General features: G+C 44.5%; 5 protein-coding genes and 2 long non-coding RNA genes across 9 annotated transcripts; 4 read left to right on the top strand and 3 right to left on the bottom strand.

The window, feature by feature from the left end:
- Positions 1-4,332: 4,332 nt before the first annotated feature.
- LOC308335444 lies at positions 4,333-23,888 on the bottom strand. Its single transcript, XR_013966013.1, has 3 exons — positions 23,214-23,888; positions 5,979-6,073; positions 4,333-4,461 (listed from the first exon to the last, which is right to left on the bottom strand). It is a non-coding gene; the product is annotated as an uncharacterized lncRNA (long non-coding RNA).
- Positions 23,889-40,090: 16,202 nt separating this feature from the next.
- Positions 40,091-43,520, bottom strand: nop10 (NOP10 ribonucleoprotein homolog (yeast)). The gene is made up of 2 exons (XM_080792187.1): positions 43,312-43,520; positions 40,091-41,136 (listed from the first exon to the last, which is right to left on the bottom strand). The coding sequence occupies exons 1-2, from the start codon at positions 43,363-43,365 to the stop codon at positions 40,996-40,998; spliced, it is 195 nt and encodes a 64-aa protein (XP_080648313.1). The 5' UTR covers positions 43,366-43,520; the 3' UTR covers positions 40,091-40,995.
- A 2,929-nt stretch (positions 43,521-46,449) lies between these two features.
- lpcat4 (lysophosphatidylcholine acyltransferase 4) lies at positions 46,450-81,874 on the bottom strand (the record flags this gene model as incomplete). Its single annotated transcript, XM_080792468.1, has 13 exons — positions 46,450-47,050; positions 48,062-48,197; positions 50,371-50,463; positions 51,696-51,852; positions 53,533-53,658; positions 57,096-57,178; positions 60,778-60,832; positions 61,878-61,912; positions 62,925-62,983; positions 64,974-65,034; positions 66,386-66,498; positions 78,715-79,108; positions 81,791-81,874. 13 exons carry the CDS (start codon positions 81,872-81,874, stop codon positions 46,866-46,868), a joined length of 1,581 nt encoding a protein of 526 aa, XP_080648594.1. The 3' UTR covers positions 46,450-46,865.
- A 5,393-nt stretch (positions 81,875-87,267) lies between these two features.
- LOC308335666 (tubulin beta-4B chain-like) lies at positions 87,268-88,599 on the top strand (the record flags this gene model as incomplete). The annotated part of the gene is made up of 1 exon (XM_080792783.1): positions 87,268-88,599. The coding sequence occupies one exon, from the start codon at positions 87,268-87,270 to the stop codon at positions 88,597-88,599; it is 1,332 nt and encodes a 443-aa protein (XP_080648909.1).
- Positions 88,600-93,786: 5,187 nt separating this feature from the next.
- LOC308335907 (GTPase IMAP family member 8-like) lies at positions 93,787-96,190 on the top strand (the record flags this gene model as incomplete). The annotated part of the gene is made up of 3 exons (XM_080793129.1): positions 93,787-93,817; positions 94,383-95,084; positions 95,625-96,190. Coding segments are annotated over 3 exons (1,299 nt in total), but the record flags the coding sequence as incomplete, so codon positions are not given.
- A 2-nt stretch (positions 96,191-96,192) lies between these two features.
- LOC308335649 lies at positions 96,193-97,638 on the top strand. The gene is made up of 3 exons (XR_013966066.1): positions 96,193-96,320; positions 96,840-96,958; positions 97,480-97,638. It is a non-coding gene; the product is annotated as an uncharacterized lncRNA (long non-coding RNA).
- A 359-nt stretch (positions 97,639-97,997) lies between these two features.
- LOC308335632 (uncharacterized protein) lies at positions 97,998-103,312 on the top strand. 3 transcript variants are annotated; one of them, XM_080792732.1, is made up of 8 exons: positions 97,998-98,125; positions 98,523-98,590; positions 98,696-98,756; positions 99,146-99,213; positions 99,319-99,379; positions 99,886-99,953; positions 100,194-100,329; positions 102,968-103,312. In XM_080792732.1, the coding sequence occupies exons 1-8, from the start codon at positions 98,026-98,028 to the stop codon at positions 103,114-103,116; spliced, it is 711 nt and encodes a 236-aa protein (XP_080648858.1). In that variant the 5' UTR covers positions 97,998-98,025; the 3' UTR covers positions 103,117-103,312. The 3 variants fall into 3 exon arrangements, with proteins under 3 accessions (XP_080648858.1, XP_080648860.1, XP_080648859.1); XM_080792734.1 differs by lacking the exons at positions 98,523-98,590; positions 98,696-98,756; XM_080792733.1 differs by lacking the exons at positions 99,146-99,213; positions 99,319-99,379.
- Positions 103,313-120,537: the final 17,225 nt, after the last annotated feature.

Here is a 120,537-nt window from a genome sequence, read left to right as displayed (position 1 = left end):
GAGTAGAAATTTATTTAGCTTTTTTTTTAAAAATCATAATCATTAGTGAGGACCAATTCTATGAAGATATACAGTAGCTTGAAAAGTGGTCCTTTAAGAAATACTCTCAAGATAAATAGTCTGAAGATGACATTGATATTCACATTTATAAAAACATTATTATTATTATTATAATGATTAAGAGGTAGGATTCAGTGAAATGGGCGATGTGTGTTTTTTTTAAAGCCTCTTATCTGAGCCAGACACGTTCTTATCAGTGACGATGGACTGGACTTCCTCCGACATCACAGCTACTACAGCTCTTAACTCGGAGAGATTCCACAAATGCAACCAAATGGACCCGGAGGAGAGATACAAAAGAATGGATAAATGAGCAGTGTACATAAATTTTTACAGTGTACCGACACTTCTAATGCCCCTGCAACTATACACATCGTACTACGAAAAATACATTTTATTATTAATGATTCTATACAAGTCGTACCACTAATAAATGTAATAATAATATATTTTAGTATTAATGATAATATACAAATTGTAGCCTATATGACTAATAATACATTTTACTATTAAAGGAGATTTTCGGACCAGAAGGCTTTCTTACCTTTATTTGTAAGAGGCCCAGGTGTTATTTTGTGCAAAAGCGCATTATTGGCTATTTCCCCTATATGGCCTTCAATGGGGCGCTGGGTTTTAGTGCTAATTCGCTTATTTCCATCGCTCGAAAATATCAAATTTATTTTGTATATATCCTCTCTTCATAATGTAAATAGTATCCCAAGCTGCACACTTTACTACTTCTTTCGATGGAAATAATCGAATTAGCCCAAAAACCCAACCCCCATTGAGGGCTTTTATTAGGGGAAATAGCCAATAATGCACTTTTGCACAAAATAACACCTGGACCTCTTTGGTGGGGACGTAACTACTACAAATAAAGGTAAGAAAGCATTCTAGTCCCAAGTTCTCCTTTAACATTTTCAGTTAAAGCAAGTTTCAAACTGCACAGGAGTACATGTACTGTGTATGTATATGTACATATGTGACCAAATTTGACTGAGGGACTGCCATTGGATTTTTTTTTCTTTTCGGGAATCATAGCTTCAAATTGACATATTGGTTGTTCAGTTTGACCCACCAGTTTTGGAGATATGGCTTATAGAGTAATGTCTCGCAGAGAAACAGCGAGTTGAGAAAACGGGCTTGAAAAGGTTCACTTCTGTGGTCGCATTTATTTCATATTTACATGTCAATTTCAGCTCTGACACTTATTTCAGACATGCTCTAGTATGTGAAGAGTCTGCCTGTGCTATTAACTAATACAAAATTCAAATAAATGTTTTCTCCTCTGGAAAAACCAAGCTGGAATTTGCGCGATGGCAGGCTCTCATTCAAATATGGTCACATATGTGTGTACTGTATGTATAATATATTATTATTATTATTAACAACATAACAGCCCTGTTCTGGTGTTCAGTAGAACAGAATCATGGCCTAGCGGAAAGTACAGATAAACATAATTAATATGAAAGCATTAACAGAGATCAAAGTCCTCTATAGCCATTAAGAACGGATATAAAAGTGTGTGACAGAGCCGATGTGTGTGTGTGTGTGTGTGTGTGTGTGTGTGTGTGTGTGTGTGTCTGTGTGTGTGCGCGTGCGTGTGTGTGTGCGCGTGTGTTTGTTTTATGATGATACTATCTTGAATGCTGCAGCGAACAGGAGAGCAAAGTGTCTCAGATTAGTGTTTCCCAAACGTTTTCATGTCAAGGACCCCCAAAAATGATACTCATCAGCCTGAGGACGGACCCCCTATTTGAAAATATATCCCAGGGACCCCCCATAACATGAGAGAAGATTTCTACGGCTCTAGCAGTGGTTTTCAACCATTTTAATTTCAAGGACCCCCCAGGACCCCTCAAGGACCAGTTGAAAAACGTAACATACTGTATAGGCCCCTAACATTTTAACCGAGGCATCAAACAATGCCAGTACGATTTGTTTCCCCGGTTTTCCCCAATGCAATCTTACAGGAAGCAGTACTGCGCAGGCCAACCAAGGGTTGACAGGACCACATTTTTATTTAACCCATTCTGACCTGAGATCAGATTCATATGAGGTTTCCACTGGACACACACTGGTCTGATTACCGGTAACCCATTCTGACCTGAGATCAGATTCTAAAAATGTCAGTCGCTCTTCGATTTTTCAAAAATAGCAGACCTACAAGCTCGTAGCGCGCCACTCGGTGGCGCGCTATGAGCTTGTAGATCTGATGTTTTTCAATAGCTAAAGCATAACATGATGCTAACATCAAAATGGGTTCCCGTTCAGAATGGGTTAAGCCTGATTTAAGCGGTTATCAAAATGCGGAACATCGTATACGTTGCTCCAGGCGTCAATGGGTTCTCTTTTATCAGGTCTCACGCTGAGCTGGATGGATCAGAGGAGACCTCCCGTTCTCCTGACATCGGTCTCGTATAACACAGCCAGGAAAACAGTAGAGTTACCACTAAGCTCGTGAGTCACGATGTAATTGTTGTGGTGTTTCTTCTGTATACGAACCGAACTGTGTTATAGTAGCTTATGTTTCTTCTTACTATTACTAAACACGTCTCTAGTCTGTACCAGCTGGCACATGTTTCCCCCGACATTCCTACACATCATTGTTATTATAACAGCCTTTAACTGCAATCAGCTGACACCTACAAATAAAAGATAAAGGTTTACATTCTTAACCCATTCTGATACGGGAACCCATTTTGGTGTTTGGCATTATGTCATGCTTTAGCTATTGAAAAATAGCAGATCTACAAGCTCATAGCGCGCCACCGAGTGGCGCGCTACGAGCTTGTAGGTCTGCTATTTTTGAAAAATCGAAGAGTGACTGACATTTTTTTTAATCTGATCTCAGGTCAGAATGGGTTAAACAGACCCAGTATATGTCCAGTGGAAACCTCGTATGAATCTGATCTCAGGTCAGAATGGGTTAAAGGTGAAAACCTTTTTTTTACCCTCTCCAAAACGAGGAAGGCCTTTTTATGCTTTAAGTACAGTCTGTGGTGTGTGGTTTACAAACCACTTATTTCCGCTGGCATGTGGTGATCATGTGACCGTCCCCTAACGAAGTCACCAAGTCAACAGTTGACACAATGACTACCCGGACAAGAAGTCTGGACAGTTAGTTCAATGTACACCCTGTCGACAGAGCACTGTTAGTCCAACACAGAGCTGGACTGGGACAAGAAGTCTGGACAGTTAGTTCAATGTACACCCTGTCGACCGAACACTGTTAGTCCAACACAGAGCTGGACTGGGACAAGAAGTCTGGACAGTTAGTTCAATGTACACCCTGTCGACCGAACACTGTTAGTCCAACACAGAGCTGGACTGGACAGTTAGTTCAATGTACACCCTGTCGACCGAACACTGTTAGTCCAACACAGAGCTGGACTGGACAGTTAGTTCAATGTACACCCTGTCGACCGAACACTGTTAGTCCAACACAGAGCTGGACTGGACAGTTAGTTCAATGTACACCCTGTCGACAGAACACTGTTAGTCCAACACAGAGCTGGACTGGGACAAACATTCATCGGCCCGGTCATTTTCGCGTGAATTTGGCCCCAGACCAACACCACCCACCACAACCAGCGCGCAGATAGCAGAAACTCTACCGCCCCGCTCTGCCGAGGCACACACAAGCCCTAATAATACCACCACTTTCACGGGACATCTTTGTACTGCGTATTCGTAAAATGAACATCCCTTCTCCGCCTCCAACTGGGCAGCTCCTTATCCGCCACATAGTTTGCTTCATTTCCTTTATTTGCTATACGGATTGCTTTCCCACCTGCGCCGAATCGAAATCACGTGCGATTCAAGAAGCGAAAGCCCCGTTTTCGTCTGGAGTAGAATGCGGTTATTTGATGTGCATTAGGATTCCAACCAGGGGCGTCATGTTTCAATAATGATCGTGAGTGCTCAAAGTGAGGGCAACAGAACAAAAGCCATCTTATTAGCATTTGAATGCCCACGTTGGGCGGCCCAACAACTCTTGCCCAAGCGCCCCCGTAAAGGTGTGTGACCACGTGACATTTTGAGCAGGGGGAGGCGAAATTCAGTCTTCATAATACGTGGGACGGTGGGTGCATATTGGCTTATTATTTTAACCGTGGGTGTTTCAGCTACCAGGCACCCCCGGAGTCTCCGCCACTGATTCCAATGAGCCTTCACGCCTGACAAACGAAGCGCACTTTCGGACAATGTGAAGCAGGATTCGTTTTTAATCGCAGTAAAGCTTTCTGGTGTGAAGGTCACCTAAGAGCGTACCTTGTAGGCCTTCCTCTTGTCCCCGATGCTCTCCGCCTCCTCGTGCTCCTTGGCGCCCTGCGTCAGGTTGGTGTAGTTGGCCAGACGGTTCAGCAAGGACGACACCTTGGGGCGAGTGTCCATCTCCTCCTGCAGGGAGAGAGAGAGAGAGAGAGAGAGGGGATGTGATGCCACTGTGTGCAGCCCATTAAATCTACAGTTGATTTAGTCGACTAAAAATGTATTTTGGCGGGCCTCGATGCCATCAATATCCCTCTAAAGACCCAGCGTTGCTTTATAGCAACAATTTTATTTGAATTAATTACTTAATTTTTCTGTTATTTTTTCACCTAAACGTCATCAGTGATGTTCATTGCAATGCCATTGGTCATGATATTTGCATATAAACACCCCCCACAGAGGCTGACATTCACACAAATTAAAAATGTCTGGACTCTGTGCAATTTTGAACAATTTTGAACCTATGACTTTTGACCTTTAACCCTAATAAAAGTAAGTAAAATAATTGTAATATATGTTTTTTTTGTGATCATTAGAATGTCTAGAACATGTTTTATTCATTATTGTGAAAGATATCCCACAAAATGTAAATTATTAATTTATTATATTATTATATAAATTATTATATAATGTGCATACAATTTTCATCAAACTTTTTATTTATTTATTTATTTTTTACATATTCTTTTAACCTAATTCCTAGTAGTACAAAGTAGTAAGTAGTAAGGTTGAAATCTCTTTTTTGCAAGTAGAAATTAATCCGGGTCTTAGAGGGATAATGGCTGATTTTAAACTTACACAGATTTTGATTTGACACTTTTTACACGCAACGCGTTGCTATTTTCAGCACACAACCGAGTGTAAAATGACTTATAGTGGATCTCTCTTGTCCACTAGTCCCTTTCCTATAGCATGTTATGTAGACAGCACTAGAATTACATTGTATATAGCCATAGCACGCCATAGTACATATGTATAGCATAGTAGTATAGATGTATAGTTTATAGTATAGTATAGTTTCATTATATAGATATTCCACTGTTACTTTCTTAGCTTACGCATGTTTCATGATAAATGCTTTTATGTGATGTATTCCCATGCTTTTTTGTTCTTGCTTAATGTAAGTCGCTCTGGATTAAGAGCGTCTGCTAAATGCCTAAATTGTAAATTGTAAATTGATTCCTAACATTTGAGTCTAGTTTTTATTTCTGGACGAAATTGTCAGTATATTTAGTCTTATAGTTTTAGTCATCGTAGCTTAACCCATTCTGACCTGAGATCAGATTCATACGAGGTTTCCACTGGACACACACTGGTCTGATTAACCCATTCTGACCTGAGATCAGATTCTAAAAATGTCAGTCGTTCTTCGATTTTTCTAAAATAGCAGACCTACAAGCTCATAGCGCGCCACTCGGTGGCGCGCTATGAGCTTGTAGATCTGCTATTTTTCAATAGCTAAAGCATAACATGATGCTATAACACCAAAATGGGTTCCCGGTCAGAATGGGTTAAGTTTTAATTTAGTTTCCATTTCGTTTTCCTCAGTGAAAAAAGGGAGTCGACGGACATTGTTCGGCACACTGCTGGGAATCATTGATCAATGGATCTATTGATCGATTGATTTACAGTGAACTCTGTATCACCTCGAATAAGGCCAGGTTTCTGTCATAGAAGTCATCGTCGTCCACCCCGTGGGAGTTGTTGATGTACACACTGGACATTTTGGAGTTCCCATCACCTGGGGGGACAGAGAGACAAAGAGAGACAGAGAGAGAGAGAGATAGAGAGAGAGAGAGAGAGAGACAGAGAGAGAGAGAGAGAGAGACAGAGACAGAGAGAGAGAGAGAGAGAGAATATATAAGAAATTCCAGAATTCCGAAGTATGACAGAAAGGGAAAGATTACCAGTCCTTCTGGGGGAACAGAAAGAATGTGCAGTTTTGGCTGCAAAATATGTAAATTCCTGTCACAAGAAAAGGGACAACCAGTAGGACACACATACAGTATGCCATGTTTTATTTTCTGCACCACCTGCTTTATTTTATATTATTTTTATTGCGGGACGACAAGGTGAAACAGTCAAATTAAAACACAGGAACAATAAATCAGCAACAAGAGAAAAAAGCAAAACATTGAAATGCAGAATATGTCAAGTAAAACATCTCATAAGACAAAATGCTTACGTATAAGACAAGTTCTTAAAACCGTCGACAGACTGCATTTCAAAGACGAACAGTGAGAGAACAGTTTTCTCGGCCTGGTGGAGACAACTAAACATACTCTCTCCCCGTGCCTTAGGCCTGGTGGAGACAACTAAACATACTCTCTCCCCGTGCCTTCGGCCTGGTGGAGACAACTAAACATACTCTCTCCCCATGCCTTCGGCCTGGTGGAGACAACAAAACATACTCTCTCCCCGTGCCTTCGGCCTGGTGGAGACAACTAAACATACTCTCTCCCCATGCCTTCTGCCTGGTGGAGACAACAAAACATACTCTCTCCCCATGCCTTCTGCCTAACTGGTGGAGACAACAAAACATACTCTCTCCCCGTGCCTTCGGCCTGGTGGAGACAACAAAACATATTCTCTCCCCATGCCTTCTGCCTGGTGGAGACAACTAAACATACTCTCTCCCCATGCCTTCGGCCTGGTGGAGACAACAAAACATACTCTCTCTCCATGCCTTCGGCCTGGTGGAGACAACTAAACATACTCTCTCCCCATGCCTTCGGCCTGGTGGAGACAACTAAACATACTCTCTCCCTCTTGCCTTCTGCCTGGTGGAGACAACTAAACATACTCTCTCTCCATGCCTTCGGCCTGGTGGAGACAACTAAACATACTCTCTCTCCATGCCTTCGGCCTGGTGGAGACAACAACTATTAACCACATACCTACATTACTATTACTAGTATGTAGGTATGTAAGTATGTAAGACAGACATTATATTGACTGTCGTGAACAAGTTGTGTCCATCAGTCGACTTTGAGGCTTACGTATGTAATTGTATTTTCTTTCCAGGTTTGTGTGTTATGTCAAATGTGTGTATATTTGTCGCATATACAAGACAGATTTCAGTGCAAACTGACAATAAAGTACTATATCATATCATATCATAAGTGGGGTGAGTACAAATTAACCCATTTAGGCCTGACGTCAAAATAAATAAAAAAAAGTCCTATGTTTCTGCATCAGTGGTGCTCAATATTTCATGTCGAGGACCCCAAAAATGATATGTAATCGGCCACCGACCCCCATCTGAAAATATGTTATTCCAGGAACCCCTCAGAAGCGTTAAAAACGTTAAAACCGTTATACCATATATATTCAAAGATTTGTGCCGCATTTTCACGATTTTTCTAAAATAGCAGACCTATACGAGCTTGTAGATCTGCTATTTTTAAATAGCCTAAAGTATAACATAATGCTATAACACCAAAAGGGGTTCCCGGCCCGCCCCAAAATGGGGTTAAATGCTGAACTCATCAAGATCCTGAAGAATGAAAACAGAGAGAGATTTACCACGACATGCAGGAGGACTGCAAGTCTGCTTTATTTATATCAGTGTAAAAATCAGTTTCACCACAGACTGAGAAAAAAACACCAACAACATGCACACACACACACACACACACACACACACACACACACACACAGACACAGACACAGACACAGACACAGACACAGACACAGACACACACACACACACACACACACACACACACACACACACACACACACACACACGCGCACACACACACACACACACACACACACACATTGACCTCCGTGTCCCAGCTTGAGTCAGCATTGAGTGTCTTCATCACCAGAGCCTGAGTCAGCAAATATCACTTCCTCTACTCTGCTCTTTGGTACATGCGCTCACACACGCACACACACACACACACACACACACACCCAGACGCAAGCTAGCATACTTGACATTTTGCAGAAGCTAAAAGCACCACACTTGTCATTTTGATCTCACACACTAGCCGCTGACGTGGGATTTCACATTTCACATGCAACACACGCACACACACACACACACACACACACACACACACACACACACACACACACACACACACACAATGCAGTAGCGAGTCAGTAGCCACCCCATCACCACACCCAAACTGTACACAGATTCCATGTCTTTGAGATGTTTACATGTCTGTTGTTGTTTTTAGACTGAAGTGGTTTTCAACCCCTTTCACATCAAGGTCCATTATTTATTTATTCAGCATTTGAGCCACGGAACCACCGCATATTTAGACTCTCGGGAGCAAAATCTTAGAACATTCTGTTGCCGTTGGATACAATTTTGTCCACGATTCCATTAGGGATGCAAACTAACGATTATTTTCATAATCAATTCATATCTGCCGATTATTTAAACGATTCATCGGATTATGACACTTATTTAGCTGCTGATTAGGCTGCTATTCAAATAAAAGACAAACTAAATGAAAATAATTAAAGCAAGTCATGGTGTCTTTTTAGGCTTATTCTGACTGCGTACATTTGATTAAAGAATAGCTACACATGTGTCGGTCTAGAAGGAACAGTACTCTTCTGAACTCAAATACAGTAGGTCATTTAAAAATAAATATTGTTCTCGTTCTTGATATTATAATCGTTATGTGTCATATTTTGCTTTGCAGTCGCTACTGTGCAACTATCATCAGATTGTAAGGGAAGAGAGATGGCTCACTTCTCTTTTACTTCACTTACACTTAACACTGGAACAACTATGGTTAAGTGCATGGAAATCACCTATGATAAATTGCAAAAAAAAAATAGTGATTAGTTGCCGGTTCGATTAATAGATTACTAAATTAGTTGACAACTAATTGAATAATCAATTCGATTACGATGAATCGATGCAGCCCTAGATTCCATGCTGTATTGATGTTGGTATACCATTAGGAGAGAGAACAGGCAAAACTTAAAAATAAGAATTATTTGACATGCTAGTATGATGCTAAATGTGTAGATCTACACCTCCTAACCATCTGTCCACTGTACCAAGACATCAGAGACACACATACTTCCCACAGATTACAACCAGAGATTTTGAAAACATGACAAAAAAAAACTCCCATAATCTGCTGGTCTGAAGTACGACAAATATGTGCAGCAAGATTCGTGAGTTGCTGTGATAGGAGAAGGATATCAAATGGAACACAACCACCCAAAAAGACTAATCATTGTGTGTATTCCTGCACTATATACCTGCATCGAGTGATCTATTTGGTACATAGAAATTGATCTATTGAAGGTTCTGACTCTCACATGTACAATACATAATTTTTTGTTTTGATTGTATGATTGTTGCATTGTGCTTTGGCAATGTAAACGTATGTTTTCTCATGTCAATAAAGCCCTGAATTGAATTGAATTGAAAAACAATTGTGTAGACTTCTTGTAAATTAAGTATTGCAGATGTTTAACATTTCATTTTACACTCTCAAGAGTTACAGAGTGTGTGTGTGTGTGTGTGTGTGTGTGTGTGTGAGGGAAAAGGGACCAGAATGGAAACAAGACCGCAAGGTCTTTCTTCGTTGTAATCCTTATGGAAAAACAAACACCCCACCCCACTACCATCACACACACACACACACACACACACACACAAACACACACACACACACAAACAGTCTTACCTCACGCACACACACACACACACACACACACACAGACAGTATGTGGCGCACCCAACCAGTTGATCAGGTCGGTCAGCAAACAGACACTGAGTGACTAGTTGTGTCTTTCTGGCCAGATATCAGGACAGACAGACAGGCTGTCTGCCTCTCTCTCTCTCTCTCTCTCTCTGAACCCAGACAACTCTTCTATACAGTCTTCAACACGCGACAGCGAGTGTTGTAAACGAACACGTCTCGATACGAGAATGATGTTGTCGTCATCCGTTTCGTCAGCTCCTTTCACACACATAACTAACTGTGTGCCACTGGAGGGTCCCGCCCAACATTCCCTGCCGACAGGTGCCGGGCCCAGCCCCGTGCAGTCAGTTGACTGATATCAGCCTCCCTGCCCTGCCCTGCCCTCCCTTCCTCCTTTCACCCGACTGTGCGACTGGGCGACTGTGGCTCAGGAGGTAGAGCAGGTCGTCCAATGATCCATGGGGTCGGCGGTTCGAATCTCGGCTCCTCCTCCTGTCTACATGTCGAAGTGCAACAAACCATGTACAACCCAGATTCGGCACAAACAAGGGACTAAATTATTTCGCTCCTATGCCACCAAAATGTGGAACGCCCTACCAACAGTCATTAAGACATGTGAATCCCTTGACTCCTTTAAAACCGCTCTCAAAGGGCACCTACGGATGGCTGCAAATCGAAACTGGCCTCTGTAAAATCTGAATCCCCCCCCTCCTTTTCCCCTCACTGTATATGTATCCTTTCCCTTTTTGCTTCCTACATGATGAATTCCTGTTCTATTCCTTAACTACATAGAAGTGTCTATTTGTACGTCTCTAAATGTTTTGATGAATTGAACAATGTGGACCCTGTTGTAAACAAGTGTAATGCTTAATTGGGTCGTCCACTCACAGTTAACAGTCTTTGTATTGAGTGTGTGCTTGAAATGTACTGTAATTCTGCAAACTGCTAATAAATATTTCAATCAATCAATCAATCCTTGAGCAAGACACTGAACCCCTAATTGCTCCTGATGTGCAGGTTGGTACCTTGCATGGCTTCCGCCGCCATCGGTGTGTGAATGTAATGCACAATCTATGTAAAGCGCCTTGGATAAAGGCGCTATATAAATGCACCATTTACCATTTTACAAACACACACAGACAGACAGACTGCTTGCGGTCGGGGTCGGGTGAGGCTATGAGGAGGCCTGGCGTTCCCAGCGCGTGCAGCAGACCGATACGATGATGGGCTCCATAAGTAAAAACCTACTGGGAATCATGGCTTGATTTTCACTGGAATGCGCTAGTATAGTTTAACAGTGGATGCTAGTCGGACACACCTGTTCCCTCTCACTGTGACTCAGCTGTCTGTCTAGGACTCACGCTCCACCGCGCACAGGAGGCCACAGCTGCACACCGCTCGCTCGCTCGCTCGCTCTGTGTGTGTGTGTGTGTGTGTGTGTGTGTGTGTGTGTGTGTGTGTGTGTGCGCCTGCGTGCATGTGCGTTTGCGCGTGTGTGTGTGCATCAGAACATTCACTGGAGTGGAACACTGGACTCTGGAGTCAAATGTATGTCTGTGTGAGGACGCATCTTTGAGTGTGTGTGTGTGTGTGTGTGTGTGTGTGTGTGTGTGTGTGTGTGTGTGTGTGTGTGTGTGTGTGTGTGTGTGTGTGTGTGTGAGGAGTAGGACTGAGGACACATGTGTTTGTGTGTGTGTGTGTGTGTGTGTGTGTGTGTGTGTGTGTGTGTGTGAGGAGTAGGACTGAGGACGCATGTGTTTGTGTGAGCCTGTCAAATTCACTCGCCGCTTATCGGACACAAGGAGGCTTCACAAACATAATGGCCTCTGAACGAGTCTGACCTTTTCTGAAAATAACACTCCTCCTCCTGTCTCGTGCTTTCTGTCCTCCTTTACACACAACGGGTGCATTTAACGTTGTTCCAACAACACTGAGGAGTTGACTGTAGGGCCAGGGTCTCTAAGGCTGTAGGGCCAGGGTCTCTAGGGCCAGGGTCTCTAAGGCTGTAGGGCCAGGGTCTCTAGGGCCAGGGTCTCTAAGGCTGTAGGGCCAGGGTCTCTAGGGCCAGGGTCTCTAAGGCTGTAGGGCCAGGGTCTCTAGGGCCAGGGTCTCTAAGGCTGTAGGGCCAGGGTCTCTGTAGGGCCAGGGTCTCTAAGGCTGTAGGGCCAGGGTCTCTAAGGCTGTAAAGGGCCAGGGTCTCTAAGGCTGTAGGGCCAGGGTCTCTAAGGCTGTAGGGCCAGGGTCTCTAGGGCCAGGGTCTCTAGGGCCAGGGTCTCTAAGACTGTAGGGCCAGGGTCTCTAAGGCTGTAGGGCCAGGGTCTCTAAGGCTGTAGGGCCAGGGTCTCTAAGGCTGTAGGGCCAGGGTCTCTAGGGCCAGGGTCTCTAGGGCCAGGGTCTCTAAGACTGTAGGGCCAGGGTCTCTAAGGCTGTAGGGCCAGGGTCTCTAAGGCTGTAGGGCCAGGGTCTCTGTAGGGCCAGGGTCTCTATGGGCTGTGGGGAGTCTCCACACTCATACACAGACACGTGTCTACGGGGAGTTCAATGACCCATTCATTCATTGTCCAGTTGAGGTGCCCTCCGATAAAACTACAACACACAAACACATTTCTGTGTTTTTATTAAAACTACAACATGACGTCACTGAGCCGCGGTGGTCACCCACCGCTCACACAAACACATCTAAAACTACAATATGACGTCACTGAGCCGTGGTGGTCACCACCGCTCACACAACAACACATCTCTGTGTATTTACTAAAACTACAACATGACATCACTGAGCCAAGGTGGTCACCACCGCTCACACAAACACATCTAAAACTACAACATGACATCACTGAGCCGCGGCGGTCACCACCGCTCACACAAACACATCTCTGTGTTTTTACTAAAACTACAACATGACATCACTGAGCCGCGGCGGTCACCACCGCTCACACAAACACATCTCTGTGTTTTTACTAAAACTACAACATGACATCACTGAGCCGCGGTGGTCTCCACCGCTCACACAAACACATCTAAAACTACAACATGACGTCACTGAGCCGCGGCGGTCACCACCACCGCTCACACAAACACATCTAAAACTACAACATGACGTCACTGAGCCGCGGCGGTCACCCACCGCTCACACAAACACATCTAAAACTACAACATGACGTCACTGAGCCGCGGCGGTCACCACCACCGCTCACACAAACACATCTAAAACTACAATATGACGTCACTGAGCCGCGGCGGTCACCACCACCGCTCACACAAAATGTGCATTTCGTGCAAAACTAATGCTTAATTGGAATGGATTGGAGGAATCAAACTCAATTATTTTCCAACAAAAGGCAGAGAGATTGTCCTCTCTCTCTCAGTGTGGAAGTGTTTAGATTATAGATACGTGAGGTGCACGTCTTTCTCTGTTTGTATAATATGCACTCCTCTCTCTCTCTCTCTCTCCCTCTGTGTGCAAATAATCCTGGCATGATTCGTAGTCCAATCAAAACCCCGAATAGGATTACCCCCAGGGATGGGATGGGATGGATGACTTCTATTTATGGAAGCTTATTACCCAACCCGGCATTAGGTATCCTAACTGCTATGCAATTACTTAACTGGATCAGCTCAGCTAATGCTGTTATATCTCTGCCAGGCCACTGTTGAGCCCCCTGTGAGTGAGGGAGTGAGTCAGCACGCTGATTCTGACGTCCCACATACTGGAGGGAGACATTCTGCCATGCATGGGTGGTGGTTTTAACATCCCATATACTGAAGGAGGCGCCATTCTGCCTGGGTGGTGATTTCTTTGGCCAGTTGTGGGTGCGGGTTCACTGCATGGGGGTGGGTGTGTGTGTGTGTGTGTGTGTGTGGTGTGTGGTGTGTGGTGTGTGGTGTGTGTGTGTGTGTGTGTGTGTGTGTGTGTGTGCCCCGCAGTGATTGACAGGCTGTGACTTAAGAGGGACACAGGTGTTAGGTCTTAGGAAACGTTCATTCGTGGAGACGTGTGGAGAATATTCTCGGTTTCCAGTGTATCTCTCAGCCAGATAAAGAGAGAAGGAGTTTGGCAGAATCCTCTCCTCTCCTCCCAACTCCTCCTCTCTCTCTCTCTCTCTCTCTCTCTCTGTTGCTTCCCATTTGACCTGTTTATGTCACAAGTGCATAAATAGTCCTATAAGACATTGTTTAATGTGTGTCATTGAGGTATACGTCTGGAGACAACGTATACGTGAGACGCGTTGTGTGGAACTACTGGATACATATCGACTATCAAACGGGCGACCGGAGGAGGAGGTAGAGACAGAGTCAGAGCCATCTAATATTAGAGACTTACGACATTGAGGGGGCAGAAACCAAGCACAGTTCGTGCAGCCTGAACTGAGCCATGAAGCTGGAGTTGGAAATACATTGTTTTCCAACGAGGGCGGCGCAGCTAAGAGCTATTCTAGGCATGTGTGCAACACGACGACTGTTTTAACCCATTCTGACCTGAGATCAGATTCATACGAGGTTTCCACTGGGACACACACTGGTCTGATGAACCCATTCTGACCTGAGATCAGATTCTAAAAATGTCAGTCGTTCTTCGATTTTTCAAAAAATAGCAGACCTACAAGCTCGTAGCGCGCCACTCGGTGGCGCGCTATGAGCTTGTAGATCTGCTGTTTTTCAATAGCTAAAGCATAACATGATGCTAAACACCAAAATGGGTTCCCGGTCAGAATGGGTTAAAGTATTCTACAGTAACAACTAAAGTCTCTTTAATGTTTATGTTGTACTATTACTACAAAACCTTGAGTGTAATGCAGGGGTGGGACACTTTATCTTATATAATATCTATATATATAAATACGACATCGTGATAAATTTTGATATGGCGGAAAAGATATCATGATGTAATATTTTGCCGTATCGCCCACCCCTACCTCATATCACTTTATTAAAGAAAAACACATTATTTGAAGACTTTTCATCGTGCCCCTAAAAGTATGTGTGCTACTAGATATTTAAATGTAGGAGCACACGTGCTACTTGGAAAAATGCTACTATAGTTCCACACTCACTCCAGAGGGCCACTATAGTTCCACACTCACTCCAGAGGGCCACTATAGTTCCACACTCACTCCAGAGGGCCGCTATAGTTCCACACTCACTCCAGAGGGCCGCTATAGTTCCACACTCACTCCAGAGGACCACTATAGTTCCACACTCACTCCAGAGGGCCACGATAGTTCCACACTCACTCCAGAGGACCACTATAGTTCCACACTCACTCCAGAGGGCCACTATAGTTCCACACTCACTCCAGAGGACCACTATAGTTCCACACTCACTCCAGAGGGCCACGATAGTTCCACACTCACTCCAGAGGACCACTATAGTTCCACACTCACTCCAGAGGACCACGATAGTTCCACACTCACTCCAGAGGGCCACTATAGTTCCACACTCACTCCAGAGGACCACTATAGTTCCACACTCACTCCAGAGGGCCACTATAGTTCCACACTCACTCCAGAGGGCCACTATAGTTCCACACTCACTCCAGAGGGTCACTATAGTTCCACACTCACTCCAGAGGGCCACTATAGTTCCACACTCACTCCAGAGGACCACTATAGTTCCACACTCACTCCAGAGGACCACTATATTTCCACACTCACTCCAGAGGGCCACTATAGTTCCACACTCACTCCAGAGGGCCACTATAGTTCCACACTCACTCCAGAGGGCCACTATAGTTCCACACTCACTCCAGAGGACCACTATAGTTCCACACTCACTCCAGAGGGCCACTATAGTTCCACACTCACTCCAGAGGGCCACTATAGTTCCACACTCACTCCAGAGGACCACTATAGTTCCACACTCACTCCAGAGGGCCACTATAGTTCCACACTCACTCCAGAGGGCCACTATAGTTCCACACTCACTCCAGAGGGCCACTATAGTTCCACACTCACTCCAGAGGGCCACTATAGTTCCACACTCACTCCAGAGGGCCACTATAGTTCCACACTCACTCCAGAGGGCCACTATAGTTCCACACTCACTCCAGAGGGCCACTATAGTTCCACACTCACTCCAGAGGGCCACTATAGTTCCACACTCACTCCAGAGGGCCACTATAGTTCCACACTCACTCCAGAGGGCCACTATAGTTCCACACTCACTCCAGAGGGCCACTATAGTTCCACACTCACTCCAGAGGACCACTATAGTTCCACACTCACTCCAGAGGACCACTATAGTTCCACACTCACTCCAGAGGGCCACTATAGTTCCACACTCGCTCCAGAGGGTCACTATAGTTCCACACTCGCTCCAGAGGGCCACTATAGTTCCACACTCGCTCCAGAGGACCACTATAGTTCCACACTCATTCCAGAGGACCACTATATATTTCCACACTCACTCCAGAGGGCCACTATATATTTCCACACTCACTCCAGAGAGCCACTATAGTTCCACACTCACTCCAGAGAGCCACTATAGTTCCACACTCACTCCAGAGGGGCCACTATAGTTCCACACTCACTCCAGAGGACCACTATAGTTCCACACTCACTCCAGAGGGGCCACTATAGTTCCACACTCACTCCAGAGGGGCCACTATAGTTCCACACTCACTCCAGAGAGCCACTATAGTTCCACACTCACTCCAGAGAGCCACTATAGTTCCACACTCACTCCAGAGAGCCACTATAGTTCCACACTCACTCCAGAGGGGCCACTATAGTTCCACACTCACTCCAGAGGGCCACTATAGTTCAACACTCACTCCAGAGGGCCACTATAGTTCCACACTCACTCCAGAGGGCCACTATAGTTCCACACTCACTCCAGAGGACCACTATAGTTCCACACTCACTCCAGAGGGCCACTATAGTTCCACACTCACTCCAGAGGGCCACTATAGTTCCACACTCACTCCAGAGGGCCACTATAGTTCCACACTCACTCCAGAGGGCCACTATAGTTCCACACTCACTCCAGAGGGCCACTATATATTTCCACACTCGCTCCAGAGGGCCACTATATATTTCCACACTCACTCCAGAGGGCCACGATAGTTCCACACTCACTCCAGAGGGTCACTATAGTTCCACACTCGCTCCAGAGGGTCACTATAGTTCCACACTCACTCCAGAGGGCCACTATAGTTCCACACTCACTCCAGAGGACCACTATAGTTCCACACTCATTCCAGAGGGCCACTATAGTTCCACACTCACTCCAGAGGGTCACTATAGTTCCACACTCACTCCAGAGGGCCACTATAGTTCCACACTCACTCCAGAGGGCCACTATAGTTCCACACTCACTCCAGAGGGCCACTATAGTTCCACACTCACTCCAGAGGGCCACTATAGTTCCACACTCACTCCAGAGGGCCACTATAGTTCCACACTCACTCCAGAGGGTCACTATAGTTCCACACTCACTCCAGAGGGCCACTATAGTTCCACACTCACTCCAGAGGGCCACTATAGTTCCACACTCACTCCAGAGGGCCACTATAGTTCCACACTCGCTCCAGAGGGCCACTATATAGTTCCACACTCACTCCAGAGGGCCACTATAGTTCCACACTCACTCCAGAGGGCCACTATAGTTCAACACTCACTCCAGAGGGCCACTATAGTTCAACACTCACTCCAGAGGGCCACTATATATTTCCACACTCGCTCCAGAGGGCCACTATATATTTCCACACTCACTCCAGAGGGCCACGATAGTTCCACACTCACTCCAGAGGGTCACTATAGTTCCACACTCGCTCCAGAGGGTCACTATAGTTCCACACTCACTCCAGAGGGCCACTATAGTTCCACACTCGCTCCAGAGGGTCACTATAGTTCCACACTCACTCCAGAGGACCACTATAGTTCCACATTCACTCCAGAGGGTCACTATATTTCCACACTCACTCCAGAGGGCCACTATATTTCCACACTCACTCCAGAGGGCCACTATAGTTCCACACTCACTCCAGAGGGCCACTATAGTTCCACACTCACTCCAGAGGGCCACTATAGTTCAACACTCACTCCAGAGGGCCACTATATATTTCCACACTCGCTCCAGAGGGCCACTATATATTTCCACACTCACTCCAGAGGGCCACGATAGTTCCACACTCACTCCAGAGGGTCACTATAGTTCCACACTCGCTCCAGAGGGTCACTATAGTTCCACACTCACTCCAGAGGGCCACTATAGTTCCACACTCACTCCAGAGGGCCACTATAGTTCCACACTCACTCCAGAGGACCACTATAGTTCCACACTCACTCCAGAGGGCCACTATAGTTCCACACTCACTCCAGAGGGCCACTATAGTTCCACACTCATTCCAGAGGACCACTATAGTTCCACACTCACTCCAACGGGCCACTATATATTTCCACACTCACTCCAGAGGGCCACTATATAGTTCCAGTCACTCCAGAGGGCCACTATAGTTCCACAGTCACTCCAGAGGGCCACTATAGTTCCACACTCACTCCAGAGGGCCACTATAGTTCCACACTCACTCCAGAGGACCACTATAGTTCCACATTGCATTATACTGTCGGGCAGAAACATTTCATCTCCGTATTTTAACATTTTTCATCAATTAATTCCTATACTTCGTCATTCTATGTCACACCAAAGTATAGCAAACATAGAAGATCTACAAGCTCAAATGTTGCGTGAATGCTAGAGAAACCGTGTGAGTCAAAATGTCTCCCTTCTTGGGGAATGTTGTATTCACTCAACTTGGCCAGCCTGATCCGATGTCACACGTATAAGCTGGCGTGAGCACACGCCCGTGGGAACCTATTGTAACTCCCTTTTCCTCGTGAGCACATGTAGGTGGGTTAAGTAAGACCGAGCAAACAGACAAGCCATAACTGTCTTACATGCACTCAGCATGCCTGGCTGAACAATGCTTCCACACACACTTGAATGTGGGAATTCATGTATGTGCACGTTTTACAGGTAGAGCGTGTGTGTGGGTGTGTGTGGGTGTGTGTGTGTGTGTGTGTGTGTCTTTGTGTTCATGTAAGCAATGGACAACAAAGGAAAATAAGCTTTTGAGCTTTTAGCATGCATTAATGTATAATCCGTTATCATCCTTTCACCACATGTCATGAACCCTAGCGACCTTTTTCGACGGGCGAACGTTCTGTGAAGATATAGCTGATCTACAAGCCCACAACATAAACCTCTCACAACAACAACAGAAGGCACTGCTCTGAAGGAAGTCAAGGGACTTCAAGTATACCTGATGGTGGTCTCATGGGTCAACTCACCTCAACTCAACGGAGCAAAGATCTATTCTAACCCATTCTGACCTGAGATCAGATTCTAAAAAATGTCTGTTTGAAAAATGACAGTTTTCTGAAAAAGCTATGTTTCGAACTTTCGATGTCAGTCGATCTTCGATTTTTTTCAAAAATAGCAGACCTACAAGCTCGTAGCGCGCCACTCGGTGGCGCGCTATGAGCTTGTAGATCTGCTATTTTTCAATAGCTAAAGCATAACATGATGCTAACACCAAAAGGGCCCGTGAACAGTGAACGGCAGAGTAACTGATGTTTAGTCTGCCTCAAACGTTACTCTTTTACCTGCTTTTTACTAAACACTATAACATTACAAAGATGCCCAGAATGAACCTCTGTAAACCTGTGTAGTTTATGGCTGCTCCAACAGTAGTGGGTTGATATAAAAATAGAAATAAAAACGGAATGTCAAAATATCCACCGTGGTGGCTGAGACCAGAGCCATTGAATAATGGTTGAGACGAAGCAGTGAAAGGTCCTGAAAGATACATAACGTCAGTCTTATACCCAATACCCAATCTTTCTGTTTTATGAACACAAGGCTGCCGTACTTTATACCTGTTACAAAACCATATGTCTAGGGGTAAAAGGTAATGTAAGATAGGTAGGAGAAACGGAAACCAAGGCCTTAAGGCAAGTATTTATTCAGTAGGATAGTGAATAAATATAATAATTAACAATAGTACAAAATAAATGGCTCTTCAACTTCAAATTAATACAAACGGAACACAAAACAAAACTAAAGTTATTCCTTTCCGAAGGGAAAACTTATCTAAACAAACAAAGGTTCAACTTCACAAATTAAAGAACAAAACGAAAACAGTTGGCGACAGTAGTACGACGGATGGGGGGAAAGACCTTAGAAGTGTTTCCCCAGCGCTGGGCTGGGCATGAATGGGCTATGTAGTGAGAGAGCCGCGGCCGCTAGCTCGCTCACGTGACCGTCAGCCAATCAGGGAGGTTGATCAGACCTCCATGATCATGGCCAACAGGGTTACCCCTGACACACAGCTGATGACAATCAGTCTGTCTGAAGACCCATTAGTATACTCTGCATGGGAGGAGAGTTAGTCTAATACAGGTTCATAACAACTGCTGCACAGATATAGATTATTTTAGAGTTTGTTGTTCATGACATTTGCTGACCACCCAGAATTGTTCAAATAAGAGACATTGACATTGACTTGAAATCTTTGGTGCATTTTATTGTTCCACTTGTCCAGAAGCCATGGTTCTGACAACATGGAAAGACAGAAAAAGTGTAGATCAGACAATTTGCAATCACTTTAGCTCAAAACCCAAATGCAGTCAATTTAGCTCAAAACATTAAAGTATAAGTATATCCACTCATGATTCAGAGCATAGCATAATAAGTATAACACATAATAATATAGACAAGCTGCTTACATTTGGTCATGGACGCATGGTCTGGAGTGGAGAGCTGTGTGAGTAGAGTGACTGTGTGTGGGGTGAGTGTGTGTTTGTAGTGGAGCACACCTGGGCTGACGGTGGCAATCAGCCCAGATGGCAGATGGCAGACACCTGTGAGTGATGGGGGGGTGCAGTGATGGTGTGTGTGGAAGGGGAGTGTCCACCAGGGGCTGCCATTTAGGTTGCCTTTGGAAATTCTCAACATAGATATATATATATATTAGAAGACATCTAGGCCTAAGATAATCCACGTACATATATATATACTATAACAATATACCACCATATAAATATATATATACTATTAGCAATAAACATATATATATATTTATAATCCAAAATAACACTCATAAATCATAACACTCATAATTAATCATAACCACACACGACCATAGTCGTGACAATACCTCATACTTTAAATGCTTAGTATGAGTTGGTTTAGGGAAGGGAAAAAAGAGGATGGGACCAAATATCACGCCCTGGGGGACCCCCCCGGCCGGTAGACCAGTAAGACGCGCAAACGCGGGAAGCGAACGCAGCTCGTACATATTTGGGGTTTTTTTAAGATTTATATAAGGAGTCCCCAAAGCAGCTCCATATATGGGCACAAGTTGGACCACGCCATCACCATGTCTTGTCACCATGACTCAGCCATAACCATATAAGGAGTCCCCAAAGCAGCTCCATATATGGGCACAAAAGTGTGACACACAGACAGACAGACATGAACTGCTAGGTCTCATAGTAAGTGCTCACTGCGTTCGCAAATTATAGTATAGTATAGTCAGTGTGTTAAGTGGTTGTACCTGAACATACTTATGCTCACTAATGTCATCGTATTCGATTATCAAATGAAATCAATCAATCAATCAATCAATCAATCAGGGTGCCGCTGGCCTAGCGGTCACGGCATCAGGCTCTAATGCAGTCTGACAGTCAGCGAGTCACGAGGCCTGAATCTCCTCCCGTCTCTCTCTCTCTCTCTCTCTCTCCCTGTTTTTCCGGTGTCTCTCTACCGTGTACCATCAATAAAGGCAGAAAAGATATATCGAAATATGTGCTCCGTCACCCATGCCTCCATACATGGCCGTCAGTCCGTCACGCCTCGTGACGCGTCACTCCTCGCCGTCTTCAAATATGAAGATCAAGACACTGACCTCAACAAACCCTGGAGAAGCCACACATGGAGAAGACACAGGCCCGAATATTAAGGCCCGGCCACACAGGCATCGATGGAGAGGACGTCCCACACCGTACTAAAGAAAGATGCTGGCGCCCAGGCGGTGGCGTAACCGTCTGGGCACCATGACTGGTAATCCAGTCGCAGTGTGGCCGCGGGTTCGACTCCCGAGCCCGACACGGCCTTTACTGCATGTCTTCCCCCCCCCCCCCCCCATCTCTCTCCCGTTTCCTGTCAGCCTACTGTCTGTCCCTTCAAAAAAACCAATAAAAGGCGTAAGCCGCAAAAACATATCAGAAAGCACAAAGGAGCTGGCCAGAAGTATGGAGAACCGAGACGACTGGAGACGCCGACGAAGGGCTCGTCTTATGACATTTAGTCGACTAAAACTAGAATAAACACTAAAACATTCCGGGTGACTAAAAACTATAAATTAACCCATTTTGACCGGAGATCAGATTCTTTAAAAAAAATATTTTAAATCCCGACAGTTTTCATGTCAGTCGTCGTTCTTCGATTTTTCCAAAAATAGCAGACCTGCTATTTTTCCAATAGCTAAACCATAACATGATGCTTAAACACCAAAAAGGGGTTCGCGGCCCAGAATGGGTTAACCCATTCTGACCGGGCACCCATTTTGGTGTTGGCATCATGTTATGCTTTAGCTATTGAAAAACAGCAGATCTACAAGCTCGTATCGCGCCACCGAGTGGCGCGATACGAGCTTGTAGGTCTGCTATTTTTGAAAAATTCGAAGAACGACTGACATTTTTAGAATCTGATCTCAGGTCAGAATGGGTTAATCAGACCAGTGTGTGTCCCGTGGAAACCTCGTATGAATCTGATCTCAGGTCAGAATGGGTTAAAACTATTCAAGAGACTTAGGGCCGATTCATACTCCTATTTTACCGTTCTGTTTCGGCGCTGTAGTGCCCAAATGATTTCGCCTCGTCAGAAATTTTCAGCAGCACCGAAGAGACGACTTTAGGACGGTACCCCCCCCCCCCCCCCCCCCGAACCTCAAATGACGTCACATTGTAGGCTCTACAGAGCCAAATGACGTCACATTGTAGGCTCTACAGCGCCGAACCGACTTTTATTCGGCTCTAAAATAGGAGTATGAATCGGCCCTAATAATGACTAAAAAACTAAATCACAATCTGATGCCAAAAACAACAACAACACTGCAATCAATCAATCAATCAATCAAATCAATCAATCAACACACACATATTCATCCAGGTGTGTGACGTATTAACGTACCTTGCTCCGTGCCGTCGGCCCCGCCCCCCGCCGGCCGAGCCGCCCTCGCTCAGCGGCTCGCTGCGGTTCACGCTGTCCCGCGAGCCGAAGCGCACGCGGTTCCCCGAGCCGCGCAGGCTGATGTCGGGAGACGAGGGGAGGTCCTCCGCCTTGGTGGGCGTCACCGTGAAGCGCACCGACGCCATGATGGATGGCGGCCGCGTGGCGCGGGGTCCGGCCCGCTCACTGGGAAGAGGAGGGGGTGTGTGTGGAGGAGGGAGGGGAGGGAGGGAGGGAGGGGAGGGGGCGCTGCTACTAGGCTACGCTGTACTGGCGGGCAGACTCCCCTGTGGTGGTGTTGGTGGGTGGCGTTGGCGGTGAGACGGTAGCCACGACTGCTACGACTACGACGACTGAAACTTCCTCCTTGTAGACGCCTGTCACGGACGTCCCCATCGAGCCGAACGGGTGGCCGCGGCGTTCTTCTTCTGCCTCTGGCTGGCATGTGGCTGGAAACCCGATATCTCTCTCTCTGTCTCTGTCTGTCTGTGTGTGCGTGTGTGTGTGGGTGTGTGTGCGTGTGTGTGCGTGTGTGTGTGTCACACACACACACTTGTACTGTTAGTTAGTTGTAAGTGTCAAATATGTTCCTCTGGGAACGTGCGCTCCGAAGCGTGCCGTTTCTGTTTTATTTTAACTGGACGGCCTGGAAGTTCAAAGAGCCTCCTCTCCTCTCCTCTCCTCTCTCTCCTCCTCCTCTCCTCTCCTCTCCTCTCCTCTCCTCTCCTCTCCTCTCCTCTCATCAATGTGTGTAGTCAGTGTAAGCTGTGACGTTCACGAGGGAACCCGTTGACGGTTTAAAAATAAAATCAACGAACAGTGACGTCTTGTATATGCTGATGTGATTACGAAGAACGCATTTAAAAAAGTGTGTGTGTGTGTGTACCGCTATAGCGACTCTGATCTGCCCTTGTGTGTGTGTGTGTGTGTGTGAACTCGTGAACCCCGGGTGCCCTGAACCCTGAATCGTCCACTAGTAGTATTAATCCCAATCAGGGCCCTGATAAAATCAATTTTATAATTCGGTTAAGTAGTTTTTAACCGGGCTACTTATTTCTTTCTGTGCTTGACGTTGTGTTGTGTTGTGTTGTTTGTGTTCTCCACTCTCTCTCTCTGTTAAATGTTGATACGGATTTATACGCGACTGGGGCTGCTTCGTTAGTGCTTCGTCTAGTGTTGTAAGTCCCCTTTCTCTTCCTCTTCTCTTCTTCTTCGGGTGAACAGGCCGGAGGAGGAGGAGGATGAGGAGGAGGTGACGATAAATAAACCCAGTATCTTCTTCTATCTGCCGTGATGAGGACGACCCGGTCAGTCGTGTGTGAGGATGATGCGATGATAACAACGGGAGTTCAGTGAGTGTAAGGAGGTCAGGAGAGGGGCAGAGGGAGGGGGGGGAGGGGGGGGGAGAGGGGAGGGGAGGGGGGAGGGGGAGGAGGAAGGACAGACAGACAGATAGAAAGGAACAAAGAGAAAACAGGATTCAGAACAATGTTCATGTAGTGCTTTTTCACCAGCCTTTTTTGATCAGATTTTTTTCTTTCTACATGATCTTGTTTAACCCATTCTGAACGGAACCCATGTTGGTGTTTAGCATCACGTTATTAGCTATGAAAAATAGCAGATCTACAAGCTCATAGCGCGCCACCGAGTGGCGCGCTACGAGCTTGTAGGTCTGCTATTTTTGAAAAATCGAAGAACGACTGACATTTTTTAGAATCTGATCTCGGGTCAGAATGGGTTCATCAGACCAGTGTGTGTCCAGTGGAAACCTCGCATGAATCTGATGCTCAGGTCAGAATGGGGTTAATACTTTTCATTAGAAAAATGCAGCAATGTGGAAAAACGGATTCCTTATTTACTTGTGTCCTTATATATGAGATTGCTGAAATCTCAAAAAGGTTGGGCATAATTAATAAGCTTCGGCCTCAGCCCTTTCCTTTTCGGTCAACTGTATCATGTTGTCAAACCCTGTTTTTATTGTATGTAATAATTTTGGATAAACCATGACCGAGACAGATAAACTATCTTATCTATGTTGATCTCATATTATGTTTGTTTAGATGACTAAAGTGCTTTGGCATAAATTTACAATTTAGGCATTTAGCAGACGCTCTTGATCCAGAGCGACTTACATTTAAGCAAAAACAAAAAGCATGTCATACATCACATTATATAAAAAGTAGTTATCATGATCATCTATGAACTAAGAACGTACAGTGGAGTATCTATGTTAACTATACATACTATACTAGGATGCACCGAAAGGAAATTCTTGGCCGAAACCGAATACCGAATATAGGAAACAGTTGGGCGAAAACCGAATACCGAATATCCGAATATGATTAATATTATACATCTTTTTTCCTACCATTGCTGTCATGGCCGTACCTTAAGCTACCTGATTTATGGCAAAATAAATGGTTATGGCAAAACGTAACTTAAATAATAATCACTATTATGGGTCCATAAAACATGTATTCAGCTCTTCTGAATGCATTAATTGCATACACTATTCGGTGATATATTTCTGCCTATTGGGGCCGAAACCGAATGGCCGAGAAATGCATTTTTTGCCATTTTCTGTCCGAACATTTTCTGCGGCTGAATATTCGGGGCATCACTAGTTAAAATAGTATGTTTATACAGAGTAAGTACAGAATAAATTATCTCTCAATCACCGGGTAATGACTGTGACACAGTCCTGTAGCTGAAAGGTCAGAAGGTCAGTCCTTGCAACCACAATGTTTCAGCCAGACAGGTCTAGTCCAGGATGTCACTTACGCACTATATACTTTGTTGTGCAACAAATAGCAAAGATTGTTGACCTACAAGCTTGTAGATGTTTGGAAAATTTGAAAGTGGTTATCACTTAACATACCTACACCCGCACAGTATCATTGGTATGAAGTGTAACTGAATATCGCTGTTTTAGTATCCCCACTTAACCCATTAACCTGAGTTTGATCTACAAATGTTATGTTATGTTATGGTTATGGCAAAACTTAACTTAAATAATAATCACTATTATTATTATGTCCATAAAACATTTATTCAGCTCATTTGATGCATTAATGCATACACTATTTCGGTGATATATTTTCTGCCTATTTGGGCCGAAACTGAATGGGCCGAAAATGCATATTCTGTGAATATTCAGTGCATCACTATACTATACTATATTATATATTATACAATATACATGTGTACTATAAAGTGCTATGACTACATAAAATGCAATTCTAGTGCCGTCTACGTAACGAGCTATAAGTCTGTCTAAAATACTATCCAAGTCTACATGAAATGATATCTAAGAGGCTATAGGCTAGGGCAAGTGCTACATGGGCCATGGTGGAGTCTGAAGAGGTGGGTTTTCATAACCCCAGTGTGTACAGTACAGTACAGTACGGTAAGAGGTCACAATGCCTGTATGGGAAAAAGATTAAAGGAGCAACTATTTAAATTTAGCTCACATGGAGAGAGAGAGAGAGAGAGAGAGAGAGAGGGGGGAAACAAACTAAGTCAACAAATTCACCATGCACCATTCTTTAGAAAATAGCCGAATCTACAAGCTCACAACGCGTCGCGCTGCGACGCGTTGTGAGCTTGTAGATTGGCTATTTTCAGCATGCAACCGCAGGTGTAGAATGACATCTTGTCCACTATAGAGCACCGTAGTCCCTCCCCCTTTCAGAACAACGAGTGGCCCAGGAAATGAAACCCCAATGCATTCTCCCATCGGCACTTCTTATTTAATGTATTTAAAGACGGTTACGCCGCGGACAAAGCCAACTCGGATCGTGACAAATCATGACAATGAACACAATGTTTTGGGGCCGATCAAATAATTTATAAGACGAAAAACAAAACAAATAGTGTTGTGTCTCCTGACTTTCTTTTCTTCTTTCTAATGATTTGATCGGCCCCAAAACATTGTGTTCATTGTCATGATTTGTCACGATCCGAGTTGTCTTTGTCCGCGGCGTAACAGTCTTTAAATAAATACTTTAAGAAATGCCTAGGAGGAAAATGAACGGCGATTTCTTTTCCGGGTCTCTCGAGGGGGGCGGGACTGCGACGCTCTATTGCCAATACATTTAGTCTTAGTTTTAGTCACCGTAGTTTTAATTTAGTTTCCGCCGACCGACGGTGATTAAAAGAAAAAGGTAGTCGACGAAACATTCTTCGTCACAGTACGTTATTACAGTATGTTAGTCTACGAAATAAACTGTTAAACGTTACAGTCATTCTTCGTCACAGTACAGTATGTTATAGTCTACGAAATAAACTCTGTTAAACGTTACAGTCATTTTATATAATCTATGGATAATAGGTGAAGGTAAACCAATAACCTGGGAGGGGGGTCATGGAAAAGTCAACTGACCAGAGAGGGACACTGACCCCCCCCCCTCCGTGAGAAACCACGGCTGGATGGTTGAGTTGTGGCTTTTGTGTGTGTGTGTGTGTGTGTGTGTGTGTGTGTGTGTGTGTGTGTGGTGTGTGTGTGACTGTGTGTGTGTGTGTGTGTGTGTGTGTGGTGTGTGTGTGTGTGTGTGTGTGTGTGTGTGTGTGGTTGGTTGGTTCATAATTTAATTATTATATGAGAGCGGTTCCAACTGGTTGGGCCAGTGGCAGTGCTCTCTGCCATCCTCTCTCTCTCTCTCTCTCTCTCTCCCCGTGCGGAGACTAGACGCACTTCCTTGTATGTTAATTCTGCCCTGCTGACTGACACGCACGTGCACACGCAGTCGCCCACACACACACACACACACACACACACACGCATGCACGCACGCACACGCACGTTCTGGGCTGACTGACTGTATGAAAAGTAGGAGTAGGAGGTCAGGTTCAGGTTTCGCAAGACAAAGAGAGAGAGAGAGAGAGAGCTGAGACAGAGAGAGAGAGAGAGAGAGAGAGAGAGCTGAGACAGAGAGAGAGAGAGAGAGAGAGCTGAGACAGAGAGAGAGAGAGAGAGAGAAAGAGAGAGAGAGAGAGAGAGAGAGAGAGAGAGAGAGAGAGAGAGAGAGAGAGAGAGAGAGAGAGAGAGAGAGAGAGAGAGAGAGAGAGACAGAGAGAGAGAGAGAGAGAGAGAGAGAGAGGGCTGCCTGTCATGATTACAACATTTAAGTTGACTCACAGATCATAATTGTGAGTTAGCGTTTTGACGTTTTGAACATGTGAAACTCATGATGGATAAAAAACTGAATTTCTGTTTGCCTTTTAGGCTTCGTGGTCAACAATCACACAGGGCAGATATGACCCCAAAAATAAATACATATTTAACAATGTTATACTACTTTAAAAGAAAAAGCTGATCTACAAGCTAACAACGAGGGATGTCCCGCTCACGTTTCAAGACTCCCGATCCGATTTGATTTTGAGTATACCTGCCGACGGACATGACGACACCGAACTTTCCCGATCTGATATTTATATTTTTATATATATATTATTTTGTAACCCATTTTTCACCCCTGTGTCAATCTAATGTGATCCTGGGCTCTACACACCCTCCTCCAACCTAGTCCCCATATATGGGGGACAAGGGGAGACCAACCTAGTCCCCATATATGGGGGACAAGGGGAGAGCAACGGACTTGAACTCATGCTTCCTTCATGCCTGAGTGTCCAAGTTGCTCCTTTACACCTGACAGGGGGGAGTTTCCCTGGTTGGACGTATAACGCGTGGAAGGAACACGTTATTCCAACCAGTTCCTTTCCATTTATATTTTTATAGAACACATCACAACAGTACAATATCCCAAATCACAGACAGTATCCAGTCTAGTATCATGATATGGATATAATATTGATACTACAGGGATGTCCCGAATCCGATCACATGTTTTATTCTTTATTTACCCAGGGAAGTAGCCGAGCTCATTTTCAGCAACGCCCTGCACATAGAAACAGACAGCCACACACACAGACAGCCACACACACCGTGAGGTCCGGGGAATCGAACCGGCAACAAGAGCGCTCCTCCTAACCCTTTAGGCCACCGCTGCCCCCGATCCGATCACATGATCACGTGATCAGAACCGGGACAACCCAGAGCCTTAGAGTATAGACAGAGTTACGCAAACTCCGTTCACTTCATGAGGCTTCAGTCCAACAATGGAGGCTCTCCTACATACACTTCTATTGAGAATGGGAGACAACCAACAGGGACAAAGGCCTGGACTGGAAGTATAGGCAGAAATGCATTGGACTCAGCAGGGCAACAGCCCAGCTTCAATGATCTTAAATCCCTTTATTTTAGATTGTTTTGTAGTAATAGCACAACATAAACATTACAGAGACTTTAGTTGTTACTGTACAATACTTTAAAACAGTTGTGATGTTGCACACATGCCTAAAATAGCTCTTATTTGCGCCGCCCGCCCCTCGTTGTAAACAATGTATTTCCAACTCCAGCTTGTCTCAGTTCAGGCTGCATGAACAGTGCTCAAGCGCTCTGTTTCTGCCCCCTCAATGTCGTAACTCTTCTATATTACATGGCTCTGGGACAACCCTACTTGCAACACATCACTTTGAGACACGTTATCGTAAGCTGTATACGACGTATACGTTGTAGATCTGCTATTGCTGCTATTTTGGAGGGAAAATGTGCCATGAATGAACATGTTTCAACGATTACGAATCATGACTATGCAAAACAATTATTTGCGATCATGTCAAATAATCGTTGCAATTAAGACGATTACGTAATGATGGGTGACAGACAGGCCTAGAGCTGTGCAGCTAATGCAATGTTTCACGTCCAACTCCAACGTCACCATTTGTTGTGTCTTGTTGCCACAAGCTTCCACGTCTCAGTCTGTGTGCGACTGTGCGTGTGTGACTGTGCGTGTGTGCGTGCGTGCGTGCGTGCGTGTGTGGGTGCGTGCGTGCGTGTGTGGGTGCGTGCGTGGGTGCGTGCGTGCGTGTGTGGGTGCGTGCGTGCGTGTGTGGGTGGGTGCGTGGGTGCGTGCGTGCGTGCGTGCGTGGAGTAGTTCCTACGGACAACGCCTGGTCATCCATTTCTCCTTTTTATGCAAATATAAAAAGACACCAGCGTTGGGCTCAGAGCAGAGAGTCTGGGAGGCTAGTGTCTGTTTACTGAACCATCTGACAGCTGCTTCAAAGGCTCACTGACTATATAGTTCACTAGTTTTAAAACCAGTGGTCCGGGGACCACCACAGTGGTCCTTTAGGCCGGGGGTTCCAGGTGGTCCCCAGGTAAATGATGATGGAGAGTTGGTAAACCAAATGGACCCATATTATTATTAGATCTGTAACTATTAGATCTTTAACACTTAGATCTTTTAACCATTTGTTGAGAGCGTAAAATGAAACCAGATGCCGGCCGGGTTCCATTTGGTTTCATTTGACACGCTCAAGAGTAGAATTATTGTTAAACTGCATTAGGCTATGCTAGGTCGATCAACGTTTTGCCTGTTGTCTCTCCCATGGCACCAACGTCATCATAGTAAGGGCATTTTATCAGGTATTTGACCAATCTGGGAACTAAATCGTTACCAAGAAATGTCTTCACCAATGTGTTCCTAAATGTGTCTAATAACAAAAGTTTGAAATTCAACTCCTGTGGGAAATTGAGTTAATAGCATAATATGTGACCATACCCATAACATCCTATATAAAAAAGTCCAAATGTCATCATTCTTTCAGTAGCATGTGACATGTGAAACTAGGGGGTTTTCATGATTCTGAATCCATTCCAAACATTAGTGTTGCACAAAAAACACTCCTTGGGAGGAAAACGGCCATAGCCGTCATCACAAACGTGATGAGGTCAGCACATTTGGTCAAGTGGATATGGCCTAATTTAGCCCAAGGAGTGTTTTTTGTGCAAAACTAATGCTTGGAATGGATTCAGAATCATGAAAACACCCTAGTTTCATATGTCACATGCTACCTTTTGGCCTTATATAGGATGTTATGGGTATGGTCACATATTATGCTAATAACTCAATTTCCCACAGGAGTTGAATTTCAAACTTTTAGTACATGTTATTAGACACCTTTAGAAACACATTGGTGAAGACATTTCTTGGTAACGATTTAGTTCCCAGATTACTATCAATACAGCATGGAATTGTGGACAGAATCTTGTCCAACGATAACAAAATTCTTTAGTTTAGGGTCAGCGATTCTAAATGCCATCAAATGGTGGTCCGTGCCGTGGCTCCTCAAATGCTGGAAAATAAATGGGCTCCGATATGAAATAAGGTTGAAAACCACTGGTCTATAGTTCTGCAACCTCTTGAAAATGATCATTATTTATGATGATGCATTTTCCTGACGCTCTCAAGGAGACAGTATAGCAAGCAGCCATGCATGCGGTGTCAAAGCTATCCCAAATGGCCTGGAGTTGTGCCTGAATAAAATGTTATTTTAAGAGTACCTTTCTGTGTGGAGTTTGCATGTTCTCCCCGTGTCCCCTATAGGGTAGGTACCCTCACAAAAACATGCAGTAATCCTGGTCTCTAAACTGCCTCCCCCTGGCCAGCCGAGGCGCCTGATGGAGGGGAAAGGAACTGGTTGGAATAACGTGTTCCTTCCACGCGCTATACGTCCAACCAGGGAAACTCCCCCCTGTCAGGTGTAAAGGAGCAACTTGGACACTCAGGCATGAAGGAAGCATGAGTTCAAGTCCGTTGCTCTCCCCTTGTCCCCCATATATGGGGACTAGGTTGCTCTCCCCTTGTCCCCCATATATGGGGACTAGGTTGGTCTCCCCATGTCCCCCATATATGGGGACTAGGTTGCTCTCCCCTTGTCCCCCATATATGGGGACTAGGTTGGTGGAGGGTGTGTAGAGCCCAGGATCACATTAGATGATTGACACGGGGGTGAAAAATGGGTTACAAAATCGTGGGATAAAAAATACATTTTAAAAATAAGAGTACGTTAACGCATTTAGGCCTGACGTCGACATTTAAAAAATGTCTTCTAAATCCTGACGGTTTTCTGAAAAACCTCATGTTTCCGTATCAGTGGTGCTCAATATTTCATGTCAAGGACCCCAAAAAATATATGTAATATATGCCTCTGCGCGCCCATCTGAAAATATGTTGTTCCGGGGAAGATTTGAGTTAAAATGTTCACTCTGTAATAATATATATATTCAAAGATTTTCACGATTTGTCAGAAATAGCAGACCTACAAGCACTCGGTGCCGCGCTATGAGCTTGTAGATCTGCTGTTTCTCAATAGCTAAAGTATAACATAATGCTTTAAAACACCAAAAGGTGGTTCCCCTTCCCGACACAGAATGGGTTAATACAACAACTGGCACATCTGCAGTGCTTGGAGGTTGCTATCCTGTCTTACTACTAATATTGCTGCTATATTCTGTGATTTTTCTTTTGTTGATTTCCTTTTTTTTTTTTTATTGTTTAAATGTTTACAATTATTACCGTTACAAAGTCTGACTCCGAGAATCGACTTTATTGTCATGTGACTGTCACAAGTTTACAGGTGTAAAGAAGTGGGTCATGTACAATGTTGTGGCATTGAAGTGTCATTTTATTTCTGCCTCTTGGCCACTTCAAAAAGAGACGCAGTCTCGACGTGTTTTTACTGGTTAATTAAATAAAGGTAAAATAAAGTGTGTACATGCATAGTCTTCAGAATATTAGTGTGCTATGCAGGTGTGTACGTACCTGTACATGTTCTTCAGAATATTAGCGTCATGTGCCAGGTGTGTGTACATAATTAATTAAACGTGCCACCGTGAGGTGAAATGACAAAAGCCCACAGCCGTGCATTCAGCGTTCTTAACCCATTCTGGACAGGAGAACCCCTTTTGGTGTTTTAACTAAAGCATTATGTTATACTTTAGCTATTGAAAAATAGCAGATCTACAAGCTCATAGCGCGCCACCGAGTGGCGCGCTATGAGCTTGTAGGTCTGCAATTTTTTTTAAATCGTGAAAATGTTGTGCCTCAAATCTTTGAATATATATATTCTTGTCAGTTTTTAACTCAAATCTTTCGGCGGCATATTACATATGATTTTTGGTGTCCTCGACATGAAATATTGAGAACCACTGATATAGAAACATGAGGTTTTTCAGAAGAAAAAAAAAATTAAAAATACTTTTTTTTAAATCTGATCTCAGGTCAGAATGGGCTAATTAGGCCAGTGTGTGTCCAGTGGAAACCTCGTATAAATCTGATCTCAGGTCAGAATGGGTTAAGGCGCAGACAGTTGGGTTCACTAGGGCATGTTTGTGCCGCGAGGCGCCGATGAACCGCGAATGAACCATGAATGAATGAACCGGAAAACAAAACCGCTTTTACTCACACAACCATGTACCAATAAAACTAAAACGTCTTTTACTCACACAACCAATGTACCAATAAAACTACAACGTCTTTTACTCACACAACCAATGTACCAATAAAACTAAAACGTCTTTTACTCACACAACCATGTACCAATAAAACTAAAACGTCTTTTACTCACACAACCATGTACCAATAAAACTAAAACGTCTTTTACTCACACAACCAATGTACCAATACAACTAAAACGTCTTTTACTCACACAACCAATGTACCAATAAAACTAAAACCGCTTTTACTCACACAACCAATGTACCAATAAAACTACAACGTCTTTTACTCACACAACCATGTACCAATAAAACTAAAACGTCTTTTACTCACACAACCAATGTACCAATAAAACTAAAACGTCTTTTACTCACACAACCAATGTACCAATAAAACTACAACGTCTTTTACTCACACAACCAATGTACCAATAAAACTAAAACGTCTTTTACTCACACAACCATGTACCAATAAAACTAAAACGTCTTTTACTCACACAACCATGTACCAATAAAACTAAAACGTCTTTTACTCACACAACCATGTACCAATAAAACTAAAACGTCTTTTACTCACACAACCAATGTACCAATAAAACTAAAACGTCTTTTACTCACACAACCAATGTACCAATAAAACTAAAACCGCTTTTACTCACACAACCATGTACCAATAAAACTAAAACCTCGACTGAATCTGGTTCTCCCGACATGTATACTCTTCCATTGAGAAAGTTAGATTTTCAAGTACAAGAAAATAGGAAAAATGGACAAACACCTTTTTTTGAGGGGCGCTAGTCCCTCCTATATTCAGCTAGCCTGGGCACCATTTCATTTAGGGTATATGATCCTGTCAGGAGTGGATGATATGGTTACGTCATGTTGTAGTATTGTTTTGTAGGCGACAGGCAGGAACAACAGGCGGCAAATTCCTTTTCCCTCAAACCGACTTTTCTCAATAAAAGCTACAGGCTACGAGAGCTTTTATTGGTGTTTAGCATCATGTTATGCTTTAGCTACTGAAAAATAGCAGATCTACAAGCTCATAGCGCGCCACCGAGTGGCGCGCTACGAGCTTGTAGGTCTGCTATTTTTGAAAAATCGAAGAGCGACTGACATTTTTTTAAATCTGATCTCAGGTCAGAATGGGTTCATCAGAACAGTGTGTGTCCGGTGGAAACCTCGTATGAATCTGATCTCAGGTCAGAATGGGTTAAAGCACAGAGCTACCATCATAAGAGGAAGAAGAAGGACTGCACTGGTCTCGCTCACTGTGAGCGCCACAACAATATACTAACTGACTGCTACTACACTGGAGGAGGGGAGTCCCCACAGGGGCGTGCACACACAGACGTCAAAGGGGGCTCCAGTCCCCTGCCCTTTTACCCCGTCTGTAAAACAACTGCCCTTTCACTGCAGTCTGTAAAACAACTGTTCTTTCACGCGTCTGTAAAACAACTGCCCTTTCACCCGTCTGTAAAACAACTGCCCCTTTCACTGCAGTCTGTAAAACAACTGCCCTTTCACCCGTCTGTAAAACAACTGCCCTTTCACCCCGTCTGTAAAACAACTGCCCTTTAACCCGTCTGTAAAACATCAGCCCTTTTACCCGTCTGGAAAAACAACTGCCCTTTCACCCCGTCTGTAAAACAACTGCCCTTTCACAGGTCTGTAAAACATCTGCCCTTTCACTGCAGTCTGTAAAACAACTGCCCTTTCACTGCAGTCTGTAAAACAACTGCCCTTTCACCCCGTCTGTAAAACAACTGCCCTTTCACCCGTCTGTAAAACAACTGCCCTTTCACTGCAGTCTGTAAAACAACTGCCCTTTCACCCGTCTGTAAAACAACGGCCCTTTCCAGACCACGAATGTAGCATTTACTACATAGTGAAAGAAATGCAAAATGCCACTCCTTTCTCCTTCCATGTCATGCCGGAAGGCAGCGTTCAGGAGAATTGAAGTCTCCTGAACTTGAACACAGTAATTTGTTTAGAAATCCATGTCGTAGACCTACACACACCGCAAAAAATAGCTGATCTACAAGCTCTCAGCACGTCGCAGCCCGACGCGTTGTGAGCTTGTAGATCTGCTATTTCCGCCCCAAAAGTGCCCTCTTATGGAATTTCAGCCCCTGCCCCTCTAACACAACACTCTGCACGTGCCTGAGTCCCCAGAAACAGGGGGTTCCCTTCACTTCTATGGCAAAAATATCACATTTATAAGCTCACAGCGCCTGATTATAATAATATTATATATATATATATATATATATATATATATATATATATATATATATTCGGGTGTAAGATAAGCTATAAATTCATCATATCTGTGAATCATTGAATGTCTGTCTCTTGTTGAGAGGAATGGCAAGGAGATGGCAAGGAGGCAATGCGGCAGGCGTGCGTGTTTGTGTACGCACGCAGCAGCTCCCTACTACAACTAACCACACCAAACCAGTTCCTTCCACACGCGCGCGCGCACACACACACACACACACACACACACACACACACACACACACACACACAACACACGATAATAATAAGCCACATATGTATCCGAATGGATCCATTTCCTTAAAAACAATCGCACGTTTGAATTGGCGTGCCCTTTTCACAGTAACTAACAACAACTATAGTACAGTATGTCGTCAACAGGTACGCCCCACCCCGGTCCGGCCGGGTACAGTAAGTAAGACCGGGTACAGTGGTACACACAGACCGGGTACACAGAGTACAGTTCGTTCTGCCTGGCCACATGATAAGAGGATATATTGATGTCCAGCGAATCCGCGTTAGTCATCGAGTCAGCCTACAGGCAGCAGCTATAGGCTGCTGCCTGGTAACTTTGTATACTTTATTTATTGGCGTGGGTTACATTGTTGCCAATAATAATACTCGCGGGATTACATTATAGTTACTTAGTTACAGACAGTAGCCATCGTCGCATTACATGTTGCTACCATACACGGTTTTGGGGGGGCTGGCCGGGGTCCCACTCAGACAGAGACAGTCCCTCCTCCTATTAAACTAATTGCCGTGATCAAAAGAAACATCGCATTTTTATATACATCTCTCCTCGACATAAATGAAGTGAGTTGACTGTATGTGACTGTGTGATTATGTTTTGAGGGGTTGCTGCTTATTGCAGTGTTTTCGCTACATTGTTGCAGTGTCTGCGATGCTTTATTATGGTAGCACATTGCTGCATCTTTGCGTCAGTCATCAAAGCGTTGTTGTTGCAACGATGCAGATATGGGGTTGGGGGGGGGGGGGTGTAGTCTACATCAACAGATCTATACACAGTGTGGGATGTTTTTATTTGTCTCCTGATGAATTGAAAATGGTGGACCCTGTTGTAAACAAAGTGATATCATGGACGGTGTCGCCCACAGACACACACACAGTTACAGTATTTTGTATTGACTGTCTTGTTTGTGCCTTTCGGGGTTTTGAAATGTTCCCATTCGGCATACTAGTGACATAAAATGAATGTTTAATTAATCAATGCGTCCAGTCAGTCTGTCGGCCTGTCTGTCTGTAGCTACTAAGTAGGCTAGACATGCTGTGTCTTCTCCTACAATAATATTATGTGACATGTTCCCATTCATAGCGACAGTCACACATACACACACACACACACACACAAAGCCCAGAGCAGCAGCATTACATATAGCCTACCTTGGGGACGGGTGGAGAGGAGGGTTCGAATCCTCGTTCAACAATAAGCTTCCATGTGAGAAGAGAAGAGACGAGACGCGGTGAGGTGAGGTGGTCCGCGACAGGGCAGGCAGGCAGGGGGTCCTCTCTCTCTCTCTCTCTCTCTGCGCCTGCTGTGGTCGTCCGTCGGCACTTTGTTCAACAACAGACAGAGACTACAGACTACTAGGGTCCAGCGCGGAGAACGGTTACGGTGCGTGTTGTGTGTGAGTTGTCCTGTTGGGCTTGCCGTCGCTCGCAGTGTGGTTGCCAGGTTTTTCTTTGGGGTGGGTGGGACTCTGAGGGGTGAGAGAGAAACAAGCAACCGTGTCTATGAAAAAGACAAGCCCCAAAGTGTAGGTGTATATATAGGCCCCCTATAGGGTCACTATACCGCTGGTTCTCAAGGTGGGGTCCGGCCGGGACCCCCGGGGGTCCCTGAGGGAGTTCCAGGGGGTCCGCCACAGCTAAATGAGATAGTTATAGCTATAGGAACCAAATAATGGACCCTTACGGGTCTGTAAACTAAACTCTGAGAGTGTACAAACTAAGGGAACTTTACACACCCCCTTTAGGGTCCATTTGTACAGTTACATAAAAATAGATTTTACAATATAGCCTACATTGGCACAAAATATGGTCTGCCCTGAATATAAGATTACGTGTTTTTTTTCCCAATGGAAAATATATCGTAAAAAAACTGCGTCGTATTATAATCGGGGACTATTTCAACTTTGTCGATGGCGAGGGCCTGATATATTTCCACACTCAGTCCAGAGGGCCACAGTGCATATTAATGTCGTAGCAAAAATAGCCAATCTACAAGCTCAAGTCAAAACGCGTCGCTAATGAGCTTGTAGATCGGATATTTTTGAATTGAAAACCTGAATAATCTTTTGCTATTTTTGAATTGGAATCCTGAAAAGTAACCTTTTTGTTGAATTTCAAAAGCATTTTAGTTATAGTTCTGTTAACTTTATGAACTGTTAACATAACTACATTGGACACAAAAAGACAATAACATTGTAATACTAGTCATTAAGTATATACTAGTCATTTAATACTAGTCATTAAGTACTAGTCATTTAATACTAGTCATTAAGTACTATAGTCATTTAATACTATAGTCATGAAGTAATTAAAGCGGGTTTGGAATCCTAACCGCTGAAAACAATCAGTATTCTGATATTAACGTCAGGGCCACCGCATTAGGTGAATGTGGGGGCCGCATGTGGCCCCCAGGGCCACCATTTGCCCACCCCTGATATAGACTAATTTGACATTCAATGTTCTTTTTCCCCATAATTTTGCAGTCTTGTTCTTAAATATGAAGTGGTCTTAAATATTCGGTACAATAGAATACTGGTACATTAATGTGGGGGTCCTTGACATGGAAATGTATGAGAATGCCAGGGTTTAAATTAAAACCATTGGTTCCAAAAGTGGGGTCCGGGGACCCCCAGGGGTCCTTGAGGGAATTCCAGGCCCCCAGCTAAATAATAGTTCGGAACCAAATGGACCCAACTCTCTGAGTGTACAAATGGAACCAAATGGATCCGTTTTGGTTCCATTTGTACCATTAATAAATTAATTGATTTTACAACATAATTAAATTGGGGTCCCAGAGATAGAAAGATAGATTAAATGGAGGTCCGTAGACTAATGCATGTCACACTGGGGGGGCCTTGAAATAAAACGGGTTAAGAATCACTAACTTCTCTCATAGGGGGTCCCTGCCTGGCATATCTTTTAAAATGGTGGTCCACGGACTAAAGAAAATTAAATTTGGGGGTCTTTGACATGAAAAAGTTTGGGAACCACTGGTTTAAACAACATGATTAGGAAACAAGCCCAGAAAATGAACCAATACAATTTAGAAACAAATAAAACACTCCCAGCAAATATCTATTATTACATCAAGCTACTTTACAGAGAAACGAGCCCAAAGTCACTTATAAGAAGCGGACATGGCAACACTGGTCGCTCGACCGCTTGTGCCGTTCGAGTTCGCGCGTGCGCAGTGACGATGAAGCCAGCAAGGGTTCGACGGTGACGTCACGGGCAAGAGGATGTTCATCTATGGACCGGGGTCACGAGCCTACGTCATAATTGTGACGTCGCCGTCTAATCCTTGCCTTTGTTAATTTAGGGCTATATTGTTTATATCAGACTAGTACTCCACAATATAACATTTTTAAATTATATATATAAAATCAACTTACATATGATTCAGGACTATTTTGATGTATTTGATGCATTACCATGTTTTGTTCTTTAGCATCTGCTAAATTCCTAAATTGGTAAATTGCAACTCGATATTAAAATGAATATATATATTATATAAAGTAAACAATGACCAACTTTGTATTTTACATGCCAGTAAGAAGCTTTTTCATTTGTAATATTTATTTATAAACAAAAAAAAAATGGGGAAGAATCATCACAAACTGCACTTGTTAAAGTCAATCAAGTTTGCGCTGTGTGTGTGTGTGTGTGTGTGAACACACTCACAGACAATGAAAAACTACAATCATTCATAATATTCACATGTTATGCAAGCAACCACATCTGAAGGGAAAAAAATAAAAACTAAACAAAAAGCCTCCTCCTATAGCACAAAAGAAATAAAATGTCACCTCAACCTCACCAGCAAATTACATGAAAACAAAAGGGAGCCACACAAAGTCGCCCCATCATATATCTGGCATCATGAAAATCTGAGCCTGCATCCGTGTTGCCTCATAGCTTTTTAACCACTTTAACCATTATTTTAAACTTCAGCAGATATACAAGCACACGAGTTACAGGTGTAGATCTGCTATTTTTTTTTATCTTATGAAAATGGGGCACAGAGCTTTGAATATTGAATATTCTTTCCCAGCGAACTTTAAAAAAAACTTGCTTCTGTAGGGGGGTCCCTGGAACAACACATTTCCATATGGGGGGGGGGGGGGGGTCGGCGGCCAAATACATATTTTTGAGAACCACTGCCATATTTATCCTTCGGACATTTACAGGTCTGCAACGAATTTTTTACGCTCTCAAGAGTTAAACTATTGTTACGTAGCTGCATTAGGCTACTTAACTTACAAGAAGACTACAACAATTAGAGCATGAAAAATGATTGACATTTTGATCAACGTTTTCTTTTTATCTCTCCCTATGGCACCACATCAATACAGCATGGGGCAAAAATCATATCCAAACCACGACAACATATTATTTCGTTTGGGGTCTGCTGCTTGGGTCGAGGCGAAATCTCATGAAAATGGTGGTGCGACGAGGCTCAAATGCCGAACAAAATAACAGGCCTTAATGACAAGACAATGAAAAGGGTTTAAAACCACCGGCCTAATTAAATGCATATCAAACTATCAAAGTGGAGGTCCTAGGAAATTAAGAAGGTGTTTGTGAGAATGACAGCTGACAGCTCCATCCATCCATCCCTCCCTCCCTCCAGGACGGAGGAAGGCTGCGTCCATCCCTCCATCTCTCTCTATCACGGGTCGAGGCTGCCTCCATCCCTCCATCCTTCCATCTTCCTCCAGGACGGAGGAAGGCTGCGTCCATCCCTCCATCTCTCTCTATCACGGGTCGAGGCTGCCTCCATCCCTCCATCCTTCCATCTTCCTCCAGGACGGGTCGAGGCTGTCTCCATCCCTCCAACCATCCCTCCCTCCATCCCTCCATCAGGCTCTTCTACAGGATGGGTCGAGGCTGCTGGGTGATCAGCAGGTTGAAGCGTTTCTTCAGGGTGACTCTGTGGCGGGAGAACTTGTCGTCTGGAGAGAAGCGGGCCGGGTGGGCCGAGCTGGTGGGCAGGCCCGAAGGGTCCACTTTCTGTTGGGGGGAGGGGGGTCGGAGAGAGGGGGGAAGGTTTTTTTTTTTTTTTTTTACAATTTTATTTATACATTTTCAGGTTTAAAGACAAGACATACTTTACAAACAATCACATCACATAGTACAAACCCTTCCCACCCCCCCATTCAAAGGAAATAAAGAAAAAAGAATACACTTAGCACAGAAACAAAAACAAAACGTACACAAATGAAAATAATATTATACAAATAGATCACAGTTAAGAGTTTTTTTTTAGAAAATAAAAAATGAAATAAAACATTTATGTGCATACATACTTAGTTCAGCCTGTTAATGATAGGTGAGAAAACACATTCTGTCAAATACTTTCGTGGAGAGGGGGGCTAAGTTAAAATAATTTATATGGTGTTCAAATGGTGGCTGAAACTACCTCGCTCAGTTTAATAGCAGGTTAGCTCCAATTTATTTGAAGCACTTGAAAACTCCACAACATGCCCTATTCTTGAGGTGGGAAAATAGTGACCGAAAATAGCAGATCTACAATCTCCACAAGGCGTGGGGCCGTGAGTTTGTAGATCGGCTATTTAAAATAAAAATAAATTGTGTGAGAATTGTAGACAGAACAGAAGGTTGTCCCAACTCAGGTTACTAACAAACACATTTTAATAATCACAATATCATAGTGTAAGTTGTTCAGCGTGACAGGTTATCCGACCATTGTGTAATGTGAATTAACATAGATCAACTTTATTTACCATTTTGAACGAATGATCATAATGTAATAAAAAAGTTGAATTCACGTTCAAATGATTTCTGCAACCATTATGTGGTTGTTACTTTGGATGGATATGCCAAATGAATCCGATGAAGCATTTCTATTGTGCATCAAAAAATGGGAATAAATGCACGTACTGGTCATTAATGTTTGAAATAATCAGTTGATTTATTTAGAATTAATTAGAATTGATTGAAATTTGGACTCGTGTTATGATCTTAGCCATGGTTCACATGACACCTCAGTCATGTTTCAGGGCTAAGTTTGAGGGGAATTTTTTTTTAATAAAATTAAAAACCTTTGTGTCGAACCTTAACGAGGCTATTTTACTGTAAGTGTAAACCACCTAAATCTGACATGAAGTCACATTAAGTTGTGATGATCTAGACTAGAGCAGTGGTTTTCACACAGCATTGAATTGTGGACATATTTAATCTTAGCCAACGATAACAACGTAATAAGTATTCTTCAGTTTTGGACCTGCGAGGCTAAATGTCATCAGATGGTGGTTCCGTGGGTCAAATGGGTCTGAGAGGCTAAATATCAGATGGTGGTCCGTGGGGTCAAATGGGTCTGAGAAGCTAAATATCAGATGGTGGTCCGTGGGGTCAAATGGGTCTGAGAGGCTAAATATCAGATGGTGGTCCGTGGGGTCAAATGGGTCTGAGAAGCTAAATGTCGTCAGATGGTGGTCCGTGGGTCAAATGGGTCTGAGAGGCTAAATATCAGATGGTGGTCCGTGGGGTCAAATGGGTCTGAGAGGCTAAATATCAGATGGTGGTCCGTGGGGTCAAATGGGTCTGAGAAGCTAAATATCAGATGGTGGTCCGTGGGGTCAAATGGGTCTGAGAAGCTAAATATCAGATGGTGGTCCGTGGGTCAAATGCAGAATAAATAATAAAAAATAATCAACAACAAAAAACCTTGATATGAAAATGGTTTGAAAGCAGTGGTTCCCAAAGTGGGGTCCGGGGACCCCTAGGGGTCCTTGAGGGAGTTCCAGGGGGGTCCCCAGCTAAATGGTAGTTTGGAACCAAATGGACTTGTATGGGTCTGTAACTCCGAGTGTACCATTTTGCACACTCTCAGAGTTAAACGAACATTGTTTTTACAATATAAATTGGGGGTCCCAGAGATTTAAAAAAAATATCGTTAAATGGGGGTCCGTAGACTATTAATGCATGTCAAACTGGGGGTCCTTGAAAATAAACGGCTTGAGAATCACTGCTAGCCTAGAGCCATTAAAAATAATCTTCTCACAGGGGTCCCTGCTGGCATCATCTCTTCAAATGGGGGGTCCGCGGGGATAATTAGTGTCAATTCGGGGGTCCTTGACATGAAAACCCCACTGTTCTAGAGTCACATTAAAGTGTTTTAGTGCACAGAAAAATAAGCCCATGGTGTGAATAAAGTAAACATACCTTCAGCGTGTAGATTCTCACACCGTCTTCGTTGTCGTAAAACTGCAGGAACATCTTGGACGAATACTTTCTGTCGCGTTAGCTTTAGAAAAGAACGAAGTTGTTTTCGTCAACAAAAAGGTTTAGATTAGAGAGAATAAAACGTGGAGTATTGATTTTCTCGCTTGGTTTCCACGTGGAGAACTTTTCCTTGCTGCAATGCTGCTCGCTCTGTGGAAATGTGGAGCGGATATCCGGTAGTAGAAGTTCCGTACCGCTCAGCACCCTGGGAAATGGCGTTTCCATCGGTTCGATTGATTGATTGAAGTGCCGTATGTATTAACAGTTTGCTCTGCAGAATTACAGTACATTTCAAGCACAACTCAATACAAAAAGAAAAAACAACTGTTAACTGTGAGTGGACGTCCCAATAAAGAACTACACTTGTTTACAAGAGGGTCCACCTTGTTCAATTCATCATAATATCTAGAAACATACAAATATACACTGCTATATAGTATTAACAGTTTGCAGAATTACAGTACATTTCAAGCACAACTCAATAAAAAAAAACCCTGTTAACTGTGAGTGGACGACCCAATAAAGCACTACACTTGTTTACAAGAGGGTCCACCTTAATTGTTCAATTCATCATAACATTTAGAGACATACAAATATACACTTCTATATAGCCAAAAAAACAGGAAAGCATTCATCATAAAGGCGGTAAAATGGGAGAAGAAAATATATACAGTCATGTTGTTCATCCCATAGATAGAGGTTCTCAACCAGTGGTCCGGGGACCACCAGTGGTCCGGGGACCACCAGTGGTCCTTGAGGCGGTTCCAGGTGGTCCCCAGCTAAATGATAAGAGTTGGGTTAACCAACAATCCTTAAAGATCTTTATCTCTTGAGTGTAAAATGAAACCAAATGGACCCTAAATAAATTATTTTATGCATTACTTACTTTGGAGAAATCTATACACACAAGTAGAGAATGTAGAATAATTGTTATTTTGATCAACTAAAGCAAAGCAAAGTTACTATGTTTATACCCAGGGTAACTGGACTAAGCTCAAGAACTTGTTTACAGCCAGGCCCTGCTCATAGAACATTTCATGGTAGGGGTTCAATGCCTTGCTCAAGGGCACTTCAGCGGTGGTAATTTTATCGTGCCGGTATATTTGGAGTGACAGAATAGCACATAATTTGCAACTCTAGATATTATTATAATGGAATGAATCTAGAGTTGCAATTCCCTCCATTGACTCCCCATTCATCCAATGTTGCTTCTGCAATCTGCTTGTATTAAACAACATTAAACTCAGCTGTAGGGCAAGCTTAAATTATCCTCTTTCAATCTGCCAAGTGTTTGTTTCATTTAAAAAAAATCCACCGTACACATGTTATGTTATGAGCTACTTTCTGTCAAGAAAATCTCTGCATGTGATTCTTTTTCTAAGTGTTGGAGTTTGGAAGCACTCGCCAAAGTCACTGAACGGCCCTGCATGCGTACCACCTGTTTCACATTAATAAAAAACGAGTGCTTCCAGACCAAAACCTGCAGAGTTTTTGTTCACAGAAAGTGGCTCATAAAATGTCTACAGTGGATTTGTATTGAACAAAAACTCGGCAGATTGAAAGAGGATAATTCAAGCTGCAATGTTGTTGAGTTTAACGTTGTTTAATACAAGCAGATCGCAAAAGCAAATTGGATGAATGGGGAAGTCAATGGAGGGTATTGTAACTCCAGATTCATCCCATTATTAAAAGAAATCCAGAGTTGCAAATTTGCAGCTATGAATAGCAAAGTCACAACACAAACTAAACGTTGACCCAATATTCATGTGCTTTAAAGCTTAAGCTATAACCTTTGTCCAAAGTACCGGTATGTGTATATATTCCGTTTTGACGTTGATATTTGTCTAATTTTGCTTGCATGCAACTGTTCACGGGAAGCTTGTAGAACAAATATTTTCACCAATCCTTTACACATGTAAAATGTGACAAAAACTAAGTAAAGAAGAGTGGTGTATACAGCAAAAAAATAAAAATAAAATAATAATAAGACAAACGGAAATAGCATTTCACAATTTATTATATTATTATACATATGCAATGTTAAATAATTCCATCAAAATACCACAATCCCTTTCAAAGCACAAAGGCTGGACATAAAAACAGAAGGAACCGAATACAAATATAAAAATAAAATACATTTCATGGCTTTCGCGACACACAGTAAAATCTTCCAACGCTAAATAATATCCATTTGTATAACTCTGGGAGTGTGCAAATGTTAATCAAATGGAACCTTGCCAGAGTTTAAATTAAAACACTCAGGATTAGAGTTTCTCTTTTTTTCCCATGGGCTTCACAGTAGGCTACCAGCAAACATGATCTGCATACACACACACACACACACACACACACAGTAAAAACTCTCTCTTTCTCCACACAAACACACACACACAAACTATCCTTTCTCTGCACACACACACACACACACACACACACACACACAACATAGTAAACGATCCTTTCTCAGCAATTTAAAAAAGGAAGAATATGGTGATTTGATGAAGACACATTTTCTCTCGCCCACAATCAATCACTCATTCACTCACTCACTCACATACTGTACGTCCTTCATCACCAAAGATGAAATATTGAAATACTCTCAGATTGGTCTGAGAGTATACATACCAGCAGCATGAAAAGGAAGCAGGGAATGTGTTTGTAAGATCAATACATAAACAACAAGATGAACATTATATTCAATTCTATACACCCGACGACGGCTCAGGAGGACAGAGCAATGGAACTTAGATTGAAAACCTTCAATTAAGACACTACGCGTACTGTAGTGTAGACTAGTCTAGTGTAGAGTGTAGACTACACTACGCTTACTGTAGTGTAGACTAGAGTTTGTACGTTGTTTTCTTTCCAGTAGTCTGGGTGATTAATTCATGAAATGATGCTCACGTCAGCGCAGTTTTAAAATTAGATTGCTCGTTCGCTCGGCCTCTCGCCCACGCACACACACACGTACAGTGTACGTACCGTACATTCCCCTGTTGACCAGAGAGACCCTGAAAAACCTGTGCAAAACAGAATATGCGAATATAACGACTTTCTGTGCTCGCATTCTGATGGCCCAGGTCGAAGATTAAAAAATAAATATTGCACAAGCAGATGCACACAAGTACAGAACAGGTGGTATTTATGGCTTTTGGGCTTCACTTGTTCCCATGTAGTAATCCTGTCTGAGGGTTCTGAAAACCACCGTAAAAAACTGCCCCGGTATTGGCGGCGTCCTCAATTCAACATCCAATCAATTAAACCAAACGGAAGACAAATCCGATAATCTCGTCCGGCTTTCTTATTGGGTGAGAAGGTTCCGGCAATCGACTTTCTTATTGGACAAACTAGCTTCCAAACAGATCTTATTGGACAAGTAAGGTTCCAACAGATCACTTTCCCCAAATTGGACGAGAAGGCTCCTTGTTATTGGACGACAAGTTTCTGACAGTCCACCTTCTTATTGGACAATGGATGAGAGAGGGGCTCCATCATCAGTCTGCTTTCTTATTGGCCGAGGGGATTCCGTTGCCGTTCTGCATGGCTACGTTGTTGTTCACCGTCTTCCCATTGGCTAAGGCCATGTATGACATCGGAGAGCCCGCCTCCTCGGGCTGCAGGTATTCGTTTACCACTCTCTGATAGGTGGGATGGGTGGTCAGTACTCTGAGCAGATCCTCTGTGGAAAAGAGGTTCTTTTTTTTAGGAGTTTTCAAACAGTAAAATGTTTATCACACAATGGGCTCCATGCACACAGAATAACTCTTCCTACTTCCCTAATTCCATTTGTACACTCTCAGAGAGAGACACACACACACACACACACACACACACACACGAGTGTTTCCAGTGAGCCAACATGCACATTAGCAGCAACACTGACTCTGTTTGACCAGAATGGAACAGAGCCTTCATTAGTATCATTAACACTGACTCTGTTTGACCAGAATGGAACAGAGCCTTCATTAGCGTCATTAACACTGACTCTGTTTGACCAGAATGGAACAGAGCCTTCATTAGTATCATTAACACTGACTCTGTTTGACCAGAATGGAACAACAGAGCCTTCATTAGTATCATTAACACTGACTCTGTTTGACCAGAATGGAACAGAGCCTTCATTAGCATCATTAACACTGACTCTGTTTAACCAGAATGGAACAACAGAGCCTTCATTAGTATCATTAACACTGACTCTGTTTGACCAGAATGGAACAGAGCCTTCATTAGTATCATTAACACTGACTCTGTTTGACCAGAATGGAACAACAGAGCCTTCATTAGTATTGTCGGTAACACCTGTGAAGGAAGTAGGGAAGGTCCGTGGAGGCTGTGCGCGTAGACTGAGCCTATTATTATTTATTATTATTATTAACTACACAGAATAATTTGTAGAGCAGCCAAACGTGAGCCAGAAAAGAACACAGAAGACTGTGGTCACTGTGCAGCAACGATCAGGAACAGGCAACTCCACTCAGTTCTTATTTAACTGTCAGGGGTTTGATTTATTAGATATTCTGACTTTCAATTGTATATACATTTAGTTTTGACTGTATTGTTCCACTTTATGCTTTGGCAATGTAAAACGTTTTCTCATGCCAATAAAGCCCTTTGAATTGAATTGAAATTAAATTGATATACCGATTACGGACTGACTTATGACACACACCAAAGAAGAATAGAGACTTACGCTCTGTAAGCTGGCCATTACTGGAGGCCTCGGTGTGAAGCTGAGAGGTCTCGTACTGAGGAACGCCCAACAGTGCCCCCATGAGGCCAGACAGCTCCACTGCATCCAGGCTGCCTCTGCCCTCCTTGTCAAACAGCTGGAAGGGAAGGAGAAGAAAGATGATGCCTTCTGGGCTAGTGTTGATTTAGTCGACTAAAACTAAGACGAAAAATGTTCGTCGACTACTTTTTTCCACTGACGAAAACTAAATGAATGAAATGAAAACTAAGCTATGATGACTAAAACCAGGACTAAATATACTGACAATTTCGTCAACAAATAAAAGCTACACTAGACAAGAGATCCAGTATTTTACAGTCATTTTACAATTAGTTGGATGCTGAAAATAGCCGATCTACAAGGTCACAACGTGTCGCAGTGCGACACGTTGTGACCTTGTAGATCGGCTATTTTCAGCAAGTGTAAAAACAGTAATTACGACGGCATCAAGGCCCGCCAAAACACATTTTAGTCGACTAAATCAACTGTAGATTTACTAAAACTAGACTAAGACTAAAACATTCCAGGGGACTAAAATGTGACTATAACGAATGAAAACTATTCAAAAGAGACTACGACTAAAACTAAAATAACTTTTTGCTGCCAAAAACAACACTGCTTCTGGCCCAAAAGGACACACCTTGCCTTTGAAACAGGAGACATCTGACATCTCTTATTGTTGATTTGTTGTTATCCCCTTTTCAGTGTAGGATTCTTCACCCATAAAACACTTTACCATTCTTCAGTAAATGTATATATTTATTTTTAAGACAGTCTAATAATTGCTTCCATGTAAATCTTTGGACTTCCATGTGTCCTCTATTGATTTATATCAGTGGTTTTCACCCAGTGGTCATTGAGGGGGTTTGTGATGAATTGAACAATTAAGGTGGACCCTCTTGTAAACAAGTGTAGTGCTTTATTGGGTCGTCCACTCACAGTTAACGGTCTTGGTATCGAGTTTGTGCTGTAATTCTGCAAACTGTTAATAAATATTTCAATCAATCAATCAATCCAGGTGGTCCCCAGCTAAATGATGGGTAACCAAATGGACCCTTGGATATTTAACTCTTGAGAGCATAAAACGTTTCGATTTACACTCTCAAGAGTTCAATTATGGTTAAACATCTGCATCAGTTAATTTACAATTGACGTCGATATTTAAAAAATGTCTTCTAAATCCTGACAGTTTTCTGAAATACCTCATGTTTCTGCATCAGTGCATGGTGCTCAATATTTCATGTCAAGGACCCCAACAGCTATATGAAATTGCCCGCCGACCCTCATCTGAAAATATGTTGTTCCAGGGATCTCCCAGAAGCAAAGATTTGAGCCACTCGGTGGCACGCTATGAGCTTGTAGATCTGCTATTTTTCAATAGCTAAAGTATAACGTAATGCTTAAAACACTAAAAGGGGTACCCGCCCAGAATGGGTTGAATGAATGAATAAATAAATAAATAATGGACCTTGATATGAAACGGGTTTAAAACCACTGCCCTACGTGATCATTGCGAACGCAGTGATTGCGAACGCAGTGAGCACTTACTATGAGACCTAGCAGATCATGTCTGTGCGTGTGTCCGTGTGTCCCCCCTTTGTGCCCATATATGGAGCTGAGTGATTTGTTTGTGATTTATGCAACACACTCCATATTTGGACGTATAGCTGCTTTGGGGACTCCTTATATGGTTATGGCAAAGTTAAAAACTTAACTTAAAAATAACTTAAATATATACCAAATATGTACGAGCTGCGTTCGCTTCCCGCGTTTGCGCGTCTTACTGGTACTACAGTGTCACACAAAAATATCAAAAGCATCAGATCCACAAGCTATATTTTATATATTATATATATTTTAAAAAGTATCATGTGAAATATATAGCTGCTCTGATGAAGGCTCACAGCCCAAACATGTTTCTCTCCCTCTCCCTCTTTCCTGTCCGTCTTCACTGTAACTATCAATAAAAAAGGCACAAAAGCCAATAACAAATCTTATTATTATTATTTTTTTTTTTAAATGAACAAAGACAAATAAATAAAATCATCATCTACTCGCCACCGCCTGACATCAGCCAGTGCCATGCGGTGGAATCATGTACACAGCCGACGTTACCGTGACAACCTCCAGACAGCGAAGGGTGTGTCCGTCCCACGCCTCTCCGCACATCAGTGAGTCACTCTTAACAGGTGCCAGGAGGAGCGTGGACCGTTTGGGTGTCGAAACCAAACAGCAGCAGCAGGAAGGAGGAAGAGGAAGGAAGTACTTACGGCGAAGGCGGTGTGAAGCGTCGAGCTGAAACTGACACAACCAGATATGGGCGCGACGCTGGAGTAGACCTGCCGCAGATCCACCGAGTCATCCTAAAACAAACACGTCACACACACACACACACACACACACACACACACACACACACACACACACACACACACACACACACACACACACACACACACACCAGAGGCACGGATTAAAGCTAAAAGAATGCCGTTAGACCAAAATCCTATTATGTGACTCGTGGAATGGTGTGAAAGGGGCGCCGTTACCTAAACAATCAACTATAAATAAATGCACCAAGTCTCTGTATACGTGCGTCTGGAATCCCCGTGACTCGAGAACCGTTCGTCCCCACAGACTTCAAATTAGACACGCGCGTAGGGCATGGATGGATGGGTCTCCAACTTCTATCGTTACCGACTCAAATTTTGATTTATTTTTGTAATATTGTTCCCGTTGTTCTACGTACGGCGTGCCAACCGGGTGAAGAAATTACAAACCTGAGGCTTCAACCTTTGCATTTATGAAATGTCCGAGACCATTTTATGTATATGGAAAATGCTTCTAAACATAAAAGTTTGACCACTTAGAGTCTTAGAATGACCACTAGCTCATGCCGGAGCACGTGGCTGGTTCTGGGAACAGATTTTGCGTAAATATGGTTTAAACAAGTTCAAATAATGTGTATTACTGTCTAGCCTGAAAACCCTAATAATTGAAGAATGTGTATTAATTTTTATAAGCTTATATATCACTCAATCAAATGAGCTCACCACCTGCTATGGGTCTCATCCCTATTAACGAGGGCGACTGTGATTGGTCAGTGTGGATCTATGTGTGTGTACTGTATATACAGTAGCTATGTGGCTACCTATAATCAGCAGATGCCTGAAGGAGGTCTTGGACCGAAACGTACCAATAAAACCAATAAAGTTCGTATTGCCAGTGCAGACGGCGTGCGGGTCTTTGTGCACTTTTTCTGAATAGCCTGAAAACCCTAAAAATGCCTTTATTGATATTGTAGCATTGTATTGGTCCCATACTAACATACAGTATGTGGATGCACTCAAGAAATAGATGCAGGAGCGCAAAGCACCAACGAGCTGGCCGGAGGTACGGAGAACCGCGATGACTGGAGGCGACAATGGAGGGCTCGTCTGAGGAGTAGGAGTAGAGGGTACAAAGAGTGGTGCCTGCCTGCCTGTCTGTCTGTCTGCCTGTCTGTCTGCCTGCCTGCCTGCCGGTCTGCCTGCCTGTCTGTCTGCCTGCCCGCCTGCCTGTCTGCCTGTCTGCCTGCCTGCCCTACAGTATATACCTTAGAGTAGAGGGCACACAGACTGATGGCCGTCTGTCCGTCTGCCAGTCCCAGAATAGAAGCCAGTTCCTGGGTGCTGGCCTTCCACCCCTGGGATGCAGACCTGCACCAGTCAGCTAGTCTGTACAGCACGGCCTCCACCTCGGACGCCCCCAACCTGGCACACAGAGAGAGAGAGAGAGAGAGAGAGAGAGAGAGAGAGGGACAGAAAAGCGAAAGCATTTATTAATGATTAATGCAGTGGATTTCAACCCATTTCATATCAAAGGCCCATCATTTAACCTGCATTTGATTTGAGCCACAGAACCACCGTTTGACGACATTCAGCCTTGCACAACAAAAACATTTTTGTCCACATGCAGTTCCATGCTGTTACTGTATATGTGTTGATGTTGGTACCATTAGGAGAGAGAACGGGCAAACACGTACTGCTCAAAATAACAATTATTCTACGTGGAACTTGAATCCACGAGAAGAATACGTACAAAAAATACAAACATTAAAGACAGAAAGAAAGTCTTAAAGTCACCAAGACATTAACCACTGTAATAGGCTAACCCTCAATCCCAGATAGCTGATCTATGTCTACAGCTGATAACGTGTAGTGCAGTGTACGTTTGGATTGGCCATTTATTTGTGCTGGAGAGTGGTTTGGTGTGTGGGTCTCCTTTAGGGATGCCACCGATTAATTAATTAATTCTCCGAAATCGAGGCTGCATGATATATATCGAACGTGTACCTTCATCAGAGTGGAGAATATAAGTATAAATCAAGTTGAGCAAAAAGCCACACTTCTCTGCCCCTCTCTCTAACAGACACAGCAAGCTGTGCCCTAGTTTTATTCTTTCCTGCTTTTAACGGTGTTCTTGTACTGCTTTTAATCTGTACGGAGACCTTGAGTGCCCTGAAAGGCGCCTTATAAATAAAATGTATTATTATTATTATTACAATTAACGATCGCTTGTCAAGTGCCTGCCAGACAGACAATCGGGTGTAGAGTAGAGTGTAGACTAGTGAACTGAACATGTTCTCTTTATATCAAGTACTTCATACCAGCCCCTTATGAAACTACTTCTCCCCAAATCCAAATGGATTTCATTTTCCATCCTGAATGGCAGTAACTATAGCATACAATGAGAACTGAGAAGATCTCCACAAAGGTTTACTCATCAAAACTGATTATAAAATTGTATAACCGTCAAAGCATGCACTCAACATATAATGGTTATGTGACCATGGCATGTGCATAATATAAAATCTTAAACGTTTTCTGATATTGATTAGGGGGAATACTGGACTACTCGCCCCGGTGCTTGCACGTTTTTCCTCCCGGAATTTTCACCAGTGAGGGGGATAACTTTGTAATATGCTATTGGCTGTTTGTATTATTTTTGGAAAAATATAAAAAGATACTCCTGTGGAAAGGCTATATTATTTTACTTATATTGACCCTATAAACAATTTAGTATTATTTAGTATATGTAAGGTTTTGCCCACTCAAATGGTACCTCGTCAGATAATCCCTACATATCCTACAACAACTTCTGTGAACAGACTTAAATTATAAATAACAGACTTAAATTATATTTGTACTTAGGCTGTCTGCTCTCATGAAAGTTTATAGTTAGAGAAATTAAAAGTCCAGCCGTCTGCTGTCCAGCCTCTCCCACCAACCCCTCACTGGGGAAAATTCTGGGAGGAAAACAGAAACGGGGCGAGTAGTCATGTTACCATTAGGGGTGGGGGGGGTTCATTTAATCGATTATTAATCGGCAGAGCTATCGAATAATTCGATTTGGCTGATGGTCACTTTCTGGCATCCCTATAGTGTCCTTACCCAGCCTTGTGGAGCAGACCCAGGGCCTTCCTGGCGGGAGGGTCCAGGGGCAGCGAGAGACCTCCCAGTTTACACACAGGAATACGCCCTTCCATCACATAGTCGGTGGCTGGGATCCCCAGGGCCCTGTGGAGAGCAGCACGGAAGAACAGCAGTGGTTTTCAACCCTTTTCACCTGAGCACCTTTTGATGACGTTTAGCCTCTTAAGGCTCATACATAGTCTGGATTTCCGGTGGTGGCTGGTGGGGTGACCACCGAACTACAACATGACGTCACTGAGGTGACCACCGAACTACAACATGGCGTCACTGAGGTGACCACCGAACTACAACATGACGTCACTGAGGTGACCACCGAACTACAACATGACGTCACTGAGGTGACCACCGAACTACAACATGACGTCACTGAGGTGACCACCGAACTACAACATGACGTCACTGAGGTGACCACCGAACTACAACATGACGTCACTGAGGTGACCACCGAACTACAACATGGCGTCACTGAGGTGACCACCGAACTACAACATGGCGTCACTGAGGTGACCACCGAACTACAACATGACGTCACTGAGGTGACCACCGAACTACAACATGACGTCACAAGAGCAAACCACCGCCACCGCTCCAGCCCTTCTCTCTGTTTTTACTCACCACCGCTCAACGTTATTTCAGCTCCGGTGGTCAGCTCACCACCGGAGCGGTGGTCACCTCACCACCGGAGCGGTGGTCACCTCACCACCGGAAATCCAGACTATGAATAGGCCTTTAGAATATTTAGTTTTTGTTAGATAAGATTTCTGTCCCCAATTCCATGCTGTGTTGATGTTGGTATTACCCATAGACTGTAAAAAATATGGACAAAGCGTTCCGCGGGTCTAACGTGAACGTAAAATGAAGCCTGTCAGTCCTTGCAATGGAAGTCGCCATCTTTCTAGATCCGTTTTGGCCCAGCTGGCCATTGGCTGGCCCAGACAACGAGGCGGGACTTCCCCCTTCTTCTTCGTTGGTTTTTATTTTGACTCGAGTGGGTGGGGGATCCCGTTCATAGACTGTAACGGTAGCCACGCCCCTCAGAACATGCGCGACTTTATGGTCATTTTTCTAATAAATGGGACCATAATTTTCCAAAAAGAATATTATGACATTAGAAATGAGACTTTAAACTAGTGACTGGAAGCAAAAAGTATTCATGACCATGTTTATTAAGGTAATACAGTCTAGGTGAAGTTGGGCCAAAATACATGGACTTCTATGGGGCTATGGGTTTTTTTGAGCCCAATGACAGCGCCACAACAGGCCATTATATGAACTTTCATTTCCTTAGTGGCTTCACAAAATATCCGTCTGACTGCCCCCCTGGTATTACCCCATTTAGGCCTGAGGTCGATTTTTTTTTTTAAATCTTCTAAATCCTGACAGTTTTCTGAAATACCTCTTGTTTCTATGTCAGTGGTGCTCAATATTTCATGTCAAGGACCCCAGAATTATGTGTAATTGGCCACCGACCCCAATTTGAAAAGATGTTGTTCCAGGGACACCCCCCAGAAGCAAAGATTTGAGTTGAAATGTTCGCTAGTCTGAAATAATATATTCAAAGATTTGCGCCATATTTTCATGATTTAAAAATAAACAGCAGACCTACAAGCTATGAACTTGTAGATCTGCTATTTATCAATAGCTAAAGTATAACATAATGCTTAAAACACCAAAAGGGAAAACTGCCTCCCCCTGGCCAGCCGGGGCGCCTGATGGAGGGGAAAGGAACTGGTTGGAATAACGTGTTCCTTCCATGCGCTACGTCCAATTTGCGCTTTGCGCAAAAATCGTGCAGCAATAGTTTGAACACAGATGGTGAAAGTAAGTATACTCTCCTTGCCATAGTAGCTTTTTTCTGCACAATAAAAAAACAATACAAAAATAAAGTAATAATGTGAAAGTAAGTAGGTCAGAAGACAGAGGCGTATTGTCGGTATTGGCCATTGTGTGGTTTCACAACAATAGGCTGTGTTTGTTCAGCTATTTTTGGACAGCCATGAATCACAGAGTGATTTATCCGTGAGACGTGACGCAATCTGGAGGATGTTCCATTTTTCAACTTTATCTTCATATAATTGGTCTTTTCCTCTCTCTCTCTCTCTCTCTCTCTCTCATTAGCAGGCAACAGTGCAGCACTATCTCTCTCTGTTCCTGGCACAACAGCGCCCCTACTGTCTCTGAAGTTATAGAGGTAGAAATACCTCATGACCCAAGAGTCTGGTTATTGGGTGACGTCACATTGATTAATACAAATTTTTACAAAACATACTTCGTGTTGCTCGCCAGTACTGCTGCAAAAAAAAATCATCCTCGTTAATTGGAAATCTGTAAAATCTCCTTCTCAGAAACACTGGCTGAATGAGCTTGTGTCATATACTGTACCCCTGAAAAAATTCTTTACAACGTGAGAAGAAGGCCTGCTACCTTTGAAAAAATATGGGGCAGGTTCTTCGAGGTGTTCCCTTCGATATCTCCTTCTGGTTGATTTTGTTTTATCTATATTGTTATTTTCATATATTATTTTTGAGTTGATGCTATCAAGAGGTGCTGTGCACAATAGAGTGAGAGAGCCGTGTAGTTTTCCTTTCTAGGGTTGGGCTGGGGGGTGGGTGTGGGGGGGGTTTGTTTTTACTGTTTTTTGTCTCTTCTTTTTTGAGTTTGTCTTGTCTTGTTTAAAAAAAAAAATAATAATCTTGATTCTGTAATTGTTGTAAATGTCTGCATTTCCAATAAATAAATCTTAAAAAAAAAAACAACAGCGCCCCTACTGGTACTAATAGTCATACTGGTGCTCATGGCCACATACATACAGTAGGAGGACACATAGGTGAACAACACATAGGTGAACAGTACACGGACATTGCTGTTCCTTGGAGTGGTTGCACCACTCAAAAATCGTGAAAATGTGTGTGAATCTTCGAAAATATATACATTTCTTATAGCAATCATTTTATACTCAAATCTTGGCTTCTGGGGGCCCTGGTACTTTGAGATGGTGGTGGGGGGGGGGGGGGGGGTCGTTGACATGAAAAGGTTTGAGCACCACTGATAGAGCAACAACATACGTTTTTCAGAAAACTGTAAGGATTTAGAAGAGGATTTTAGAAGCGGCCTCAGGTCTTCTTTTTGAAGAACAATGGATTCTATCTCAGCGTGCTAAACTACATTTCCAGGAAGAAGAAAGGCTGTATAGTTTCAATTATCTTGGAATTCCCACTGAACAATTTATTTCCGTGTTGGGCAGCAGGTTCCAGAACCGCTCACGGCCCAGCCCACCTCTGAGATGCAGAGAGAGTGCATGGACGGAAAGAGGAGAGGATGAGCAAGCTAACTGTATCTGTTCTGTACATGTCTGTATTGTCTATTGTGCACCGTCACATTTGTGTAACTGCGCTGTACTGTATGTAATGTTTTCCCCCTCTAAAATGAGATGCTGCAACTCAAGGGGATATCCTTTCAATACAATTCTGAGCAAATTATGAGCAATCAATGGTCAACTAAAAGGTGATGACGGTCCTTACTTGGCCATGAGTTTCTGGACGTTGTCTGCATACAGGCTGGGGTCATCCTTCTCCTCCTGGGAGGGCGTGTAGACCGGCAGGAACTGGGAGCACAAAAACACAACACAATTCATTAAAAGCTCCACCAGAGAGCTCCAGACGTCCCTCTCCTCTAGAGCAACATTAGTGACTTCCTCCTGGGGGGGATTCCGAGGCGTTCCAAGGCCAGTGAGTCGATGTGTTTCCTCCAACTGATCCTTGGTCTGCCCCCTGGGGGTCTCCTCCCAGTGGGACGTGCGTCGAGGACCTCCCTAGGGAGACGCCCGAGAGGCATCCTAACCAGATGCCCCGAACCACCTAAGCTGGCTCCTTTCCAGGCGAACAAGCAGCGACTCTACTCAGAGACTTAACGCCCTATCTCTAAGGGAGATGCCAGCCAACCGTCTCATTTCGGCCGCTTGTATTTGCAACCTTATTCTTTCGGCCATGACCCATACTTCATGACCAATGACCATAGGTGAGAGTAGGAACACTTCATGACCATATATGTGAGAGTAGGAACACTTCATGACCATATAGGTGAGAGTAGGAACACTTCATGACCATATATGTGAGAGTAGGAACACTTTATGACCATCCTTGGTTGAATAATTATAAAACCCACAGACATACAAATGTTCAAATATAGCAGATCTACAAGTTTACGATGTGCAGCGTTGTGAGCTTAAGTTGTTATATGTATCAGCCATTACTTTTGTACTCTTTCATAACGACGAAGAAGGACGTTAATTTATGGAGAAAAAAAATCAGCAAACGTTTAAATTAGGGAGATATGATTTTTGCCCAACCACAACGACAACATGGGATGATGTCACCGACTTATTGGAATTGTGAGCCTTCCATGTTCTCTCAAAAAAGGAATGTTCAGAAATAGAGAGAAAGGTTACAGCACACTACTGTAAACAGCATTCCAGAAGGTCACTTTACAGCACACTGACTGTAAACAACATCAGCATTCCAGACGGACACGTGCAGAAGCATTTCTACAGAGTAAGAAATCATGTAAAACAAGCAAGACCACCATTTAAAAGAAAATCTCTCTCTCTCTCTCTCTCTCATTAGCAGGCAACAGTCTGTCAGCACTGTCTGTCTCTCTCTCTCTCTCCGTTTCTGCATGGCACAACAGCGCCCCTACTGGTACTCATTATATGATGCTCATAGTCACATGGGTGAACACATGGTTGTATGACCAGCAAAAACCATACTCTCCAACTTATTCCTGGCACCACTGGGCTGCCGTGATGTTTTGAACTTTTGCTAACATTTTGCTTTCCATAAATAAACCAGCTGTTGAGGATGCTAATCATCTGTGCAGCGTTCAACCTTTATTTAACCAGTAAAAACCACATTGAGACTGAAGTCTCTTTTACACAGTGTGAACTGGCCAAGACAAGAGGAGAAATAAGTGACACCGCTCTGCCAGTAACAATAAATACAGGACAAACATACAGAACCCTGCACTACCGAAGAAGATCAAAGGGAGAACAGGAACATCTAGTAGCGCAACCAATAAAATACTAATAAATAAATACTAAGCAACAAAATTTGCTAGTAAACTAAAAAGCAAGAGAACCAAATGGACCCTTATAGATCTTTAAAAAAAAATAATAATAATTTATTTTTGACAATAGAAACGCTGGCACCTGGTCTGCGTTTCTATTGTAATGTACTGGCATGGATTGTGTTAATAACTCTGAGAGCGTAATATGAAAACAATGATTTAATTTTACACTCTCAATAGTTAAATGGTTACACGTGCATTACAAGTCTATACACAATTAGAGAATGTAGAAGAACAATGTATTGTCCTTATGGTGCCACATCAATACAGCATGGAACTGTGGACAAGATCCGTAGTCTTTGTGTCAGACAACACAACAACGCCGCATGGCGTAGTGTAACCAACCACTCACATCATTGCAGGAAGCCACAGTTCTCAATATTAAAGTCAACATCGGTCCAAAAACATCACATGGAAATCCAGGTAACAATTAATGCCAGTCATTTCTGAGTGCTTGTTTTTGCTTGAAAGGCCCATGTGTGCCAGTCAGTGTGTGTGTGTGTGTGTGTGTGTGTGTGTGTGTGTGTGTGTGTGTGTGTGTGTGTGAGAGAGAGAGAGAGAGAGAGTGAGTGACAGACACAGAGACGGAGGGAAAGAGAGACAGACACAGAGACACAGAGAGAGAGAGAGAGAGAGAGGGAGGGATGAATGCACAATGAGTCACTTTTTTTTTTTTTTTTGTTATATATTTTTTTATCCCACGATTTTGTAACCCATTTTTTACCCCTGTGTCAATCATCTACTGTGATCCTGGGCTCTACACACCCTCCACCAACCTGGGGAGAGCAACGGACTTGAACTCATGCTTCCTTCATGCCTGAGTGTCCAAGTTGCTCCTTTACACCACCTGACAGGGGGGAGTTTCCCTGGTTGGACGTAGCGCGTGGAAGGAACACGTTATTCCAACCAGTTCCTTTCCCCTCCATCAGGCGCCCCGGCTGGCCAGGGGGAGGCAGTATAGAGACCAGTTCCTTTCCCCTCCATCAGGCGCCCCGGCTGGCCAGGGGGAGGCAGTTTAGAGACCAGGATTACAATGAGTCACTTTCAACGGATAACACTAAAGTAAAAGAGTTGTACCATAATTGCTCATAGTTCATGTTTACAAACCCATCCATGCACAACGTCGTCTTTACAGATATTACAGATGTGAGAATGTTGGCTGGTTGAAGAGCAAGCGAGCTGCGGCATTTTGGATCAGTTGGAGAGGCTTATATAAGTGCACAGAAAGGAGGGATGGAGTAATACAACAGTCAAGTTTTGACAATGACGTCTGACTGATGTCTGGATGAGGAGCTATTTAGATAGGGAGGCGGCCTTTTTTCCGACAGCATTCTAGCCGACAGGGCAACGGTCCGCTCCGCAGCGGGGGGACATTCGCTGCGATGCGAAAAAGCGATGGTCCGACATGCGCTGCTCCCGTGCTTGCGGTTAGGGTTAGGTTAGGATTGAGGTTTCGGATCAATATGCTGTCGGAAAAAAGACCTGCAACCATTTAGATAAAGTCATGAAGATTGTTGCGTGAATCTGCTCTCATCTCCCTCCCACCCACCCACCCCCCCCACCCCACCCGCGCAATGCTCCGACACCCCATCAGAGGGCGTAGCGCCTCACACTTTAACTTCTGATACATTTGACTACAATTTAATGTAGATATTATATTCCATACCCAACCTTTATTTGCCCTGGGTGTGTGAGGCTGTGATAAGGAGACTGAGCAGGTGATAATAATAAGTGATTAGTCAGCACAATGTTGAAAAGCATGTGTTGTTTTCGTCGACTAAAACAAAGACGAAAGACGTTTGCTCCATGGAAGGACAGAAACATGCGCAGTGGGCTTTATGCAGCCGACACTTCCTCCTTCAGCTTCCTGGGTCTCAACTGAGCATGTTTCTTTCCTTCCATGCAGGAGCACCATGTGAGCAACATGGCGGCGCCCTTTACGGTCTTCGCGTCCCGTCCTCTTTAGACAGTCCTTGGTTAATATAAGGAAGTGTGGCTGTGGGCTACAGACAGACTGACAAGACATATTTCGGTGCTTTTATAGATAGATTATTATTATTATTATTATCATAATCGTCTTACCTCGACGGTGATGTTGGTGTAGAGCTGTGCAGAAGTGTACCACAACGTCTCCAACCTGAGAGACACAATGGAAACTAAATGAAAACTAAGACTAAATATACTGACGTCAAATAAAAACTAGACTAAAATGCTAGGACTATAGTGTTTCTTTTACACTATAGTATATTTTACAATTGGTTGCATGCTGAGAATAGCCGATCTACAAGCTCACAACGCGTCACACTGCGAGTGACAAAGTCAATATGACGGCATCAAGGCCCGCCAAAATACATTTTAGTCGACTAAATCAACTGTAGATTTAGTAGTCAACTAAAATCTTATGACGTTTAGTCGACTAAAACTAGACTAACACTACATACATTCCAGGTGACTAAAATGTGACTAAAACTAAAAATCAAAGATTTCTGCCAAAAACCACCACTGGTTGCAGAGTGATGACATTTTGCATAGGGATTGATTGATTTATGTATTAACAGTATGCAGAATTACAGTATATTTCAAGCACAAACTCAATACAAAGACTTAACTGTGAGTGGACGACCCAATTAAAGGACCACTTCTCAACCTATCTTCATATAATAGGTCCTCACTAATAATCATGAAAAAAATGGCGCATTTCTTTTCTACGCGGTCCATGTCTCATAGGAGGGGCTGTGGGCAGTTCAGAAACCTGTCTTCCAGTGACATCATCGATGGGGAATACAAGCCAATAGAAACGGCAGGCTTTCTAGTTCTGAAAAGTTGCAATGCGAAAATGGAAGCCATATCGTTCTCACGATAATGAAAATCTTGTTTAAAAACAAAATCTGCCTAATGATGATGTCACTGGAAGACGGTTTCTGAACTGCCCACAGCCCTCCTATATGAGACACAGACTGAGTAGGAAAAAAATCGTGGCATTTTTTCATGATTATTAGTGAGGACCTGTTATAATGGATATAGGTTGAAAAGTGGTGAAGTGGTCCTTTAAGCATTACACTTGTTTACAAGAGAGGGTCCACCATACTGATGACATTTTGTATATTGGTGCTTATATGTTATATTATATGTTATTATATGTTATATTGGTGCTTTTATGTGGCCAAGGGAGAAGGACTCACCAAGTGGTTCCCTTGTAAGTCCAACGGACGCTATCCTGGAAGAGGGTGATGATGACAAAACAAAAGACCATTAATCTAATTAACTTATGAATGCAATAAAACAGGGGAACTTTGTTCACAAAGCTTCCTTTGACACTCACTTCCTTACACTCCCTGAACAAACATGGGGTTAAGTATGAAAATTGATAGCTTGGACAAACAGTGCCAAAGGTCAGCAAATACAGTATAGCCACAAAAGACGTTAATTATAGGGGGGACTGAAATGAGGAGATTAATACAATAATATTTGACCAATTTTATTATTATTTTTTTTTTTTCAACCAAGGTTCACGTTTTAGGTTGTTATTATTAGAAACTAAAAGATGAGTGTTATTTATTTTTTCTCCTCCATTTGCTGCTTTCTTTCGTTTTAGGGATTTTAGCTGTTTTTGACAGGGGGCATTCGAGCATGGGGCTAAATATCAGGGCTGTTTAACCCATTCTGACCGGGCACCCATTTTGGTGTTTAGCATCATGTTATGCTTTAGCTATTGAAAAATAGCAGATCTACAAGCTCATAGCGCGCCACCGAGTGGCGCGCTACGAGCTTGTAGGTCTGCTATTTTAGAAAAATCGACAGAACGACTGACATTTTTAGAATCTGATCTCAGGTCAGAATGGGTTAATCAGACCAGTGTGTGTCCAGTGGAAACCTCGTATGAATCTGATCTCAGGTCAGAATGGGTTAAAAGGCCAACCAATATTTCTCCAGAGCTTGCCATATTCGCGCCCGCCTCTCTAGGCCAGAAAGCATGCTAGGCTGCATGTTGAGCTACACGATATAAGCACGATTTAAAAAAGCTAAATGTATGTGGGCGTAGTATAAGAATACTAGTATAAAATATGTATTTTCTGTTTATCATTGATATTATAAGAAGCTCTGTCCCGTCCAAATAAACCAGTAAAGTCAAAGTATGAAGAAGCATTTCGTTAGTGATCAATAAGCTCGCGCACGCACGCACGCACGCACGCACGCACGCACGCACTCACACGCACACAGACACTCACCAGTTTATTAGGGTAGTGCAGAAGAACAGGCTGGACTGGAACGCCGGCTAGGAAGGCTCCTTTGGAGGACAAGGAGAAAAGAATGTGACGACATTCAGACAGGAGGAGGTGAGACGTCACAGTCGCTTTGCCTCCGGGGCTATTTTACACAAAATGAACCACATGGCAAACCTTTAGGTTTGGTTGAGAGAGATAACAACAGACAGGTTAATGACAGTTGTCTCATAGTGTGATGATAATAGCAGCACCTGGCACTTATTCCCAGAGACAGAGACAGAGGTGGGAGGTCAGGAATGGGACACGCAAGAGAAACGCACAGCTCGAAAGGAGAGACGAGAGGAAATACATCAAATCGTCATGAAGTCAGACACACCCGTCTAGTGGAGAAGCTACAGCGCATGCCTGTCATTTCTTAGAGATTCAGACCAGCAGCAGCAGCAGAGCCTGACTCATGTGTATCAAGTCGTATACTGTAGGTACAGTATAACCATACAGTAGATGAGCCTGACTCATGTGTGTACTGTAGGTATAACCATAGATGCGTTTCATCTCAGGCGCCATAGTTGCTGCGAGAGTGAGGGTCTAGCCAACACTAACTCGGAGATTCCTGGATCGCTGCCCTCCGCAATTTCCTATCAAAGATCAGGTTCTAGAGCTCTGCAGTGTTTGTCAGCCAAGCTGTCGCACAGCAGCACGTCTACATTGGTAGTGGTACGCTTCTTTCCCCTCCTGGCTTTGCCCTGGGTTGGCTCCCATATAGGGTCAATGTCTACTCACTCTGTGTCTCAGAGGAGGCCTGTGGACAGTCCAGAAACCTGTCTACTCACTCTGTGTCTCAGAGGAGGGCTGTGGACAGTCCAGAAACCCGTCTACTCACTCTGTGTCTCGGAGGAGGGCTGTGGACAGTCCAGAAACCCGTCTACTCACTCTGTGTCTCAGAGGAGGGCTGTGGACAGTTCAGAAACCCGTCTACTCACTCTGTGTCTCAGAGGAGGGCTGTGGACAGTCCAGAAACCTGTCTACTCACTCTGTGTCTCAGAGGAGGAGGGCTGTGGACAGTCCAGAAACCTGTCTACTCGCTCTGTGTCTCAGAGGAGGGCTGTGGACAGTCCAGAAACCCGTCTACTCACTCTGTGTCTCAGAGGAGGCTGTGGACAGTCCAGAAACCTGTCTACTCACTCTGTGTCTCAGAGGAGGGCTGTGGACAGTTCAGAAACTTGTCTACTCACTCTGTGTCTCAGAGGAGGGCTGTGGACAGTCCAGAAACCCGTCTACTCACTCTGTGTCTCAGAGGAGGGCTGTGGACAGTTCAGAACCACTGACATCATTAATGGGGAATCCAAGCTTCTAGAAACTGGAAAGTTAGCATGCTATAATGGAGGCTATTGTTCTCACGTAAAAACACAAAAAGGCTCCTAACTGTGATTGAAAATTAATTAAAAGTTTGTTATTACTTTGATTTGCATTTGCGTTGTAACTCTGTTTCAATAAACTATGCTCTATAATATGCTCTATCAATTATTAATTGCTGATAAGAATGTCCTTGATTATTATTTCAAATTTTGTACAATGAATTGAATGAACATTGCACAGTTCTGCATTACCAATACCTATAAACAAGTCGATATAACCGTTCACTTTCGCAAAGGCTACATGTTATCTGCCAGGACGTACGTGGCTATCTGCCAGGACCTGTCTGAGTTAGGTTGCCATGTCACGCATCAACACCAAGGGGCATGACCATCGGTTTACACCCGAGCGCACAGATTAAAGCTAAATAAGATCTGGCGACTGATAATGTGTGTATGGCCGAGTCCTGACGGGTGATGTTAACACATTGATGTTTTGTTTCAGGTGAAGGAGTCACACTGAATGGTTTGACCATTAACATTTAATGGAAAATGCTTGTGAAAATATTGCTAGTTTGACCACTACAAATGCTTAAAATATAATAATGATCTTGTAGAAGACACTGAAATCGCCTGTGGTGACTGAGAACTTTGTGTGTGTGTGTGTGTGTGTGTGTGTGTGTGTGTGTGTCTAACTCACCTGGCTTGAATTTAATCAAACTTCTCCCGTTGGTAGTGGTGCCCTCAGGAAACATCAACATCTGCACACAAACAACAGATGGATTGATAAGACAAAGTCAGAGAGAGAGAGAGAGAGAGAGAGAGAGAGAGAGAGAGAGCAGGTGACTCATGTAAATAGAGATATCTCGCAAGATTAGCATGAGAGATGATAGTTGGATACACAAACAGGGTACAAGTGATGCTAAGAGAAACAGCTGCTTGTGCCCTTTCTGCCTGCCCTGCATCGTCTAAGTAAACGAAATCAGTTCCGATTGTATTTGCAGCAGAGTGCGTCAGAAAGAATGTCATCATAGCTTACTTTTCATTTAGTTAACTTTCCGTCAGTGGAAAAAATGGTAGTCGACGAACATCTTTCGTCTTAGTTTTAGTCGACGAGAGTGGGCACCCTGACCTTCCGATTCCCACACATCTGTTCCACCTACTGATCCACGGCTGCCAGATCTAATCAGGCAGTTATAACCCTACATAAGTCGTTGACCAACAAATCTCTTTGCCAAAAAATAGCCAATCTACACACTGCGACGAGTCGTGAGCTTGTAAATCAGCTATTCTTTTTTGCAGAGAACAAGGATACTATAGAGCGCCGCAGTCCCGCCCCCTTTCAGAAAAGCGAGTGGCCCAGGAAGTGGAAGCCCCATGCATTCTGCCATCGGCACTTTTAATATAATTTATTTAAAGACGGTTACGCCGCGGACAAAGCCAATTCGGATCGTGACGAATCATGACAATGAACACAATATTTTGGGCCGATCAAATAATTTATAAGACGAAAAATAAAACAAATAGTGTTGTCTCCTGACTTTCTTTTCTTCTTTCTAATGATTTGATCGTCCCAAAATATTGTGTTCATTGTCATGATTCGTCACGATCCGAATTGGCTTTGTCCGCGGCGTAACAGTCTTTAAATAAATTATATTAAAAGTGCCGATGGCAGAATGCATGGGGCTTTCACTTCCTGGGCCACTCGCTTTTCTGAAAGGGGGCGGGGACTGCGGCGCTCTATAGGGTTAATGTTGTTTGGTTTTGCGGTTGCCCCATTCAAGAGGAGTTGAACTCAATCATTTGACAGTTGTCCCACAAACCACTGATGATATAGACTCAGAGAGAGACAGCGCCGTATCCTACCTGGGGCCAGTAGGACCAGGACCTCCATATCCTACCTGGGGCCAGTAGGACCAGGACCTCCATATCCTACCTGGGGCCAGTAGGACCAGGACCTCCATATCCTACCTGGGGCCAGTAGGAGCAGGACCTCCATATCCTACCTGGGGCCCAGTAGGACCAGGACCTCCATATCCTACCTGGGGCCAGTAGGACCAGGACCTCCATATCCTACCTGGGGCCAGTAGGACCAGGACCACCATATCCTACCTGGGGCCAGTAGCCGTTGGAGGTCAGCCTCTCCTTGATCTGCGTCACGGCCCTCTTTCTGGACTCTGGGTCTTTCCTGCTCACAATGACCGCCTGGTTGTACTCCAGGAGAGCTGCAGAAAACAGGCACACACACACACACACACACACACACACACACACAGCTGTTTTTCTGTCTTACACAAGCGGAGCAGCATTGTCTGAACTGCTGACACGCTGTCACAGGCATCTAAACATATGTTTTCGCTCCTAAAATGTTAATATAAAACGGTATGTGTATGTAAAAAAAAAAGGGAGAGATTTCCAACTTTACAAGTAATTAAAATCGCGCAATTAAAAACAATATAAGATGTTTACAATGTATTAGTTTGTGCTTAATCAAACAGTGATTTACTGGCCTTGTTATGAAAGCCACTTGTGAGATGATTTTGGAGCGCATGCGGTGATGCGGCTTATGATATTATAAAAAAAAAGGCATAAATGGATGCCTTTATTTCCAAGTGACAATGACAAGCATACAGCTTGCCTATTTGTAGTAAGTACTAGCAGGCTATAGGCGTAAGGGGCTTAATCCTTCACCATTTAAATAAGTGCTTAGACAGGTTTTGACAGTTTTGACAGTTCAGATAAAAGCGAGATCATTTTCGGGGCTCGGGAGGACGGGACCGCGCGGCGTGCGTCGCCAACACATACGAGCACACATGCAAGCGGCAAGCCTTCATGCATATGTTTATGATTCGTTCATCAATGATCAAATCAGAAATCACTACATAAACGTTGATTATGACTGCCTTGACGACATGATAGCCTCTCTCATGCTGCATGAGAGAGCTAGGCTATCATGTCGGCAGTCACCTACAGGACTTTAATATCACAGCAGTGCGCAGTCTTCGCCGTGCACTGCGCACGAATGGGTAAAAATAATATAGGCCAGCCTACAAACTAATTCCATTCATGGCGATGCGATGTCGATGTGTCATGTATATGCGTGCAGGGGCGCAATAGCCTAGGGGACGCGGGGGACGCGTCCCCTGCCAGCGTCACATTGGTCCCCCCCAAATGAGTTTGGGCCTGGTACGAGACTATAGGTACAGCTGTTGCTTCTTTCGAAAAATATAACGCAACATAGGAACCCCGCTAGTGTTTTTGGTCTTCGTCTGACAGTTTCTGTAGCAGAAAGACCTCGTTTCTGTAGCAGAAAGACCTCTTTTCTGGAGGGGGGGGGGGACAGTCGGTTTGGGGGGGTTCCCGACGGCTGCGCGTAGCTTCCACCTCTGACAGAGGGGAAGCGAGTAAGCGACGCCGTCAGAAACCCCCTCACTCAGGAAGGCCCCCTCACTCAGATCTCAGACGGACCAAATTGCGACAATAACATACAGCCTATGTAAAGAGGAATATAAACAAGACCTTGGCGCAAAACTTCATATTTACCCTGCTCTAATACAACAAAAGTGTGTTCTTACATCCTCCATTTCACATCAGCACTCGTGAGTAAATTTAATTGCCATTATGAAAGTTTTCAGTGACGTTGGACCCACAGGTTGCATTGTCGTCAATAATTAATCTGTCTTTAAAACGTTCTAATGTTAATATAGCATATTGGCATTGTCTGTTGGTGGTCTGGTGGTATGTTATATGGACCATGTAACAACATGGTCAACAGCACTGTTTGCAAATGTAGCTACATTTGTTGGCCACAAAGACAATTTAGACAAAACATGCTGCTGCCTGCTAATGGAGCTTGTATAGATATAGGCTAATTATTTTTCGGGGAAATTGCAGATAGTTTAGCAGACTGAATAATAATAATAACTGTGCCAAAGCAGTTTTGTATGTGCATTGAGTCACTGGAACAACCTCTCTGTAGTCCGACCCTAACCATAACCCCACGTTTTGGTGGTTAGACCCCCCCATCCCCCCCTCCCCTAGGGTGGTGGGGGGGACGGATTTTTCGGCGGCGCCGCGAAGCTGCGCCGCTCTATATCCCCCCCTAGCGTTCGGTCAGTGTTGCGCCTCTGTATGCGTGCATGCGTGGACATGCAAGGCAAGCGAGGTGAGAGGGAAACAGACAGGGTAGGCCTACAACTTTATTTAATTCATGCAGGTGTTCGTTCTTTGCGTGTGCGTCTGTGTGTCTGTGTGTGTGTGTGTGTGTGTGTGTGTGTGTGTGTGTCAAGAGTGTGGGCAGCAAGGCACGGGAGAAACGTATTTTTTCCTGTAACCCTGGTTACCAAACTTACCAGCCGTCGTATTGCAATTGTTCATGTCGCAAAAACGAGGGCGAGGCTTGATTTCATAGGGCGTGCCAGATAGATTTCAGCCGTCACATTTATTAACGTCAGGACGAAATTAAGGAAGGATCAGCTGTTTGCGACCACTGCGACGTGGGTGTACTACGAAACCTGCACTCGAATCTGTGGCAGATTTTACACTCGATTGATAAATGAGGGCCCAAGTGTGCCTGCATAACAACAACACAAACACAAACACGGGAAAATTCACATATGTGAGATCGCAGTTCCATGTTCTTGTACATGGTTTTAGGTTATGCATACATTGAAATTGCACGCACGCGCACACACACACACACACACACACACACACACTCTTAGAATAAATACCAAAAACAGAAACATGCACAGAAGACTCAATACCATAGACGTGGGTAGAAGACACTAATTGTAAACAAAAAGGAACTATATTGTTTAGCGTTGATTACAATGAGGTGGAATGATCATCCACACACAGAGAGACATCCAGGCAACACAGTGAGGGAACATACAGTATGGCACACACACACAAAACACGCCACATTTAATGAAAAGCAGACCCAACGCTATGTCAGAATGCCACGAGGGAGAGACGTTATGTAAGCGGGGTTATTTTACTGTAGTGAGATACAGAAGCTGAGCAGACACAAGCAGTGTGTTTTACAGTAGTGAGACACAGAAGCTGAGCAGACACAAGCAGTGTGTTTTACAGTAGTGAGACACAGAAGCTGAGCAGACACAAGCAGTGTGTTTTACAGTAGTGAGACACAGAAGCTGAGCAGACACAAGCAGTGTGCTTTACAGTAGTGAGACACAGAAGCTGAGCAGACACAAGCAGTGTGCTTTACAGTAGTGAGACACAGAAGCTGAGCAGACACAAGCAGTGTGTTTTACAGTAGTGAGACACAGAAGCTGAGCAGACACAAGCAGTGTTTTACAGTAGTGAGACACAGAAGCTGAGCAGACACAAGCAGTGTTTTACAGTAGTGAGACACAGAAGCTGAGCAGACACAAGCAGTGTGTTTTACAGTAGTGAGACACAGAAGCTGAGCAGACACAAGCAGTGTTTTACAGTAGTGAGACACAGAAGCTGAGCAGACACAAGCAGTGTGTTTTACAGTAGTGAGACACAGAAGCTGAGCAGACACAAGCAGTGTTTTACAGTAGTGAGACACAGAAGCTGAGCAGACACAAGCAGTGTGTTTTACAGTAGTGAGACACAGAAGCTGAGCAGACACAAGCAGTGTTTTACAGTAGTGAGACACAGAAGCTGAGCAGACACAAGCAGTGTGCTTTACAGTAGTGAGACACAGAAGCTGAGCAGACAATGTGTGGTCAGCACAACGACTGCCAGAATGAGATTATTTTGATTTGACCATCAAAGATTGAGTGACCAGTAGCTATGTGGTCGACTATGAGTGACCAGTAGTGACCAGTAGCCATGTGGTCGACCAGTAGTGACCAGTAGCTATGTGGTCGACCAGTAGTGACCAGTAGTGACCAGTAGCCATGTGGTCGACCGCCAGCCCTTCAATCTCAGACTCATCAGTCCCAATCTTCCCAAAAACCTCCACATCCACATCCAATCTGCCCGGTGCCTGCCATGGATGGGGGGGGGGGGGCGCACACTGAGCTTGTAGATTTAACCCCAACCCTTTTATATTAAAACTGTTAAATTGAGACATTAAAACATACTGCACATATCAAACTGTGTGTGTGTGTTTCCCCCCAAAAGGAAATGCTATGTTTGTATATTGGAAGTTTGTTTATAGCATTCTGACCAGAAGCAGATAAAACATCCACAGAGAGAGTGGATCAAATGCACAGTTAACGGCCAAAATAATGGCCTAACATTTACCCCCATGTCCCCCAACACATTTACCCCCATGTCCCCCCAACACATTTACCCCCATGTCCCCCCAACACATTTACCCCCATGTCCCCCAACACATTTACCCCCATGTCCCCCAACACATTTACCCCCATGTCCCCCAACACATTTACCCCCATGTCCCCCAACACATTTACCCCCATGTCCCCCCAACACATTTACCCCCATGTCCCCCAACACATTTACCCCCATGTCCCCCAACACATTTACCCCCATGTCCCCCCAACACATTTACCCCCATGTCCCCCAACACATTTACCCCCATGTCCCCCAACACATTTACCCCCATGTCCCCCAACACATTTACCCCCATGTCCCCCAACACATTTACCCCCATGTCCCCCAACACATTTACCCCCATGTCCACCAACACATTTACCCCCATGTCCCCCAACACATTTACCCCCATGTCCCCCCCAACACATTTACCCCCATGTCCCCCCAACACATTTACCCCCATGTCCCCCAACACATTTACCCCCATGTCCCCCAACACATTTACCCCCATGTCCACCAACACATTTACCCCCATGTCCCCCAACACATTTACCCCCATGTCCCCCAACACATTTACCCCCATGTCCACCAACACATTTACCCCCATGTCCCCCAACACATTTACCCCCATGTCCCCCAACACATTTACCCCCATGTCCCCCAACACATTTACCCCCATGTCCCCCAACACATTTACCCCCATGTCCCCCAACACATTTACCCCCATGTCCCCCAACACATTTACCCCCATGTCCCCCAACACATTTACCCCCATGTCCACCAACACATTTACCCCCATGTCCCCCCCAACACATTTACCCCCATGTCCCCCCCAACACATTTACCCCCATGTCCCCCAACACATTTACCCCCATGTCCCCCAACACATTTACCCCCATGTCCCCCAACACATTTACCCCCATGTCCCCCAACACATTTACCCCCATGTCCCCCCCCAACACATTTACCCCCATGTCCCCCCAACACATTTACCCCCATGTCCCCCAACACATTTACCCCCATGTCCCCCAACACATTTACCCCCATGTCCCCCCAACACATTTACCCCCATGTCCCCCAACACATTTACCCCCATGTCCCCCCAACACATTTACCCCCATGTCCCCCAACACATTTACCCCCATGTCCCCCAACACATTTACCCCCATGTCCCCCAACACATTTACCCCCATGTCCCCCCAACACATTTACCCCCATGTCCCCCAACACATTTACCCCCATGTCCCCCAACACATTTACCCCCATGTCCCCCCAACACATTTACCCCCATGTCCCCCAACACATTTACCCCCATGTCCCCCAACACATTTACCCCCATGTCCCCCCAACACATTTACCCCCATGTCCCCCAACACATTTACCCCCATGTCCCCCAACACATTTACCCCCATGTCCCCCAACACATTTACCCCCATGTCCCCCAACACATTTACCCCCATGTCCCCCAACACATTTACCCCCATGTCCCCCAACACATTTACCCCCATGTCCCCCAACACATTTACCCCCATGTCCCCCAACACATTTACCCCCATGTCCCCCAACACATTTACCCCCATGTCCCCCAACACATTTACCCCCATGTCCCCCAACACATTTACCCCCATGTCCCCCAACACATTTACCCCCATGTCCCCCCAACACATTTACCCCCATGTCCCCCAACACATTTACCCCCATGTCCCCCCAACACATTTACCCCCATGTCCCCCAACACATTTACCCCCATGTCCCCCCAACACATTTACCCCCATGTCCCCCAACACATTTACCCCCATGTCCCCCAACACATTTACCCCCATGTCCCCCAACACATTTACCCCCATGTCCCCCCAACACATTTACCCCCATGTCCCCCAACACATTTACCCCCATGTCCCCCAACACATTTACCCCCATGTCCCCCCAACACATTTACCCCCATGTCCCCCAACACATTTACCCCCATGTCCCCCAACACATTTACCCCCATGTCCCCCCAACACATTTACCCCCATGTCCCCCAACACATTTACCCCCATGTCCCCCAACACATTTACCCCCATGTCCCCCCAACACATTTACCCCCATGTCCCCCCAACACATTTACCCCCATGTCCCCCCAACACATTTACCCCCATGTCCCCCAACACATTTACCCCCATGTCCCCCCAACACATTTACCCCCATGTCCCCCAACACATTTACCCCCATGTCCCCCCAACACATTTACCCCCATGTCCCCCCAACACATTTACCCCCATGTCCCCCCAACACATTTACCCCCATGTCCCCCCAACACATTTACCCCCATGTCCCCCCAACACATTTACCCCCATGTCCCCCCAACACATTTACCCCCATGTCCCCCAACACATTTACCCCCATGTCCCCCCAACACATTTACCCCCATGTCCCCCCAACACATTTACCCCCATGTCCCCCAACACATTTACCCCCATGTCCCCCCAACACATTTACCCCCATGTCCCCCAACACATTTACCCTCATGTCCCCCCAACACATTTACCCCCATGTCCCCCCAACACATTTACCCCCATGTCCCCCAACACATTTACCCCCATGTCCCCCCAACACATTTACCCCATGTCCCCCCAACACATTTACCCCCATGTCCCCCCAACACATTTACCCCCATGTCCCCCACACATTTACCCTCATGTCCCCCAACACATTTACCCCCATGTCCCCCCAACACATTTACCCTCATGTCCCCCCAACACATTTACCCCCATGTCCCCCCCAACACATTTACCCTCATGTCCCCCCCAACACATTTACCCCCATGTCCCCCCAACACATTTACCCCCATGTCACCCCCATGTCCCCCCCAACACATTTACCCCATGTCCCCCCAACACATTACCCCCATGTCCCCCAACACATTTACCCCATGTCCCCCAACACATTTACCCCCATGTCCCCCAACACATTTACCCCCATGTCCCCCCCAACACATTTACCCCTCATGTCCCCCCAACACATTTACCCCCATGTCCCCCAACACATTTACCCCCATGTCCCCCCAACACATTTACCCCATGTCCCCCAACACATTTACCCCCATGTCCCCCAACACATTTACCCTCATGTCCCCCCAACACATTTACCCCCATGTCCCCCAACACATTTACCCTCATGTCCCCCCAACACATTTACCCCATGTCCCCCCAACACATTTACCCCCATGTCCCCCAACACATTTACCCTCATGTCCCCCCAACACATTTACCCCCATGTCCCCCAACACATTTACCCTCATGTCCCCCCAACACATTTACCCCCATGTCCCCCAACACATTTACCCTCATGTCCCCCCAACACATTTACCCCCATGTCCCCCAACACATTTACCCCCATGTCCCCCAACACATTTACCCCCATGTCCCCCAACACATTTACCCCCATGTCCCCCAACCATTTACCCCCATGTCCCCCAACACATTTACCCCCATGTCCCCCAACACATTTTACCCCCATGTCCCCCCAACACATTTACCCCCATGTCCCCCAAACACATTTACCCCATGTCCCCCAACACATTTACCCCCATGTCCCCCAACACATTTACCCCCATGTCCCCCCAACACATTTACCCCCATGTCCCCCAACACATTTACCCCATGCCCCCAACACATTTTACCCCCATTGTCCCCCCAACACATTTACCCCCATGTCCCCCCCAACACATTTACCCCCATGTCCCCCAACACATTTACCCCCATGTCCCCCAACACATTTACCCCATGTCCCCCAACACATTACCCCCATGTCCCCCAACACATTTACCCCCATGTCCCCCCAACACATTTACCCCCATGTCCCCCAACACATTTACCCCATGTCCCCCCCAACACATTTACCCCCATGTCCCCCCAACACATTTACCCCCATGTCCCCCCCAACACATTTACCCCCATGTCCCCCCAACACATTTACCCCCATGTCCCCCAACACATTTACCCCCATGTCCCCCCAACACATTTACCCCCATGTCCCCCAACACATTTACCCCCATGTCCCCCCCAACACATTTACCCCCATGTCCCCCAACACAATTTACCCCCATGTCCCCCCCAAACACATTTACCCCCATGCCCCCCAACACATTTACCCCCATGTCCCCCCCAACACATTTACCCCCATGTCCCCCCCAACACATTTACCCCCATGTCCCCCAACACATTTACCCCCATGTCCCCCAACACATTTACCCCCATGTCCCCCCAACACATTTACCCCCATGTCCCCCAACACATTTACCCCCATGTCCCCCCAACACATTTACCCCCATGTCCCCCCAACACATTTACCCCCATGTCCCCCCAACACATTTACCCCCATGTCCCCCCAACACATTTACCCCCATGTCCCCCCAACACATTACCCCCCATGTCCCCCAACACATTTACCCCCATGTCCCACCCAACACATTTACCCCCATGTCCCCCAACACATTTACCCCCATGTCCACCAACACATTTACCCCCATGTCCCCCCCAACACATTTACCCCCATGTCCACCAACACATTTACCCTCATGTCCCCCCCCCCAACACAAACCTACATCATTTACCCCCATGTCCCCCCCCAACACATTTACCCCATGTCCCCCCCAACACATTTACCCCCATGTCCCCCAACACATTTACCCCCATGTCCCCCAACACATTTACCCCCATGTCCACCAACACATTTACCCCCCATGTCATCATATGATCAAGAAACTGCATCAGCTCAACATCCCCCCACTTCTCTTACACTGGACTCACAGCTTCCTGAGCAATAGACCACAAACAGTTAAAGTAGGTACATCATTTTCATCAACTGCCATCACCAACACAGGGGCCCCTCAAGGCTGTGTCCTCAGCCCCTTCCTCTACACTCTGTACACAAATGACTGTATTAGCCCCCTCACCCACTAACATCACATACTTTAAATACTCTGATGACACTGCCATTCTCGGACTGCTCCATGACAATAACTCTATTACGGTCTATCAGAATACCATTTCTCATTTCACACAGTGGTGCACTGACAACTATCTAGAGTTGAATGTGGTCAAAACAAAAGAACTGGTCATTGAAACAACAACCCACACTGGACTTAACCCACTCCTCATTAATGGTAAAACAATAGAACAGGTAGACAGTTTCACATATCTTGGACTCACACTGGACAATAGACTCAGGTTTGATCAACACATTACATCTATCCAGTCACGCTTTCAGCAAAGACTCCATGTAATCCGAAAACTAAGATCATTATCTGTTGCTCCTCATCTTCTGCTATTATTGTACAAAAGCATTATTCAACCTGTTCTGTTGTACTGTTCTGCATGTTTCTACACCATACTGTCCATGCCTAACAGGAACAAACTTTTCAGTATCACCCGTATTGCTTCCAAAATCATCGGACTTCCTACACCCACACTTTCTGATATGAACAATAACGCCATCACACGACTAGCACTCTCGATATCAAATGACACTGACCACCCTCTGTATCGTTTCTTTAACCTCATGCCATCTGGACAAAGATACAGAACCTTGCCATGGAAAAAGGTCCGTTTTAGTAGGAGTTTTGTCCCCTCAGCCATCGCGGCATTAAACAAACTGCCCCGCCGATAGGATGGTTCTGTACACAGCTTGTGGGGACCTCATGTTTTGTTTTTTTTGTACTGTCTTGGTGTTATGTGCTCTGTGTTGTTTTGATGTGGGTGTTGAACTGTTGAACAGATTGTGAAGACAAATATCCTTCGGGACAATAAAGATTATTATTATTATGTCCCCCCCAACACATTTACCCCCATGTCCCCCCCCCAACACAAACCTACATCATTTACCCCCATGTCCCCCCCAACACATTTACCCCCATGTCCCCCAACACATTTACCCCCATGTCCACCAACACATTTACCCCCATGTCCCCCCCCAACACATTTACCCCCATGTCCCCCAACACATTTACCCCCATGTCCACCAACACATTTACCCCCATGTCCACCAACACATTTACCCCCATGTCCACCAACACATTTACCCCCATGTCCCCCCCCCCAACACATTTACCCCCATGTCCCCCCCAACACATTTACCCCCATGTCCACCAACACATTTACCCCCATGTCCCCCCCCCCCCAACACATTTACCCCCATGTCCACCAACACATTTACCCTCATGTCCCCCCCAACACAAACCTACATCATTTACCCCCATGTCCCCCAACACAAACCCTGGTGCCTCTTTCTAACCTCCTCCTCGTCACCTAACTGGAAGGACTGTAACTCTGTGAGACAGAGAAGGAGGTCAAATGCTCCTCTCCTCGTGCAGGGAGTCAAACCAAGAGGAGAGGAGAGGAAGAGTGTCGTCACAACATATTTTACGAACAGGAAGAGACACGAAGGGGACCAAAAGGGAGAACGAACGCGAGAAGGAGGGCAAATTAAAATCACTACATAGTGTACAAACTGTACATGCTAAAAAAAAAAGGGTCAACTTTTACATTGTCGATTCCGTGACCCTAAACCGAACATGAAAATAGTTGGGTGAATAAACGTAATAAGTTTATTGACCCAACTAGGGATACATATTACGTATGTATCCCTCAACTAATGGCCCAACATCTGACACAACAAGGAGGTCATTTGCAGCGGTGTGTATGTAGGGTTATTGCGGAGGGGGCAGTAGTGGCTCAGGGAGGGGTGTAAGAGTGGCCGGATGGGAACCCTGAGGTTCCCGGTCCGATCCCTGTGGGATCCCCCAGAGTTACTGTCGAGAGGTCCTAAGTGGAGCAACACTCTGAACCTCCTAAGTGCTCTCGATGAGCAGGTAGCGTGGTTTCCGCCGCACGTCGGTGTGTGAACGGGTGAATCACTGACTGACTGACTGCACCCTTATCAACGCACGCCCAGAGAGCGAATGTGCAAGACCTGGGACCCCACCCGAAGAACACACAAAACCCACCCCACACAGCGACACACACACTCTGGCCCCTTTTCCACCGGTTGGGAACCGGTTCAGTTCTTTTTTGGTTCTTATCCCATTCTGAACTGAGATCAGATTCATACGAGGTTTCCACTGGACACACACTGGTCTGATTAACCCATTCTGACCTGAGATCAGATTTAAAAAATGTCAGTCGTTCTTCGATTTTTCAAAAATAGCAGACCTACAAGCTCGTAGCGCGCCACTCGGTGGCGCGCTATGAGCTTGTAGATCTGCTATTTTTCAATAGCTAAAGCATAACATGATGCTATAACACCAAAATGGATTCCCGTTCAGAATGGGTTAAAGTCCATGAGCCAGCTATAGAGCTCCAAAATTGGAACGTTAATTATGAATTTGAATGTGCAAAACCATACATATATTAAATTATTATCACCATGAAACTTCCCCAGATTACTTAGGCCTACACAAAGATTTATTGTATTAAAAATCTAAAAAATAATTATATGCAAATTAGGCATTATATAGGAAAATTTAAATATGAAAAAGCTACTACTGTGGAAGGGTTATCATATATATTTAGTTTATATTGATCCTATAGGCCTATAAACAATTTAATATATAGGTATGGTTTTTCCCACTCAATTCAAAATTAACTTTCCAATTTTGGACGTCTGGCTAGTCTGGCTGGACTAAAAACTGGTCCTGAACTGAACCGAACCGGTTCCCAACCGGTGGAGAAAGGGTCTCAGTGATGTCAATAGGTTTTCAATGGAATGGGTCCCGTCAGGACCCAGGGGTGGTCTTAAAGATGGGTCCCTTTTGGGGACTGGAACTCTGAGAGTGTACGAATGGATTTGGATTCCATGTGTACAACTCTGACAGTTAAACGTTTACGATATAAAATCGGGGTCCCCAGAGGTAGAAATGCAGTTGAGCCATTTAGAACCAACTTAAGTTCGATTCTACAAATGTCTTCTAAATAATGACAGTTTTCAGAAGAAACCCATGTTTCTACAGTATGTCAGTTGGTGCTCAACCTTTTTCATGTCAAGGACCCTCGGAATTATCTGTATTTGGTCGCTGACCCCCATCTGAAAGTGGCGCGCTACGAGCTTGTAGGTCTGCTATTTTTGAAAAATCGAAGAACGACAAAAACATAGGTTAAAACAAAAGAAAAACAACAACAACAGCGTCTCACCTCCGATGGCGGGTATGGCGGTGTTCTCGGAGCGCGACACCACGGTGGCGAGGCGCGCGGGGCAGAGCACCAGCATGTCCAGGAAGCCGCTGTGGGGCGCCACGGCCAGCACGGGGGCCTCGCGGAGGTCCGCACGCCGCCCCTTGACCCTCACCCACAGGAAGCCCAGGCAGAAGAACACCGCGCGGCTCAGCAGCCACACCAGCGGCGGGAAGACGCGCTCGCGCCAGCCGCCGCCACCGCTACCGCCGCCGCCCGCCGCCAGCGGCCGCGAGCGCCGCTCCTCCCGCGACAGGCCGGCCAGACGCAGCCGCGCCAGGCCCCACAGGAGCAGGAAGCAGACGGAGGCCAGCGCCATGCGCACGGGGAACAGCACGCTGGCCACCACGAACACCTGTTGGGGTACAATTCACAATTTAGGCATTTAGCAGACGCTCTTAATCCAGAGCGACTTACATTAAGCAAGAACAAAAAAGCATGGGAAATGGGAATACATCACATAAAAGCATTTATCATGAAACATGCGTAAGCTAAGAAAGTAACAGTGGAATATCTATATAATGAAACTATACATATAAACTATGTATATATACTACTATGCTATACATATGTACTATGACGTGCCTGACTATGACTATATACAATGCAATTCTAGTGCTGTCTACATAACATGCTATAAGTCTGTATCAAATGCTATCCAAGTCTACAGAAATGCTATCTAAGGGGGGTATAGGGTAAGTGCTATATGGGCCATGATGGAGTCTGAAAAGGTGGGTTTTCAGACTACGGCGGAAGATTGGGGGAGTGATGCTGCAGTTCCGACTGCAATGGGAAGTGCATTCCACAGTTTTGGAGCCAGAAGGGAGAAGAGTTTGGAAACGTGTGGAGCGTTGTCCTGGCGTTTTTAGTGAGGGTATACTTCCAGCTTCCCTGGGTTTATTTAGATATGAGAACATCGTTTTGGTTTGACGTCTGAGGAGCAAAGAGAGACAGTTGAGCAACCTATCTTCATTATAATAGGTCCTCACTAATAATCATGAAAAAAATGGCGCAATTATTTTCTACTCGGTCTGTGTCTCATATAGGAGGGCTGTGGGCAGTTCAGAAACCTGTCTTCCAGTGACATCATCGATGGGGAATACAAGCTAATAAAAACGCTTTCTAAAAAAGCTTTCTAGTCCTGAAAAGTTGCAATTTTCGAAAATGGAAGCCATCGTTCTCACGATAATTAAAATCTAATAAACTTCCAATCCACCTTAGACTGGCACCCTCCCTAGATGTTTTTAAAACTCAGCTTAAGACCCACTTTTTTTTATTTTAGCATTTGGCTGAATTCTTTGATTTTAATCTCACTGTTTTACCTTTTTTTGTTGTTGTCTTTTTATGCATTTTTTTAATGTCGTTCGTGTTTTTTGCATTTTGTGTACTGATTATGCCTTGATTGTTATGTTGTTTGATATTTTTTTATCTACCTTTGTACATATCTGTCAAAAGGATATGAACACAAATCTGGACTAATTTCCATCGTAGTCGCCCAAGCGTAACATGTCGAGTATAAATAGAATTTTAAGTGGCTCTTAACCCATTCTGACCTGAGATCAGATTCATACCAGGTTTCCACCGGACACACACGGGTCTGATGAACCCATTCTGACCTGAGATCAGATTCTAAAAAATGTCAAGTCGTTCTTCGATTTTTCAAAAATAGCAGACCTACAAGCTCGTAGCGCGCCACTCGGTGGCGCGCTATGAGCTTGTAGATCTGCTATTTTTCAATAGCTAAAGCATAACATAGTGCTAACACCAAAATGGGTGCCCGCACAGAATGGGTTAAGTAAGTTCAGCCATTGAGTTATTGCCAACTCCCTTGTTATGGTCTCTTTGCAAAGCACGTGGTGTTTCAATGTCAGAGACCCTTTTTTTGGGGGTGACAGCCAGGCATAAAGATGAATGACTCAAGGCAGAATGGCAGAATTATAAATAATATTCAGCCATGACATAAGAGAGGCACAGGGCCACAGATGACCCGTACGTGGCCCCAGTGGCGTGCACAGACATTTAGAGGGGCAGGCGGTGCTCAAGTGAAAAAAGGGCACCTTGTGCAGCGCGTGGAACCGGCCACCGGTTGCCTTAATTAATAGTGTGAGTTGTATAGATTTTGGGGCCCAAATAATATATTAGAAGCTTTTTTATCAAGAATGTATCAATGTCACCGTGGTCCACATACTGTACAGTGTTGTACACTGTACAAAAATTTAAAAATTAAAATGACATGGCTCAAGTATAATTATAGAGGGTATGCGCGTGACATCATCATCATACCAGGAAGTTATGCGGGAACAGCGGGTGCAGTACTTAGTTTAGAGTCGACAGTACTTAGTTTAGACTAGTCATTTGGTTAGACCAGTAATTAGTCCTACAACTACAACCTATCTCAAACCCTCACCCTAAACCTAACCTCCCACGGGGCAGCACACCTAAACCTAACCTTAACCCATGTCTAACCAATGACTAGTCTAAACCTAACCTCCCACCACGGGGCAGCACACCTAAACCTAACCTTAACCCATGTCTAACCAATGACTAGTCTAAACTAAGTATGCACCCCGGCCCGGAACAGCAACTGAGTGGCAAAAAAAACCTACTTTCTGGCGTTGACATTTATACACCCAAACAGCAAAGTCCTATATCTGATTGTATTAAACAATGTTAAACGATTACCCTCTATAGTAAAACAACAATGTACATAAAACTTAAACTGAGGGGGAAGATTTTGCAAATGAGTGTGCCAGCCAAGGCCCCCCTCTGGCTCCCCACCGGACACCGGGCCTGCTCATTAACATAAGGCCCACTACATTTCTGGTGTAAAATGGCACGATCGAGGAGGAGGAGGAGGACCCCACAAAAAGACCACCTCCAAAAGTGCCCTTTTTGGGGCTTTGGGCGGGCCCGCCCCATCCCTCAGTGCTCTGTGCACGGCCCTGGCTTCGAACCGTGTGGCTCGCCTTAAAATAGCATAGCAGCACATTGTCTACTCTGTACATGAATGATGAGGAGACAGACTGAGTGGACTCACCCTGATCCTCTGCGCCGTGCTCAGCTTTACTTGGTGCACAAACGGGTGTGGAAACTCACAGGTGTCATGATGACACCTCTCCATGGCAACTACACACCCAACCCCACCCCACGCCCAAAGCGACGATAATAAGCTACTGCTAGTCAATAAAAGACAGTCCTCTGCTGCTGTATAAAAAGTTTAATTAAAAAAAGAAAAGTCGCGCGTAAAACAGTGTGCGTTGTTAAAAGTTATAATTTGTTCAGGCTACTGCAATGTGGCCACGGCTGTTTGCATTGGAAGAAGTGAAGAAGCGACGGCCAGGAAAACACAAACAAGCTCGTGGTGTGAATGGTGACTATACAAATCTAAACCCAAATCCAACCTATATGTGACTTAAATCAGTTAAATGTGAGTGGGAAACTAACACTAAACGTAAGTAATTGAAAGTGTCATCAGTGTCAACCCCAAAAAACGTGAAACTTGAACTCTATCCAAACTAAAGTGGCGTGCGTAAAAGTACTATAGATGTGATGTGATGATGGCGATGAGTGGAAAGTAGGCCTATTAAAAAAACACTAATCCGCGTTTAAAATCCGTAATCCAAAACGTCCGTCCGTGCACTAAACAAACGTAGTGAGTGAGTGTGAAGTAAAGTGGTGTCAGTGTCTGTTGAGTATCCTGGGAGACCAGAGAGAGAGAGATAGAGAGAGATAGACCACACATGCATCACCACCGCTCCTTCCTTCCACATGGGCTGCAGCCAGACACTACTGGAGATCCAAGATCCATCCGACCAACCCCTTCATAATAACTCTACCTGGCCCTCCCCCTGAAAACGCACACACACACACACACACGCACTCACACACGCGCATACACACGCGCGCGCGCACAAACACACACGCAGGCAAACCGGTCCTTGAAATAACCCGAGATTTTTAAGGGAGATAGTGTATAGGGGACTAAGAAGGGGAGGGTTTGTTGTTGTTGTTGTTGTTAATAATATTATCAATATTATTAATTATAATAATGATTTAGAATTGATAATTGAATGCAATGTAGGCCTACTGTGTACTCTCCGCGGTTTTAACCCCGGCTAGAGCCAAAATAGCCGGTCGGCTAATTTCCAGTGAAGATTTTCAGTGTAGCGCTAAAATAGGAGGGGGACTAGTATAGTCCCCTGTGGGACTCCAGTAGATCTAATGCAGTTGAATTAAATAACCACTTCAATTAAGACCATTTCAATTTGTAATTGAATTGAGACACACTCCATATATGGCCACTTGGCCAGTACATAATTCATACCCATGGGCAATACTTCCAGGGATCACCAGTGGTCCACGGAAAACCCCTTGCAATAAAGCATTACATTTGTTTACAAGAGGGTCCACCTTGTTCAATTCATCAGAACATTTAGAGACGTACACAACACTTCTATGGCCGTGTACAAAGGGAACCAAATGGACTCTTTCAGAGTTATGGTGGTACAGTATGTGGTCTAAAGCAGGGGGTCCGGGGACCCCCAGAGGCCCTATATATAACATAACATCAGCTATTTTAGAAGGAGAAAAAAAATGTCATTCTTTGAAAATGTTTGATTATTTTATTCAGGCAAAAGAGCAGTGCCCAGTATATACAATGCCTTGCTTTCAGTTATAGGACTATAACTCCACACAGAATACATTCAAACTAACTGGGGGAAAGAGTTGGAGATTACCATCACTATACAGAGGAATGGGTAAATGATGTGCAAAACACAAATTACGTCCACCAACTCAAGAATGTTGGAAGAACCTATAATGAGATGTTTTTTTATTACACCTACAATTAAGTCTAGAGTAGACAATGGAAAACAGAACAGCCATGCTGGAGACAGTGTGGCCACAAGGGGGCGGGCCACGCTCATATAATATTCTGGAAATAATATGAGCGTGGAGTAGTGGAAATTGATTGATTGATATATTTATTAACAGTTTGTAGAATTACAGTACATTTTAAGCACAAACTCAATACAGAGACTGTTAACTGTGAGTGGACGACCCAATTAAGCATTACACTTGTTCACAACAGGGTCCACATTGTTCAATTCATCAAAACATTTAGAGACGTACAAATAGACACTTCTATGTAGTTAAAGAACAGAACAGGAATTCATCATGTAGGAAATACTGGCAGGATATACACTTGAGACCATTCGGTGTTTTAACTAAGATACCTCTGACTCGTTCCTTTTTTATTGCTGGGAAATATCCCTAAAGAGTTTCTAATACATGATAAATATTTAATCAAGATCCTCTTAGCAACAAGTAAGAAAGCGATCACACGACGCTGGTACCAATTTACAATATACAATTTAGGCATTTAGCAGACGCTCTTAATCCAGAGCGATTTACATTAAGCAAGAACAAAAGCATGGGAATACATCACATAAAAACATTTATCATGAAACATGCGTAAGCTAAGAAAGTAACAGTGGAATATCTATATAATGAAATGAACAGGACCCACCAACGAAAGAGCAATGGATGGACATTACTGAGGAACTGTATGTTATGGAAAATCTAACATTCATACTTGGACTATACAAGAGGATAAGTTCTATAAAAAAAAGTGGGAAAAGTGGGATCTCTTCTCTCAGCCTATAGCGATAATGCGATAAGAGTATTTCAATGAATGTATCTTGTAATATGTAAAATATTACTAATAATATGATACAATGTAAAAGATTTTTGTTTTTGTCTTCCTCCTTTTGTTTCTTTTTTTTTCGTATTGTCCTTTTTTTGTGTTTTTTTTTCAATAAAAATAAGTGAAAAAAATGTATAAAATGTTATATTCTTTGAGAATGTTAAAACCACAAATGTTGTATGTATGGGGTCCTTGATTGGCACAACATCTTTACAGATGAGGGGGTCCGCGGCCAAATACACATGAAAGTAGGGGTCCTTGACCTGAAAAAGTTTCAGAATCACCACTGGACTACGTGCACGTTCAGGGCGGTATTATAATGCCGCTCCTGTATACATACGTTCCTTGTAATGCTGAATAACTATACAGTATGTGTGTGTGTGTGTGTGTGTGTGTGTGTGTGTGTGTGTGTTATTGCATAAGCTTTCATATCTGTCCATTCATCATGACTCATATGAGAGGAGGTATACAGTATACAGTATAGTATAGATGTTTTTGTGACACCTGCTTTACTAGTTTGTCCACTAGCCTCACATTGTCCACATTATGCACACCGCCCTGCCCTGGGGGGGGGGGGGGGGGGAGGGGGGTCCAGGTTAGACCTATGAGGCCAGACCTGAGGCCAGATTCTACACAATGTCTATGACAGTTCTTTTAGAACAAGTAAGACACGCAAACGCGGGAAGCGAACGCAGCTCGTACATATTTGGGGTGTTTTTTGTGTGTGATACAGCTGCGCCCTCTGGTGGCGGGCAGGTGGTGTTACAGCGTGACAGACAGACACACAGACAGACAGACATGTTCTGCTAGGTCTCATAGTAAGTGCTCACTGCGTTCGCAACAACCCTATGTATGTTTCTATGTCAGTGGTTCTCAAGCTATTTCACGTCAAGGACCCTAAACGTAATTGGCCACGGCCGATCCCCATCTGACAATATGTTGTTCCAGGGAGATTTGAAAGAATAATATATATTCCAAGATTTGTGTTCCCTTTTTCACAATGTTTAACAAATAGCAGCAACTATACAAAATGTGCCCAGGTCTCTCCACCAGGGCAGGGCAGGTTGTGGCCTCGTGGTGGCGCTATAATAAGACAGGTCTCTCCACCAGGGCAGGGCAGGTTGTGGCCTCGTGGTGGCGCTATAATAAGACAGGTCTCTCCACCAGGGCAGGGCAGGTTGTGGCCTCGTGGTGGCGCTATAATAAGACAGGTCTCCACCAGGGCAGGGCAGGTTGTGGCCTCGTGGTGGCGCTATAATAAGACAGGTCTCCACCAGGGCAGGGCAGGTTGTGGCCTCGTGGTGGCGCTATAATAAGACAGGTCTCCACCAGGGCAGGGCAGGTTGTGGCCTCGTGGTGGCGCTATAATAAGACAGGTCTCCACCAGGGCAGGGCAGGTTGTGGCCTCGTGGTGGCGCTATAATAAGACAGGTCTCTCCACCAGGGCAGGGCAGGTTGTGGCCTCGTGGTGGCGCTATAATAAGACAGGTCTCTCCACCAGGGCAGGGCAGGTTGTGGCCTCGTGGTGGCGCTATAATAAGACAGGTCTCCACCAGGGCAGGGCAGGTTGTGGCCTCGTGGTGGCGCTATAATAAGACAGGTCTCCACCAGGGCAGGGCAGGTTGTGGCCTCGTGGTGGCGCTATAATAAGACAGGTCTCCACCAGGGCAGGGCAGGTTGTGGCCTCGTGGTGGCACTATAATAGGACAGGTCTCCACCAGGGCAGGGCAGGTTGTGGCCTACTGGTGGCGCTATAATAAGACAGGTCTCCACCAGGGCAGGGCAGGTTGTGGCCTCGTGGTGGCGCTATAATAAGACAGGTCTCCACCAGGGCAGGGCAGGTTATGGCCTCGTGGTGGCGCTATAATAAGACAGGTCTCCACCAGGGCAGGGCAGGTTGTGGCCTCGTGGTGGCGCTATAATAAGACAGGTCTCCACCAGGGCAGGGCAGGTTGTGGCCTCGTGGTGGCGCTATAATAAGACAGGTCTCCACCAGGGCAGGGCAGGTTGTGGCCTCGTGGTGGCGCTATAATAAGACAGGTCTCTCCACCAGGGCAGGGCAGGTTGTGGCCTCGTGGTGGCGCTATAACAGGCCAATGTGAAAAGGGTGACATTTCTTCGGCAATTGGATGATTTGAGGCATTTTGTTCCGAAATGCAAAAAGTCCACCTGTTGGTGGCGCTATAACAGGCCAATGTGGAAAAGGGTGGGATATATTCCTCAGCCTAGTAGGAAAGTCCCTGAAAGATTTCACGTAAATTGCACGCCGCGTTCATGATTTGAGGCTTTTTGTTCAAAACGGGCCAATCCTGAGATCTACACACACCTAGATTTTCTGGCTGCAAAGTTTGATTCTGTGGCCTGATTTTGCAGCATTTGTATGGTCTCCAAATATGGGCATGTCACATCTGTGACGTAACCCAAAGACAAACAACGTTTCCCAAAACGTGACATTTCTCAATCTCCCCCGTTCGTTAGCACTAAACACTAAAGCCACATCGATTGATTGAATATTTTACCTGCGATCATTGAAGGCACGAGTTTAAAATGACATATAAGATCAAACCCGACAACCTTTGCCTTTAAGATTAAAGTTTATAGGCAATGGTTTGTGTTGCGCGTGACGTCAGAGCAGAAGCCGTCGCGGTACATATAAGGGAAGCTCGAGAGTCACTTCATGCGGTATTATTCTTTTAGAGAGTGTATTTGAGATACAAGTAGGAGTACAGATTGAAAAAGCGACAACACGCAGATTTTTTAAACTTAGTTTTGATTCTTCATAAGGTATTATCCAGAATCCTTGAGCAGATATGAGGGAGATTGTCAGCGTCCAGGCTGGCCAGTGCGGCAACCAAATCGGATCCAAGTTCTGGGAGGTCATCAGCGACGAACATGGCATCGACCCCACCGGGACGTACCGCGGGGACAGCGACCTGCAGCTGGAGAGAATCAACGTCTATTTCAATGAAGCAACGAGTGGCAAGTTTGTTCCTCGTGCCGTGTTGGTGGACCTGGAACCGGGCACCATGGACTCTGTGAGGTCCGGTCCTTTCGGTCAGATCTTCAGACCAGATAACTTTGTGTTTGGTCAGACCGGCGCCGGCAACAACTGGGCCAAGGGCCACTACACCGAGGGAGCGGAGCTGGTGGATGCCGTCCTGGACGTGCTGAGGAAGGAGGCGGAGAACTGCGACTGCCTCCAGGGTTTCCAGCTCACCCACTCCCTGGGAGGTGGAACCGGGTCAGGCATGGGCACGCTGCTCGTCGGAAAGGTCCGAGAGGAGTACCCCGACAGGATCATGAACACGTTCAGCGTGGTGCCTTCTCCCAAGGTGTCGGATGTGGTGATAGAGCCTTACAACGCCACCCTGTCCGTCCACCAGCTCGTGGAGAACACGGACGAGACGTTCTGCATCGACAACGAGGCCCTGTACGACATCTGCTTCCGCACCCTCAAGCTCACCACGCCCACCTACGGCGACCTCAACCACCTGGTCTCCGCCACCATGAGCGGCGTCACCACCTGCCTGCGCTTCCCCGGCCAGCTCAACGCCGACCTGAGGAAGCTGGCGGTCAACATGATCCCCTTCCCCCGGCTGCATTTCTTCATCCTCGGCTTCTCTCCGCTCACCAGCCGAGGCAGCCAGCAGTACGCGGCCCTCACCGTGCCCCAGCTCATACAGCAGATGTTCGACGCCAAGAACATGATGGCGGCCTGCGACCCGCGGCACGGGCGCTACCTCACCGTGGCCACCATGTTCCGAGGCCGCATATCCATGAAGGAGGTGGAGGCGGAGATGCTCCGGGTGCAGAACAAGAACAGCAGCTACTTCATCGAGTGGATCCCCAACAACGCCAAGACGGCCGTCTGCGACATCCCGCCGCGCGGCCTCAAGATGTCCTCCACCTTCATCGGCAACAGCACGGCCATCCAGGAGCTGTTCAAGCGCATCTCGGAGCAGTTCACGGCCATGTTCCGCCGCAAGGCCTACCTCCACTGGTACACCGGCGAGGGCATGGACGAGATGGAGTTCACGGAGGCCGAGAGCAACATGAACGACCTGGTGTCCGAGTACCAGCAGTACCAGGACGCCACCACCGAGGAGGACGGCGAGGACGAGGAGCAAGACGAAGACGATTAGCTTTAAAACGGAGACAAAAACCGAGAACAGGTTCAAAGCCACAGAGAGGAGGCGTTTCAGCAGCAGGGAGCCGCAAACTGATACCAGAACGCCTGCCAAGTGGTCAACGTAAACATTACACCTTTGTATTCTTACCTCCGCGATAGGTTGCATCATTAGATTCCCCCCCCCCCATCCTTTTTTTATACCCCCAGTAACAGAAATCCACGACAACACAACATATAAGGATTCCTGGATCTCTCTTTTTTTTTAAACTAACGCATTGTTAATCAATATAATGTCAAATTTTGTGAACCTTTCATGTTTTTTTTTAAAACAACAGAATAACCACTTTATTATTATTATTATTAATAATAATAATAAATATAAGGTCACATTTTTTGAAGCTCTTTATTTAATTTACAGAATCCACAACAGTACCAACATAGTAATGTCAAGGTTGTTGTAGTTTTTTTTTTTAATTTATGCAATTTATTTTATTTTATTTGTTACACAGAATAACCACAACGAAACATAATTTCAATGTTTCGGCACCTTTTTTTCCATTTAATTTAATTTTTGTTCACAACGGAATATTATCCAACAACGTGCCATAATGTCAATGTTTCTTCACTTTTTAACGTTTTTTATTTTTTTTATAACGGAACACGTGTGAATGTTTTTGGCACTTTTTTTTAATTTTTACAACAGAATATTCAGAATAGGTTTATTTTTTTAATTTAATTTTAAAAAAAGAAAAAAATCACACCCATGTGAAGTGAGGGGCGCTCTTATCATCATACACCAATCATCATACAGCAGGGGTGGTGCGACTTTGACGATGGCGAGGGCCAATATATTTCCACTCTCACTCCAGAGGGGCCACAGTGCATATTACTGTCGTAGCAAAAATAGCTGATCTACAAGCTCAAAACGCGTCGCAATGGGACGTGTTTTGAGCTTGTAGATCAGCTATTTTTGAATTGAAAACCTGAATAGTTTTTTTGCTATTTTTGAATTGGGATCCTGAAAAGTAACCCATTTATTGAATTGCAAATGCATTTAGTTATAGTTATGTTAACTTTATATGGACTGTAAGCGCCCTCAGGGTTTGTGAAATAATTAGAAGTGGATGGTCTCAACGGGTGTCGTTTATTTTTCTTCGGGTACAGATGAAGATCATATAGGAACACCGTGAAAACTATAAAACGGAATAAATACTTTAAGAATCATACCAAACATAGTTTTCAATAAAATCAGTGCATTTGAGTTAATCACTTTTGTACAAGTCAACAATAAAATACTTAATTTACAGTTGATCCTAATCAGTGATTCAATACACCTCAGGTCATTTCAATAAACAAACAAGCAGATCATGAAGCAAAAGGCACCACAAACAATGAAAATAAACCAAACAAAAAGCAACTAAACCCAAAGTAAATCATGAAAGAAATCCAAACAAACAACAAATCAAAAAGTAAGTCTGTACCTCACTCCGCTAACTGAGGGGCTAAAGGCTGAGTAGACAGCCACCGTAGACTTCAAACATCACCAAACGATTAGGGGAAAATTAGATGCAGGTATTTGGCACATCGGTCTCTGTCCCAGCAAAGCAGACACTGTGGACATTATGGACAGGTTCACTTAACAGTCGACCAACGCTACACATCATCTAGCAGGTTTTTAACATTGCATAATTAGTGTGAACATGGATGCTGCAACCATAACAAAACATACCGTCTGGCGCTGCTACTTTGAGACATACGCTGCTCTCTCCCCTGTCTGTCCCTATGTCACTGTTTGTGTGTGGATGATCAGGTGAGTGAAGTGAGTAGACTTATGTTCGTGTCAGTGCGGTGACAGGAAGTTCCAAAGTAAAAGGGGAACCAAATTACAGGAAATGTCAAAATAAAGGTTAACCACATAAGCAACAAAAAAATAACAATTAAAGTTAAGTGTCCCCGGCAGTTACATGAACCGTTAACGTAACTACATTGGACACAAAAAGACAATAACATGTTTAATACTGTAGTCCTTAAGTAGGCTACTACTGTATACGGACGGACCCCCATTTAATGCCATTTCTATCTCTGGGACCCAGAATTCATATTGCAAAATCAACGCTAATTTAACTCTGAGAGTGTACATGATGATGATTGATGGTTGATTCTTTATTTAAGTGTCATGCTTCCGAAGAAGCCCGTATGGACTAGTTTACATATACAAAGAAATATACAACATAAAATAAAATACCATCAAATAAAATAAAATACACCATTAGGCCTACATGTGACAGGAGACACATGTATACTTGAAGAGCTGGGATATTGTCTTCTACTCCAGAGGCTCTAGAAGCAAACTGGGCCGTCCTAAATAATACGTAATAATTAATAAATAAACATCTAACTTCTGACCATCATCGTCAGGATTCCTTTGTTCCTCACTAGTGGAACCCTCAAATCAATGTACAAATGGAACCAAATGGTTCCATTTGAGCTCTCAGAGTTACAGAGAATACAGACCCATGACGGGTCCATTTGCTTCCAAACTATATCATTTAGCTGCAGGGACCCCCTGGGACTCCCTCAAGGACCCCTGTGGGTCCCCGGACCCCAGATTGGGAACCCACTGGCCTATACAGTGAAGTTAATGATTACACAGTGACTCTAGATTTACAGGAACTGTCTGGAGGTCTGAAGTTTAGTCAGGACTTGTGACTTCGACGACACACCTTGTTGGCCGGTAAGCATTCTGACTATGAGAACATCTTTGAACAACAACCGTACAAATATGATTATTTATATGGAGTTACATACTGTAAGTGTTTTGAAGGTGGGCCGCGTGATATAATAACAGTAGGCATGTAACGATTCCCTCAACTCACGATACGATTTAAATCACGATATTAGGTTCTCCATGCGATTTTCACCATATGTTTTAAGACGAAATCATTTTCTAGACAAATGATCTTTTATATTATTATTTCTCTTACACAAATGCGGTATTGTCTTCTTTTTAATTTAGATTACTGTTTGTTTTCAATACTGTAGCAAACGACAGCTAGGATTATTTTACTTATATTTTATGTTTTTTGAGTGCATTTTCCAGCAGCGGCCACAGCAGCCGTGGGGGGAGGAGGGAAAGTTATGACTTGCAATATTAATATTTTATAAATGCTTATTGATCTATGGGCTGTCAATCAGATAGGACTGTTCTGTTGTGATGTATGGGGCTGTCAATCAGATAGGACTGTTCTGTTGTGATGTATGGGGCTGTCAATCAGATAGGACTGTTCTGTTGTGATGTATGGGGCTGTCAATAAGATAGGACTTTTCTGTGTGGATGTATGGGCTGTCAATAAGATAGGACTTTTCTGTGTGGATGTATGGGGCTGTCAATCAGATAGGACTGTTCTGTGTGGATGTATGGGCTGTCAATCAGATAGGACCTTTCTGTGTGGATGTATGGGCTGTCAATCAGATAGGACCTTTCTGTTGTGATGTGTGGGGCTGTCAATCAGATAGAACTTTTCTGTGTGGATGTATGGGCTGTCAATCAGATAGGACTGTTCTGTGTGGATGTATGGGCTGTCAATCAGATAGGACTGTTCTGTGTGGATGTACCCATCCACATTTTGTCTCCCAGGGCTGCTCTAATGATTTCTCTAGGGTGCCCGAGGCCGGCGTTCTTGGGAAACTTTGTGACAGCGGCTGAAAGCATTAACAACCTATATAAGAAAAACATTTATAAATGTCACTCTGCTTTAAGTAGCATGATGTGACGTGTCAAACTAAGGGGGGTTCATGATTCTGAATTCATTCCAAGCGTTACTTTTGCACGAAAAACACTCCTCGGGCTAAATTTGGCCACTGATGTCCAGATGACCTCATTACATTTGTGATGGCTGCCGTTTTTAGCCCAAGGAGGTTTTTGTTTGTGCAAAACTAATGCTTGTAGTGATTTCAGAATCCTGTCAGAGTCCCAGATCTAAACTAATGCTTGTAGTGGATTCAGAATCTAGTCCCAGATCTAATAAAGTCAATAGATCAATAAAGTCCCAGATGGACTTTATTGAGTAGAAATCCAGAGAAGTTCTGTTGATGTTTAATCTGCTTTTATTCACCTGTTGGACTTTATCCTGGTCTGACATGTTTATTATTGTATATTTACTGGACTCTGTCTTCTGGCTGCATGCTTTTTATAATGTAATCCTTAACGCATTCTGGACGGGAACCCCTTTTGGTGTTTTTACCAAGCATTGTGTTATACTTTTGCAGATCTACAAGCTCGTAGCGCGCCACCGAGTGGCGCGCTACGAGCTTGTAGGTCTGCTATTTTAGAAAAATCGTGGAAATCTGTGTGGAATGTAACTGTTTTATTATTATTAGTGTGTATGGTGCGCGCGCACACACACACACACACACACACACACACACACACACACACACACACACACACAGAGACACACACACAGAGAGAGAGAGAGAGAGAGAGAGAGAGAGAGAGAGCGCTATGTGGTTAGTTCAGTCTAAATTAATGTGTGAATCCAGACATCTCTAGCAGTGGTTGTCAAACCAAATGGACCTGTGAGGTCATTTAGTTCCATATGTACTCTCAGTTACAGACCTGTGAGGGTCCATTTGGTTCCATATGTACTCTCAGTTACAGACCTGTGAGGGTCCATTTGGTTCCATGTGTACTCTCAGAGTTACAGACCTGTGAGGGTCCATTTGGTTCCATATGTACTCTCAGAGTTACAGACCTGTGAGGGTCCATTTGGTTCCATATGTACTCTCAGAGTTACAGACCTGTGAGGGTCCATTTGGTTCCATATGTACTCTCAGAGTTACAGACCTGTGAGGGTCCATTTGGTTCCATATGTACTCTCAGAGGTACAGACCTGTGAGGGTCCATTTGGTTCCATATGTACTCTCAGAGTTACAGACCTGTGAGGGTCCATTTGGTTCCATATGTACTCAGAGTTACAGACCTGTGAGGGTCCATTTGGTTCCATGTGTACTCTCAGAGGTACAGACCTGTGAGGGTCTATTGGAACCCTCTTTGAAAACCGCTGGTCTAAATATATTATATTCATCATATTGTCCAATGTGTGATATAACAATATAACAGTAATGACAACAAACCAGCAGATTATTCTAACTTACTGTATGTTGATGTTTTACAGTTCAACCAACAGCTGTAGACAGGATGGCCAGTGGAACCTCAGCTTCCATCACTGGTGAGTTCTATCAACCCTTTAAAACTGGGAAAGGATCTGTGTGGTTTTAGAGTTCAGCTAAACGTATATATATATATATATATATATATATATATATATATATATATATATATATATATATATAGGCCTACATACTGTATAGCAATGTAGTTTTATCAGAAAACTCTTAGGATAGCAGATCTATATCATAGCAGATCTACAAGCTCACTGCAGCATGCACGTCACTTGTGCCACGCTGTGAGGTTGTACATATTTGAACAAGTCCTCAGTGTTGAGTGTGGAATAGATTTAACTTTTTAATATTTTAACACAAATCCTCTCTTCTGGAGGTCCCTGGAAAGATATTTTACAATGGAGCAGAAAAGATGGGGGGGGGGGGGGGGGGTCTCTGCAGCCAAAGACATATCATTCTGGGTGTCCTTGACTTGAGATCTACTGATTTAAAAGGCATTTGTAGAATCGGCCTCAGGTCTTAATGGGTTAAATCAGATGAAACCAACAAACTGATACTGGTTTAGTCACATCTGTGATTTTTTATCAATATTATGTTTATTTCTCCAACCAGGGAAGAACAGCGAGCCGTCAGAACTGAGCATTGTTCTGATCGGGGGAAAACGACCCGGAGTGGCCAGTGTAAAGAGTTCAGTAGGAAACCTCATCCTGGGCAGAGATGGTTTTAAAACAAACACAACTAAGAGTGTCATGAGACAAGAGTTAGTGTCAGGGAGACAGGTCAGTGTGGTCGACACTCCAGGATGGAGGTCTGATTTCCCCCTAGATCTGACCCCAAAACTGACCCAGTTAGAAATCCAACATAGTGTGAGTCTGTGTCCTCCAGGACCACATGCCTTCGTCCTGGTGATGCCATTGGACGCCACATATGAGGGAACAGATCTGTCAGCAGAGGAGCATGTGAGTCTTCTCCTCAGTGACCGAGTGTGGAAACGCGCTATTATGGTGTTCACTGTAGCTGATAAAACCAACATGAGACCTGATCTCATTACATCTAATTATATCTTTAGAAATCTTACTGAGAAATGTGAAGGTCGCTTCCATGTTGTTAACATCAGTGACAGAGGAGATGGTAGTCAGGTCACACAGCTGATGGAGAAGATAGATCAGATGGTGAAGAGTAGTGGTGGTCACTATGAGACAGAAGAACACGTCTCAGAGGAACTGAAGGAGAAGGAGAGAACTATCAGCAGAAGAGCAGAACAAAGGAGGACAGACTCTCTGAAACGAACCACTGGACTTCCAGAAGATACTGGTACACACACACACACACACACACACACACACACACACACACACACACACACACACACACACACACACACACACACACACACACACACACACACACACACACACACACACACACACACACACACACACACACACACACACACACACACAGTCTAGTCTAGGTAGTAATGTACATTATTATTATTCTATGATGTCTCCTGGTGAACTTTTGTACTGAACTGTCTGTACACTGAACACACCTTTCTACTGTTTTTTATCAATTAGATTATTAGATATTATAAGAACAACATATAATTTCCTGGACATTGTATCCTGGTTCTTTAATCATTCCTAATATGGGCATGTCATTACACTGTAGTGTAGGTGAACAATTCCAAGCAGATCTACAAGCTCACAACACAACATATTGTGTTAATTGTGAGCTTGTATATCTGCTATTTTCTTGCTATTATTACTGCGATGAATGATGAAATAATGATATGTCTCCAGTTTTTAAATAAGAATCTGTCAAAGTGAAAGTAAACAATGTTTTCTCTGACAGGACTGACTGACCTCAGGATTCTGCTGTTGGGAAGGCAGGGCTCTGGGAAGAGTTCAGCAGGAAACACCATTCTAGGAGGAAGTGGTTTTAAAGTTAGTCAGACGGGTCAGAGGTCAGCGCAGTGTGAGGTGAGACAGGGTAGCGTAGCAGGGAGACAGGTGACAGTGGTGGACTCACCAGGCTGGTTCTACAACCGTCCACTACAGGACACCTCAGAGATGGACAAACTGGAGATCCAGGACAGTGTGTCTCTCTGTCCTCCTGGACCACATGCTGTTCTTCTGGTCGTTCCTCTTCGTACAGCATTCACCAAAGCACAGAGAGTAGCAGTAGAGGAACACATGACCCTTCTGTCACAGAGCGCGTGGAGTCATGCTATAGTCCTGTTCACCCATGGAGACCGTCTGGGAGACAGAAGCATCGAGCAGCACATCGAGGCTGAAGGAGAAGACCTCCGCTGGCTTGTTGACACATGTGGGAACAGGTACCATGTCTTCAACAACCAGGAGACAGATGACACTCAGGTCACAGAGCTGCTGCAGAAGATGGAGGAGATGGTGGCAGGAGGACACTATGAAGATGGTGGAGATGTTTCAGAGACGACGTCAGAGAGGAAGAAGATCAGAGAGGAACATGTCCACACATTGATGACCAAGACACAGAGACAAAGAACTGCTCTGAAAGCTCTGTTTGAAGGTGTGTGTGTGTGTGTGTGTGTGTGTGTGTGTGCGCGCATGCCTGCGTGTGTGAATCCCACATATTAATAGAAAAGATAATGTGTAAATAAACAAACAAAAAGGTTAATTTAAACAGCATTGATGTCACGGTCTCACATCATCTACCGAAACACAGAAGACAGTCGACCTGCTGCTATATCATTATATCATTGATCTGGTGACGCACGGTTAGAGATTCACCGTCCTGGTGACGGTTAGAGATTCACCGTCCTGGTGACGCACGGTTAGAGATTCACCGTCCTGGTGACGGTTAGAGATTCACCGTCCTGGTGACGCACGGTTAGAGATTCACCGTCCTGGTGACGCACGGTTAGAGATTCACCGTCCTGGTGACGCACGGTTAGAGATTCACCGTCGGGAAAACTTGGGATTCCCTTCTAACGTACCCTGTTGTCCCGCGTACCAGTGGTTGGGAACCTCTGCATTAAAGCATCAATAATTGTGCGTGTGCGTGTGCGTGTGCGTGTGCGTGCGTCAGGAGAACATCAGAGTCTACCAGAGGTGATGGTGATGCTGGTTGGTGGAGAACAGGATGAGAGAAGCAGAGCTGGAAATCTCATACTGCAGAAGTCTGTGTTTAAACAAACTCTATTCAAGGTGAGTAATATTATATGAATGTGATGTTATAATTATAATGAATGACTTCACTCTAAGTAAATAAACAGTAAAGAGATCAAATATGTTTTCTGAAGATAATGTAACAGTATATAATATATTATACTATACTATATCTGCTGTCATGAATGTGCATTGATCATGTGATCAGTGAAGTGTCACTGATCAATACACAGAAATGTGTCATTTTAGATTTGTGTGTCGGCTATTATCATCGTAGGTCACTTCTGCTATTTCTATTTTTTTATCTTGAAAATGTAACAACTACTAATTTAGAAGGTATTTGTAGAATCAGCATCTTAACCCATTTTGGGCGGGAAGCCCTTTTGGTGTTTCAAGCATTATGTTATGCTTTAGCTGTTGAAAAATGGGTTAATAAACTGCTCTGAACATCCTGTGGAGAAGATAGAATGTCAAATTGACAGCTTTCAAACACAGTGAGGACAGAATTGAGAGAATGTTTTGATTATTATGACTAACGTACAGTAAACTTCATATTCCAGGAGTTTAAAAGCCAGACTAAACTGACAGAATGTGTCAGACAACAGAGACGAGTTGCTGGAAGAACAGTGAGTGTGGTGAACTGTCCAGACTGGTCGACTACACCTCCATCACAGAAGACCAAAGACGTCCTTCTACACGGTGTGACTCTGTGTTCTCCTGGTCCCCACGCTGTCCTGGTGACTGTCGATGTCAAGTCCTGTTTCTGTGAAGCTGACAGGAGATCAGTGGAGGAACACATGGAGCTGCTGGGGGACAGAGTCTGGAGACGCGCTCTGGTTCTGTTCACGTGGGGAGTCTCGCTGGGAGGGAGACGTGTTGAGGAGTACATCGAGGCCGAAGGAGAACCTCTGAGGAGGATCCTGGAGAAATGTGGCTACAGGTACCACGTTCTGCATGGTGTCAACTGGGACATTTCAGAAGTCACAGAGCTGATGGAGAAAATAGAAGACATGGTGATGAGGGACAGAGGACACTTTGGACAGATGACACTCATTAAAAGACTGCGAGGAAGAACAGAAGAACAATGGAAGAAGAGAGAGCAGGAGATGATAGAGAGGATGAGGAGGTCTGTGACGACGGAGCCAGAAGAACCAACCCTGCCAGCTGTCAGGAGGAGGAACAGCATGGAGCATCTTCCTCCAAGCAGTGAGTATCAATATCCTGTTTACATCATGGTGTCATCACTGTCAGATGGAAACCTGTACTGTATGTCCAATAATGTTACTTTTCAGGAAATAAAAAGAGGCTGTGTTTCAATGGGTAGTAATTATTTAGTCACAGCTGTTGTTAATACTTTTTATTGGTTCAATACTGTAGTTATAAAACACACAGCCAGACTACTTATGTCTTATGGCATTAATTTAGGAAAAAATAAACGATAATTATGTAATCGTGTAATTTAATGTGTTGCTGTCTGTTGTCTTGTGTTCCAGTGAGTGTTTATATTGTCAGTGTAAATGTGTTGCTGTCTGTTGTCTTGTGTTCCAGTGAGTGTTTATATTGTCAGTGTAAATGTGTTGCTGTCTGTTGTCTTGTGTTCCAGTGAGTGGAGGAACTCGCTCTTCAGGATATGACACCGCCAGTAAAGCTCCAAGCCTCACTGATGCTGATGTAAGTGTGAGAGAGGAAGATGTTTCATAGATGAAACTTTAGTCTGACATTAATCACAAACATTTAAGTTATTTATCTTTACTTTATGTTTCATTGTATTTTCAGTCTGTGGTGACGGGGCCAGCTGTCAGGAGAAGGAACAGCATGTTTTTGGATCCTCCAAGCAGTGAGTATCAATATCCTGTTTACATCATGGTGTCATCACTGTCAGATGGAAACCTGTACTGTATGTCCAATAATGTTACTTTTCAGGTAATAAAAAGAGGCTGTGTTTCAATGGGTAGTAATTATTTAGTCACAGCTGTTGTTAATACTTTTTATTGGTTCAATAGTTATAAAACACACAGCCAGACTACTTATGGCATTAATTTAGTAAAAAATAAGTGATAATTATGTAATCGTGTAATGTAATGTGTTGCTGTCTGTTGTCTTGTGTTCCAGTGAGTGTGGTTATATTGTCAGTGTAAATGTGTTGCTGTCTGTTGTCTTGTGTTCCAGTGAGTGTGTTTATATTGTCAGTGTAAATGTGTTGCTGTCTGTTGTCTTGTGTTCCAGTGAGTGGAGGAACTCTCTCTTCAGGATATGACACCGCCAGTAAAGCTCCAAGCCTCAGTGATGCTGATGTAAGTGTGAGAGAGGAAGATGTTTCATAGATGAAACTTTAGTCTGACATTAATCACAAACATTTAAGTTATTTATCTTTACTTTATGTTTCATTGTGTTTTCAGTCTGTGGTGACGGGGCCAGCTGTCAGGAGAAGGAACAGCATGGAGCATCTTCCTCCAAGCAGTGAGTATCAATATCCTGTTTACATCATGATGTCATCACTGTCAGATGGAAACCTGTACTGTATGTCCAATAATGTTACTTTTCAGGTAATAAAAAGAGGCTGTGTTTAGAGGTAGTAATTATTTAGTCACAGCTGTTGTTAATACTTTTTATTGGTTCAATACTGTAGTTATAAAACACACAGCCAGACTACTTATGTCTTATGGCATTCATTTAGGAGGAAATAAACGATAATTATGTAATCGTGTAATGTGTTGCTGTCTGTTGTCTTGTGTTCCAGTGAGTGTGTTTATATTGTCAGTGTAAATGTGTTGCTGTCTGTTGTCTTGTGTTCCAGTGAGTGTTGATATTGTCAGTGTAAATGTGTTGCTGTCTGTTGTCTTGTGTTCCAGTGAGTGTGTTTATATTGTCAGTGTAAATGTGTTGCTGTCTGTTTTCTTGTGTTCCAGTGAGTGTGTTTATATTGTCAGTGTAAACGTGTTGCTGTCTGTTGTCTTGTGTTCCAGTGAGTGGAGGAACACAGGATTCAGAATTTGACACCATGAGTGTCGTTTCAAGCCAGGCAGAGTCTGATGTGTTTCCATTGTGGTCTACAGTATGTATTACATTAATCAACATAGCATAACACTTTGTTGATAACTAGCTTTAGTTACAAAGCAAATGTAATTGATCATATTATTCCATTGTTGTTTTTATATAGGAAGATAAATCAGATTTAAGTACTGATGATTGATATACCATCTATCTGATATATCGGGATGATATTTGTGCTTTTTCACTAATTAAAATGTTCCCTCTCTTTCCTGTTGACAAGGAGACACGACAGAAGACTCTGTTTGAGAGACTGACAGGAGTTAAAACTCTAACAGCAGAAGAATGGAAGAAGAGAGAGGAGGAGCTGATCGATACGATGTTGACGCTTGTGATGACGGAGCCACAAGAACCAAGTAGTGAGTCTTTCTGTTGTCCTCTTATGTGGACATGCATTACTTACTAAAATGTGTGTTTGTGCATTTCATAAAATAACAAGATTGGATGCATTTTCATTAAAGAATGATTAGTAGGCTGCTCTGAGATGAATATTTAGGGTGACCAGATTTAGGGTGACCCTTTGCGTGAAGTCCCTCATTTCCAAGACTTTTCAGGCGTCCCACAAACTGAGACCCTGTCCCACATTGGGCATATAGGGCAATATATTTGCAAACAAAGTATCTTGCTTTCAAATAAGTCAGGATACTGTCAAAGTGCACGTGGTCAGGTAGGACACCTACTGGACGACAAGAGGTACTACATAGATCTCAAAAGAAAAATATAATTCCCAGACATGTCCTCTCCATTATAGTTACAGAGTGACCAGACGTGTCCCTTTGCGTGGGACAGCCCCTCAGGAATCAAACTGAGACCCTGTCCCACATTGTGACCGACAGGCATCAGTGTTCAAACTGAGACCCTGTCCCACATTGTGACTGACAGGCATCAGTGTTCAAACTGAGACCCTGTCCCACAAAATTGTGACATGACAGGCATCAGTGTTCAAACTGAGACCCTGTCCCACATTGTGACTGACAGGCATCCGTGTTCAAACTGAGACCCTGTCCCACATTGTGACTGGCAGGCATCAGTGTTCAAACTGAGACCCTGTCTGTCCCACATTGTGACATGACAGGCATCTGTGTTCAAACTGAGACCCTGTCCCACATTGTGACATGACAGGCATCAGTGTTCAAACTGAGACCCCGTCCCACATTGTGACATGACAGGCATCAGTGTTCAAACTGAGACCCTGTCCCACATTGTGACATGACAGGCATCAGTGTACAAATGCCCTAATTAATAGTTAGTCCTCTAATAGTTGGCTTTCTGTTGTAAAGCTCTCTCGTTGTCTCGTTTCCAGCTAGATGTGTTTTTAAGCCTGTTATAATAATAGGCTGACATGAGAAATATCCCCTAGGCTACAGTAGGCCTACCAGTAAGTCGGCCATACCACCATTTAGAACAAAATGTGAGGGTTTGTGTTTTTATTCTAAGTGTAAATGTGTGGTGGTGTGTTGTCTTGTGTTGCAGTGACAGTGTTTTATTCTAAGTGTAAATGTGTGGTGGTGTGTTGTGTTGTCTTGTGTTGCAGTGACAGTGTTTTATTCTAAGTGTAAATGTGTGGTGGTGTGTTGTGTTGTCTTGTGTTGCAGTGACAGTGTTTTATTCTAAGTGTAAATGTGTGGTGGTGTGTTGTCTTGTGTTGCAGTGACAGTGTTTTATTCTAAGTGTAAATGTGTGTGTGTTTGTTCTCTTGTGTTGCAGTGACAGTGTTTTATTCTAAGTGTAAATGTGTGGTGGTGTGTTGTGTTGTCTTGTGTTGCAGTGACAGTGTTTTATTCTAAGTGTAAATGTGTGTGTTGTGTTGTCTTGTGTTGCAGTGACAGTGTTTTATTCTAAGTGTAAATGTGTGTGTTGTGTTGTCTTGTGTTGCAGTGACAGTGTTTTATTCTAAGTGTAAATGTGTGTGTTGTGTTGTCTTGTGTTGCAGTGACAGTGTTTTATTCTAAGTGTAAATGTGTGGTGGTGTGTTGTGTTGTCTTGTGTTGCAGTGACAGTGTTTTATTCTAAGTGTAAATGTGTGTGTTGTGTTGTCTTGTGTTGCAGTGACAGTGTTTTATTCTAAGTGTAAATGTGTGGTGGTGTGTTGTGTTGTCTTGTGTTGCAGTGACAGTGTTTTATTCTAAGTGTAAATGTGTGTGTTGTGTTGTCTTGTGTTGCAGTGACAGTGTTTTATTCTAAGTGTAAATGTGTGTGTTGTGTTGTCTTGTGTTGCAGTGACAGTGTTTTATTCTAAGTGTAAATGTGTGTGTTGTGTCGTCTTGTGTTGCAGTGACAGTGTTTTATTCTAAGTGTAAATGTGTGTGTTTGTTGTCTTGTGTTGCAGTGACAGTGTTTTATTCTAAGTGTAAATGTGTGTGTTGTGTTGTCTTGTGTTGCAGTGACAGTGTTTTATTCTAAGTGTAAATGTGTGTGTTGTGTTGTCTTGTGTTGCAGTGACAGTGTTTTATTCTAAGTGTAAATGTGTGGTGGTGTGTTGTGTTGTCTTGTGTTGCAGTGACAGTGTTTTATTCTAAGTGTAAATGTGTGTGTTGTGTTGTCTTGTGTTGCAGTGACAGTGTTTTATTCTAAGTGTAAATGTGTGGTGGTGTGTTGTGTTGTCTTGTGTTGCAGTGACAGTGTTTTATTCTAAGTGTAAATGTGTGTGTTGTGTTGTCTTGTGTTGCAGTGACAGTGTTTTATTCTAAGTGTAAATGTGTGTGTTTGTTCTCTTGTGTTGCAGTGACAGTGTTTTATTCTAAGTGTAAATGTGTGTGTTGTGTTGTCTTGTGTTGCAGTGACAGTGTTTTATTCTAAGTGTAAATGTGTGTGTTGTGTTGTCTTGTGTTGCAGTGACAGTGTTTTATTCTAAGTGTAAATGTGTGTGTTTGTTGCCTTGTGTTGCAGTGACAGTGTTTTATTCTAAGTGTAAATGTGTGTGTTTGTTGTCTTGTGTTGCAGTGACAATGTTTTATTCTAAGTGTAAATGTGTGTGTTTGTTGTCTTGTGTTGCAGTGAGTGGTGACACACCTTCTGCCAAGGTCTCAGATTGGCTGAACAGACATCCTGGACCAATGGCGCCCTCTTCAGGACATGACACCATGAGCATGGCTCCTCCCAGCCAGGCAGACACTGGTGATGTGAGAGATGAAGATGTTTCATAGATGAAAACTTTATTAGGCTTGAGTTATACTTTGATGCACACACCGGTGTCACGCGGATGAATAGCAGATCTACAAGCTCACACAACTATAGTAGTGATGAGCATTGTTGTTCTTTTCAGTGTACTGACAATCTAATTCAAATCAGATCACAAAAACTTTTCTTTGAGTTGTACAGATCTACATTTGTATTATTGTATTAATATGAACATAATATTTCGACATATTTCTGGCATTCCTGAGGAGCAGCGACCTGGGAGTTGTAGAGTTTGAGTTTCATTTTGTTTTCTATTGTCCACTATGCCGTGATTTAAGAAACTCTTTATTTGAAGAAAAAAAATCACGATAATATATAACCCAGATTTGTTTTGGATGTCTGAATGTTTTATGTTAAATTGGTTGTTCAGTGTAATGAAGTTTTTGTTTTAAGACAATTCATAGAGAAGGCGTGGCAGTTACGTTGGAGAACGATGTATCCGTAACTGTCTATTCGTGTATAATTATGTATCATTATATTATGTACAATTTTGTAGAGTGTCTTGTAAGCCCATGCGGGCTGGGCATCTTATGATGTAGGACACTTTAATAAAAACTATCCATCTACCTTGGTGTTTAAATCACTTTAGGTTCAGGTTTATTTGGCCGTTTTCACATCTCGATTCATTTATTGTATTTTTATGTATTTTTATCATATATATTTCTATAAGTTTTTTTTTTTTTAAGATGGAGTGCAGTGAGGTTTTTTTCCCACCCTAAACCATGATATTATTGTGATGTCACTATATCACTGTCAGCCTCCAGGAAGAAACCCCTAAATACAAAAGAAACGGAAAGACATTGTCGTATCTAGGAATCAATAATTCTATGCAATAACCCATGTTCTTGTGCAAATGCACAGTTAACAAATGTAAACTGTTGTATTCTGTCCGTCTGTCTTAATTATCTGCAGTCACTCTGTCTGCAAGGTCTGCCTTTTGTCATTCAAAATCAGGGTGTCGAGATGGTTTGTTTACGTTTTACTGTCTGTTCCTGCTGCAATTTGTGTAACAATAGATTATTGGTGGTGGCATAATGGTTGATCAATGGGTCTTCAGAGGAACAGTGAACACGCCTACATTCTCACCTTAGTTTGAGAAACTGTACTTAATACCTGTACTCTGAGTGTAACGGGGTGAGTCAGCCGGGTCACCTGTGGCCAGCTTGTTCCTGTGTGAGCCTATATACGCTGTATGCTGTGCCTACTCTGAAATAAACATCGTGGAACATCGAACCTCGTCTGTCTGCCGTGCACATTTACTCTTCTGTATTGTATTTTAATATACGACAACATCTAATAGAAGAGTTACGACATTGAGGGGGCAGAAACAGAGCATCTAATAGAAGAGTTACAACATTGAGGGGGCAGAAACAGAGCATCTAATAGAAGAGTTATGACATTGAGGGGGAAGAAACAGAGCATCTAATAGAAGAGTTACGACATTGAGGGGGCAGAAACAGAGAATCTAATAGAAGAGTTTACGACATTGAGGGGGCAGAAACCGAGCATCTAATAGAAGAGTTACGACATTGAGGGGGCAGAAACAGAGCATCTAATAGAAGAGTTACGACATTGAGGGGGCAGAAACCGAGCATCTAATAGAAGAGTTACGACATTGAGGGGGAAGAAACAGAGCATCTAATAGAAGAGTTACGACATTGAGGGGGCAGAAACAGAGAATCTAATAGAAGAGTTTACGACATTGAGGGGGCAGAAACCGAGCATCTAATAGAAGAGTTACGACATTGAGGGGGCAGAAACAGAGCATCTAATAGAAGAGTTACGACATTGAGGGGGCAGAAACAGAGCATCTAATAGAAGAGTTGAACTGGGGACATTACAATGCATATACATTTGCAACCATGTGAGCTTTCATTGACGAGAACATGATTGTATTTCAACATTATTATTGTTGTTCATAATCATTTCCCAGGTATAGGCATGCATTTGGCTAGGCAAAAATGGCTCAGTTGCCGTTCAATGAATCTTAAATGGGCCAATATAGGCTTTCATATAATGGAGAAACAGAGTTGTCGGGGTGGTCAAAAGTGGGGTGGATGAAATCACCCATGTGGGGTGAGAGTGAGACGTGCTGGCCGTTGGGAAAGGCCGGTCGAGTCCAGGCCGGTCTGGGCCAGCCGTTTTATCCTAGATGCACAATTATCTTTTATAAACAGCCTATATATAATCATGTTGCTTTGTGTGACATAATAATGTTGTGCACAGCAGCCGCTCTCAGCCATCTATGGCTGCAGCGCAGCCTGTTGGGTCACTGTGTAGGACCCAACAGGTGTAGGACCCAACAGGTGTAGGACCCAACAGGTGTAGGACCCAACAGGTGTATTTGGCCGTTTTCACATCTCGATTCATTTATTGTATTTTTATGTATTTTTATCATATATATTTCTATAAGTTTTTTTTTTTTTAAGATGGAGTGCAGTGAGGTTTTTTTCCCACCCTAAACCATGATATTATTGTGATGTCACTATATCACTGTCAGCCTCCAGGAAGAAACCCCTAAATACAAAAGAAACGGAAAGACATTGTCGTATCTAGGAATCAATAATTCTATGCAATAACCCATGTTCTTGTGCAAATGCACAGTTAACAAATGTAAACTGTTGTATTCTGTCCGTCTGTCTTAATTATCTGCAGTCACTCTGTCTGCAAGGTCTGCCTTTTGTCATTCAAAATCAGGGTGTCGAGATGGTTTGTTTACGTTTTACTGTCTGTTCCTGCTGCAATTTGTGTAACAATAGATTATTGGTGGTGGCATAATGGTTGATCAATGGGTCTTCAGAGGAACAGTGAACACGCCTACATTCTCACCTTAGTTTGAGAAACTGTACTTAATACCTGTACTCTGAGTGTAACGGGGTGAGTCAGCCGGGTCACCTGTGGCCAGCTTGTTCCTGTGTGAGCCTATATACGCTGTATGCTGTGCCTACTCTGAAATAAACATCGTGGAACATCGAACCTCGTCTGTCTGCCGTGCACATTTACTCTTCTGTATTGTATTTTAATATACGACAACATCTAATAGAAGAGTTACGACATTGAGGGGGCAGAAACAGAGCATCTAATAGAAGAGTTACAACATTGAGGGGGCAGAAACAGAGCATCTAATAGAAGAGTTATGACATTGAGGGGGAAGAAACAGAGCATCTAATAGAAGAGTTACGACATTGAGGGGGCAGAAACAGAGAATCTAATAGAAGAGTTTACGACATTGAGGGGGCAGAAACCGAGCATCTAATAGAAGAGTTACGACATTGAGGGGGCAGAAACAGAGCATCTAATAGAAGAGTTACGACATTGAGGGGGCAGAAACCGAGCATCTAATAGAAGAGTTACGACATTGAGGGGGAAGAAACAGAGCATCTAATAGAAGAGTTACGACATTGAGGGGGCAGAAACAGAGAATCTAATAGAAGAGTTTACGACATTGAGGGGGCAGAAACCGAGCATCTAATAGAAGAGTTACGACATTGAGGGGGCAGAAACAGAGCATCTAATAGAAGAGTTACGACATTGAGGGGGCAGAAACAGAGCATCTAATAGAAGAGTTGAACTGGGGACATTACAATGCATATACATTTGCAACCATGTGAGCTTTCATTGACGAGAACATGATTGTATTTCAACATTATTATTGTTGTTCATAATCATTTCCCAGGTATAGGCATGCATTTGGCTAGGCAAAAATGGCTCAGTTGCCGTTCAATGAATCTTAAATGGGCCAATATAGGCTTTCATATAATGGAGAAACAGAGTTGTCGGGGTGGTCAAAAGTGGGGTGGATGAAATCACCCATGTGGGGTGAGAGTGAGACGTGCTGGCCGTTGGGAAAGGCCGGTCGAGTCCAGGCCGGTCTGGGCCAGCCGTTTTATCCTAGATGCACAATTATCTTTTATAAACAGCCTATATATAATCATGTTGCTTTGTGTGACATAATAATGTTGTGCACAGCAGCCGCTCTCAGCCATCTATGGCTGCAGCGCAGCCTGTTGGGTCACTGTGTAGGACCCAACAGGTGTAGGACCCAACAGGTGTAGGACCCAACAGGTGTAGGACCCAACAGGTGTAGGGGACCCAACAGGTGTAGGGGACCCAACAGGTGTAGGACCCAACAGGTGTAGGGGACCCAACAGGTGTAGGACCCAACAGGTGTAGGACCCAACAGGTGTAGGACCCAACAGGTGTAAGACCCAACAGGTGTAGGACCCAACAGGTGTAGGGGACCCAACAGGTGTAGGACCCAACAGGTGTAGGACCCAACAGGTGTAGGACCCAACAGGTGTAGGACCCAACAGGTGTAGGACCCAACAGGTGTAGGACCCAACAGGTGTAGGACCCAACAGGTGTAGGACCCAACAGGGACCCAACAGGTGTAGGACCCAACAGGTGTAGGACCCAACAGGTGTAGGACCCAACAGGTGTAGGACCCAACAGGTGTAGGACCCAACATGTGTAGGACCCAACAGGTGTAGGACCCAACAGGTGTAGGGGACCCAACAGGTGTAGGACCCAACAGGTGTAGGACCTAACAGGGACCCAACAGGTGTAGGACCCAACAGGTGTAGGACCCAACAGGTGTAGGACCCAACAGGGACCCAACAGGTGTAGGACCCAACAGGTGTAGGACCCAACAGGTGTAGGACCCAACAGGGACCCAACAGGTGTAGGACCCAACAGGGGTAGGGGACCCAACAGGTGTAGGACCCAACAGGTGTAGGACCCAACAGGTGTAGGACCCAACAGGTGTAGGACCCAACAGGGACCCAACAGGTGTAGGACCCAACAGGTGTAGGACCCAACAGGTGTAGGACCCAACGGGGACCCAACAGGTGTAGGACCCAACAGGTGTAGGGGACCCAACAGGTGTAGGACCCAACAGGTGTAGGACCCAAGAGGTGTAAGACCCAACAGGTGTAGGACCCAACAGGTGTAGGGGACCCAACAGGTGTAGGACCCAACAGGTGTAGGACCCAACAGGTGTAGGACCCAACAGGTGTAGGGGACCCAACAGGTGTAGGACCCAACAGGTGTAGGGGACCCAACAGGTGTAGGACCCAACAGGTGTAGGACCCAACAGGTGTAGGCCCAACAGGTGTAGGGGACCCAACAGGTGTAGGACCCAACAGGTGTAGAGGACCCAACAGGTGTAGGACCCAACAGGTGTAGGACCCAACAGGTGTAGGACCCAACAGGTGTAGAGGACCCAACAGGTGTAGGACCCAACAGGTGTAGGACCCAACAGGTGTAGGACCCAACAGGTGTAGGACCCAACAGGTGTAGGGGACCCAACAGGTGTAGGACCCAACAGGTGTAGGACCCAACAGGTGTAGGGGACCCAACAGGTGTAGGACCCAACAGGTGTAGGGGACCCAACAGGTGTAGGGGACCCAACAGGTGTAGGACCCAACATGTGTAGGGGACCCAACAGGTGTAGGACCCAACAGGTGTAGGACCCAACAGGTGTAGGACCGAACAGGTGTAGGACCCAACAGGTGTAGGACCCAACAGGTGTAGGGGACCCAACAGGTGTAGGGGACCCAACAGGTGTAGGACCCAACATGTGTAGGGGACCCAACAGGTGTAGGACCCAACAGGTGTAGGACCCAACAGGTGTAGGACCCAACAGGTGTAGGACCCAACAGGTGTAGGACCCAACAGGTGTAGAGGACCCAACAGGTGTAGGACCCAACAGGTGTAGGACCCAACAGGTGTAGGACCCAACAGGGACCCAACAGGTGTAGGACCCAACAGGTGTAGGACCCAACAGGGACCCAACAGGTGTAGGACCCAACAGGTGTAGGACCCAACAGGTGTAGGGGACCCAACAGGTGTAGGACCCAACAGGTGTAGGGGACCCAACAGGTGTAGGACCCAACAGGTGTAGGAGCCAACAGGGACCCAACAGGTGTAGGGGACCCAACAGGTGTAGGACAGGTGTAGGACCCAACAGGTGTAGGACCCAACAGGTGTAGGACCCAACAGGTGTAGGACCCAACAGGTGTAGGACCCAACAGGTGTAGGGGACCCAACAGGTGTAGGACACCCAACAGGTGTAGGACCCAACAGGTGTAGGACCCAACAGGTGTAGGACCCAACAGGGACCCAACAGGGACCCAACAGGTGTAGGACCCAACAGGTGTAGGACCCAACAGGGACCCAACAGGTGTAGGACCCAACAGGTGTAGGACCCAACAGGTGTAGGACCCAACAGGTGTAGGACCCAACAGGTGTAGGGGACCCAACAGGTGTAGGACCCAACAGGTGGACCCAACAGGTGTAGGACCCAACAGGTGTAGGACCCAACAGGTGTAGGACCCAACAGGTGTAGGACCCAACAGGTGTAGGACCCAACAGGTGTAGGACCCAACATGTGTAGGACCCAACAGGTGTAGGACCCAACAGGTGTAGGACCCAACAGGTGTAGGACCCAACAGGTGTAGGACCCAACAGGTGTAGGACCCAACAGGTGTAGGACCCAACAGGTGTAGGGGACCCAACAGGTGTAGGGGACCCAACAGGTGTAGGACCCAACAGGTGTAGGACCCAACAGGTGTAGGGGACCCAACAGGTGTAGGACCCAACAGGTGTAGGACCCAACAGGTGTAGGACCCAACAGGTGTAGGACCCAACAGGTGTAGGACCCAACAGGTGTAGGACCCAACAGGTGTAGGACCCAACAGGTGTAGGACCCAACAGGTGTAGGGGACCCAACAGGTGTAGGGGACCCAACAGGTGTAGGGGACCCAACAGGTGTAGGACCCAACATGTGTAGGGGACCCAACAGGTGTAGGACCCAACAGGTGTAGGACCCAACAGGTGTAGGACCCAACAGGTGTAGGACCCAACAGGTGTAGAGGACCCAACAGGTGTAGGACCCAACAGGTGTAGGACCCAACAGGTGTAGGACCCAAAAGGGACCCAACAGGTGTAGGACCCAACAGGTGTAGGACCCAACAGGGACCCAACAGGTGTAGGACCCAACAGGTGTAGGACCCAACAGGTGTAGGGGACCCAACAGGTGTAGGACCCAACAGGTGTAGGGGACCCAACAGGTGTAGGACCCAACAGGTGTAGGAGCCAACAGGGACCCAACAGGTGTAGGGGACCCAACAGGTGTAGGACAGGTGTAGGACCCAACAGGTGTAGGACCCAACAGGTGTAGAACCCAACAGGTGTAGGACCCAACAGGTGTAGGACCCAACAGGTGTAGGGGACCCAACAGGTGTAGGACCCAACAGGTGTAGGACCCAACAGGTGTAACAGGTGTAGGACCCAACAGGTGTAGGGGACCCAACAGGTGTAGGACCCAACAGGTGTAGGACCCAACAGGTGTAGGACCCAACAGGTGTAGGACCCAACAGGGACCCAACAGGGACCCAACAGGTGTAGGACCCAACAGGTGTAGGACCCAACAGGGACCCAACAGGTGTAGGACCCAACAGGTGTAGGACCCAACAGGTGTAGGACCCAACAGGTGTAGGACCCAACAGGTGTAGGACCCAACAGGTGTAGGACCCAACAGGTGTAGGACCCAACAGGTGTAGAGGACCCAACAGGTGTAGGACCCAACAGGTGTAGGACCCAACAGGTGTAGGACCCAACAGGTGTAGGACCCAACAGGTGTAGGACCCAACAGGTGTAGGACCCAACAGGTGTAGGACCCAACAGGTGTAGGACCCAACAGGTGTAGGACCCAACAGGTGTAGGACCCAACAGGGACCCAACAGGTGTAGGACCCAACAGGTGTAGGACCCAACAGGTGTAGGACCCAACAGGTGTAGGACCCAACAGGTGTAGGACCCAACAGGTGTAGGGGACCCAACAGGTGTAGGACCCAACAGGTGTAGGACCTAACAGGGACCCAACAGGTGTAGGACCCAACAGGTGTAGGACCCAACAGGTGTAGGACCCAACAGGGACCCAACAGGTGTAGGACCCAACAGGTGTAGGACCCAACAGGTGTAGGACCCAACAGGGACCCAACAGGTGTAGGACCCAACAGGGACCCAACAGGTGTAGGACCCAACAGGTGTAGGACCCAACAGGTGTAGGACCCAACATGTGTAGGACCCAACAGGTGTAGGACCCAACAGGTGTAGGACCCAACAGGTGTAGGACCCAACAGGTGTAGGACCCAACAGGTGTAGGACCCAACAGGTGTAGGGGACCCAACAGGTGTAGGACCCAACAGGTGTAGGGGACCCAACAGGTGTAGGGGACCCAACAGGTGTAGGACCCAACAGGTGTAGGACCCAACAGGTGTAGGGGACCCAACAGGTGTAGGACCCAACAGGTGTAGGACCCAACAGGTGTAGGACCCAACAGGTGTAGGACCCAACAGGTGTAGGACCCAACAGGTGTAGGACCCAACAGGTGTAGGACCCAACAGGTGTAGGGGACCCAACAGGTGTAGGACCCAACAGGTGTAGGACCCAACAGGTGTAGGACCCAACAGGTGTAGGACCCAACAGGTGTAGGACCCAACAGGTGTAGGGGACCCAACAGGTGTAGGACCCAACAGGTGTAGGACCCAACAGGTGTAGGACCCAACAGGTGTAGGACCCAACAGGTGTAGGACCCAACAGGTGTAGGGGACCCAACAGGTGTAGGACCCAACAGGTGTAGGACCCAACAGGTGTAGGACCCAACAGGTGTAGGACCCAACAGGTGTAGGACCCAACAGGTGTAGGGGACCCAACAGGTGTAGGGGACCCAACAGGTGTAGGACCCAACAGGTGTAGGACCCAACAGGTGTAGGACCCAACAGGTGTAGGGGACCCAACAGGTGTAGGACCCAACAGGTGTAGGACCCAACAGGTGTAGGACCCAACAGGTGTAGGACCCAACAGGTGTAGGACCCAACAGGTGTAGGGGACCCAACAGGTGTAGGACCCAACAGGTGTAGGGGACCCAACAGGTGTAGGACCCAACAGGTGTAGGACCCAACAGGTGTAGGGGACCCAACAGGTGTAGGACCCAACAGGTGTAGGGGACCCAACAGGTGTAGGGGACCCAACAGGTGTAGGACCCAACAGGTGTAGGACCCAACAGGTGTAGGACCCAACAGGTGTAGGACCCAACAGGTGTAGGGGACCCAACAGGTGTAGGACCCAACAGGTGTAGGACCCAACAGGTGTAGGACCCAACAGGTGTAGGGGACCCAACAGGTGTAGGACCCAACAGGTGTAGGGGACCCAACAGGTGTAGGACCCAACAGGTGTAGGACCCAACAGGTGTAGGGGACCCAACAGGTGTAGGACCCAACAGGTGTAGGGGACCCAACAGGTGTAGGACCCAACAGGTGTAGGACCCAACAGGTGTAGGGGACCCAACAGGTGTAGGACCCAACAGGTGTAGGACCCAACAGGTGTAGGGGACCCAACAGGTGTAGGACCCAACAGGTGTAGGACCCAACAGGTGTAGGACCCAACAGGTGTAGGACCCAACAGGTGTAGGACCCAACAGGTGTAGGGGACCCAACAGGTGTAGGACCCAACAGGTGTAGGACCCAACAGGTGTAGGACCCAACAGGTGTAGGGGACTTAACAGGTGTAGGGGACCCAACAGGTGTAGGACCCAACAGGTGTAGGACCCAACAGGTGTAGGACCCAACAGGTGTAGGACCCAACAGGTGTAGGACCCAACAGGTGTAGGGGACCCAACAGGTGTAGGACCCAACAGGTGTAGGGGACCCAACAGGTGTAGGACCTAAAGTGTGACCTAAAATGCGCTCGCACGCCTTTGATTGGTCGGTGTCTAGAGAGGACCAGCGCAAACTCCACTTCCCGGGCTGAATTATGGGCCCACCACGTTCCTCACAGTCAAACACACTGCCAACGCACAACGCCCCATTCTGACCTGAGATCAGATTCATACGAGGTTTCCACTGGACACACACACTGGTCTGATTATAACCCATTCTGACCTGAGATCAGATTCTAAAAAAATGTCAGTCGTTCTTCGATTTTTCAAAAAAATAGCAGACCTACAAGCTCGTAGCGCGCCACTCGGTGGCGCGCTATGAGCTTGTAGATCTGCTCTTTTTCAATAGCTAAAGCATAACATGATGCCGACACCAAAAAGGGTTCCCGTTCAGAATGGGTTAAATAGTGTGGAAATGAAGACTCCTGCTGAGATCCCGTTTTCTCCAAACTTTATTTCTCCATTTTAAATTATTACGCTGATGAAAAAAATAATTTAAATGAAATTCAAAACCTGCAGGTGTATAAAACAACGTTATAAATAAGAACGTAAACATGAAACATATATATAACAACTGGAATACATCTGATCATTTTGAATGAACACAAAGGATACCAATAGGCCTACAGTATAGGCTATATCTGGTTAATTACAATCTCAGTTAAAAGAAAATATTGTCAAGAGGTTAATTGTTTCTTTCAATATTGGCTGAAATGGCATCCTGTTTCAGTTCTCATCGTCTTCCACTAGCATTGCTAAAAAATGCTAACATGCGCTCAGATTCTTAAAACTCAAAACAATTCACCACCTGCAGCCAGGCTCGTTCATTCCCAATACTGGTTCATTTTTGGAACCAGACCTTCAAAATCTCTTCCAAATCTGTCAACAAAGGCCTGCCCTATATGCACTGGAAAAAATATGTGCGCGACATTTCTTTTTTTTTAAAACAATGTTTTATCGTATTGGAAAACTATTGGGGGAGAGGTTTGTCTAACCCAGAGTGTATAGAGTAGCGACACTCCACACATTGGAACTATCCCATTGAGACAAAGCAGGGTGCCTATGGGCTATAGTTCCACACATTGGAACTACCCCATTGAGACAAAGCAGGGGTGCTATATGGCCTATAGTTCCACACATTGGAACTATCCCATTGAGACAAAGCAGGGTGCCTATGGGCTATAGTTCCACACATTGGAACTATCCCATTGAGACAAAGCAGGGTGCCTATGGGCTATAGTTCCACACATTGGAACTATCCCATTGAGACAAAGCGGGGTGCCTATGGGCTATAGTTCCACACATTGGAACTATCCCATTGAGACAAAGCAGGGGTGCCTATGGGCTATAGTTCCACACATTGGAACTATCCCATTGAGACAAAGCGGGGTGCCTATGGGCTATAGTTCCACACATTGGAACTATCCCATTGAGACAAAGCAGGGGTGCCTATGGGCTATAGTTCCACACATTGGAACTATCCCATTGAGACAAAGCGGGGTGCTACGGTATGAGCTATAGTTCCACACATTGCTCCTGTGGCTGGAACTATCCCATTGAGATATAGAATGAGCACTTCCGCGTTCCGTTGTTACAATGGGAGTCAACGCTATATAGTGTCGCCACTCTCTCACTATTATTATACTCTGGTCTAACCCATGTTATGCTTAGCTGTGATTGGACCATAGCAGTTTGGGGAGGGGCTTAGCTATAGGTCAATCAAACAATGCTATATGGACCTCGGCGCTGTAGAGCCCACAATGTGACGTCATTTGAGGTTATTTTACCGAAACAGCGGTAAAATAGGAGTATGAATCGGCCCTTAGGCTACGGCCGTTCATTTCATGGGTTTTCCAACCCCCAATACATGTTGTAAAATCAAACCTAATTTAACTCTGAGAGGACCCTGACGAGTCCATTTGGTTCAATTTGTACACTCTCAGAGTTACAGACCCATAAGGGTCCATTTGTACACTCTCAGAGTTACAGACCCATAAGGGTCCATTTGTACACTCTCAGAGTTACAGACCCATAAGGGTCCATTTGCACACTCTCAGAGTTACAGACCCATAAGGGTCCATTTGCACACTCTCAGAGTTACAGACCCATAAGGGTCCATTTGGTTCCATTTGTACACTCTCAGAGTTACAGACCCATAAGGGTCCATTTGCACACTCTCAGAGTTACAGACCCATAAGGGTCCATTTGGTTCCATTTGTACACTCTCAGAGTTACAGACCCATAAGGGTCCATTTGGTTCCATTTGTACACTCTCAGAGTTACAGACCCATAAGGGTCCATTTGGTTCCATTTGTACACTCTCAGAGTTACAGACCCATAAGGGTCCATTTGGTTCCATTTGTACACTCTCAGAGTTACAGACCCATAAGGGTCCATTTGGTTCCATTTGTACACTCTCTGAGTTACAGACCCATAAGGGTCCATTTGGTTCCAAACTATCATTTAGCTGGGGACCCCCTGGCACTCCCTCAAGGACCCCTGGGGGTCCCCGGACCCCACTTTGGGAACCACTGCTGACCGAGTGTGTGCAAAACGTATTTAGCTAACATAATTTATATTAACACAATCATTTTAACCACATTAACTATATTTTATATTTCTTTGGCTGATCAAAAATTGCAGATTTATTTATTTTTAAATCGTGAAAATTTTGCATCTTGAATATAATATATATTAAAAAAAATTAGAAGATTTAAGTGAACATTCTTTGCTTTTGTTTTGTCACAATGAAAAGCAATTGATTTATTTTTCTTTACACACAGAGAAAAGCAACATGAAGCAGAAGGTTAATATTATTTATGATGAATAGATCACAATACTTTATGTAGGGATGCGACATTTTAACCGATAAATTACATCGGTCAAAAGGTTCAAATCGACCGATATTCGCAATAGAACATTTCCACCAGCATATAGGGTTTAATTTACACCCGTTATAGAGCACCGAAGTCCTGACGTAACTCGCTCATCCCCTCAATTCCCCCCCTGGTTCGCGGAAGTAATTTCTCTATGGAGAATAACATGGGGTGATCTTAATATCGTCTACTATAAGCGTTCTGGTCCAAAAATAAACAAGCTGTCTCGGCGTTATTGTCAGGGAGGTGTCTCTGTATCGTTTGCAACAGTCAGTCACTCATATTATGATACAGTCTGCTTCTAGCGAAAATATAACTAATTCAGCAGCAGTAACATTAGCGTTTTCTCTCAGTCAGTTGATTCTTCATATCCATATGAGTGAAGCGGGGCCGGGGTGACATGTTTATTTTTCAAACACAGTTGTTATATGAGGCGATCTAAAATCGCTTCAATGGGGATTTCAATGCAACTAAACAAATACATACATGAACCTGGGGACTGACGCCCTCTACTGGAAGTGACGTCAGACTTCGGTGCTCTATACTGTGGTTCTGGGTTGCAGAATACATAATTCCTAATAGGGAGTAAAAAAAAACCCTGGATACCTTAAAGGGACACTTCACCCTTTTTGCAAAAAAATATATGTTAATGACGTTTAGAAGCTTTAGATCACTTTCCTGGGGGTATTTATGTGTGTAATATGTGGTTTTAGATATTTTAGATTGTAGCAGTGAGCCTCTTGTCTCTGATGTCATGGACACTGGTCTCACTACCTTCCTGGACTACAATTCCCATAATTTTTTGGTGCACTGCTCCTCCTTGTGGATAGGGGGGAGAGCTGTCTTACTGAGACAACATGTAGTCCAGGAAGGAAGTGAGCCCAGTGTCCATGACATCAGAGACAACAGGCTCACTGCTACAATCTAAAATATCTAAAACCACACATTACACACATAAAGACCCCCAGGAAAGTGTTCTAAAGCTTCTAAACGGCATTAACATATATTTTTTTGCAAAAAGGGTGAAGTGTCCCTTTAATTGACATTCAGTAACTGGATCTTATGTTCAAAATAAGAACATTATAAAGGTGTGGGGAGAAAAAAAAAGAAAGTAAAAAATGTGCCACGGACATGAGCGAGTCTTTGCCACGGTCACGTGTATCCGTGTGTATGACCTCTGACCCCTGGGAACGTCGTGGGTCAGAGGTCGGGGCGAGGGGGGGCATTGGAACGTGGCGACTCGAGACAACGTGTCAATACCAACAAATATAATTCCAGTTCAATGAAATGAAAGTAAAAAAAACAATATAAATAATATCATTGCGGTTCAAAACGTTGCAGCTCCAAAACTTAATTGGGAGTCTCCGTCGGACGGTCACTGTTATCAATTAGCCTTAATTACCATTAACGAGTAGTAATCAGCATATTTAATGATGAAGCCTTATATACACACACAGGACTGCAGCTATACATGGATGATGTCATATAACAAAGGCCCAGCCACGGGCAAACAGGCAACATTCCGAGGACAACAAAAAAAACGTTCCTTTTTTTTTTCTACTCGTGTGATGTCGGGGGAGAGAGTGGTGTGAAAATCACTGATCTACAAGTTCATAATGCATCACATCACTGATCTACAAGTTCATAATGCATCACACTATACTATACACTTAGCCTGGCTCCAGCCCTGAATCGCTACCACTATAGCTAACCCATTTAGACCTGAGATCAGATTCTAAAAAAATGTCTTCTATACATCCTGACAGTTTTCTGAGAAAGCTATGTTTCTGTGTCAGTCGGATTTTTCAAAAAATAGCAGACCTACAAGGCTCGTAGTGCGCCACTCGGTGGCGCGCTACGAGCTTGTAGATCTGCTATTGATAGATCTGTTTCTATATCAGCGGTTCTCAATATTTCATGTCAAGAATTATCTGTATTTCGGCCGCCGACTCCCCGTCTGAAAATACTTTGTTCCAGCTTCCAGGGAACGCCCAGAAGCAAAGATTTGAGTTAAAAAAAAGTTTGTGTCACATTTTTCACAAAAAATAGCAGATCTACAAGCTCGCGCATTTATATGAGCTTGTAGATGTAGATCTGCTATTTTTTCAATAGCTAAAGAGTAACATTAAAACACCAAAAGGGGTTGCCGCCCAGAATGGGTTAATGTTTTTGTTAACACAAAAAGAGCCGATTTTCTCCGACGCGTGACCTAACCTACATTCTACATTCATTGTCAAAAAGGCATTTAATGTTTGTGTTAGGACACGAAACCAGTGTTGTTTTCGTCGACTAAAACGAAGACGAAAAATGTTCGTCGACTACTTATTTTCACTGACAAAACTAAATGAAAACTAAGCTACGGCGACTAAAACTAAGACTAAATATACTGACAATTTCGTCGACAAATTAAAACTAGACTAAAATGTTAGGAAGGGACTATAGTGGACAAGAGATCCAGTACAAGTCATTTTACACTTGGTTGCATGCTGAAAATAGCCGATCTACAAGCTCACAACGCGTCGCGTTCAATGGTGTCCTGTAATGTTGCCTGTGTGTCGTTGCCTGTGTGTCGTCCAGCCTCCAGCCTTCAGTAAACCGGCTGAATAGAATCTTCAGCTAATATAATAATTGTCGCACATATTACACATAATTAACTGTATGATGATTTTGGGTGTGCCAGTACAGTATAGTACAGTAGAGGGTACAGTAGAGGGACCCCCACTCACTTCACACGGGTGTGCATGATTTTCTTTTTTTTTTTAATATATTTTTTATCCCACGATTTTGTAACCCATTTTTCACCCCTGTGCCAATCGTCTACTGTGATCCTGGGCTCTACACATCCTCCGCCAACCTAGTCCCCATATATGGGGGACAAGGGGAGAGCAACGGTCTTGAACTCATGCTTCCTTCATGCCTGAGTGTCCAAGTTGCTCCTTTACACCTGACAGGGGGGAGTTTCCCTGGTTGGACGTAGCGCGTGGAAGGAACACGTTATTCCAACCAGTTCCTTTCCCCTCCATCAGGCGCCCCGGCTGGCCAGGGGGAGGCAGTTTAGAGACCAGGATTACTGCATGTTTTTGTGAGGGTATCTACCCTAGGGGTGTGCATGATTTCCATGTGTTTATGAGGTGACACTTTCTGTACACTATACTATATTGAAAAAAAGATCTGGCCGGTTACATAATAATAATATAATAGTCTTATTATAAGTCTGTGTCAGTCAACTTATATTAACGACATTTCATTAATTTCGACGTCAGGCCTAAATGGGACAAATGGAGTTTCCACATGACCCAAGCAGCATTATAACAGAGGCAGCACATTCATAACATACTGTACATAATAGCATCTGTGTGTGTGTGTGTGTGTGTGTCAGTGTTGTTTTCGTCGACTAAAACTAAGACGAAAAATGTTCGTCGACTACCTTTTTTCACTGACGAAAACGAATGGAAACTAAATTAAAACTAAGCTACGACGACTAAAACTGAGACTAAAATATACTGACAATTTCGCCGACAAATAAAAACTAGACGAAAATGTTAGGAAGGGACTAGTGGACAAGAGATCCAGTATAAGTTATTTTACACTTGGTTGCATGCTAGCAGATCTACAAGCTTGCGACGCGTTGTGAGCTTGTAGATCGGCTATTTTCAGCAAGTGTAAAAACCCTCATTACGACGGCATCAAGACCCGCCAAAATACATTTTAGTCGACTAAATGAACTGTAGATTTAGTCGACTAAAATCTTATGACATTTAGTCAACTAAAACTAGACTAAACACTAAGACATTCCAGGTGACTAAAATGTGACTAAAACTAAATGAAGTTTCAGTCCAAAGACTATGAATAAACTAAAATAGAAATTTGCTGCCAAAAACAACACTGGTGTGTGTGTGTGTGCGTGCGTGTGTGCGCGTGTGTGTGTGTGTGTGTGTGTGTGTGTGTAACATACAGTAGTCGGTTCAGTAGCGCTCTACGGCGAGCGACACCGCATCGTTCCTATTGGCTGAAGACATCCTCTTCGTCGTTGATTGGATGGTGGTGATTGGATGGTGGTGAATGATGCTCATGGACGATTACTATTTGTCCGTCGTCTCGACGTGACGTTGTGATAATTAATTAAAGTGCCTTCAGACTAAAACGTCCAATCGTCTTCTGTCTCTCCTAATATTACACGCCTCCTCACTCCCAAAACCACCCGCGTCGAATGTCATCAACACATAATGACCAATATGTTCTTATCAAGACCACGCAATGGAGCGATATGGACATTTCCTACATACTGACTACCGAAGTGGAACTATATTATTATAATATATATATATATATATATATATATATATATATATATATATATATACTGCAGGGGGCAGCGGTGGCCGAACGGTTTGCGGAGCGGTCTTGATATCGGAAGGTCGCTATAGTTCGTATCCCCGGACCGGCACGTTAAAATTACCACTGTTGAAGTGCCCTTGGACAAGGCATTGAACCTCTACCATGAAATGTTCTATGAGCAGGGCCTGGCTGTAAACAAGTTCTTGAGCTTATAGTCCAGTTACCCTGCAGGGTAAACATAGTACCTTTCCTTTCCTTAGTCCAGTTACCCTGGGTAAACATTCCTTTCTTTCTTTCTTTCTTTGCTGCCGATACATGACGAACTGCGATATACGACCCGGTTAAGACTGAGGTTGTATGTGTTTATTGTCATGATTTGTCACAACAACTCCAGTTGGCTTTGTCCGCATGAGCGTAAAAAGCGTCATTAAATAAATACTTTTGTGAAAAGTC

This window comes from Protomyctophum bolini (assembly GCF_963924005.1).
Source record: "Protomyctophum bolini genome assembly, chromosome: 20".
Taxonomy (NCBI): domain Eukaryota; kingdom Metazoa; phylum Chordata; class Actinopteri; order Myctophiformes; family Myctophidae; genus Protomyctophum; species Protomyctophum bolini.
Note: the sequence above shows the minus strand (reverse complement) of the source record. Positions and strands in the feature narration are given on the sequence as shown.

Bases quoted from the DNA above. Each gene is read 5' to 3' on its own strand.
- nop10 (XM_080792187.1), bottom strand. From the start codon at position 43,365: ATGTTCCTGCAGTTTTACGACAACGAAGACGGTGTGAGAATCTACACG. The intron at 41,137-43,311 runs GTATGTTTACTT...TCCCCCCAACAG, and splicing joins TGAGAATCTACACGCTGAAG to AAAGTGGACCCTTCGGGCCT.
- LOC308335632 (XM_080792732.1), top strand. From the start codon at position 98,026: ATGATAGAGAGGATGAGGAGGTCTGTGACGACGGAGCCAGAAGAACCA. The intron at 98,126-98,522 runs GTGAGTATCAAT...CTTGTGTTCCAG, and splicing joins GGAGCATCTTCCTCCAAGCA to TGAGTGGAGGAACTCGCTCT. The intron at 99,214-99,318 runs GTAAGTGTGAGA...TTGTGTTTTCAG, and splicing joins CAAGCCTCAGTGATGCTGAT to TCTGTGGTGACGGGGCCAGC.